Source organism: Schistocerca cancellata, chromosome 1 (assembly GCF_023864275.1).
Source record: "Schistocerca cancellata isolate TAMUIC-IGC-003103 chromosome 1, iqSchCanc2.1, whole genome shotgun sequence".
NCBI lineage: Eukaryota > Metazoa > Arthropoda > Insecta > Orthoptera > Acrididae > Schistocerca > Schistocerca cancellata.
Window position 1 is genome coordinate 185035152 of NC_064626.1, and position 144179 is coordinate 185179330.

The following is a 144179-nucleotide window of genomic DNA, read 5'->3' on the forward strand; positions in this document are numbered from 1 at the left end:
GTATTGCAAAGGAATGCGCAATGAGCGACCTGATGACATTCAATAATAGTCACTCCGTTGATTATTGTTGTTTCGAATTAGATCATGAAGAACTCCTACACCAGACTTCTGAACTTTGCCTGTTGAATTCAAATGTAGCATGATGGAAAAATGGTAATCTGTTACATATGTCAGTAGTCGAGACTTCCTTAATGTGGAAAATCATTCATGCCAGAACGATCTTTGTTGAAACAAGAATATCTTTTTCTGGCGTATTTTTCCCAAAAGCACTCGCTCCAAACACAGTTCAGATCTTTCTAGCTGCCTCCTCTACATTCACCCCTCAGTTATAGCAAAAGTAAATATTGTGTTGCAGATGTTAGACCTTCATCCACTTGCGACTCAATTTTACAATGCTTAACCGTAGTGCATGAGTTTCAGGTATGCAAAATCCAATACTTAACTGCAAGATACTAATTAGAACTTCCAATTCGTAAATGGCATTGATACATACAATGACAGCGTGGCGCCGTTTTCACCTGGGCGGCGCCGGATTTCAGGTGGCGAGTGGTGTCTGGCCGGTGGCCGGTAGCCGCTGCAGCGCGAGGAAACGCCCGAGCTTAAGCTGTTTTGATCGCGACGCAGCCACGAGCTGTCCTCCGGAATTGTTTCTGAAATACTTGTTATTGCGGGTGGGTAGAATGTTAAGCGAATTGTCTTCGATGTTCAATCACACTCATAAGTTTAAACCGAAATGTGGTAAAAAATAAAAAATAAAAAAATCAGTTGGACTCGAACACGCGACTCTACGTTTTGATTGCATGACGATTACCTCAAGACCACGGGCGCACTGCAACCAGATCGTCTCGGAAGCAGAGAACACTTCCTCCTAACACTTCTGCATCTTACAGTGTTGTCATATTGTGCAGATGGCCGGACTTAGAGTTGTCAGGGGCGGTCAGTTTTATTGGCCGCCTTAAGTGAACGACTCGGACTTAGTCTCTGTGGCGGCCGGCCGGCGGTCAATTTTTTTGGCTAAGACTGTATGTCTGGAGTACAGCATTGTATTTTAGTGAAACATGGACTGTGGGAAAACCGGAACAGAAGAGAATCGAAGTATCTGAGATATGGTGCTACAGACGAATGCTGAAAATTATGTGGACTGATAAGGAATGAGGAGGTTCCGTGCAGAATCGGAGAGGACAGGAATTTGTGGAAAATACTGATAAGGATAAGGGACTGGATGATAGGACATCTGTTAAGACATGAAGGAATGACTTCCATGGTACTAGAGGGAGCTGTAGAGGGCAAAAACTGTAGAGGAAGACAGAGATTGGAATACATCCAGTATGAGGATGTAGGTTGTAAGTGCTACTCTGAGATGAAGAGATTGGGGCAGGAGAGGAATTTCTGATGGGCTGCATCAACCCAGTCAGAAGGCTGATGACCCAAAAAGAAAAAGTCACTGTTATGTTGCAGTAACCTGCGGTATGTGAGACTGTAAAACCTATCAGAGTAATGGAGCTACCCAGATTTCGTAACACTTCCCTTAAGACTCCATGTTCACTGTAAATTATGTAGCGGAATCGCTGTCTTGAAACGCCCTAAAACAGAGTCACAAGGTGGGAAATTGCCATAATCTTACTAACGGCTATTCGTTCAGTCAGTAGAATGGATTAATGAACTGAAGAAAAGTACATTCACCTTCAAATAAAAACAGAATGGAACATAAACCGATTATTTAATATATTGAATAATTACAAAGTATTGGTATCAACATTCTACATAAACCAAAGTTAATTCCTGAGAAAAACTAACCAGATAGGCAAGCGGAGGGATGGTTATCGTATCCTGGCTGCAAATGTAATCATTAATCAAATACGACTCAACAATTAATTTCGCAGCTCCGGTGGTCGATTGAATACCACGTCATAAGATATTAAGGCATGAATCGGGTTTAGCAGAGCAGTGGCAACGGTATGCTTCCCATCTAAACTTTAACCCCCATATTGTGATCCGTGCTGCTGTATGCTCTCACCAGTCTGCTGTGGTTGTAAGTGGGAGGACTGTGGGCAAGAGCCCTGCAGCAATACGGCCTGTCCGAATACATAAATAAATTACTATTCGTTATTCGTGAATAACAAATATTATTTAAAACATTATTCACTTACACCAATGAAAACGCTTATTCCTATTCTGTGAATGAAAGGTGTTAAGGTAATAAATCTGACATTCAGTGGCATTTATAGCTCCAATTCTTTGTCATTTGTTAAACGAACGTATTTTCCCTTTCTTTTAAATTAGTTTTCAGAACAACTCTTTTTATAGAAGTCTCTTCAGGAACGATGACTCGGGACGTTCAGTGGCATTCTATAAACTTTTTAGGAGACTTTGGATTAAAAGTCTGGTGATGTTAATCGTTAGTAACCACTGAGCTCTTGCTAGTTCCACTTATTTTGTATCATTACAACCATGAATTGTAAGGAGCCACGCATGTCCGCTAATGTTAGCAATTCTAGGAGAGGTTTAGAAGAACGAAAATGTTTTTTGGCTGCAGTCACTTCGTTGGCTGCTTACATGAAGTCCTTGCACCATGTTAGCAGGGGGGGGGGGGAGGAAGGGGGAGAGAAGGCATGGTGTCGTGGGGTTTCCTACCGTGGGGCAGTGGCGCACTAAACCTGTCAGAGGCCCGGGCCGGCAAAACAAATTGAGGCTCCCCTTGCTGCCCCCTCCCACCCTCCTCACCACACAGGATTTCTCCGAGAGTTAAAAACGCAGACGGAAGGAAGTCCCACATTGCTTATCATCTTCATTTTGTGTCGTGATAATTTACAAGGTATAACGTTATTTTACGTAACAATGAAAGTGACTGCTCTCGTAATCTCGTTGCTATTATTTAATAGCTATGTTGCCCCTTATACGACAGAAATCATTACATGATTTCTGTTGTTCGAATCTATTATTTATGTTTCGCAACTAAGTCGGCATAGAGCGAGCAGAGTGTATAAAAATGAATCCCTATTTCCCAAACCAAGAGGAAGGTCACTGCCTACATAAAACTTCGTTCAGTGCGTGGTGGAAGGTACTTTACTTACGGATTTCAACAAAAGCCACAGTGTTGCTCCGATCTTGAAAATTTGTACATTTGATCTTCAAAAAAGGGGAACCTCACCGTCTACGTGAAATTTCATACGGTGTATGGCGGAGGGTACCTTACCACAGAATTACACACTGTTTGACTGATCAGCTTGGGAGTTGGCTCATGTATGTATGTTTTTGTGGTGAAAGCATTTATACAAGGCAACGTATACTGGATGGCGGAGGGTTGGAGTACCTTTAAATAAGTTCAACATCGTTTCGTCAATCAGCATGAAAGTTGGCAGATATACGTACTTTTTTCACAGAGGGGGAAAGATGAGATGGCATAACGAGGAGGAGGAAGAAATATACGGAGAGAGGAAAATGTGATGGGGGCGGGGAAGGGGGGAGGAGGTGCATCGAGAGAAGTGAGAGAAGCAGATCAAAAGAAAGAGGGAGCAGCAGGTAAACAGAGAAAGGGGGAAGGTGGTGAATGACTAATGGAACACTGTAATAAATACATAAATTAGGGGTGTTAGTGTGAATTTGACGTACTGTTAGAAAAACTGGAGGGGGAAGTGGACAGAGACGGGAAGATGGATGGTGAAGGAGAGGAGGATGGAGAGGAGGAGGAAGTGTCGTGAAAGAGGGGGGTAGATGGAGGAGATGGAAAGAGAGACGGATGGGCGGAAGGAGGTGGTAGACAGAGAGACGAGATAGGACTAAATGGACAAGAGAGATGAGGAAAGAGGGGATGAACTGACATAAAGCTGGGATGAATAAATATCTGGGCAACGCAGGGTTTACTGTTAGCATTTAGATAAAGATTTAAGCGGAAATGGGCGTGTTCATCTGAAAGAAATTACAGAATATTTTCCTATGGTTAGATGCGTCGTATAAAGTCTCAATAACTGGAGTGTTGTTCTTGATGTCTACAGATGATAAAATTCGTTGCTTAATATATATGACTCCACCAAAGTTCATCTAGTTGGAATTTCATCTTTACAAAATGAACTACAAAATAATCAGTTGAAAAATGCTCCTGTTGGAGCACAATAAAGGCGAATATGATAGTATTTAAAAGACTATGACAGAAAAATGGGCAACCAGCAGTCTGAGTCCTCATTCCGCCTTCCTCACCAAAAATTCTGGAAGCTTCACAGGAAGAGTGACCACGTCATGTAAGAAATTTACCAAGTAAAATTTCGATTTTGTTGAGTTAAGAATTCAGTAAATAGCAGATTTTGTATTAGAACTTCAGAAATACCTTTAAAAGCGTACTTTTGTGAATGAGATCCACGAAATACAAATAATTACTTTCGTATGACATATATAACGAAACTCCAGAATCGGCAAGCTAACTTTGCGAAATTATTGATTCTGGTAAAATGTGTGCTGTATTTACACGCATCGTTTTGAAACAACAATATTTTTAAGGACCACAGCAAATCCCAGAATTTTTCACACAGAACACATAGGTAAATTTCTTATCATTCAACTTTTCGAATTTCGAGACCCCCTCCATGGTGACGCTCGTGTTTCCGACTACAAATAAATATCGTAACCGTGAACTTCACGACTGACATTGTGATAAACCTTTTGCATTTCCTTTATGTTTTCGTCTTCTTTAAAGGCAAAGAGAGAATATGAAGCGGTAGCCCATCGTAGAGCCTATGCCTACCGTCATGTATTTTTTGACTTTCAGTTGTTAAAAAACAGAGGATTTTTTCTGGTACCAGTAGGAGGAAGGAAGGATTCGCGCTCAGCTAGTGAACGAGTGAGAAGCACGCCATTTTTAACGAGTAATTGTAGACCGCCATTTTGGGGGCGCTATGAACAAGTGAGATGTATGTATTTCATATGTGCACCGTTTAGAAAAATACAGTATTGTTTTATTAACAGAAAGGTCGTGTGGGTTGTTATTTCAAATAGTACAATAATTACAAGAACTGAAGCCCACCTGCGTACTTTGGAAAATTACGAAGATCCGATAAGCTTAATGGGAACACGGTCAAGACTTCGAAGGTGAACACGGCGACCAAACGTAGCATTATAAAGAATGGTAAGCACAAATCTACAGCGGAGAAAGAAACTACTTCGCCCTGCAAAATAATATGAACTAAAACGAACTTATTTCCAGGCATAGCTCAGCTTATTGTGCTTGTCATTCATGCCGAAAAATTAATCTCATTAATTCAATACATTTTAAAAAGCCACGCATTTCAACATTTTATTATCATCTATTCCATTATTTTATTATATTATAACATGAAAATAAGAACATCCCTTCACATTTTATCCAGGCTTAGGACTGGCTATGCACGTAGTACATAGGCATGTGTAAATTTTTTTTCCTTTTTTCATTGTATTTATTTTTTAAATAAAATATGGAGTTTCAGTCTGCGATCGCTATTCTTTATTTTCAATTACCGGTTTCGGGCTAGCTGCCCATCTTCAGATCATATGTTGTAGTTACTCTGAAGATAGGCAGCTAGCCCGAAACCGGTAATTGAAAATAAAGAATAGCGATCGAAGACTGAAACTCCATATTTTACTTAATGAACGATCGCGGAATTCCCAGTGAGACAACTATGTCTAGTCTTGATATTTATTTTTTGTTATTGTTTATTTTTTGTTGTTATTGTTGTTGATCAACATTACAGTAGCAAACTGATAACCTTTTTTTTTTATCAGTCGTAATTTCTTATTCAATTTTTTGTAAAAAGGCTAGAGATTTTAAACACCTTTTTAAATCTCCAGAGTCTTCAGATGTTTTCATAATGTCTTTTAGTCTTTATTCAGGATCTATGTACCTTTTCTTTCTTTTTTGAAGTAGTAGGGCAATGGAATCTTTTTTAATTTCAATAATAGCATTCACTGCCTCCTCCTTCAGCTTTTGAATCAGAAAGTACACATTTGGATGTTTCTGATTTATTGAGGAGTTCAGTTTTCTATGCCAACCTTCGACAGCATTCGTCGTTCTGTGTCGTTGGTTAAAAACATTCCACATTTCAATAGGTATATTAGGATTTTCCATCCACTGATCAACCATATAGTCTGAAAATGCTGTAATCTTCTCTCCACTGGGCGTTTGTTCCATTATTAAAATCCACGCTTCATCTACAGTAAGTCGAAGACGTGCCACTGCAGCACACATGCGACAAAACAATCGGACTTCCTCCCTATCCTTGTAGTCTTCCGTTAATCCCAGTTCCCGTATCTTCTTCCACAGACACTGGTTAAAGTGAAAATTACAACCGGAAAGTTGTGTTTCAGGGAACCCTGAATTCATTGCTTTAATTGTAGCCATTTAAAAATACAGCACTGCAGTTTTTGGTAACCACCGAGGCATCTTACATTTCAATTCAGAAAAAAAGTCTTTCGTATGAATTTTGACTTTTGTCTGGCAGCAAAGCAAATAAAACAGGAAATATCTTAGTTGCCTCTTCTGTACTTCCAGTGTCGACATGGATTGTGTACAATTATTTAAATTGTTTCGAACAGCTGTCAAATTTCCCATCCATAAGCACAGTTCCATTGTCACAAAGGATTTTCTCTGCTTCTCCACAAGCAAATACTAAAATTCTCTTGCCTGGAACGGAGCCATCATCAATCTTCAAAAAACTATTATCTTCCGTTAATTTCAAAAGGTCTTCGCTAAGGTGAATTTTAGAACTAGTACCAGGGTTCTTGGTTGTCCCAATAGCTCCTCTTCTCGCTTTACACGAGTCTTGGAGCTGTCATAATTCGGAATATATGCCACGAATTTTAATCCTTTATCTTTCAAATCTTGAAATTCCTGTTTAAAAATTTGGGCTATAGGCATTGTCTTTTCTTCACGAACTCTTTTCTGCAATTATGTAGTCTTTTCTTTATCTCCACAACTGTTTTGTCAGGTGGACAAGAACGTTGCTGTTGAACCTTTGCACCTACTCCGTTCATAATTTACACACATCCAGTTCGTATATTCTAGATTTTTCCTATAAATACGATAGCGATGACCATCCTCGATAAGACACGGCCTCCCTTTCGTTATTGTTATCAGTTCCATCGTGTACTCTGCACAGAACAGAAGTCGTATAGGTAAACGTACGGAACGAAAGCTATCGACGACGACACTGTCTCAAAAACGGTGACAACACCTGCACTGAGGGTGAGCGACTGGGGTAGACAAGCAGTGGGGGAGGCTCAGTTCGCAAACACCTCGTTAGGGAACCGGCTACTCGGGACAGCTTCGCTGTCTGCTGCACCCTTGTAGGCAACCCCACGGTAGGAAACCCCACGTAGCCGAAGGCATATTGGCAGGTGCAAAGACAGTGGAGGGGGCCGAGATGGTACTTCAGTAGGGCTATAACGTAATAGGTAAGCGGTCTCTGGTACCCAACAAGAAAACTGCCTGCAATGTAGCCCACGTACTGGGCCGCTGGCTCCGCGTTGCCAGTAGTGAGCAGACCATCAAGCGGAGAACTCGTGTGGCTGCCTTCAGCGTCAGCGCACTTAACGAAGCAGCCACATCTTAGTTACATCCTAAAACAACATTTCATGATGGCTCTCGACAGCTTGTAGGATTTGGGAAAATTTCCAGTTCTGGATGGATTTGTATGTCTTCAAATTTGTAACCATCTCGTTCTGGCACATTATTTTGTAAAACACAGCATGACAGCAATTTCAAATTTATCTCGAACATCCACTGGGCGACGAAAAATTCTCCGTTCCCCGTGTATTTGCATGAGCGTATTCTGTAAACCACCTATTACTAGACAGGCGGTTTTTAAACTTTCTTAACTTCTTCCTTCATAACGACACATAAATAATTCGATATATCAAATGCCTAGTCTGCGAAAATCGACGCACAGGGTCGGTACTCCCTTGTTTCGTACGGCGTTTTCCTCCGTAATTTGTAAATTTTTACCAACGAGATTTTCATGCGAAATCGATTGCATAAAAATAGATGAGTCACTATATTTTCCGTATGCTCCAGCATCTATGTAATTGAAGTTACACTCCGCAGCGCATAAAGCAACTAAAATGACAGAAAAATAATTTTTATAATTATGAAAGAGTACGTTTGTTATGAGAAAAAGGCATAACATACTGCACGTCCATCTCGCTAGGCGGATTGGTTACTGACCGTCAGCTGGATGACTAAATTGCCTGCTTAACATTACGGCTGCCTAGTGCGTTATAGCCGACACTGCTGAGGCCATCCGCCTATAAACATTTTTATGTTTCATCTCTTGCGCTGTAAATCAAATAAAGCTGTACTCCACTTGATGGGTGGCTTCAGCGCTACGGTGCTTTACTAGGCCTGATAGTGTGCCCTTGATTTCCTCCCATCTCTGAATAGTTACAGCCAATTAGAGGGGCGTCTACATTTCAATACGTACTCAGAAGTACCGTGCAACTTGACTTGGCGTTATTGTCATTCTTATAGGTGAAAGAAGCGATAAGAACAGCGAAAATCTTAGTACTATCTCGGGATCGAACCCAAGGCCTAAGCTTTGTAGTCAGGGACTTAAGCCACTGAGCTGCAAAAGCACGTTTGTGGACAAACTATTTATAAAACAGAAACTGCACTGAGCCAAGGGAACAAATACTGACTGTGTGCAGGAAGTAAACAAAGAAAATACTGTGGCATTATATGTTATTCGTTAATTAATTTAAGATAATTTATTGGCGAATAAATTTGTTTTAATGACCTACTTCTTAGTATAGTTACCCAAAGAGAAATCAGTTGGAATAATATGCATCTCTTTTCACCATTATTTCTTACTTCTCACGGTTCATATTATCAAATTGGACGAGTCCTGCTATTTGACTTCCTCGATTTACTCACGGAATGCTACAGTATAGGCGGATTCTGGATTTTTAGTTAATTATAAACAAAGTTGACATGTCTAGTCTATTGTCACACCCTCAACCTAAAACTTCTTAATTTGTTCTGTTCAAAATATGTCTGAATTCAAAATGTGTCTAAATGTCAGTGCGGTATTTGCAGCTAACTGAAACAAGAGCATTAATTCATCAGATAATATTTCAGGTCAATACACAGTTCCACAACTGAAACAATGACTTTCCACAAGGTTCATTAATCAGTTTTCACTTTAATTTTCGCTATACTGTGTAACGCTCGATGAATCTCAGGTATATACCTCGCACCTTCTCCACAGAAAACCGAGAATATCGACAGCTAAAAATAAATTCTAGTTCTACATATATCTGAAAGTTTGCCAGTCGCATTGGTCGTGTCGAAGCTGTCTGGGTAGATTCCGTTTTTCGTTATGTACATGCCAAGGCCATGTGGCTGTCGTCAGTCACTCAGCCATTGAGTGCCGCGTGATAACGTGTGAGTGAAATTGTCAGCCGCGTGCTTCCGCGTGCGCGTCCGTAGCGAATGATGTAGACAAGCGCTACTCTCGCGGATTCACCACGCGGTTACAGTGTTCCACCGTGGTCGCAGTGAAGAATCAGAAACTCGCTGGTCGGGACTCGGACAGATCCAAGCGCCGTGACGTCTCTAACCAGTGACTTGTCTCCATCCACAATCAAACCAAGATTGTCCTTTTTTCTTCCACCACTGCCGATTCGGCCGTTTGGTCCCATCTGGCCGCAAACGTCAATCAGGAAAAATGTTACTCTTTTCCGACAGCAGAGTGTCAATGCCACGTTTAACAAATCCCCAACCTTGATTGTTGTCAGCGACGGGCCAATCAGAGCACATCTTCCTCGCTAGTTTGTACTAGAAATTCAGACGGAGGCGGGCGACTCAGAGCGTAGTTTAACACTTCTGAATTTCCCGAGGCCAAACAACATTCCAAGACTTGCACTTTTCCGTCATAAATTTTGGAGTCCCAGTAAGTGCTTGAACCTGTTGCCCTTGACCATCTCAAGAGGCGAGTCGTGGCACAGGGCGCTAACCACGACTTTGTGAAAAGAAATGGTGGTTCCGTTAGCTTCCGTAGGTGGCCACTTGACACACGCAAGCCAGCACAAAGTTCTGTGTGCCCACGACACATCTGCTGCTTTCAGAGCATTTCTCAGGTGCTCAAACACTGGAACTATTAGACCCATTTCCAACGACTACTGAAATTTTATAAAATACGTTACCTAGTAATAAATCAACATAATGAGACTTTAAATATAGGCAACGGAAGTGTCTTGAGTATCTCCAGTCGTGACAGAGAGTAGATAAATTTAGTATAAATGGAAGGAGCCAAGCCAGACTGCTTGTAACCTTCTAGTGTGTATCTGTTGTGTTTCTTAAAGTTACGGAAAAACGCTAAGAATATTTTGAGAGTTGAGCGACTTCGGCTAGTACTAACGATAAAGAGCGAGGCCGCGGAATTACAATTGTGTGAAAGAATTGTCGGTGTTTCTGTTCGGTTCTGATCTACCTGTGGCCGGTTTCCGTACTGAAAGGTTGTAGACGAAGGCTGCAGCTTTCACCATGCTAAATCATACTTTTTGAGTGAGACTGCAATATGCTTTTGATTAAGCAACGCTTTCCACACATGCCCCACTTCTTTCATGTACACACATTTGTTAATCGAGTAAATTCTCTTGTGATGTGTTTCTTCAAATTGAAATGGAATTCAGTGTTCCATTGCGATCAAAGTCGCCTGTCCACGTAGATAGCAAAATCCATCTGCGCTTCATACATTGGTGCGCATTCGTGGCATTGTCCCTCTCAATAAGATATATGTGAGCGAACTGCCAGAATGAGATTATTTTACGAATATTTCTAGGACTTGGTATATCATACCCCTATTTGTAAAACTGCAATTGTTTGTAGTCGCCTGTATAAAGGGGCTTGTTATGTATATCATGTAGTGAACATTGATTTGATTTTGTAACAGTATCCACTTTCGTCAGCTTATTGTTTAATAGCTCGTTTTAATGAAGCCGTGCACTTGCTTCATAGCGCCACATATTGTTCTTTTGTTTAACGTAATATTCCAGCATTTAGGTGAACACTTGTGTCTCATTTCGCTTCCGTCGGCAGCTCTACTTTTCAGATTAGATTCTCTGTAAGTTCTTCGAAAATCATTGCAACTCAGAAGTAAATATTTTTGATGTGTAAGTGAAATATCGGTTCTAATTAATATCTTACAAATAGCATATACACAGTCATTGTCTGTCTATAAGACCAACCACTTAACACTAAGAATCTGTTAGCTTCGCATATCTCCTATTTTTCCCCTCTGAAACATATGAACAAATGTTTCTTCGCGGTTGCGAAAGTTCAACCGTTGTCAGCGAATGTTCTCGCGTTGGATTGCATTATCACATGAGCTTGTCTAGAAAATTGGCTAAAACAGTTAAATAGTTGTTTGAGAATGTTACTTTTTATCAAAATTTCAAGGCAACGGGTTAGCATTCTCAGTGCAGACTGAAAGTTCATTTTGGAAACTTGTAATATTGATTCTCATGTTCTGCTTTAAAATAAAAAATATATACCTTAATTTCCCTCGGCTTCATTCTTGGAGGGAGAATATACGATACGGTTTTATTCTACTTGCTCTCCGATTTTGCGCCGCACTTGCAATAATCATACATTGCCCCATCTGATGTTATTTAACGACGCTTCATCTTCCATTGATTCTAAATTTCTATAATTTACCTATAGCAGAACATGGCAGTATCAAACAAAATACATCCTCAGTCACAAAATGGTTCTTACAGCGCAATACATTTCAAAATATTTATGTTCATTTCCAGATGTTTTCAGGTTCTTACACAGGGTGATTCAGGTGTCCCTACCGATGTAGTTTTATCCAACTCGCAATGGTATATCTGGCCTATCTGTTATATATCTATTAGTCCTACAGAAAAAAATTTACATGTTCTTTTTGTAGGAAATTAAATGTAGTTAAATTTTGTGCTGGAGTTCGTAGTCGCTGGAGGCCGTAGTTTTCAATTTAGTCAAGAAAAACTACAAAAGTGACTTCAAATGCATCCCCAGTCCCACATTCAGGACTTCAAGTAGGTTGTTAATTGCACTTTCTCCTATCACCTTACAAAAATTTGCGACGCATGAATTACTTCCCACATTCGGTTTGTTTTTGGTCTACATTGACTAGCCTTATTACGCAACCGGATTAGTGGAGCACATACAGATTATTAAAGTGACGTTTGAGTAAACTTCCCTTAAAAATTTGAAAATTTCAACAGCGTAAAATAAACAATTACATCGTTTTGTGCGTCAGGCCCTAAGTAACTACTGTGCTCCTAAGGATTCAGTTCAGATCGAATTCTCAACATAATTATCTTTAGCGTCACGTTTACAAAAGTTGTTTTTGTTTCGTTAGCCTCACGCTCACGTTTAAATTAACAGCATTAATTAAATAGCCGATTATGTTGGTGGCGTGATAGACCCGGCACAAAAGACCAAACCAAGTCTAATATCAGGAAGGGTTCGTGTAATCTGAAATGTTTGTATAGTGGCGCAAGAGAATCTCACGAACAACATACTAGAAATCCTGACTGGTAATGGATGAATGTGGGGATGGAGGTGGTTTGAAGGTAACTTTTGTGTGTTTTCCTTGAATAATTCCAAAGCTGTGGCCTCCAGCGAAAACTACGTACAGTAAAGAACTACTGCACCTTAAATTTCCTACAAAAAATCCTGTTAATTTTTTCTGTTGGAGTAATAGTTTCTGCACAGCGAGTGAGAAAATATGAGAATCTCACGCGTGGTATTTGAATTCTAGATATAACACTGAAGCTTGCGTAAACGCACATCGTTATGGGCAGCTTAATTACCGTGTGTGAACTTTTCATCTCTCTACCTGTTACAAAAACATTCCTAAGTCACAATATTTTTCCTAAGATGTATCAGTTTCAAATATGCCCATAGATATTTCATGTTAAGTCGAGAGGCCGTGCTCTGTAACATCTGACTTTCCTCAATCAATATTTTATTTATGCACTGTTTCTGTCAATAATCTGGCCACATGGCGTCAAGATTCGAATTTTATTGTAATACCTTAATTTACCATATACAACAAAAAAAAGCTCGTTACAACACGCCAGGAAATGCTTAGTTTCCGCATTAGGGCCTTTAAAACATACCGAATGGAACTTTTCCCTCCCGGAGGTAGTGCTCTATATGCTGATTGAGAAAGATTATGATGCCACCCCTTGCGAAATAGTTGGGAAGTCTGGATTTGTGACCCACTGCTGCAAGAACAATTGTCAGAACATAACTCGTCCAGGGTAATATGATGGTGACAGGATATTTACGCGTTGCAAATCATTTAGATGAAAGTGTTGCTCTTCCAAAAGCCTCCAGACGGTTTTGTGCTTCTCGGAGCCGTGTACACAGAATCCATAATCTTTTGCTCTACGTCTTGACGTGTAGACCGTGGTCATCCTCTCTCAAACCAGGGGTGCACAGATGTTGGCAGAGACTTTCAAGTGACTTCCGAGCTGGACGTCTTTGCTGTTAGTACCTCTTCTGGTACAGATGACGATCCAGTGCAACATTGCCTTTTGCCTTAACGTACATGAAGTGCACGTTTGCTAGTTCCTGATTTGAGTACGTATATGTTGAACGCCGCTCACAACACTGAATGTACCCATCACCTCGGCATTAATGGTCTAATTAACGTCTTCTGTCGCGGCAGCTACCAACGGGAAGAAAACTGTAGCGGTGAATGTCAGCATCCTCAATGCCATGACTAGGAGACTAAGCGTTTCTGAACACATCTTGTGAAGTACTATTTTTATTGCGTACATATGACAAATACATACCTGTAGTAAATTGTTCCCTCTGTTTTTGAAACAGCCAGTATGTATATCAAGTTTACTGTCGTAGATTCATGGTACAAAGTACAAAGTAGGTGTTTAGTGATTGGACTGCGTGTGGAAGGTGTTTATACATTCTTTTCACAACACATCCTGTAGTTTTCACCACATTAAGTCACGTATTTTTGCTACAATAAAAAAGATGACTCTGAGCTCTATGGGACTCAACTCCTTAAGTCATCAGTCCCCTAGAACTTAGAACTACTTAAACCTAACTGACCTAAGGACGTCACACACATCCATGCCCGAGGTAGGATTCGAACCTGCGGCCGTAGCGGTCGCGCGGTTCCAAACTGTAGCGCCTAGAACCGCTCGGCCACTCCGGCCGGCTTACTACAATAATACAGAGATATGTAAAAGGGCAGAATACGGCGCTGCGGTCAGCAACACCTATACAACATGTTGTAACAACTTAGATGTTAGATTGGTTACTGTTGCCACAATGGCAGGTTATCAAGATTTAAGTGAGTTTGAACGTGGTGTTATAGTCGGCGCACGATCGATAGGATACAGTATCTCCGAGGTAGCGATGATGTGGGGATTTTCCCGTACGACCATTTCACGAGTGTACCGTGAGTGTCGGGAATCCCGTAAAACATCAAATTTCCGACATCGCTGGAGCCGGAGAAAGATCTTGCAACAACGAGACCAACTACGATAATCGTTCAACGTAACAGAAGGGCAACCCTTCCGCTAATTGCTGCAGATTTCAATACTGGGTCATCATCAAGTGTTAGCCTTTGAGCCATTCAACGAAGCATCATCGATATAGGCTTTCGGAGTCGAAGGTCCACTCGTGTACCCTTGATGACTGCACGACAAAATGCTTTACGCCTTGCCTGGCCCTGTCAATACCGACTTGATAACTGCAAACATGTTTCAAATTGTATCGAGCGGATGGACGACGTGTATGGGTGTGGAGACAACCTCATGAATCCATGGATCCTGCATGGTAGCTGGGGTCAGTTCAAGTTGGTGCAGGATCTGTAATGATGTGGGGCTTGTGCACTTGGAGTGGTATGGGACCCCACAATACCTCTAGACAAGACTGTGACACGTGACACATACGTAAGCATCCTCTGATAATCTGCATTCTTACATGAACATGGTGCATTCCGACGGACATGGGCAATTCCAGCAAGACAACGCAACACCCCACACGTCCAGAATTGCTACAGAGTGGCTTCAGGAACACTCTTCTGAGTTTAAATACTTCTGCTGGCTACCAGACTCAACAGATATGAACATTATCGAGCATATATGGGATGCCTTGAAATGTGCTGTTCGTAAGAGATCCCCACCCAATTGTACTCTTATGGATTTATGAATAGCCCTGCTGGATTCATAGTGTCAATTCCCACCATCACTACCTCAGACATTACTCGAGTCCGTGCCACGTCGTGTTGCGGCACTTTTTGGTGCTTGCAGGGGGGGGGGGGGGGGGGGGCGACACGATATTATGCAAGTGTGCCATTTTTTTTATTTTTATTTATTTATTTTTTTTTTTTTTGCTCTTCAATGTGTCTTAAGAAATAGTAATAATATCTTAAAATTAATGTAGTTTCGTGACTGAAATATTTTTGAACCTTTTTTTACCTTCATTTTAGCCTTCACGGTATAATTACCCTTGCGTTTTGAGCCACTGTATTAAGCATTCCTCAAACGAAATAGAGAGAAAGGACTTAATGCGTCTGCCATACTCCACTGAGCAATAATAGGACCGGGTATGTTACCAAAATACAGTTTATCTTTCATAAATTAAGTACACAACAGACCATCATTCTACATCCTCGTTCATTTACGTAACAAGAAACGAAATGTCTGACAGATGTCGAAAGCAAAGTGGAAACAGTCATTCATCCTGTCATCCTGGGGCTTTTCACTGGACTCTGAGAGTTTCAATAACGTGTATACCCACCACACAGCTACATGGCCACGCTCCACACAGTTCTATGGAAGTCATCCTGTGGTATCCACTCCCAGTCTTCAATGAGAGCCCTTGATACTTCTTGGACAATCTGTGGTAGAAGGAGACGACCACGAACGCCTCTGTCAAGCAAGTCCCACGTACTCTCAATGGGGTTTAGGGTTGGGCTCACCGCTGCCACTCCATTACTTCAAAGTCCAGGCTTCGCAAGACATCCCTGTGACGTCCAATACATGCGCCCTGCCATTATCGTGCTTGTGAAGGAATTCAGGGCCACCAGCGTATGCAGCAGCCATCACGTGGTCCAGTAGGATGTTCTGAGTGTACCTCCTGATGGTAAAGTAATCATGGACAACGGCAAGATCAGCACAGCTGTCAACACTGATGTTTCCTCAGGCCTTCACAGAACCTATGCCGAAACTGCAGATTTCCTGCACAACATTTAGTCGGCACTGGTCACCACGGTGTCTCCACATACGAACGTCGGCATAACCCTGCGTCAGAGGAAATATGGACTGGTGTGTGAATAGCACGTTTCACTAATGAAGAAGCTGTCAATTGACATGAGAATGTCAGAACACAAGGTGAGCTAGATGCTGTCGTGTTAAGTAGGATACTCGAACACCGACGTCTGGGCCGTAAAGTCATTTACCGTAACCTGTTCCTTCCAGTCTGATCGGACACAGCGGCTCCAGAGGCCCTTGTGAGATCTTCTTACAGTGCTCTGACAGTATCCGTACGAAGCACAAATTCAGAGTTAGCCTGATATCGATCTTCAAGTGGGGTTGTAATGCGTCGGCGACTTTGTCCGACTCGCCTTATGAACTTATCTGTTGTCTTGTAACGTATCCACAACCTAAGGGTGACAGAAGGAGATGCATCAGTATCTTGAGCAACCCGACGGGAAGTTAGATCAGCTTGCTGTGCATTAGGATTTTCGAACTGGGTCTTTCTTGTTGATACAACGGAGACAAATGGCAACTGCCGTCTGTGTATCTCACTAGGGAATATTGGGACACCAGTTTTTACATCCTTCTGGGGGGTCACCCTATACTGTACTGTGTAAAACAGCCGCTAGATGGTGAGTGACTTTAGTTGTTGCATACAATGAAAGGGAAAATCGCAGAAATTGCAGTTGGATTACAGCTGCCATTGGTACACTAGGGGTGTTCAGTAAGTAATTCAAAACATTTTTTCTGGAACCAGGTTGGCTTTACTCGGGATTCCAACACACCATATTGTTCCCCACTCTTCAAGCTTCAAAACCCTATTTTTCAACATGATATCCGTTCAATGTGACGGCCATACGCCACCTTACTGGGAAGGCCTGTATCGCTCATGGTACCACTCTCCTCGACGGCGTCTGAGACAACGTCTTCCTGCATCAATAACCTCCTTTCATCCACATACTGTTTCGCACAGAGAGCATCCTTCTTTGGGCTAAACAACTGGGAGGTGGGAGATCCAGGCTGTAGGTTGGACGCGAAAGGTCGAACGGAGTTTTATTACCTCCAGTCGGATGCGCAGACTTTTTGCGTTGTCGTGGAGAAAAAGAATTTCGTTTGCATTTTTGTTCAAAATGGTTCAAATGGCTCTGAGCACTATGGGACTTAACTTCTGAGGTCATCAGTCGCCTAGAACGTAGATCTAATTAAACCTAACTAACCTAAGGACATCACACACATCCATGCCCGAGGCAGGATTCGAACCTGCGTCCGTAGCGATCGCTCGGCTCCACACTGTAGCGCCTAGAACCGCACGGCTGCATTTTTGTGGCAACGAACATACTGAAGTTGATCATAGTATGTAGGCTTTCACGGCCGGTGTTGTCTTCAGTTAAAATTTCCGGGCTGAGAGGCCGTGGTCGATGCACAAAATTTCCACCTGACGTTTCGTCTTCATCTGCGGGAGACATTTTCTGAGCTCGTCCGGCTACTGCCACTGAGGCAGCTGGTACTCTCGCATTTATAGAGAGCATAGAGGGCACCACCATTCGTCACGTGATGCCGACGGTATACCTATCTTTGGAAGGCGACATCATTCTCGATTAAGAGTAATCGATTGTCATTCTGCTGGCGCAACGTCGACATCCATATTTTGTCCAAGTTTAAAACTTCCTCTTTTCTATTGAAATTGTTGTGGTGCTTGTGAATTTCTATTGCTTCTCTATACATGCGCGTATGATAATGGAATGTTCGTGCTAGAACGCTTGTCTCATTAAATTTAATTTCATGATTCCCATCTCGAAAAACATGCTCAGCTACGGCCGATTTTTCGATGTGTCCTAAGCGACAGTTTCTTTTATGTTCGGCTAAGCGGGTGTTTACACTTCTTCTCGTTGTTCCAATATATACTTGTCCACAACTGCATGGAATTTTGTATACCCCAGATGTTGCTAGGGGATGTCGGGCGTCTTTTGCAGTTCTTAAATGTTCTTAATCTTCTTGGTGGGTCTGAAGATTGTTTCGATCCCATACTTGGCCAGAACTTTCCCGACACGGTCCGTAACCTTATTAATAAACGGTAGGAAAACTTTTCCAGTAGGTGTCCGTTGTTACTCTGGACTTCTGGCTTCTTTTCTTCTTTGATGGAGGGTTCGATCAATTTCCTTACTTTTATATCCGTTTTTGATGAAGGCTGACCGTAGGTGCTTCAGTTCATCTTGTAAGTAAGCCGGCTCGCAGATTTTGTTGGCTCTGTCCACCAAGGTTTTAATGACACCTGTTTTTTGCCTAGGATGATGGTTAGATTCCTTGTGGAGGTATCGATTCGTGTGAGTGTTCTTTCTATATACCTTGTGGCCCAGCGTCCCATCCACCCGTTTAATTACCGACACATCCAGGAAATTGAGTTGACCATTGCTATCTTTCTCCATCGTAAACTGTATCCTCGGGTTAATGCTGTTCAGGTGCACCAAGAAGACATCCAACTCTTCTTCACCATGAGTCCACACTACAAATGTGTCATCAACAAAGCGGTACCATTTAGCAGGCTTTTTACTGGCAGTCTGCAGCGCTCGCTGTTCGAAGATCTCCATAAATAAATTGGCAACAGCTGGGCTAAGAGGGCTTCCCATCGCCACCCCGTCGATCTGTTCGTAAAATTTAATGAGACAAGCGTTCTAACACGAACATCCCATTATCATACGCGCATGTATAGAGAAGCAATAGAAATTCACAAGCACCACAACAATTTCAATAGAAAAGAGGAAGATTTAAAGTTGGACAAAATATGGATGTCGACGTTGCGCCAGCAGAATGACAATCGATTACTCTTAATCGAGAATGATGACGCCTTCCAAAGACAGGCATACCGTCGGCATCGCGTGACGAATGGTGGTGCCCTCTATGCTCTCTATAAATGCGAGAGTACCAGCAGCCTCAGTGGCAGTAGCCGGACGACCTCAGAAGATGTCTCCCGCAGATGGAGACGAAACGTCAGGTGGAAATTTTATACATCGACCACGGCCTCTCAGCCCGGAAATTTTAACTGAATATACTTAAGTTGGTTTTTCAATTCCTGAGAGTGGTATCGTGAGGGAGGACATAGAATAACGCCTTGAGAGTCCAGTAGACTGTCGCCGTGACTGAGGGTGTGGTACATTTTCTTCGGAGGACAAGTGGTGTGGCGTCACTCCACAGATTGCTGTTTTGTTGCCGGCCCATTACGATGAACCCATGTTTCATCAGCTGTGGCGATGATAGACAGAAAATCGTCACAATCAGTGTCGTAATGCGCAAGTAACTCCGCACGGTCGTTAGTTAGTCTTTATGGTCTTCTACCATGCTGCGAGGAACCCAGCCGGCACACACCTTGGAATATCCAAACTAGGGGACGAATGCGTCTGCACAACCAACAGAGACGTCCAGTTCAGCAGCGAAGTGTTTGTAGTGCGTCGATCACCTAGAATGAGCGTGTTCGCACGTTCCAACATTGCACGAGTCACAACTGTGTGTGGCCAACCCGCACGTGGGAGATCTGACTGCGATTATGACAGACGACTCGCTCAACGACTCAACCTGCTTTTGTTCGCTACCAGGTTTCCGTTTACGTTCTGCAAGCGCCTATGAATATCCGCGATGCTCTGGTTTGCCGCCAAAAGAAACTCATTCGCAGCTCCCTGCTTAGGACACACCTCCATTACTGACGCCATTTTGAAGGTTAGGTACAGTGCCACCGACTACCGGAATTTCGTGAAACTGCAGGGGCTGAAGCAGGAATGTTGCAGAATGTCCCGCAACAAATTCCGCATTTCTGAATCGAAATTGTCGTATTACTTATTGGACGGCCCTCCTAACAATATATTTAATAGACTTATCAGCCAGAACGTTATGACGACCCATCTAACAGACAGTACGTCCACCTCTGGCATGAACAACAGCGGCAACACGTCGTGGCACGGTAGCAGTGAGACCTTGGTAGGTCGTAGGAGGGAGTTGGCATCACTTCTGCACACCCAAGTCACCTGATTCTTGTAAATTCCGGGGAGGGGGCGACGAGCTTTGACGCCACATTCAATTCACAACCCAGATGTGTACCATTGGGTTCAGATCTAGCGAGTTATGAGGCCAGCACATCAATTAGAACTCGCCACTGTGTGACTCGAATCACTCTATCACACTCCTGTCCTCGTCGTTGTACATGTCCAATGTTTACATTGCTCTGATTCGTCCGTCACCTTTCTCTGACCGCCGCGTCGATGTCGGTAATACACAAGCAGGTTGACAATGTAAACAGGAATGTGCCTACTATCAATAGTGTAAATACCTGTCATTTAGGAAAACAAAATTAAAGAATATGATACTATATATTTCAGTAGACTTTTCTGTAGAGTCCACAGAGATGTGCCGTCTGTGTAATTTTGGCTGGTTATACCGTTTCAGCCTGTGTATAAAGAAGAGTGTCAGTTTGTTTGTTTGTAACTCATAGAAACATACAGTTTTATTCCGAACTTGATGTAATTTTGCACATATTAACAGAATCTTCCGTCGGTTCTTGGTAGAACAACATTATAATAATAAATGAAAAGCACCAGTTTGCTTTTGTTCTACAATATTATTTTTATAGCTTTTTTAACCGGTTTTCGGCTTACAAGGCCATCTTCAGACATTTACTGAGTATTATCACCAAAGAAGTTAAATGTTGGCAGACAACAATGGAAGAGAAGTAACACATCTAGAGTGAAGTAGAAACATACAGTGAGTAACATCTTTGCAATGAAATAGTAAAAACTGAACATTACATAAATAACAATGGAGTTGACAGGAAAACCTTTAGCACAAAATAGGAATAGCATGCCTACATAACAGTTTCTATTAATAAACAAAACTAATGAAATAAGATAAAATTAGTACTAGACAAGGCTGCATCAAGAGGTATGAAACATGGAGAGTGATACACAACCAATTGAAAAAGAAGAGACAGTTGTCAATGTAAATACAGAATACACAAGGAACTTAAGCAATATCAATAAAACAAAAATTAGTAAATGCAGGAAAATTGAGGTGTTTGAGGGAACCTACAGTTTGAGAGTGTGGTGGTACTGCATTTTAACATTAACATTATAATCAAAGCAGTGGCTGTGAGACCTGAGTTTCTCCTAGCGTATACAACTTTCAAATAACTTCCGGGAATTCAGCCAGGTAACACTTTCAGCGACCGCCGATATTTCGGCGGGAGAACACCCCGCCGTTTTCAAGGCAAACTGCAACGGACAGGCGGCGTACATGCAAATTTAATACCTCGGTTCTCGGACCGAAGCAGGAAAGATAACACACACACACACACACTGAACACTAGTGCCACCAAAGATGACCAAAGTCAGAGCTATCGATAGTGAGACTATGAATTCGCAGGTGAGGCAGCATTGACTCTGTTCCTCTGTTTTTTGACAAGGCAGAGAGCCGGATTCCAAACAGAGTTTAAACAGAAACCTCCATCCCTGTTAACGAGGTTGCTCGCTAATTTAATCTCAACTGCCTCCCTTATGACACTGTCCCAAGAGCTGGACGTGCATGCCAATATCTCGGTGTTATTATATAACATGGGGTGACCAGTATCCAAGCAATGTTCGGCAATAGCAGATCTATTTGGCTGCTGTAATCGTGTGTGCCGTTTATGCTCAGTACATCTGTCCTCCACGGTCCTGATAGTTTGACCAATATATACCATGCCGCAGCTACAAGGAATACGATATACACCCGCCTTACGCAGTCCAAGATCATCCTTAACGGAACTCAAAAGTGCTCTAATTTTAGATGGAGGTCGGAAAACACATTTCACATCGTATTTCCGTAAAATACGACCGATCTTATTGGACGTGTTTCCTACGTAAGGCAAGAAGGCAGTAGACTTAGGTGTTGACTCAGAATTATCATCAATCACCCGATGTACAGTTGGTCGATAGCGCAACGCACGTTCAATCTGTCTATCACTGTACATTTTGACGAAATGTAACTTCAAGATGGGACAGCTCAGCTGGCAAAATCTCAGCGTCAGCGTCAGAAATCTTTTGACGACGCAACCTTATCCGTGCTAGGGAAGGGTTTAAATTTTGCACCCACTCCGAAGAATTTGCCGGTAGCTGATTTTATTAGTTCAATTGAACAGGCAGTTTGCAAACTACCTCCTGACGCTGCAGAGGAAGTTAGGAGGGAGGCATGCCGTGTTTTGACTAGGGCTCGTCCACCCAAGAGTAATGTAACAGCAGCAGAGAGGGCTGCTTTACGCTCTCTCAAAGTTGATCCCAGTATTGTTATTTTACCTGCTGACAAGGGCAATGCCACCGTTGTTTTAAATAAACATGATTATGTACAAAAGATGCAACGTTTACTATCTGATTCAACGTATCGCAGAATCGATGCTGACCCCACGAAAAGTGTTGAGAGAAAGACCAACAGCCTCCTGAAGAAAAGTGGTTTGTCGCAGGACACAATCAAGAGGCTTAACACCTATAGTGCGGTTCCCCCTAGGTTATATGGCCTTCCAAAGGTTCATAAGGAAGGGGTTCCTTTCCGTCCTATAGTGAGTAACATCGGCGCCCCGACATATCGTGTATCCAAGCATCTTGCTTCTCTGTTGAGTCCACAAGTAGGACGGTGTGAACATCACATCAGGAACTCAGCTGATTTTTTACGTCGTTTGGAGGGACTGAGGCTGAATGACTCTGATATTTTAGTGAGTTTCGATGTGGTCTCTCTTTTCACTCGTGTCCCTCTGTCTGATTCGTTGCGGTTAATTGAAGCCAGGTTTGGTGCTGATTTAACTAATCACTTAAGGCATGTGTTGACATCCACTTACTTTTTATTTAATGACCAGTATTACGAGCAGACAGATGGAGTTGCGATGGGTAGTCCGTTGTCTCCTGTGATCGCAAATTTGTTTATGGAAGACTTCGAGGAACGTGCATTGGAGTCGGCGCCTTTAAAACCCGCCTGTTTCTTTAGATACGTTGACGATACCTTCGTTGTTTGGCCTCACGGTAGGGAGAATTTGAATGTCTTTCTAGAACATCTGAACTCGATCCACCCGAACATTCGTTTTACGATGGAGGTGGAAGAGGGTGGTTGCCTTCCCTTTCTCGACGTGTTGGTTAGGAGGAAGGATGATGGATCATTGGGACATGCAGTCTACAGGAAACGTACTCACACCGACTTGTACTTACAAGCTAATAGTTGTCACCATTCGGCTCAGCGTGAAGGGGTACTTCGTACCTTGGTACACAGGGCACATGTCGTTTCTGACGCTGAGATTTTGCCAGCTGAGCTGTCCGATCTTGAAGTTACATTTCGTCAAAATGGTTACAGTGATAGACAGATTGAACGTGCGTTGCGCTATCTACCAACTGTACATCGGGTGATTGATGATAATTCTGTCAACACCTAAGTCTACTGCCTTCTTGCCTTACATAGGAAACACGTCCAATAAGATCGGTCGTATTTTACGGAAATACGATGTGAAATGTGTTTTCCGACCTCCATCTAAAATTAGAGCACTTTTGAGTTCCGTTAAGGATGATCTTGGACTGCGTAAGGCGGGTGTATATCGTATTCCTTGTAGCTGCGGCATGGTATATATTGGTCAAACTATCAGGACCGTGGAGGACAGATGTACTGAGCATAAACGGCACACACGATTACAGCAGCCAAATAGATCTGCTATTGCCGAACATTGCTTGGATACTGGTCACCCCATGTTATATAATAACACCGAGATATTGGCATGCACGTCCAGCTCTTGGGACAGTGTCATAAGGGAGGCAGTTGAGATTAAATTAGCGAGCAACCTCGTTAACAGGGATGGAGGTTTCTGTTTAAACTCTGTTTGGAATCCGGCTCTCTGCCTTGTCAAAAAACAGAGGAACAGAGTCAATGCTGCCTCACCTGCGAATTCATAGTCTCACTATCGATAGCTCTGACTTTGGTCATCTTTCGTGGCACTAGTGTTCAGTATGTGTGTGTGTGTGTGTGTGTGTGTGTGTTATCTTTCCTGCTTCGGTCCGAGAACTGTGGTATTAAATTTGCATGTACGCCGCCTGTCCGTTGCAGTTTGCCTTGAAAATGGCGGGGTGTTCTCCCGCCGAAATATCGGCGGTCGCTGAAAGTGTTACCTGGCTGAATTCCCGGAAGTTATTTGAAAGCAGTGGCTGTATACCAGTTTACATTAAATAAATGAGCAAAGTAAAATATGAACAGTATTTGATTAGACAACAACAAGGGGAGTTAAACATGGACAGTAATACAAGTTAAAAGCAAACCCTTAACTATTGAAACTACAGCATATGTGGAATACAAAGACAACTGCAACAAATAAAACAACTTAATGACTACAGGAAAATGGGAATATGTAGGAAGAGAGAGTGTGGGAGGTAAATAAAAATAACATTGTAGAACAAAAGCAAACTGGTGCTTTTCATTTATTATTAATTTTGCACACTTTATGACAGTTTACACAAGATTTCGTAATATGACTTCAAACATATATGTAAGTAACATAAAAAGAGGAAATGTTGTTATCAAAAATCTTTAAACGTTCTGGACCGATTTACCTCAAATTTCTACACGATACCAAATATTTCGAAAACTAAATGCCTAACAAAGGAAATATGTCGTGGTAAGCTGATCGTAATTGCTATCGTGAGAATAGATTACAGCGGCAATACTTGTCTTGGAGGTACTACCAACAGACGTCTCTGTACCGCTTGATGAGTGGAAGGTCGAGAATTTGACAGAAACGTGATTGGAAGCTATTATTTACGATTAGATCTAGCGAGTTGGGGGACCAACACATAAATTAGATCATGTTAACAGAACCTTCCGTCGGTTCTTGGTAGAACAGCATTATAATAAATAAAAAGCACCAGTTTGCTTTTCTTCTACAAATTATAGAACAAAACCAAACTGGTGCTTTTCATTTATTAACATAAATTAGAAATCGCCACTGTGTTCTTCGAACCACTCCATCACACTGTTCGCCTTGTGACATGGCGCATTATCCCACTGAAAAATGCTACTGCCAACGGGAAACAAGGTCGTCATGAGGAGATATAGTGTGCGATACTCTTCAGCTGTCATGATGCCTTGGAAGAGCTCCACTGGACTCATGGATGCTCACGTGAATTTTCCCCATAGCATAATGGAGCCGCCGCCACGTTGTCTCTGTCCCGCAGTACAAGTGCCAAGGAGCTGTTCCTTTGGAAGACGATGGATTTGCGCCCTCTCATCGCCATGAACACGCTACCGGGATTCATCAGACCATGCAACTCTCTGTCACTGCACCGACGAGCAGTGGCGATGGTCACGTGACCATTTCAGTCGCAGTTGTGGAGGTCGTGGTGTTAACATTGGCACGTGTATGTGTCGTTGGCTGTGGAGGCGGATCCTTTATGAGTGTTCGGTGCACTGTGTGTTCAGACAAACTTGTACTTCGCCGCCGTCCGGGATGACCGAGCGGTTCTAGGCGCCACAGTCTGGAACCGCGCGACCGCTACGGTCCCAGGTTCGAATCCTGCCTCGGGCATGGATGTGTGTGATGTCCTTAGGTTAGTTAGGTTTAAGCAGTTCTAAGTTCTAGGGGACTGATGACCTTAGAAGTGAAGTCCCATAGTGCTCAGAGCCATTTTTGTACTTCGCCCAGCGTTAAGGTATGGAGCTAGTTCCGCCACAGTTCGCCGCGTGTCTTACCAGTCTGCCCAGTCTATAGTGTCTGTCATGTTAATGAGGGCTGATCGCCCAACACTACGACGTCTAGATGTGGTTTCACTTTGGTTCCGCCACTTGTTGAAGGCACTCACCGCAGCGCTCCTGTAACAGCCGACAAGTCACGCAATTTCCATAACTCTCGTGCCGCGTATCCGGGCCATCACAATTTGCCCTCCGCCAAATTCAGATAGATTGCACAAGGCGTGCATTCTACACACAGACAGCACACTCACTGATACTACATGCACCGTGCGTGTGTCTGATTAGCAGTCATTCCTCGCTAGGTGACGCTGCGATCGCTTGTATGAGTTTATATCGACAGTAGATCGGTGGCCATAGTGTTGTGGTGGATCAGCGTATAATGGACGTTGATACACGTGTTGCCCTAATTCTTTTAGCACTGTAGCTGTAAAAGACAGCGCTTTATTTTAGTGTAGTGCTGTCGACGGAACCGACTGTCTGTTCCCCCCCCCCCTTCCCCCAGCTTCCCCCCCCCCCTCCAGTCACGTAGCCCGCATGTACCGCAATAAGCCGCGTGCAAACGCGGCCGCTGATTGCTGCCACGAGTTGATGATTTCAGCAGGACGGCTGCCGGCGGCGTGATATGAATGCGTTTCTCCCCTTCCCTTCCCCCTCCCTCACCAAACAACGCTTTCTGATTCACCGGGGTCCGAACCGCGGCCCAGGCGACTCATCACCACCGTAACGTATTACTGGAGGCCCGCTCGTGGCAGCGCGCGCCATTCGCAGCAGTCTCAAGCGGCTACCTCTTTGACAAGGCTGCGGCAGTAGGGCGCCGTGTCACTCGCGGGCCAGGGGATGCGAGAGAGCGCACACGCAGAGCAACGCAGGCCTGCGCGCTGTACAAGAACGCAATCAGGCAATCACGCGCGAATCCGGGTGAAAGACAGCTTGATTGGAAGAGAACTGAGAAATTGTGACGTATCAGTGCTGCCCGCGACTGTCAGCTCGGCTATAACGAACGCCAGTCAGCCTGCTGTCTGGTTGAAGTGGGTGTCTGTCCAGCCTGGAGATATACCTAAATTGTTAGTAGAACACCATTAATTGATTTAAAACAAATAGTAACATGTATGTCCATTTCCTACGGGTTCTCCCCAGCCTCCACCCCATGGAAATATACCTATATATAGGGTGTAAACGGTATACAGTAGACTTGGCCACTGTTTCTATGTTTCGATACAGTGTATCGATACGTGGAACTGTTTCGGTGTTTCGGAACGGCTATGGTTCACTGTTTCGGAACAGTGGTGTTTCATTCCGCCCCTGTTTCGGATAACCGCACTAGATTCGATCTCGAGCCAGACACAGAAACTGTATCGTTGTTTCAAAATAAGGCTGTTTCAGTCCACCTGCGCTTGGAACGGACTAATTGTATCGAAACAGTGATGTTTCATTCCGCTCTGTGTCGTACGAGATTCGGGCTCGGCACAGATACTGAAACACAACATAAAACTACATGAAACACTTTCAAGAGTGTCGAATTCTTTTTGACAAGCAATAGAATGAAGCTTAAGATATCCGAAAATAAAGCTTCGTTTCTAGCTGACTGTTCTATTACGAAATGGCGTAACATCTGCTTTATAAACACTAACCAAACAATGAAATAACACATACTATTCCCATTCAAAATAATAAATATGTGAAAATTATTCGATTAAATTACACTTTTTTATAGCATACGCTTCTCTTTTCATGTACAGTAAACGTATTAAGAAACGCAAGTAAGCCTACAACATTTTGAATAAAAAAACGCTTAGAGTGACAGTTATTAGACATATACATAAATTTGATCTAGGTATAGTTGCAAGCAATCTGTTTGACATATCACTGATAGTGTAATGGTGAATGGGAAGGGCTGGGAAGCATGGTGAAACATCTTGAAAGACAAAATTTTATTCTGTTATATTTTGTTATTTATTCGAATTATTTGTGAGTCTATAGTCACTGTGCCTATTATCCACCATGATTCCCTTTGTGTGCATGGAAATTAGCAGGTTGGGTATATTACCCATACTAACGGAACGTGGGAATCCCAGTAGCAAATCCGTTGTTTCTGCAGTTTGCTCCTACCTCCAGTTCCGTTCGTGGTGGTTCTTCTGTCTTCAGCTATGGCTGTCCTCAGCCAATTGAAAAGTGTGAAAGTCGCACAACACGAAAGCAGCGCATTTGCTGCAGGAAGTACGAAACTGCCAAGACGCCCAGGTGATAGTTTCATACTTTCTGCGATATGGTTAGCGCTCTCGCACCTCATTTGTGTTTATATGGACATACTTATACAGTAGACATTCAAGATGATTTAATGTGTACGCCTATTAGATTACAAAACACAACCTGTTTCACTCGAAACAGCGTATCGAAACATTACATTGTACTGTTTCATTTGTTTCGAAGCAGTTAAGTGTTTCAGTTTGCCCATCTCTAGTATAGCGTAACAAAGCATTGTTGATAGAACACCATTAACTGATTTGAATCAAATAGTAACATGCACCATTAACTGATTTGAATCAAATAGTAACATGCACCCAAGTTAGACGTGACATGTGTGGACAGCATAAATTAATACAAAGTTCTTCCTCCACCCGATTCTCACCACACGCGCACTTATGTAAGCAGTCGTGTTATTTACCACTGCGAGTATTGACACAGCGAGCGTCAGCCTCAAACACCAGGGAAACAACGGCCTGCGTAGTTAAGTCATTGTTATACGGCAATTGTCCACAGTCGTCGAATTACCTGTGCAAACGTTATTGCAAGCTTGTTAAACGTTAAGATGGAAAGAGATTTACTATCGCTGGACTATGTGACATTCATTTAATTTATGGGGAAGCACAAGGTGTAGCGAGGGCAGCTGTACGAATTTATTGTGAACGCTTACCGCAACGAAAACTTCCCGCGTGATTGACATTTTTTGCAGCTCACCAGGAGTCTGCATCATTATAACTTACACGATTACTTTGCATTTTTTTCATTCGTAAGGAAGTCCAGTTATTATTTTTACTTGTTTACATTTTATTATGGATGCGAAACTTATTGTCTCTTCTGATATACTTTGAGATTTTATTATTAAATAAATCACGGCAGAGTACAACCTAGGAATACATATTTAATTTGGATAGATTGAGAGATAGGGGCTGTTCTGGGCCCCGCTCAGAAGGCCCAAAACGTGAAAAGCATTGTAAGCTGAGCAACAAATTCAGGACCGCATCCACGATGATCTTACTTAGAGTACTGGAATCATCGACGGCCAAGTGGGTGTTTCGCGCACTGTCGTTCATCGCACTTCGAGAAAGGGGACTGTGGCATTACCACATTCAAAGCGCACTAGCGTTGTAAAAGCAAGATTTCCCTCCACGACAAGAATTCGGAAAGGCTTTTGTTACAAAGTACGCAGCAAGATTTTGTAAACTACATACTCGTCACAGATGAAGCGTGTTTCACTCGCGGCGGAGTAACTAATTTACGTAATATGTACACGTGGAGTGTACACAATTCGCAACCAAGTAGTCGCAATATATATTCAGCACCGTTTTGCCGTAAATGCAAGGGCGTGAGTAATAGATGATTACATTATTGGGCCTTATGTTTTACATGCACGATTTATTGGTAACTATTACCGAACCTTTCTAGAAGAAACATCGCTACCAACTTAATTAGATGATATTCCGTTAGCCGTACATCGTAACTGGAGTTTCTTCCATGATGGTGCTCCACCTTACATTGGTCACAGAGTATGAAGATTTTTGAGTACGAGATTTCCAGGACGACGGGTTGAGCGATCTGCTCTTGTCGTTGGTCAGCAGGCAGTCCTGATTTAAATCCACTGGATTTTTGCTTTAGGGGCCATATGGGGGAACTTCATTACGCTCAGCAAGTAAATAATGTGGACGAACTTTCGCAGAGGATTTTCGATGCTGCCGATACCATAAAGGCAAATATCCGTGTACTCGTATGTGAACGAGTGCCACGAAACTGGGTTCGACGTAATTAAGCATATGTTAAATCGAATGGTGGGCATTTTGAACGTTTATTATAGTATTGGTGTAAGAGGAAACAGAGTAATGTAGGTTTCATTTTCCTTACGGTAATGTTGTACAAAAAGAAAATAAATTTAATTTTCGTGATAGCATTGTTGTAAAAAGAGGCCATAGCTTATTGTAACACATGCACAACGAGTTACGTAGTAATTGGTTGATTTTGCACCAAGGGAACTGCATATTATTTGATGTTAGCTTCCCTTTACTACCACGACCTTCATTATCGTAATGTTGTAAAAGAGAAAATGTCTGGTTGTACTTAATATATCGTTTACATAAAAAGAATTAGACGTGCTTGAGAACCCAGTGACTGTTAACGTTGCGTGTTTTGGTACTAAGTGACCGCCACGTCGATGTCGGTAATACATAAGCAAGGTCGTGTACCGTCTGTTAACAATGTAAACAGTGAAGCGTCTGCTATTAATTCTACAAATATCTGTCTCTTAAGAATACAAAAATTAAGAATATGACTGCTGCATAGACCTATAGTAGTCATCGAGATCATTGCCGTCTAGCGCCGATTCGAAACCCGCGGCGCTCGATACCAGATGCGGCATTCATGAAAATCAGGTTCTAGGCTTCCTGTTCTCACTTTTGAAAATATACGCCAATTTCAATCCAGAAGTTTATCAATAATAATTACGTAAGATATTATGCATTGATTCTTTGCTAATTTATAAATTAAAATGACATATATGTACATAAAATATAACTGTAAAATACGTACTTTTATCGTTTCAGTACACTTGATTTTATGATCGCAGCTAATGGATCGCTTCAAATATACATACATATGACATCGTCGATCTGGAAAAGAAACGACTCAAAGTTAAGTATTCCATTGGAGTCGTAGATATGAGAATCTCCATTATTAGTGGGGGCTCAGTTTAATTCCACTTAAAATAATAATAATTAAATCTCAAGATGATGGATGGGACATTGCATAGTCCAAAATCATTTGTGGCCGGGATCTACTATATCTGTAACGGAGTCGTTGATTAGGCAGTATTACTGATTTATGAGTACAGAGATTAAGTGAACCACTACGAACTACCGACTATTTCTACTAGAAGACAAGACTGAAAAAATTGTGAAGTGAGTTTCCTGTGCACGAGTAGGAAGTACTAAGGCATTTTCCGGTGTCGTAAGCAAGGGTGTGGTTTAAGAATACACGCACGATGTCGGTTCTAAAAGGCCGTGATGTAATTAACTAGGTGTGGTTTTGTGGTAGAGTTGAACTGACAATGTCTAGTTGATCTAAACAGTTTCATTTGTTTAGAGGAAAATTTAACTGTTGTTGTTTGTTGTATGACATTCGATCTACGGCTTTACACATGACGACCATGTACAAGCAGTGGACCGTTGCCATCTCCTTTACACACGGCTTGCTGGACATTTTTATGCCCACGACCATACCTCCACCGTTGCCGATAGCGCACATTTCTGACTTCATCGACGACTTCAGACTCGTTCATCGATCACAAGCCCACCTCAAATCAAAGATTTCTATACCTCACTGCATATCCCACAACAGCGTCGAACTCATCCATCGACGCTGTAGCAGACAGTTTGGTGTCAATGTCCACCACCCTTTCCTTCCCCTCATCTTCCAGGCGACATTGTACTATGTTAGGTGTAGGAAATAGACCACAAATCAATGTCTTCACGCAACCGATTGTCACACACTCCCCTTTGTACTATTTGCCACCCCATGGATGACGATGGCCATCACCTCACTAGTGCTGCCACCTGTGACTTCTAGAAACTGGGTCGGCAGTTCGTTGCCTGCTACCTCCGTGTTCCACGACTTGCAGACTTTTATCCGTCCAGAGAACACTTGTTTCCCATCAACAAAACCCACGCTATAGTTTTGGTTAAGTGATGGACGATCACTCCATATTGTTACGGCGGTAATCGTGACTTGACTTCTGGCAGCACTTACAAACCAAGCACAATAAAGTCGAGCCCAGTCCGCGCTACCAAACCTCCTTCGCTAATTATGTATGCAGGATATTTGCATCACCCCCACTCAGCTGGATGGTGCCGTACGCGGTCGGCACTCCTCCCCACCCTAACCAATTCCGCCGGCCGCGGTGGTCTAGCGGTTCTGGCGCTGCAGTCCGGAACCGCAGGACTACTACGGTCGCAGGTTCGAATCCTGCCTCGGGCATGGGTGTGTGTGATGTCCTTAGTTAGGTTTAAGTAGTTCTAAGTTCTAGGGGACTTATCACCTAAGATGTTGAGTCCCATAGTGCTCAGAGCCATTTGAACCATTTTTTTAACCAATTCCGCTGTCGTCTGAGACTCACCACGCTACATTCTCCATTTCCATATCGTAACCCACACCGGACTAGGCGCATGGACTACAGTTCCAGGGTAAGCCGGGCATTTCTCCAATTCCACTGCCTCCCCCCCCCCCCCCCACCCATCCTTGGCTTCCGTCATCCTTTCGTGCGCTTCGGTAGCGGTGCCAGGGACGCTGTTGTCAGGCCTCGCATGTTGACCTCTGCCCACTCTGAATCCACTCCTCGTCCGCCGAACAGAAGGATGCTTGGTGTCGTATCCCAGCCCAGCCCCTCCTTCCCTTCTCCACTATTTGCTACGGCGTCAAACCTCTTAGCTTACTTTCTGTTTTTCTCTTGCTTACGGATGTACGCATCTTTATTGCTCCCAAGCCACGTCAATTACACAGTTGGTGTAGGAGGAAGAAAAAAAGGGGTAGAGTTTTTGATTAGCAATCAAAACGTCCTCGGTCCCGGGTTCAAAATACGTCACCAATTAAATTTGATCAATACTCGTGGCCGAAAGCTTCCGGTATAAAAGATCACCCTCATTCTGCCAACAGTCTTGTCAAAGAGAGTGGAGGAGGAAACAGTGGTTCAGGGCACTCTCTTGTCCTTGTGGGGAGACACTGCCCCTAAAAAGTGGAAGAATCAAAAATGATCAACGGTATGAGGATACGGAAGGCAAAGGAAACGGCTACATGAGTGCCTTGAGTGGCTTGCATCGACAGGACATGTGGCCTGTAATTGAAAATGTGTCACTATGATCTCTGCATTGACAAAAGTTTCCGGAAGAGCCCCCATTCGGATCTCCTGGAGGAGACTGCCAAGGGGGAAGTGACCGTGAGAAAAAGACTGAATAGACAACGAAAGGATCACGCACTACTAATCAGGGCGTGCAATGTCAGAAGAATGAATGTGGTAGGAAAGCTAGGAAATGTGAAAATGGAATTTAAAGGCTCATTCTACATATAGTAGGGGTCAGTGAAATGAAATGGACAGAAGACAAGAATTTCTGGTCAGATGAGTATTGGGTAATACCAACAGCAGCAGAAAATGGTATAACGGGAGTAGTATTCGTTATGAATAGGAAGGTAGAGCAGAGAGCCTGTTACTGTGAAAAGTTCTGTGATAGGGTTGTTCTTATCGGACTCGACACCAAATTCAACGCCGACAACAATAGTTCAGGCATACATACCGACATCGCAAGCTGAAGATGAAGAGATAGAGCAAGAACTTGAGGATACAGTACGTAACTTGAGGTAATACAGTACGTAAAAGGAAATGAAAATCTGTCAGAGGGACTGGAATGAAGTTGTAGGGGAAGGGGTAGAAGGAAAGGTTAAAGAAGAATATAAGATTGGGACAAGGAATGAGAGAGGAGGAAGACTGAGTTCTGTAATAAATTTCCGCTAGTAATAACGATTACTCTGTTCAAGAATCGCAAGAGGAGGAAATATACTTGGAAAAGGCCAGGTGATACGAGAAGATTTCAGTTAGATTACATCATGGTCAGACAGAGATTCTGAAAACAGATACTGGATTGTAAGGCGTATTCCGGAAAAGATAGACTCAGATCAAAATGTAGTACTGATGAAGGATAGGTTGAAGGTTTGGAGATTGCTTGTAGGAATCAATACGCAAAACAGTGGGATACGGAGGTACTAAGGAATAACGAGATACGGTAGAACTACTCTAAGGTTTTAGATAAAGCAATAAGAAACAGACCAGTAGGCAGTACAGCTGAAGACGAATGGACTCCTCTAAAAACAGTTATCACGTCACAGAAGTTGGAAAGAAAACATAGGTACAAAGAAGGCAGCTGGGAAGAAACCCTGAGTAAAAGAAGAAATACTTCAGTTGTTCGATGGCCGGCCTGCGTGGCCGTGCGGTTCTAGGCGCTTCAGTCTGGAACTGCGCGACCGCTACGGTCGCAGGTTGGAATCCTGCCTCGGGCATGAATGTGTGTGATGTCCTTAGGTTAGTTAGGTTTAAGTAGTTCTAAGTTCTAGGGGACTGATGACCTCAGATGTTAAGTCCCATAGTGCTCAGAGCCATAGTTGTTCGATGAAAGAACGAAGTACAAAAATGTTTAGGGAGATTCATGAATACAGAAATACAAGTCGCTGAGGAAAGAAACACGTTCATAGGATAGGACGTTGTAGTGTAACGACGTAAGTTTCTTATAAATGATTTTCTTCCGACATATGACCATGTGTAGACTTCGTCACCTACGTCAGTTACAACCCACTTCAAAATTATTTATATTCTTTTTAAATTGTCTCAGAATGGTTCTTGAACGAAACTGTAAAACATCATTTGAGTCGTATGCACAGAATTACGTCACTCTGGCCAAGTGGTTTGCGTAAACTTTTTCAATTTTAGACGTCGTTTGTTTCTCCTCAGAAATTATATTGATACACGTTATCTGATTTAATCGATATTAGAACCACATTGAATAAACTTTTGAGATTCAAAGTCGCGATGAACGCTGTCAAAATTCAATAATCTTGTCAAATATATTATTAATTCATTCACATAATTCTTCATAAATAAATCCTCGGAACACGTATTTCAACTTTAGTAGCATCCACTAGTTTATTATCTTCCTACATACAGACGTGAACCTGAGCCTTGACAAGATAGGACTAACATTTTCAATAAGATTAAACTTCCTATGACGTCATTGCTGTACAAAACATTACAAATTATTCATTTTCAATTTTTAGAAGCACGACGCAACAACTCGGTTTCAGAATCTTCTGTTGCTCTTTGGCTGTCGACCCGCGACGTTAGTGGCCAGCAATTTTCTCTCCGGTCCCGGCAGCGAAGATGCTGTCTCCGTTCGTTGCGCCGCCCTCTCCGTACATGAAACATAAAAAATAAATACAAAAACTTTAGACAATTCACAACCATTACAAATATTACAAAAATACGTAAACAAAACTAAATTAAACTTATATTCCCCTGCAAACTGGGCTGACACTGATGGATGGGTGACGCTTCAATTTCGCGTCCCACTACAACGTGTCGACCTGGAAAAAGCGTTCGACAATGTAAAGTGGTGCAAGATGTTTTAAATTTTGAGAAAAATAGGAGTAAGCTATACGGAGAGACGGGTAATATATGTAATAATAAGAGTGGACGACCAAGAACGAAGTACTACAATTAAGAAGGGTGTGAGCCAAGAATGTAGTCTTCCGCTCCTACTCTTCAATCTGTACATTGAAGAAGCAATGATGGGAATGAAAGAAACGGTCTTGGAGTGGAATTTAAATTAAAGATGAAAGGATATAATTAATGATATTGCTATGCTGAGTGAAAAGTAAGAAGAATTACATGATCTGCTAAATGGCATGAACAGTCTAATGAGTACAAAATATGGATTGAGACGAAATCGAAGAAAGACAAAAGTAATGAGAAACAGCAGAAATGAAAACAGCGAGAAACTTAACATCAGGATTGATGGTCAGAAAGTAGATGAAGTTAAGGAATTCTACTGCCTATGCAGCAAAATAACCAATGAAAGACGGAGCATGGAAGACATCAAAAGTAGGCTAGAACTGGCAAAAAGGGCATTCCTGGCCAAGAGAAGTCTACTAATATCAAAATAGGCCTTAACTTGAGGAAGAAATTTCTGTCAATGGAGCACTGCATTGTATGGTAGTGAAACATGTACTGTGGGAAAACCGGAACAGAAGAGAATCGAAGCATTTGGAATGCGGTACTATAGACAAATGTTGAAAATTAGGTGGACTGATAAGGTGAGGAATAGGAGAGGAAAGGAATATTTGGAAACCACTGAAAAGGAGAAGGTAAAAAAATGATAGGATATCTATTGAGATGTGAGGGAATGACTCTATGGTGTTAGAGGGAGCTGTAGAAGGCAAAAAACTCTAGTGGAAGACAGATTGGAATACATCCAGAAAATAATTGAGGACGTAGGTTGCAAGTGACTCTCTGGGATGAGCTGTCTATACTTCTCTTACACTATTCACTACACTAGTCGTCTCAGTTATCTTTCAATTTCACAAGTTGCTTTCGAACCTTCTAGGAGCTTTCGTGAGGGCCGTAGCAAGTATTCACGCATTCTTAGCGCTGAGCGACGAGAGACACAAATTACACAACCTACTCAGAACCGTTTTCTGGCTGATCAGACTAATTTTCTGTGCTACTACACTATTAAATAAATAGTGGTCACCAATCTGACTTCGAGAAGCAAAACAGAGTTAGAATTCGGCACTTCTCCTCTAAAAGAGCTCCTCTTCCAAGTCCTGAAGGCCCAGTGGATATCTACCGGTCGCCGTGCCATCGTTTGCCTTGAGACGTTTTGCGGCTGGGTGTGTAGGGTATTGGACGGTAAATGATGCCATAAACGACAAGTAGTTACAAAAGCATTTTCGTTACGTTCCATACTTTCACGTGCAACGTAATTAACATTTTATGAAGAGCTTCTAACATCGAAAGAAAAGAACCAGTTGATGGGTTTTACAAACAGGGAGAGATACGTTCGATTCACTTTAATAGCTTACACGAGTTACCTGCCCGCAGCTGAAGCTGTTAAGCTGTGAGTATAAACAGGAAAAGCAGTGGGCTTCGTCCACGTTAATCAAGCGAAGGGAGAGAAAGAGAGAGAGAGAGAGAGAGAGAGAGAGAGAGATATTCCTCCCAAAAATTGCCGTTGTCCGTCTATTGTAACGCTACAAAAGACATGTCGGGACATGAGCCGCACGCTATGAGGGGAGCCCTCCTACAGGTCGGTATCATGTAGCATCGTCAGGCAAGTCTGTCGGTCGCTGTTTACAATGGCCGCCATTCACGCAGTAACTGAGCACAATGTTTCTCAACTACATGACTCAGTAAAATAAAACAAAAGTAAACAACATAATGCAATGCCTTGGACATTAGCGACAATCTCCACCGACAAGAACTGAACGATGTACTGATACAAATTAATACGGCTTTGTTTGCCTTGTAGAGAATGGAGCTGCACTATTCATTCTGCGCATGAAACTACCTTTCAGTACGTCAGTATACAAACACGTAGTGATCTAAACGTGTAAGCCTAACCTGCCACATCTGCAGGGTGGGAGGAATGAAAGGAGAAGAGGATTTAACTTACAGTCGACGTAGATGAGTGTAGACATGGCCAAATAAATTATTGTTCTCTTTATGTTGTCCAATTCCTCCTTCTACACTTTTTCCCCTCTATGATTTCCTCTAGTTCCATGGAAGCTTTACTCTGGCGTATTAACCCTTGTCCTACCGTTTTCTCTGCTCTGCTGGACATTTTTTTCACGTGTACCTGTCCTCACCGATTGTGCGAACAATCTCCTCTCTTCTTGTCTTATCAGTCAAGTATCCCTTCTGCAGCGCCACACCTGAAACACTTCTGTTGTTTCCAGTTTGCTCGGAGTCAAAGACCGACAAACAGTAGACCGTAATACCCAAGACGTGTGTCAAATCCGTCTCCAATTTCGAGACTACGATTTAAGACGCTGTACTCTAGTTCTGAGAGTCGTTGAAAAACGACAGATTTCTGTTACAATGGCTGCAATATTCTGAGAAAGAAATCTTTATTTATGTTCGTTAAAAGATTTAATGGTGGTACAGGGGCTGCGTCTCTGGAATAAAATTATCTCTACTCACAACAGATCGTAAACACAGTCCTTAATACACTGTCAGATGGCTGTTCTTTTTGTTGTTGAACTACTACTGTATTTAAAAATATGAAGCCCTGAATTGGGAAGCTGTACCTTGATACAAACAAATTAATAGAACAAATAATCAATTAATTCATGCTATCTGACTCCGATAATGAAAACAAACAAAAATTTGGAGCTCACGCTTACATAAATCGTGCATCATAATAAAGATCAGGAATAGTATGATTAATTAAACATCACTCATCATGTTTCATTCGTTCGATCCTATCAGTATCGCCAGGTGTAATAGTGAACATCTTGTAGTCGATCAATGTGCCTTAAGGAAGTGGGCCGCTTATTGTATTCACTAACAGTCACATTCGAAAAGTGGTTAACATGTAGCAATACATCCATCAGTTGGTTTGAAGATGTTGTTATTGGCAATATTTACACATGCTTGACTTACCAAGTAATAAAAGACACATCGAGGTAATAACTCTACGTTATTTGGTTTGTGGACCATGAACAGTTACACTTTACAGAATCAGTTACAGCGTCTTTGCATTCAATGACCATCGTTAAGAGATAACTTCTTAGCTGAAATTAGCGTGCATAACACTGCTATACATATTGTTATAAATAAGGGATCCTGTCTGAGATATGAAATGTTTGGTGAAATATGGACTGAAGAGCCAAGGAAACTGGTACTCCTGCCTAATATCGTGTAGGACCTCCCTCAACAGGACGTAGTAAGGATTCGACTAATGTCTGGATTAGTACTGGAGGGAACTGACACCACGAATCCTACAGGGCTGACCATAAATCCGTAAGAATGCGACAGGATGGAGATCTCTTATCAACAGCACGTTGCAAGGCATCCGAGATATGCTCAAGAATGTTCATGTCTGGGGACTTTGTTTAAATTCGGAAGAGTGTTCCTGGAGTCACTCTGTAGCAATTCTGGACGTGTGGGATGTTGTATTGTCTTGCTGGAATTGCTCAAGTCCGTCGGAATGCACAATGGCCATGAATGGATATAGATTATGAGGCAGGATGCTTACCTACGCGTCACCTGTCGGAGTCGTATGTACACGTATCAGGGGTCCCGTATCACTCCAACAGCACACGCCCTACACCATCACAGAGCTTCCACCAGCTTGAGCACTTTCCTGTTGACATGAAGGATCCACGGATGCGTGAGGTAGCCTCCATACTCATAGGCGTGCATCCGCTCGATACAATTTGAAATGAGACTCGGCCGATCAGGCAACATGTTTACAGTCATCAACAGTCCAGTGTCGGTGTTGACGGGCCCAGACGAGGCGTAAAGCTTTGCGTAGTGCAGTCATCAAGGGTACACGAGTGGGCCTTCGGCTCCGAAAAACCATATCGACGATGTTTCGTTGAATGGTTCACAGGCTGACACTTGTTGGTGGCCCAGCACTGAAACCTGCAGCAATTTCCAGAAAGGTTGACGATTATCTTCTGTCGTCGTTGGTCTCGTTCTAGCAGGGTCTTTTTCCGGCAGCAGCGACACCGGAGATTTTATGTTTTACAGAATTCTTGATATTCACGGTACACACGTGAAATGGTCGTACGGGAAAATCCCCATTTCATCGCTACCTCGGAGATGCCGTGTCCCATCGCTGAAGCGCCGACTATAACACCACGTTCAAACTCACTTGAGTCATGATAACTGGCCGCTGTAGCAGAAGTAACCGACCTAAAGTCTGCGTCAGACACTTATTGTCTTATATAGGCGTTGCCGACCGCAGTACCGTATTCCGCCTGTTTACATATCTCTGTATCTGAATACGCATGCCTATACTAGTTTCTTTGGCGCCTCAGTGTATGAAGGTCAACAATTAACAGAGACAAAGGCAGCGTCTTGTAACACGTGACAACGAAGTGGTGGTAGACGAAGAGTATATCGATACGTTCTTACATAATCGTAAATAGCTAAGGTAAATAGAAACGAGTAGTAATATTTGAATTTAGATTACATAATTCGTTTCAAAGTAAGTTAACATAATACGTAAACCTTTTGGCATACGAAAGACACGTGCAGTGTGAATCAGATACAGCATCAATTACGTAACTTAGTTCTATAGACACTTCGGGAAAACCATATAATAAACTAAGTTGAAAGGAAAAGTGACTGAATTAACTGCCTAATATTACGGACTAAATGACAAGAACATGATTCTGCAACCAGGCTCAAGCCTACTGATTCCACAAAGACATAGATCGTGTCTAACACCTCGCGGATGGATACAAGTTCACTAGCAAGTTTAGTACACGAAATAAGTGAAAGATTGAGCCATGGAATCCGAGTGCAAGGCATATTATTTTATAGAAAACATTGCATATGAAAAACCACTTCTTATCCCGCCAGTACTGCAGACCCGCTTCAACTCATCTGACTCCAGCCGAGCGTCTAGCCATCCCAAGCGTCTGCAAACAAGTGTCGATTTCAAATCTGTTTGCACCGGTGGCTCTTAACTGAGGTGCACGCTGACTGTCCATCCGCCCAGAATCTTGTAACCGATACCTTCAGCCAAACTTCTCAGAGACATACCTCAAAGATCTTGAAATCTGGTTTCGCAGGACAGAGCGGATCAGGTTGTGGAAAGGGGCCCAAATCAGTTGCTGTTGTTGCATAAACACACAAACTTTACTTTGCTAAAACACTTAATCACACATGCCCTTAAAAGAATTCCGAAACAGTACGTCTGAAGGCCAGAACATAAGTTATTAAAATTGCCTTAAGGAATGCACACGGCTGACGGCCTTAGTTACAAAATAGAAGAACAGAGGGCTTAAGGCGTGGGTAACAAGAATTTCAGTAAGAAAATCTTAAAAGGTTTTCAACAAATGACCTTTCAAATTTTAATTTAAGACGGGTGAAGGCCTTATCTTAAAATATTTCACGTAGAAGTTCGGCTGAAGGCCACATACTGAACATTAAAAGAAACTAAATTAATATACGGCTGAAGGCCTCGCACAGTACTTGAGACTAAAAGAAAATCACAATCCAAAACAACAGAACAGTTAAGCTCAGAAGTGTTCCAAGCGTCGACCTGGGGAGAAAAATATAAATTTAGGTCAGTCAGGGAGCCAAGCGTAATACTAAATAATCGGATTGCAACACGACCTATGGACGGCTGAAAAAGCAATCAACAACATTTCAATTCCCTTCCGTCGACCAACGGCACGAAAACGTAAAATATCAGCGAGGACGAAGATACCAGCAGCACTATCTCTTCATAATGACGTCTAAAAACAGCCAAGGCACAATAAGCACACAACACCAAAGGCTGTCGAACTACACGTGGTACGGACAGCATCAACACGGCGAGAAAAAACACAGTGCGGAACACTACGCTAATGACCTCGCCGCGGAGACTTCCTCGCTGCTCTGTCCCAACCGACCGACTGCCTACTCCTGTACGCAGACAGCATTAATAACTGCTCACCGTCCGCCCCTGGTAGCTGAGTGGTCAGCGCGACGGAATGTCATACGTAACGGCTCAGGTTCGATTCCCGGCTGGGTCGGAGATTTTCTCCGCTCAGGGACTGGGTGTTGTGTTTGCCCTTATCAGCATAATTTCATCTCCATCGACACTCAAGTCGCCGAAGTGGCAACAACTCGAAAGACTTGCACCAGGCGATCGGTCTACCCAACGGGAGGCCCTAGCCACACGGTATTTCCAAAAAATGGTTCAAATGGCTCTGAGCACTATGGGACTTAACATCTATGGTCATCAGTCCCCTAGAACTTAGAACTACTTAAACCTAACTAACCTAAGGACATCACACAACACCCAGTCATCACGACGGTATTTCCAGTACTCTCAGTGCAAATCACAGAAGCTACACAAAGTTCCACGTAAACACTTGCACCAAGAACTCCTACAATGCTAAAACCAATCACTGTGGAACAACAAGGAGAAATCATAAGTCGCTGTCCGGAGCTCACTGCGGCTCCGTCCCGACTCCCGTGATGTCCATTCGGAACTCGGAGACACGGCGACCCAGGCACACTGGCTCGGGCCCATCCATGCAGAAGGAACACTTGCCCAGGGGGAACCAGACATCTCTGCGCAAGGAAAGAACTGACTCACGTCCGACAAGATGACCAACTGACGAGATCCAGAAATGGTCAAAAGACCAAATAAATACACGTCGCCCGATGCGACGACCAACGGTCGATCCCACTCCAGTCTCCTTTCGTTGGGCAGTACATGTGTGTCGCCAGCGGTCGGCGAGTACAGGTGTCCAGACCTCACTGGCCCTGCGTGCCAACTGAACTCCCGACACACGACGTCTCGGAAATACTAGCGGTCGCTCCAGAGATAGTAGAACACTGCTCTTATCGATAAGCGCTCAGATCCGTACAGAATATATCGATGCTGTTTACAGAAAAGTTTCAGCAAAGGTAAACTAGCGAGTTAAAGGAGGAATATAGTTGAAAAATTGAAAGTGTCCTTTAACAGGTAACTTTCAGAATGTGGAAATACATAATCGACCAGTTAACTAGAGCATGTACGATATGCTATTGGTGTACGGGATGATTGTTATTACCGTTTAAAAAACTCCGAAGCCACGTAGATGACGCTGAAACAACTAATTCAACATGAGGCACAGGCAGCCGCAAATAAAGCGATATACTACAAAAGTGAATTACAAACATTAAACACAAGGACGTACCCAGGATCTGAACTGGGGGGGGGGGGCGGGCAGGTCATACTAGTCTCAGGAAACAAGGACTCGAGACGACAACATACAGCACTTCTTATTAAAAACTAGTGAAAAACTGAGAATATCTTCTGGGGGGGGGGGGGGGCAGCTGACCCCCTCCCCTGCCCCTCGCTGGGTACGCCCATGATTAAACATGTGACGTCACCAGATGACAAAACTCGCCACAGGTGGAGCGACTGGGCTTGTCGTTCCTACTCTCGCCAGCAGGGGTAAGTTCCACACGTCGTTCCACAAGGCTACTCTGTTTACGAAGACCTCTTGTAAAAATGTGACGAATTGTAAACGCAGAAGTTATAAAATTATCGCCTTCGCTGTAACCAAGCAAAAGCTATTCTAATTTTGTGCTTCTTCCTTTCACCCCTTCTTTTTTTGGTTTTCTCTTTTTTTTCTATACAGACTTACTTACTGAAGGGCGTAGTTCATTTACTGCTAGCGATACAATTGGGAAGTCATACTTATTCACTTGTGCGCAATACGGTATGCTTTTGCTGTCCTGCACTTTGCAATTAACTGGCGGAGACTGCGAGACTGGTTGGATTGATCTTTATTACTAAATTTATTTGCTACTCAGTTTGAGATATTGTCGACGTATATTGCTGAATATACAACAACAAAAGTACAGGGCTATTACAAATGATTGAAGCGATTTCATAAATTCACTGTAGTTCCATTCATTGGCATATGGTCACGACACACTACAGATACGTAGAAAAATTCATAAAGTTTTGTTCGGCTGAAGCCGCACTTCAGGTTTCTGCCGCCAGAGCGCTCGAGAGCGCAGTGAGACAAAATGGCGACAGGAGCCGAGAAAGCGTATGTCGTGCTTGAAATGCACTCACATCAGTCAGTCATAACAGTGCAACGACACTTCAGGACGAAGTTCAACAAAGATCCACCAACTGCTAACTCCATTTGGCGATGGTATGCGCAGTTTAAAGCTTCTGGATGCCTCTGTAAGGGGAAATCAACGGGTCGGCCTGCAGTGAGCGAAGAAACGGTTGAACGCGTGCGGGCAAGTTTCACGCGTAGCCCGCGGAAGTCGACGAATAAAGCAAGCAGGGACCTAAACGTACCACAGCCGACGGTTTGGAAAATCTTACGGAAAAGGCTAAAGCAGAAACCTTACCGTTTACAATTGCTGCAAGCCCTGACACCCGATGACAAAGTCAAACGCTTTGAATTTTCGGCGCGGTTGCAACAGCTCATGGAAGAGGATGCGTTCAGTGCGAAACTTGTTTTCAGTGATGAAGCAACATTTTTTCTTAATGGTGAAGTGAACAGACACAATGTACGAATCTGGGCGATAGACAATCCTCACGCATTCGTGCAGCAAATTCGCAATTCACCAAAAGTTAACGTGTTTTGTGCAATGTCACAGTTTAAAGTTTACGGCCCTTTTTCTTCTGCGAAAAAAACGTTACAGGACACGTGTATCTGGACATGCTGGAAAATTGGCTCATGCCACAACTGGAGACCGACAACGCCGACTTCATCTTTCAACAGGATGGTGTTCCACCGCACTTCCATCATGATGTTCGGCATTTCTTAAACAGGAGATTGGAAAACCAATGGATCGGTCGTGGTGGAGATCATGATCAGCAATTCATGTCATGGCCTCCACGCTCTCCCGACTTAACCCCATGCGATTTCTTTCTGTGGGGTTATGTGAAAGATTCAGTGTTTAAACCTCCTCTACCAAGAAACGTGTCAGAACTGCGAGCTCGCATCAACGATGCTTTCGAACTCATTGATGGGGACATGCTGCGCCGAGTGTGGGAGGAACTTGATTATCGGCTTGATGTCTGCCGAATCACTAAAGGGGCACATATCGAACATTTGTGAATGCATAAAAATTTTTTTTGAGTTTTTGTATGTGTGTGCAAAGCATTGTGAAAATATCTTAAATAATAAAGTTATTGTAGAGCTGTGAAATCGCTTCAATCATTTGTAATAACCCTGTATATCATTGTACCATCCAATGACCAGGAAAAACGACGTTTTATACTTGGCAGTTCCATTCTTTAAGGAATCGGGAGTCGGGAGCTGATTTGTGGTTAACATACATCGGATGCCTTATAAAATCGTGTCGGACTTCCTTTTGCCTGACGTCGTGCAGCAGCTCGGTGTGGCGTGCACTCAACAAGTCGTTGGAAGTCCCCTGTAGAAATATTCAGGCATGCTGCGTCTACAGCCGTCCATAATTGCGAAAGTGCTTGCGCAGGATTTTGTGCACGAACTGAGTCTCAATTACGTCCCGTAAATATTCACTTCGGGCCATCTGGGTGGCAAAATCTTTCGTTCGAATTGTTCAGAATGTTTTTCAAACCAGTTTCGAACAATTGTGGGCCGGCGGTATTGTGCACTGTCAAACATAAAAATTTCAAGCGTTGTTTGGGAACATGATGTCAATGAATGGCTGCAAATGGTCTCCAAGTAGACGAACACAGCTATTCCCATTGAATGATCGATTCAGTTGTATAAAAGACTTGGGTCAATGGCTTAGCCACTCTAACATCAGCTCCTACCAACTGAAACCGGGACTCATCTGAGCAGGCTCGGGTTCACACTCGTCTAGAGACCAATCGATGTGGTCACGAGTCCAGGAGAGGCGCTGCAGGCGATGTGCTGTTAACAAACGCACTCGCGTCGGTCCTCTGCTGTCATAGGCCATTACGCCAAATTTCGCAACACTGTCGTATCGGATACATTCTTCGTACATCTTACATTGATTTCTGCGGTTATTTCAAGGTGTTGCTTGTCTCTTAGCGCTGAGAACTCTACACGAACGCCGCTGCTCTTGGTGGTTAGGTGAAGACCGTGGACCAATCCGTTGTCCATGGTGAAGGTAATGCCTGAAATTTGTTATTCTCGGCACACTGTTGATAGTATACATCTTGAAATATTGTATTCGCTAATGTTTTCCTGAATGGAATGTCTCATGCTTCCAATTGATAATGAATTGAAATCGTCAGCTGCCGACAGGTGTTGTTGATATACCTGGATGGGGACAGCTGAAAATGTGTGCCCCGACCGGGACACGAACACCGAATGTCTTGCTTACATGGCAGACGCTCTATCCATCTGAGCCACCGAGGACACAGATGAATAGCGCAACTGCAGGGATTTATCCCTTGTACGCTTCCCGTGAGACTCCCATTCCCAACTGTCCAATCTACATACGTAATGTTCCTAACAGATATTTGCCCATCCACTCATTACTCCCGCACACTAAGGTGACGATTCCCGTAAGAGCTCGGGCAACCTGTACGCACTCGCACAGACGAAGGTCAATGGCTAGGTAGCCTTTAACTATATATATGAAGATAGTACTTGTTCTCGAAAGAAGAGATACCATTGATGACCATGCTTCTCTAGAATAAATTACGTATGTAGATTGTGGACAGTTAGGAATGTGGGTCTCAGAAACAACTTCCTGACACTTAAATCAATACCTGATGTTAACAATTTTCTCTTCTTCAGAAACGCTTTCCTTGCCATTGCCAGTCTACATTTTATATCCTCTCTACTTCGACCATCATCAGTTATTTTACTCCAAAAATAGCAAAACTCCTTTACTACTTTAAGTGGCCCATTCCCTAATTTAATTCTCTCAGCATCACCCGACTTAATTGGACTACATTCCATTATCGTTTTGCTTTTGTTGATGTTCATCTTATACCCTCATTTCAAGACACTGTCCCTACCGTTCAACTGCCCTTCCAAGTCCTTTGCTGTCTCTGACAGAATTACAATGTCATCGGCGAACCTCAAAGTTTTTATTTCTTCTCCATGGATTTTAATACCTACTCCGAATTTTTCTTTTGTTTCCTTTACTGCTTGCAGAATATACAGATTGAATAGCATCGGGGAGAGGCTACAACCCTGTCTCACTCCCTTCCCAACCACTGCTTCCCTTTCATGTCCCTCGACTCTTATAACTGCCATCTGATTTCACTACAAATTGTAAATAGCCTTTCGCTCCCTGTATTTTACCCCTGCCTCCTTCAGAATTTGAAAGAGAGTATTCCAATCAACATTGTCAAAAGCTTTCTGTAAGTCTAGACTTAGAACAACTTAAACCTAACTAACATAAAGACATCACACACATTCATGCTCGAGGCAGGATTGGAACCTGCGACCGTAGCAGCAGCACGGTTCCGGACTGAAGCGCCTAGAACCACTCGGCCACAAATTACGTATTCGGCCACAAATTACGTATTCATGAAGAAACAATATGAACCCCAAATAAACAAAAATTAATAGCAAGTCACAAACTCTCTGTAAAAAGAAAAAAGTTTTGACATAGCATTCGACCTTTACAGATATATACTGGTTTGACAAAAGTCATGAGATAGCAATTTGCAGACATAAAGATGGCGGTGTATCGTGCGCACAAGGTGTAAAAGGGCAGTGCGTTGGCGGAGCTGTCTTTTGTACTCAGATGAATCATGCGAAAAAGTGTCCGGCGTAATTATGGCAGCACGACGCGAATTAACAGATTCTGAACGCAGAAAAGGTAGGTGGAGCTGGACGCATGAGATATACATGAAGATAGTAACTGTTCTCGATAGAACAGATACCATTGATGACCGTGCAGCTTCTCTAGAATAAATGGCAATTAATTGAAACCCTCAGTTGCCGACAGGTGTTGTTGATATACCTCGATGGGGACAGCTAAAAATGTGCGCCCCGACCAGGACTCGAAACCTGGATCTCCTGCTTATATGGCAGACACTCTATCTATCTGAGGCACCGAGGACACAGATGAATAGTGCGACTGCAGGGAGTTTGTGGCACAACTTGACTAGAAGAAGGGATCGATTGGTAGGACATGTTCTGAGGCATCAAGGGATCACCAGTTTAGTTCTGGAGGGCAGCGTGGAGGGTAAAAGTCGTAGAGGGAGACCAAGAGATGAATACACTAAGCAGATTCAGAAGGATGTAGGCTGCAGTAGGTACTGGGAGATGAAGAAGCTTGCACAGGATAGAGTAGCATGGAGAGCTGCATCAAACCAGTCTCAGGACTGAAGACCACAACAGCAACAACAACAAAGTATAGGGTACTGATAACCTCAGATGCTAAGTCCCATAGTGCTTTGGGCCATCTGAACATTTTTTTCTTCTCTTGTCTACGTTTGGAATTTGCCATACACTCAAAAAATAAAAATAAAATAGTAATTCCATTAATATGTTATCCGCCCAGTGCATACGGTAGCGCTATCCGCGACGTCAAGATATGCGTTATTTACGTATCAGTTCCTGCAACCCAATATCAGGGCGTCGCAAATATGTTATGCGTGCAAACCGTGTATGAGAGGGGGAGGCGATGATGCGTTCGGCATCGACGCGCCGCATGCGGTGGGAGGGCGTTGCATTGTGGGCCGCCGCCAGCCGCCATTGTCGCGGGTCCCCGAGCGGCGGCGCCGATGAAATATGACGCAACAAGGGGAAGCGCCATCAGCGGGTGATCAATCAGCGGCGGCTGTCCGCGCCAGCGGCGGAGATGGATGCGCCCGCCGCAAACAGCCCGGCCCCTGGCCCGTGACGTCGCGCCGGAACCGTTTAAAAAGGGACACGCCGCCGAGCCGCAGCCATTCATTAGGAGCGCCGGCGCGGCAGGTACGGTGAGGGGGGGGGGGCTGCCTTCCGGTCCCTGGAGCCCCGGCAACTCTCATTAGCTGCGTGGCTTGCAGAGTCACCGTGTCTGGCTCACATATGTCCTCCAGGGACGCCACTTTTCACGACTCGTCTGCTGGCGGCTGCAGCGTCTAGTTTCCACAGACCTTGTACCCAGACGTGTAGCTACCAGATGTAGCTCCTGACTGAATTGTGGTGGAAAGGGGAGTCAGAACGGGATTCAGACTGACGCCAAACAGATAATCTAACGCGCTGTGGGTGAGTCCAGAGTATCTGCTGAGTATTCAGAGTAACATATTTTTCCTCACACCTCACACCTAGGAGTGGAGCGGACAGTACGATATCTGGTCCTGGTCCTGAGTATATATATATATATACATATTTTTTTTTTTTTTTTTTTTTTTTTTTTTTTTTATTGCTCATCAGTCTACCGACTGGTTTGATGCGGCCCGCCACGAATTCCTTTCCTGTGCTAACCTCTTCATCTCAGAGTAGCAAGAGTAGCACTTACAACCTACCTCAAATATTTGCTTGACGTATTCCAATCTCTGTCTTCCTCTGCAGTTTTTGCCCTCTACAGCTCCCTCTAGTACCATGGAAGTCATTCCCTCATGTCTTAGCAGATGTCCTATCATCCTGTCCCTTCTCATTATCAGTGTTTTCCACATATTCCTTTCCTCTCCGATTCTGCATAGAACCTCCTCATTCCTTACCTTATCAGTCCACCTAATTTTCAACATTCGTCTATAGCACAACATCTCAAATGTTTCGATTCTCTTCTGTTCCGGTTTTCCCACAGTCCATGTTTCACTACCATACAATGCTGTACTCCAGACGTACATCCTCAGAAATTTCTTCCTCAAATTAAGGCCGGTATTTGATATTAGTAGACTTCTCTTGGCCAGAAATGCCTCTTTTGCCATAGCGAGTCTGCTTTTGATGTCCTCCTTGCTCCGTCCGTCACTGCTTATTTTACTGCCTAGGTAGCAGAATTCCTTAACTTCATTGACTTCGTGACCATCAATCCTGATGTTAAGTTCCTCGCTGTTCTCATTTCTACTACTTCTCATTACCTTCGTCTTTCTCCGATTTACTCTCAAACCATACTGTGTACTCATTAGACTATTCATTACGTTCAGCAGATCATTTAATTCTTCTTCACTTTCACTCAGGATAGTAATGTCATCGGCGAATCGTATCATTGATATCTTTTCACCTTGTATTTTAATTCCACTCCTGAACCTTTCTTTTATTTCCATCATTGCTTCCTCGATGTACAGATTGAAGAGTAGGGGCGAAAGGCTACAGCCTTGTCTTACACCCTTCTTAATACGAGCACTTCGTTCTTGATCGTCCACTTTTATTATTCCATCTTGGTTGTTGTACATATTGTATATGACCCGTCTCTCCCTATAGCTTACCCCTACTTATTTCAGAATCTCGAACATCTTGCACCATTTTATATTGTCGAACGCTTTTTCCAGGTCGACAAATCCTATTAAAGTGTCTTGATTTTTCTTTAGCCTTGATCCATTATTAGCCGTAACGTCGGAATTGCTTCTCTCGTCCCTTTACTTTTCCTAAAGCCAAACTGATCGTCACCTAGCGCATTCTCAATTTTCTTTTCCATTCTTCTGTATATTATTCTTGTAAACAGCTTCGATGCATGAGCTGTTAAGCTGATTGTGCGATAATTCTCGCACTTGTCAGCTCTTGCCGTCTTCGGAATTGTGTGGATGATGCTTTTCCGAAAGTCAGATGGTATATCGCCAGACTCATATATTCTACACACCAACGTGAATAGTCGTTTTGTTGCCACTTCCTCCAATGATTTTAGAAATTCTGATGGAATGTTATCTATCCCTTCTGCCTTATTTGACCGTAAGTCCTCCAAAGCTCTTTTAAATTCCGATTCTAGTACTGGATCCCCTATCTCTTCTAAATCGACTCCTGTTTCTTCTTCTATCACATCAGACAAATCTACACCCTCATAGAGGTTTTCAATGTATTCTTTCCACCTATCTGCTCTCTCCTCTGCATTTAACAGTGGAATTCCCGTTGCACTCTTAATGTTACCACCGTTGCTTTTAATGTCACCAAAGGTTGTTTTGACTTTCCTGTATGCTGAGTCTATCCTTCCGACAGTCATATCTTTTTCGATGTGTTCGCATTTTTCCTGTGCCATTTCGTCTTAGCTTCCCTGCACTTCCTATTTATTTCATTCCTCAGCGACTTGTATTTCTGTATTCCTGATTTTCCCGGAACATGTTTGTACTTCCACCTTTCATCAATCAACTGTAGTATTTCTACTGTTACCCATGGTTTCTTCGCAGCTACCTTCTTTGTACCTATGTTTTCCTTCCCATCTTCTGTGATGGCCCTTTTTAGAGATGTCCATTCCTCTTCAACTGTACTGCCTACTGCGCTATTCCTTATTGCTGTATATATATAGCGTTAGAGAACTTCAAACGTATCTCGTCATTCCTTAGTACTTCCGTATCCCACTTCTTTGCGTATTGATTCTTCCTGACTAATGTCTTGAACTTCAGCCTACTCTTCATCACTACTATATTGTGATCTTAGTCTATATCTGCTCCTGGGTACGCCTTACAATCCAGTATCTGATTTCGGATCTTTGTCTGACCATGATGTAATCTAATTGAAATCTTCCCGTATCTCCCGGCCTTTTCCAAGTATACCTCCTCCTCATGTGATTCTTGAACAGGGTATTCGCTATTACTAGTTGAAACTTGTTGCAGAACTGAATTAGTCTTTCTCCTCTTTCATTCCTTGTCCCAAGCCCATATTCTCCTGTAACCTTTTCTTCTACTCCTTCCCCTACAACTGCATTCCAGTCGCCCATGACTATTAGATTTTCGTCCCCCTTTACATACTGCATTACCCTTTCAATATCCTCATACACTTTCTCTATCTGTTCATCTTCAGCTTGCAACGTCGGCATGTATACCTGAACTATCGTTGTCATTGTTGGTCTGCTGTCGATTCTGATTAGAACAACCCGGTCACTGAACCGTTCACAGTAACACACCCTCTGCCCTACCTTCCTATTCATAATGAATCCTACACCTGTTATACCGTTTTCTGCTGCTGTTGATATTACCCGATACTCATCTGACCCGAAATCCTTGTCTTCCTTCCACTTCACTTCACTGACCCCTATTATATCTAGATTGAGCCTTTGCATTTCCGTTTTCAGACTTTCTAGTCTCCCTACCACGTTCAAGCTTCTGACATTCCACGCCCCAACTCGTAGAACGTTATCCTTTCGTTGATTATTCAATCTTTTTCTCATGGTAACCTCCCCCTTGGCAGTCCCCTCCCGGAGATCCTAATGGGGAACTATTCCGGAATCTTTTGCCAATGGAGAGATCATCATGACACTTCTTCAATTACAGGCCACATGTCCTGTGGATACACGTTACGTGTCTTTAATGCAGTGGTTTCCATTGCCTTCTGCATCCTCATGTCGTTGATCATTGCTGATTCTTCCGCCTTTAGGGGCAATTTCCCACCCCTAGGACAAGAGAGTGCCCTGAACCTCTATCCGCTCCTCCGCCCTCTTTGACAAGGCCGTTGGCACAATGGGGCTGACTTCTTATGCCGGAAGTCTTCGGCCGCCAATGCTGATTATTTATCAAAATTTAGGGACCGAAGACGTTTTGATTCTCAATCAAAGACGCTACCCCTAGACCACGGGTACGAAAGATACAAATGCGATATCACACTCACTTGTCAAAAGATTTTTACACGAAATGTATTTAAATTCTCATGAGAAAGGTGCGATACAACCACTTCCTGAACACGTGCATGGAAAGCCACCTGGTAACTCAGATCATGTACGCACCACTTGAATACACCAAATCATGCCAGTGGGTGCGTGGACAGGAAATCTGACGCCATGCAATGACTGTCATACCTAGCTTTAGTGTGAAATCGCGCTACTGGCCGAAAAGAGCTTGATGTTAGGATGCACGTGGCTACCACGAAGAGGATATCAAGCCAAAAAGTTTCTAATGACGAGTTTGATACCAAAAGAGTAACTCGCAACATTATTATTCTGCCCTAAATATTCATGGTGTAAATTGTAAGTTGACAAACAACAATAACTCGAAAAAAAGCTTCACACGAAAAAAATATTTACCCAAATATTAATTTTTTCCGCAGATTCGGATTGGGTCATCATTTGTAAAACTGTAATTCCTTCCTCTCAAACCCCACCCTATGGGGAGAGAGGGAGAGTTTTAGTTTTAGCGAATCAAAATTTAAGAAGTAAATATGTATTTTTTATCTGTCCGTAATTATCTTCCACGCAAAAACGATAACAGGGTTTTTCTTGAATTACAGCGCCAACTACGAAGTTTAAGACAAAATGTACTTAGTTTTTCAAAGTAGAATCTGATTCTGTAATAAAAATCGGGGTTCCCATTTGAAATTTTAAAGTTACCTCCCTCCCCACACACAAGAGGCTGGGGGTGGTGGGCTAATTTTAGCACCACCACATGTTCCCCTCGAAAATAAACAACTTTGGATTCTATACATTTTTCTCGTGTGAAGCTTATTTTTCGAGTTATTCTGGTTTGTCAACTTAAAATATACACCCTTTATAATAAAATATTCGTGGTTATGCAATACATAACAGTGTGCACACACATTACCACATCCAGTACACGCAGTCAGGCAATAAAAGGACATATCTGGAACTACGAAAAAAAAAAAAACATTATACCACAGTGGCAAGTACACGATTTTCCTGTGAATGTGAATGCTTAACGATGAACTATAAGCTGGATGGAATACAGACTTGAAAGATAAATTGGAAGAAAATCTAAATATCGAAAACTACAACAAGTCTTTTTTGAATAGTTGTTTATTCCATCGACTGGTTTTCGAACCGTTCCAGGTTCTACCTCAGATTGCGTACAGGAGCGTACATGGCTATTTCAACGTGTGATGCTGGCTGTTGTCTCAGTGATAAGAAGACAGAAGTTATTTTTATGCACCACCATGAGTGTTTTTACAACACGATTTCGATCCGAAATTTAATCATACTTACTGTAGCTCCGTAGATGGCTTTTGTTGTTACTATCCGTTTGTCTGCTTCCATTGTGATGGACAGTTGGTACCAAATCACTCACTTTTACAGGATACGTATGCATATACACTGTAATAAAAAAAAACTTCACCAAAATTCCGCATGTGTGTTAAAGCTATTAATTGTTACAAAGATCTTCAAACAAAGCCATGACATAGCAAATGTTGGACATTCGTTTGCATGTATTAAAGTCGATGCATGTACAAATATTTTAACCAAAACTGACGTTAAGATTAATGAGCAAAACAAATAAATAATCTAATTTATAGATTCTTCTGTTCCTTCGTGATAGAAAAGTTCCATGTTTAAAGTTGAATAACAAGTACGCTGCATTTGTTATACTGACTTTTGTTTTCTTAGAACAAGTTTTCGTCTGATTAGGCCATCTTCAGGAAACAACTGAATGGCCTAATATGCCAAAACTAAGTATTAAGGAAACAAAATCAGTAAACAAAAACAGTGTACTTGTTATTCAGACTTAGATAAGCAAATAAATAAATTACTACAAGAACAAACTTCAAATGATATGGTGTCTTATTTCTATTGTTATATTAACCTATAACACAGTCAGTCTATGGGCTAATACTTTAATCAAGACTCGCATTAACATAAATGCCCAGGAATAAAATAGTACAAAGTTACAGTATTTGCAATGAACTACAGCTGTTGATATGCCCATGAACTTCATATTTAACACAACAACAAGAGCAAAACTTCAAATTTATTGCTGACTCATTTCTCTTCTTACTTTAACATGATCTGGAATAATAACAAAGGCAGATTCTGTTTCTTTCAGCAAAGGTAATATGTATAAAGTACTGTTTATTTTAACATTAGAGGGATTTGACGTTTAGACATAGAGTACAGGATTTATTCTGTGGCAGGTTATTTATGTTGACATCAATGAAGTCAGAGTATATAGAGAGACAGAGGGGAGGGAAAGACAATGGGGGAAAGGGGGGGGGGTGGTAGGGGCAGGGTTATCTGACTGATTACCTGTTTTGAGGTAGTGTGTCTTGCAAATTTTGAAGGAAAAATCTATTTCTCAGTTCAGTCTGGTTATTAAGTAGTTAGACAGGTGCTGTGTTTGTTTAGAATGATTTCGACTTCTTAAAAAAAGGTCAAATATCATGGGTTTGTTGGCAATATGAAGTATTAGGAAGTTCTATTCACTGTTGTTTGCAGAATGTAGCTTATCTTTCAGTTGTGTTTGGGATCTAAAAACCTTTTTTCAAGATTGTTAATGTGTATGTCTGCGAGATTAGTACCCACTGCCAATCCATTTCCCTGAACATAAAACTTTTTGTTGAACAGGAAGTACATGTGTGATAATACAGGCTTCTGGATATCTATGAGTTCATAGATTTCAGCTCTGCCCATAGTTCCATGTTTTAAGATGTTATTTCTTATTATACCAACTGTTTTGTTGTCATGTATGTTAGTACATAAGTTGACTATGTCAAGAGATGCATATCTAACTGCAGTTCAGATGAGGAAACCTTTTATCCTAGTGATGAGTTCCTAACTATGTTTGATGGAGAAGTTATTTTCAAATACATATGCTTTGCAGATAATGTCACTAGGTTTCCTAGTGATTTTACAGCTGAGACTACCGATGGAGTTGACAGTGGTATATACTGGATATTCTGGTTTGTGGATAGTAGGTTGTCATCACAATTTTGGTGCTGACAGGTTCATCACCACACAATGCTTTGCTTCTAATGATGCCAACAGAAAGCTTAGTTTTTAAGGTAACTCTTCTATTTCATCTAGCAATTTGAGAGTAAGGACATATGCTATTGATTTTGTGTTATTGTTTTGGAAAAATTCATGGGTTTTGTTAATATAATCTGATTCATATATAACAACAGCTGTGCTGCTTTTGTCTGCTCTGATAATGAGGAGATTTTTGGATGGAAGTTTCTTGACTATGTCACACACTGTCCTAAGTTCATTATTAGACCCGATCAACTTTTCGCTCTGTTCAGTATTTCTCATAATGATGATTATTATCTTATGGACTACTGCATTTTGTTATTTGTGTTTTAGTTTAGCAGTTTAGAATGTGATTTTTATGCTCACTATTAGATCATTAGTGTTGTTCTTATTAAGAGTGGGGACATATTGTGCATATGGCTTTTGTTTTAACAGTTTCACTTCATTACTGTTGAAGGATATTTTCATAGTATTTATCACTTTGTCAAAAACGTGTGTTCAGTCAGAGAATTAATACTGGTGACTTCACTGATTTCTTTCAGGACAGGGCAGTTATCTTTTATTCATATATAAGTGAGATAATAATATTTTCTTTGTTGACATAAAAACTGACAAACTCTGGAAAAATCTTGAATGCATGAGCAATAAGATTATGACTCAGGTCTAGGTGCATACTGTATAGCTATAACTGAGAAGATTATTGTTTTTGTAAAGAGATTTAATTTCAGTTTTTGTCAAATAATTATGCATTGTGCTTTTCCTATCTTGGTTGACAAGCTTTGACTAGTTACTTTTATTCCATATTTTAGAGTCAAGTTTTCTGAGAGAAACTTTTTGTTAAATCTCATTGCAAGTATTGTTGTCATTAATTTAGGTTTACATTTCCGAAATTCACACATAGTTTTAATGGCCTGACTTGGTAGCAAAGGATTAAGCTTATCCTTTGCGGATGTTTATTAAATGCAAATACGTAAAAATATAACCATCCCGTTTTTTAACAGTTATTTATTCCATCAACAAGTTTCCAAAACTTTTCAGGCTCATTTTCAGATGGTGTACAGGATGTTAGAAGGTGTTTAAGTATCATGCTGGGTGCAGGCTCTGTAACAAGAAGATGGAACTTGCTTTTATATACCACCAGGAGCGTTTTTACATCATGATTTCGATCCAGAATTTAATTTAGTGCACACTGTTGCTCTGTGGGAAACTTTTGTTGTTGTTATCCATATGTCAGTTTCCATTGTGATGCACAGTTGGTACCAAATCATTCACTTCCATAGAATGTGTATGTATATATACTGTAACAACGAAACTTCTACAACATACAGTATGTGATGTACAATTGTTACCTGTTACAAACATCTTCACACAGAGATATAATTTGTTTCTGTTTGCAGGCATTAAAGTCGATCGATGGGAAAATAGTTAACCTAAAATTAGTGTTAACATGAATCCCTGGAATAAGAAAATACATGAAATGCTACAACAACAAAGTTCTAGTAGTTTGCTGTTTTATATTCTGTTCTAATACTATTATAGAATATGGTCAATTTATGGGCAAATACTTAAATCAATACTGGCATTAACATTCTCAAGAATAAAATAATACAAAACTTTAATGTTTTCTATGAACTCCAGCTGTTCGAACGACCACGAACTTTATATCTGAAAAACAACAAGACAACAACTGCTAACTTATTTCTGCTTTTACTTTAACATGATCTGGAATATTAGTAAAGGCAGGTTCCGTTTATTTCAGCTAGAGGTAATATGTATATAAGTACTGATTTATTTTAATGTAGAGGGCTTGGACACTTGGACTTACAGCACTGGATTTATTATGTGGAAGGATGTTTATATTGACTTCAGTGTAGTTAGCAAATAGAGAGGGATAGAGAGGAGAGAAAGTGCATTGGGTGGCTGGGGGAGGGGGAGCTGGAGGGCGGTCAGTGTTGGTTCACTGATTACCTGTTTTGAACTAGTAAGCCTTCGAAAAACTGGTAATCAGTCAATCATCACTGCACAACTCCAAGACCTCCCTCCCCCAATGCTCCTCCCATTTTATCCCCCCCCCCCCTTTACATCATAACTGTTATCAATGTAAATATCCTTCTACAGAATAAATCCTTTACTGTATGTCTAAACATTGAGAGGCGGCATGAGCCCCCTCTTATATTTCTATCTTATGATTTTCCTCTCTAATTGCATGTGGTGAAAAGTTGATATTCCTTCACACGTGGGCTTCCCATGCAGCGTCTCTCGTCACCCGGGTGGTCCGGTGACAGGCGGGCTCTGCTGATCTTGAAAGGGTAAGCCGACGGGTGTGAGGGAGTTGAGTGAATTTTTTCCAGACGCCGACATTGTAGAATAGCGGTGGAGACACGCTCGGAGGGGCCTGAACTAGCGGCTGGGCTAGAGGTTCCGTTACTTCACAGAAACTTAGCGAAAACACTTTCTGGCGGGCTACCAGCGAGGCGTGGGAATGACTTGTGTACCCAGGCAGTTTTGGCGGGCAAATTCCCGCGCTTTCTGCAAAATCGTAACTGTGATTATCTTGCTCAGGGCATAGCTCCGTGACGTAGCAAAATCGGCGCAGAAATTGGCGCCAAGAATCTCCATTGGTGGAATGGTAGTGCTCCGGCAATAGAGTGGAATTTTCCGTCGATTTTTCGAGTTGCTGATTGGAACGGTTAACCACGGCCACTGTCGTGGGGGCGGGAATGTTCTGTGTTCGGTTTTGTACAGGTGCTCTTGTGTGGTAGTCAGCTCTCGCCTTTCAGTCGGAGTAGGTTACAACACTAAGCTCTCGCTGCTCTGGACAGCCTGCCTCCGTTGGCTGTCTAATATACTTTTATTTGATTGTAACTGTTTAACGAAGTTGCTGAAGTTTCGACTTAAACGTAACTTTCCGAGTACAGTTGGCAACTGAGCGTTCTGCGTACAAGCGGCCTATGTTGTCTGTCTTGGGCAGTTTTGGCTAAAGTTGACTGTATCGGAGTTACTGTGTTACTTCGCTTGTGAAAATCAATCACTGTACCGTCAGTGATTGTGTGGCGAGCCTTCTTCATCTCCCTCAGAGGCGCATTTGTATTGATAGGAAGTCTTTAGTCTGGAACAACCAGACCACGACAATTTGTTTCGGGCTATACTCGCGACATTATCATCACCATGACGGGACATCGAAGCAACCAGCCATCGCTTCCAGTACGCCAGATCGTGTCCTTGCAGCTAAGAAGACAGCTTGGTAATGTACGTCCACAGCACTGGCAAGGCAGGCATTTTTGCTAGGCGATAATCAGAGCTCAGCAGAGCGCGCCTGTTCGTCTTTTCTAACTTTGTTCTATCTTGGGTGTTCATTGTCTGAGTTCTCACTAATGTAGCAGCAATTAATGTTGGGTTAGCTGTGTGTCTCTCTTAAGATTTGAGTTGCAAGGAATTGGCTCCACATACCACTTCGTCATAAACGTCGCAATCTAGTTTAGGGACAACTTCACCTTCACAGCGTTTATTTGAGTATCCAATTTGAGCCAATTTGATGTATTGTAAATGTTTCATGTGTTTTTGTTTATTATTTTGTGTTTAGTCTTAATAAATCATATTGTTATTTTGTACAGAACGTTCATTCTGTTAATCGGTAGAGCAACCCTATCATTTCTCACTACGTTAATGAAACCTTCCTCTATTTAACTTATTTATCATATTAAATATTGCAGGTCCCAAACTCTTTTTCTACTCCACTTGCAGTGTTTGTTACAGTCAGTGTGCGTATCTTTGTAATCCATGTGCAACAGCAAAAGTCGGAGTTAGAATAGGGGGGGGGGGGAGGCTTAGAGCATCATTTACATATGTAGATTCTAGAAGAATTTAGTGTTAAATACACTGCTAGCCCCGGCACCTCGCAACGTCCAAGCGCTCTACTGTTGAAATAAATGAGTACTTTTATACTACCTTCAAGAGAAATAAACAGAATATGCATTTACTAATATTCCAGAAGATGTTAATGTAAGAATGGAAATACGTCAGGAGTTCATTTGAAGTTCTGATCTTGTTGTTTTTTTAATATAAATTTCAGACTCATATACACAGCTGTAGTTCATTGCAAATACTATAATATTGTATGATTTTAATCCATGGGCATTCATGTTAAACTCAGTCTTGATTAAAGTATTTGTCCATAAACTGTCTATTTTATATGTTAATATAAGAAAAGAAATAAAATACCTTTTTCTTGAAATTTGTTCCTGTAAGTTTTTTATTCATTTGTTAATCTATTTTGACCATTCGTGGTAATGCCAGTTTGAATTAACGTATTTGCTGATACATCGACTTTAACACATCCAAACGAAAACCAACAATATTTCTGAGCAAAGCAGGGCTATGTGGTACTTTTTTGTGAAGAACTTTTTAACAGGTAACAGCTGTACAGCACATTTTCTATGTTGGAAACGTTTTGTTGTTACAGTGTGTATGCATAAATATTCTGTAAAAGTGAGTGACTTTGTACCAGCTGTCCATGACAGTGGAAGCAGACTGATGGGTTACAACAACAAAAGCGACACATACTGTCCCAGTAAGTACAAAATTAAATTTTGGATCCAAGTCGGCATATAAACAATATGCATAGCAACCCATTAAAGCATGTTCCATCTTCTTGTCACAGAGCTAGCACCCAGTATTACATTTCTAAATAGCTTTGTAACCTCTGTACACAATCTGAAAAGGTTCAAAAACCGGTTGACGGAATAAATAACTATCTAAAAAATTAGTTGTTGTAGTTTTCGGTATTTACATTTTCTTATAATTTGTCCTTCAAGTTCCTATTCCATCCCGCTTATAGTTCATTGTTAAGCATTCACATTTATATAATCATCCTGTTCTTACCACTGTGCTGTAATGTTTCTCTTTTGTAATTCCATCTTCTTATTGTCGATGTTTTCAGCCAAACCACATGTTCTCTGTATTTCATTACATATACCCCTTATATTTTTAGTGTATTCTGCTGCAGGATTTTTCCCATGTATTTAAAGTTATGAACTAGTTGTATTGTCTGCATTTATGGCTCCATGTATTTTATGTCTTCATGTGTTTTAGGGCATATTTATGTCATTAATTTTTTTTCTCCATCGAAATTCAGAGACAAGGTATGTTAGCTGCTTCTTTGAAAAGATTTATTTGAATTATTGCTTCTGTCAGATTTTCTAAAAGTGTTGCAAAATCATCTGCAGAAGCCACCACAGCTACCTTAAACCAGTTTGAATTACTGGTTCACTTTTGCTATATTTTAGCTCTAAATTCCAGGTTCGTCCAATTTTTTTCAAAGCTACAGTGAACAGAAGAGGTGATAAGTCATTTTGTTGTTTAACACCAGTCTTTACTTCGCTTAGCTGTGATATTTCTCCCATAAATTTCATTTTGCATATCGTATTTATTAGTATGTATGGAACTAAGTACGTTGAATTTACTATAACAACAAATTCTTATGATTTTATCAATTATTTGTCAGTCCTCAGAATCATTTCAAAACAATAAATGATATATATATATATCAGATATATGGATTTTCTTGTTAACATTCTATGGTGAATTATTGATATTAAATTAGGTGCGTTTTTTGTGCAGGACATTCCCTTCAAGACACCACTCCGAAATTGTCCTGTTGCTTGTCTCAAAATAATTAAACTCTGTTCAGAAGGAATTTGGTAATATTTTGTATGCCGTAGGTAGAATTGACAGAACTGGGTAATTAATGGCATATTGTGTCTCCTTCTATGTATTGAGTGGATTAATGACATTTTCCACTCCACAGGAATCTTTCTGTTTCCAAATGTTCCCGAAAGCAAGTGTAGACCTCTTATAACCGTTAGTTGTGATAATTTTAAATACTACTGCTGTATTACGAAGTTAACCACTTCCTTTGTAGTGCTTTGAAGCTTTCAATAATTCCTAGCTCTGTTACTGGAAAATCTTCCCCAAGATTTACTGTTATTGCTAAAACTTCTAATTTAAGTGCTGAAACTGGAGACTTTAAGTTTGGTTGGTTAATTATGTTTTTCCATTTTTACCTTGACACAAATAATTGGTGCTTGATACCATGTAAATGTATGTTTAAAAGCAGTATACCTGTATTTGTTGTAGGGTCTGCTATTATCAGCTGAGAGATGTGATTGTTTCTTTCGATTTTCCGGACTGTGTTTCATATTTCTGTTTTTTGTTGCCTGAACTGCTCTAAATGTTGTTCTTTCTGAATATCTCCACTTTGACCAATTCGAGCTTTTCTGTTTAGTGCTTCTTGACTCTCCTCATTGCACCATGTCCTCCTTTTATCCTTATCCTTAGAGACAAAAATAAGAGACGATACGACACATGTTAAGACCTCAGGGAATGACTTCCAACCTACTAGAGGGAGCTGTAAAGGGAAAAAGCTGTAGGGAAACCCAGAGAATGGAACACTCCTGGCAAATAATCGAGGACGTAAGTTGTAACTCTGAGTTGAAAAAATTGGCACAGGAGAGAAATTCGTGACGCACCACGTGAAACCTGACACAAGAGCAATGACTCGAACAAAAATAATTATTGTTTCCTCTGCTGCTTCAGGCAATAGCAGTGCTACGTTGTGCAATTATCGCCGAGAGGAATAGCTGCCTGGTGTCCGATTCTCCCAAGTGGACTAAGGAAGGGAATCGAGATATCTAAAGAAAAAGCTGAATTATGTGATGCAGAAGGGAGAGAGAGGTGAACCATTTCCACGGCAGTTTTCTTGATGACTTTGCTGCAGCCGTTGCCGACCCTGCAGTATATGTCTGTAATTGTGCAGCCAGCCAATAGTTAAACAGATTTTGCGGCGCACTAGTATCTTCCTCTACAGTTTTTGCTCTCTACAGCTCCCTCTAGTGACATGTAAGCAATTTCCTGATGTCCCGTCATCCTGTCCATTCTCCTTGTCAGTGTTTTCTCTATATTCCTTTCCTCTCCGATTCTGCGCAGGACCTTCTCATTCCTTACTTTACCAGTCTACCTAATTTTCAACATTCATCTGTAGCAACACATCTTAAATGCTTCGATTCTCTTCTGTTCCGGTTTTCCCACAGTCCATGTTTCACTACCATAGAACGCTGTGCTCCAAACGTAAATCCTCAGAAATTTCTTCCTCAAATTAATGCCTATGTTTGCTACTACTAAACTCCTCTTAGCCAGGAATGCCTTTTTTGCCATAGCTAGTCTGATTTTGATGTCTTCCTTGGTCGATTCGTCATTGGTTACTTTTCTGCCTATGTAGCAGAATTTCTTAACTTCATCTACTTCGAAACCATCAGTCCTGATGTTAAGTTTTTCGCAGTTCTCATTTCTGCTACTTCTCATTACCTTCGTCTTTCTTAGATTTCTTCTCAATCCATATTTTGTACTCAAGAAATTGTTCATTTCATTCTGCACATCGAGTAGTTCCTCTTCACTTTAACTCAGTATGACAATGTCATCAGTGAATCGTATCATTGGTATCCTTTCACCTTTAATTTTAATTCCACACCTGAAACTTTCTTTTATTGCCATCATTGCTTTTCGATGTGCATATTGAACAGTAGGGGCGAAACGCCGCATCCCTGTTTCACACCCTTTTTAATCCGAGCATTTCGTTCTTCGTCGTCTACTCTCATTATTCCCTATTGGCTCTTGTATATGTTGTATATTACCCGTCTCTCCATACAGCCTACCCCAATTTTTCTCAGAATTTAGAACATGTTGCACCATTTTATAGTGTCGAACGCTTTTGCAGGTCGACATGTTCTTTCCTGTAAACGTGTCTTGATTTTTCTTCAGTCTTGCTTCCATTACCAACCACAACGTCTGAAATGTCCCTATGGTGCCTTTACCTTTCCTAAAGACAAACTGACCTTCATCTAACACATCCTCAATTTTGTTTTCCATTCTTCTGTATATTATTCTTGTCAACTACTTGGATGCGTGAGCTGTTAAGCAATTGTGCGATAATTCTCGCACTTTTGCTCTTACAGTCTTCGGAATTCAGTGGAAGATATTTTCCAAAAGTCATATGGTATGTCGCCAAACTCATAGATTCTACACACCAATGTGAATAATCGTTTTGTTACCATTCCACCAATGATTTTAGAAATTCTGATTGAATGTTATCTACCCCATTTGCCTTATTTGATTTTAGGTTCTCCAAAGCATTATTAATTTCTGATTCTAATACTGGATCCCCTGTCTTTTCTAAATCCCGTTTCTCCTTCTATTACATCAGACAAATCTTTCCCCTCTTAGAGGCCTTCAGTGTACTCTTTCCACCTATCCGTTCTCTCCTCTGCATTTAACACTGGAATTCCCGTTGAGCCTTTAACTTTACAACCCTTGCTATTAATTTCACCGATAGTTATTTTGACGTTCCGATTTGATTTTCCTGTATGCTGAGTTAGCCCTTCTGACGGTCATTTCTTTTTCGATTTTTTCACATTTTCATGCAACCACTCGTCTTAGCTTCACTGTACTTTCTATTTATTTCATTCCTCAGCGATTCGCATTTCAATATTCCTGAATTTGCCTGAACATTTTTGTACTTCTTCCTCAGTTATCTTTCTTGTACCTATGTTTCTCCTTCCTAGTCATGTGACTGCCCTTTTTAGAGATGTCCATCCCTTTCCCACTGTAGAGCCTACTGAGTTATTCTTTACTGCTGTATCTATAGCGTTAGAGAACTTCAAGCGTATCTTGTCATTCCTTAGCATTTCCATATACCACTTCTTTGCGTATTGATTCATCCCGAGTAATCTCTTATATTTCACCCTACTCCATATGACTCCTACACTATGATCTGACTCTATATCTGATCCTCGACACGCCTTATAATCCAGTAACTGATTTCCGAATCTCTGTCTGACCATTATGTTATCTAACCGAAATCTTTTCAGCCCGCCCTTTTCCAAGTGTACCTCCTCCTCTTTTGATTCTTGAACAGGGTATTCACTATTACTAGATGAAATTTATTACAGAACTAAATTAGTCTTTCTTCTCTCTCATTCCGTTTCACAGATCCATATTTTTCTGTGAAATTTTCTTCTGCTCCTTCCCCAACAGCTGCATTCCAGTCCTTCAGGCGTATTAGATTTTCATCTCCCATTACGTACTGTATTACCCTTTCAATATCCTCATATACTTTCCCTATCTCTTCATGTTCAGCTTGCGACGTCGGCATGTATACTTGAACTGTCACTATGTTCACCAAATGAAGCCCCAAGATAGGCTACAACACCGTGTCTTTGCTCTTCGTTTTCTTGACATGCGAGGAAATGGGTGATATGACGACGTGGAATATTCTTTGAGTGCACAAGGCTTAGCACGATACCACGAATGCACAGAACTACCGGATGTGGAGCTCCAGTGCGTAACCACATGTTGTGCACTCAGCTTATGTAGCTGTGTGGTGTGCTTTCACAACTTCCTTCATTCTCAGTCCGTTTTTCTTCAAGGAGATGACACTTTCAGTGCTATTAGGTGTACAGTGATCTCTGCGTCTCGTAGGGGTCTCCTCCTGCACACATAATTCCAGCTTTGCAAGAACGCAACCGTGTCCACACCGCCACTTTTACGCAAGATGGGACGACGCCACATGTCGCTTGCCAGGTGAGAGTTTCGTTTCGAGAACCCTTAGGTAACGAGTGCATAACCTCTGGAAATTTTCGAGGTGTAGGGCCTACTAAATCCCCCGACTTAAATCGATGTGATTGCTGGTTGTGGGAACAAAAAAACGGCTCTGAGCACTATGGGACTTAACATCTATGGTCATCAGTCCCCTAGAATTTAGAACTACTTAAACCTAACTAACCTAAGGACAGCACACAACACCCAGCCATCACGAGGCAGAGAAAATCCCTGACCCCGCCGGGAATCGAACTCGGGATCCCGGGCGTGGGAAGCGAGAACGCTACCGCACGACCACGAGATGCGGGCGGTTGTGGGAACATCTGAAAGATCTTGGCTATTAGTGTTCGAGACCCATCCTGATCTGGAGGATAGCTTACGATGACATGTAGCTCTGATTACACTGACTACGTTGCGAACAGCCAGACGGAGTGGCCGAGCGGTTCTAGGCGCTTCATTCCGGCACCGTGCGACCGCTACCGTCGCAGGTTCGAATCCTGCCTCGGGCATGGATGTGTGTGATGTCATTAGGTTAGTTAGGTTTAAGTAGTTCTAAGTTCTACGGGACTGATGACCTCAGAAGTTAAGTCCCATAGTGCTCAAAGCCATTTGAACCAATTTTGTTGTTGTTGTTGTTGTTGCGAGCAATTGTCGACCATGCCGTGTTGAGGATGCAGCATGTTTCAGAAACCATACGGAAAACATGTAACTTGTGTTCGTATACTAATAAACGTACCAGAACCAGCGTTATCATATCTTTGGTAGTAACGGGCCACATGTGGCCTAGTAAGAAAATACAGGAGAAGTTTAGGAAGAAGACTAACGACCCTACTACGGCTGTATGTAATTACTTTCTAGGTTTTCAGTTTGGTTTTAGGTGGGAGACATCACATTTTAACCTTTGAGAGGTAATGAATTCTCAGTTTCATCATTTTAGTATTCATAATTTTCTTAATATTTCTTTTTGATATGGTATGTAATCTAGTTCACATTTTCTAGATTTGGATTTGAAGATATGCAAGTTTTGGCTTTTCGTGATAGTATGCGAATCGTGAATATGTCCAGGTGCCAGGATGCCAAACGTTACAGCGTTTTCCAGAATTCATCCATTTCTAAAGCCAAACTGCTTAAAATAGACACAGAGAGACAGAAAGAATCTGTATGCAACATCATTCTGTTAACATCTTACCTTGCGTTATTTGCAGTTCAGGTGCCTGACGTCACTTCCGTAACGTAAATGTTTTTGTGTGACTACCGTATTTCCTGTGCTGGCCCTTACACCTATTTGTCGGGGGTTAGCTCAGCTTCTGTTTATTATAAAATTATAATTGTTCCATCGTCCTGCTATGTTCTCACATGTATTTTTCTTTGCCCCTCTGATTTTGTTGCTACGACGTAGTCCCACCTTGTATCACCCTGTGCTCTCATTCTTAGCCATATAGCCATGTAATACTTTCATCCTATCTGAAAGTGTGCCTCATAACCGTTTGCTATGGTTACATTTCCTCCAGCAACATTTAAGAAATGCTTTTCATTTATAATTTATCCTCACACTGTGCTTGTAAGGCAAAACGGAGATAATGTAATCAAGTAAGTAATTCAACGAACGTTGACACACCGGACAATAAATTGATCATCTTCCCAGCAGACATCGAGATAATACCGCGTAATACTGCCTCTACCCTCGATAATGACTTCAATTCGGCGAGGAAGTGTCTTCAGGTCTCATTATTTCTGCAATAACCAGCTGAAGCCATTCAGTGATGTTTAAATCCTGAAGAGATACCAAACCAGGTATGTTAAGCGCTACCTTTCACCTGCGGTGCTAAATAGTGCAAAATACAGGGTGATTCAAAAAGAATACCACAACTTTAGGAATTAAAAACTCTGCAACGACAAAAGGCAGAGCTAAGCACTATCTGTCGGCGAATTAAGGGAGCTATAAAGTTTCATTTAGTTGTACATTTGTTCGCTTGAGGCGCTGTTGACTAGGCGTCAGCGTCAGTTGATGCTAAGATGGCGACCGCTCAACAGAAAGCTTTTTGTGTTATTGAGTACGGCAGAAGTGAATCGACGACAGTTGTTCAGCGTGCATTTCGAACGAAGTATGGTGTTAAACCTCCTGATAGGTGGTGTATTAAACGTTGGTATAAACAGTTTACAGAGAAGGGGTGTTTGTGCAAAGGGAAAAGTTCTGGACGGCCGAGAACGAGTGATGAAAATGTAGCACGCATCCAGCAAGCATTTGTTCGCAGCCCAGGAAAATCGACTCGCAGAGCTAGCAGAGAGCTGCAAATTCCACAATCAACTGTATGGAGAGTCCTACGAAAAAGTAACTACCTGAACGTCAACTACCCGAGGCGATGGATCGGCCGCCAGGCAGCCCATGACAGAGTACTTCATCACTGGCCTCCAAGAAGCCCTGATCTTACCCCCTGCGATGTTTTCTTATGGGGGTATGTTAAGGATATGGTGTTTCGGCCACCTCTCCCTGCCACCATTGATGATTTTAAACGAGAAATAACAACAGCTATCCAAACTGTTACGCCTGATATGCTACAGAGAGTGTGGAACGAGTTGGAGTATCGAGTTGATATTGCTCGAGTGTCTGGAGGGGGCCATATTGAACATCTCTGAACTTGTTTTTGAGTGAAAAAAAACCTTTTTAAATACACTTTGTAATGATGTATAACAGAAGGTTATATTATGTTTCTTTCATTAAATACACATTTTTAAAGTTGTGGGATTCTTTTTGAATCACCCTGTATTTTAAACAGGGTTAAGATAGGTTGCTTCAGTGAGACAGTCGAGGTGTGATAATGCGCTAATTCCCTGTAGACATGCTGGACAACCCGCACTGACAGAACAACAAAGCAGTCACATGTGTCACGGTGTGGTCATGGGCACGTCCAAACACGGTGTTTCCATTCTGCCATGCCCAGTGTTAGATTGTCTCATGACAACTTGATATCAGATGTAAGGTTTCTAGCCTGTTTTTGATATTCAAGAAAGTTATGTAAGCTCTATTTTCATTCGAACTGTCATACTTCATTTCTAAATACTGGATGTTTTTCAAACAGTTGCTTTCAGTAGTCGATATGTTGTGCCACAGAGCTTCTAAGTGCAAGCGATGTGATATTTGGTTGCTAGTAGCAATGGCGTTGTTGTTGCATTCTGAGCTAATGAGTGAGTCGGATGCTGGTCATGCTACTGAGCGGTCTGGAAGTAACTTGAAGAGCACAGAGCTAAAGGTACGGAGTATGTGGAAGTTTAGAAATACGATTTGGTTAAAATTAATTTGAGAGGTGGAGATATCAAGGTAGTTTTGTTGCTACACTGCTTGCTTGCGCGTAATTTATGATGCGCATGGAAAACGGAAAGCTTTAGTAGTATTCTTAATTGGTTTCGGTTAGTTAGTTTCATTGTTCACACGTAATAAAGCGAAGTTATCAGTTCACATAGCTTGCACTCACGTTTTGAAATTTATCATTCCTTCGCGATATTACTAAGTCATTTCATACCAGAGTGATATCTGTTGTAAAACGTATTTTTTTTTAAGATCAATGCAATCGTTCTTTGTCAGTTACAATAATCTTTACAAAAGTTACGTTTTACAACAAATATTATTTTGCCTTGAAATAAATTAGTAATTTATATATTGTTGAAATGTTACTTTCTTTTCCAAATTTTTGCAAGTTTAACTTCTGCCACCGTCTCCTCACGAAAGTTTATTTTCTGGGTATGTGTGTCGCCGCACTGCACTTTGCGGAACACAAAGACTTACGTATGACTGCTTAGAATAGCTAAAAGTCCTTGCTAGTTCTATTTTTTATTTAGCTGGTTTGCTGCTGCGCTGTATATTTTTATGTTCATCACTTCGATCAGTACTGAGTTTCTGTTGACACAGGCAAGCCATATAAATTTATTACGGCCTGTATTATATCGGTTAGAAAACAATAAGGTGACTCATAGTTCGATGTTGCATTTCGACATTAATGTCATGTTCCGATTAGGTAGTGTTCATTTAGGTCTCATTTCTTGTCCTGACCTAATCTCACAGTGCATTGTTACATTTGAGTGTGTATCACGCAGTGTCTGGAAATTTTTTTAGTCATTTTGTATTCATGAAATTATACACAATTTTCACAGAAACATGTAGCATTATTAATTCATAATTCGTTTTGTAATTTAATGTGGCATTTTTATTAATTTAATCTTGTGTGTTTAATCTGCAAGTAACGTATGGTCATGTCACGGCTTGTAGCATTGTTCACTCCACTGTACAATACAGAACTAAACAGGATCGTTTCTTTAGTTTACAGTTTTGGTTTTCTAGTCAATGTGGTAGAAGCTAACTGCAATCCAGGTACACAGTTATATTGTTTCAAATACCTTGGAGACTTACGTTATCAGATAGCGTTTCCGTAAACATAACTACTTGTATTGTTCAGAACAACAACACTGATACACAAAGTTAAAGACAGGAAAACAATACAAGTTCAATTCACAACAAATACTTTTTTATTCACAAAATGTCCACAGTTCCGAACCTTCTTCAGCGTTCCAAATCCAACTGTGTGCAGTTTTCAGGGGATGATTAAAGTTTTATTCGGTGAGTTTATTGAGCGTGAGTTTCGTAAAATTTTACTCTTGGAAGTGACAAAGTCATTTTTGTGTCTGACATGATCACTTTCTAGACCACATCACAGTGGATGATAGTGCTCTTTCATTAACCTCGTCCTTCTATCCCCAAAGTTGCCCTATTTCTTTTTTTGTCGGATTGCCGATCAGAGATTAAGAAAGCCGTAAATTTCCCATTAAATGATGAAATTTCATTTATCTGCTTTGGAATTTCCCACGATATATTTCATTTTAGCATATCTCCTATGTTCTCAACAAAAGTTTTCTGGAGAATTAATATACTCGCATGGTAATCCCCAGACTCAAGCAGAAAAACCACAGTCGGAAACTAGGTACCAAATCGTAACAGGTCTTAGAATATATTTTACAGTGGACACTAAGCAGTATTACTTGTCTGTAAAGTAACTAAAGAGAGAGCAGTGCTCAGGGCATTTACCGAAAGAACACCACTGCTGCAGTTCAGCACACTAAGAATTTGCTTTCTGTCTAGAGTGCTCCTGTGTCTTTCTTTCACTCGTTATATACCTTACTGGCGTTAGTTATTTCACACACACCATGCCCAAGGGAGGACTCGAAACTCCGACGGGGGAAGCCACCCGAATCGTGGCAAGGCGCCTAAGACCGCACGGTTACCCAGCGCGGCGCGTGGTATCGATGTTGACCTCGACCCCGTGGGCTGAAATGGTTCAAATGCTAATCATTTCTGCAGTGCATACTATTGTATATGTCCTGTGAATGTAAACGTCCTATTTGTAGTCTTCCATGGTGTTCTGTTTTTTCTTTTTTTTTTTCTAAACACGAGAGTATTAAATTAGTCTATCAACGAATACCGGAGGATCCATTGATATAAATATATAGTAAGAAAAAATGAAGAACGACTTATCACGAACGAATGATCGGAATGGGACCGAATTCAGTAGACGTGGCGTACGTGTCAAAATCAACAAATGATTGCAGTTCCAAAAACCTGCATGATTTATTCAAGCCAAAGAGCTTTACAAATTGAGCAAGCTAATAACGTGTTGGTACACCTCTATGCGAGTGGTCATTGGGCTTGGCATTAATTGATAGCTTTGTTGGGTGTTCTACTGAGGAAACGCATTTGGTGCGTTACTCTGTTCGCTGCTCGTAGGGGCTTAGTTCAAAATGGGACTCATCACTGAAGACAATTCTACTTCAGTGAATGGGATTCCAGACCGAAGACGTGTTTGCAGACGTCTGGGAGACAGACGGGATACTAGCCTCACTGCCACCTGCGACGAGGCCCGACAATCAGGAAACCAGGAGTGATGATGTGGGGTGAAATTTCTTTCATAGCAGGACTTCTTGGTTGTCATCGACGGCACCCTTAAAGCACGGTGGCGCGTCGACGATATTCTACGCCCCGTTTAGTTGCCCTTCATGGCAAGCAATACAGGGCTTACATTTCAGCAAGATAATTTCCGCGGGCACACGGAATAGTTTCTATTATTTTTCTTCGTGCTTACCTAGCCATACCTTGGCCAGCAAGGTCGCCGGATCTCTCCCTAGTTGAAGAAGTCTGTAGCACTATGGGCAAAGCCCTCTAATCACCTCAAGAGTTTGACGATCTAACGCCCCAATTGGACAGAATACGGTACGATATTCATCAGGGAGACATCCAACAACTCCGTCAATTAATGCAAAGTCGAATAACTGCTCGCACAAGGGCCAGAGGTGGACCAACTCGTTATTAACTTCCTCAACTTGTGAAGTTCTTTCTTTTGAATAAATCATCCACTTTTTCTGAAACTGTAATATTTTGTTCGTCTATTCGTCGTGTCCGTCACGTCTACCGGTTTCCGTCCCGTTCGGATAATTTCTTGACGGTGCGTTTCCTTTTTTTTTTTTTTTTTTTTTTAGTGTAGTTTGCCACAAGTGATTGTATACTCTATCGCACATGAAATCTAATACATGGACTGTGAGTACCAACGCAAGAATGATGGGCGTGACCCGATTTTGTTTTTCTTTAATACGGAAGTGGACCGTGCCTGTATAGTTGTTAGGTCATCCATACATCTAGAAATATGTAAAAGAAACTGTGAAACTCCTGTATATACCGACGTAGACACTATAGACATAGATGCGTGTGGAGGACGTTAGCCAGTGAGAGCCTGTCGAGAGGTCTGAAAGTAATATCGGTATGGGAAGATGGCATGACAGTGATAGATCGTAGCGTTTCATCTCGAGAGTTGACAACGATGGAGCATTGCTACGTGCGTTCCAGGAGTCGCCGTCACAGTTCGCGGATGTCTACCGCAGAGCTGGCAGGGTGGAGACACTATAAGACTTCGATACCGAACACGAACCTTTGGCTTTTGTCATAGACCTGATTGGCAACACTTCGACTTTTTCATGAGTTACGACACAAACTGAACTACAGATTACCTCCAAAATGTAAGATCAGAGTTAATGACCTATCCACGAGGAGCTCAGAGGCGGAGAACAACCTCGGTTTCAGGAAGGATACGGGAAGGACCTGGCCATGATCGTTACATGGGAGCCATTCTAACATTTGCCTTGGGCAAAAGGAAAATCTAAATCCTTATGGCCAGACTAAAATTTAGACTGGAATCCCCCCGAATGTGAATCTAGTGTGATATCAGTGCTGCCGAGACGAAATATTGATGAACATCGTCTTCCTATTTCGTCATCTTAAAAATAAAGTTTTGAAGATTATGAAATAATGTATTCTGTGGTTCGTCCAGAGTTCGCACGGTCGCACCAAAGTTGGCAACGCGTATCGATACCACAGCGCTCGCTGCAATCCGCAACAACCTAGGGAGGCGCACCAGAAGACAACCTCTCTCAGCAACAGCAGCGCCCTCATGCTCAGGTCAATATGGTGTTGGGCATGGAAGAGCTCAGCCCCTGATCGAGAACTCAGATACAGCAGTCAGCATCATCTTGTATGACCAACGAGTAGTTGAAGTTTCAGATGGACGTATCCTTTTGTCAATGTTTAATATCGTACCTCAAGAGAACAGTTTGTTAATTAGCATACCACGTGATGTTTCGTCACTCCATCACAATAGTAAATTACCCAGTATTCCTGTGGCAAAGATCTGTGGTAAAGTTAAGTAAATATTTTATTCACTGATTTAATAAAGTGAACTAATATTTCATGTGTCCTAGTTGACGAGCTTTCTTTCAGGGCAATCAAAGAACTAGCAATATACTAGCAGAGGGAATATAAGAAATTGTATTATTACTCTCCCTCTATTCTAGGCTGGGTGGCCGTACAGAGCGTTGGTACCATAAATGATTCACATTAATCCTGGAAATGGAGCCACATAAAAAGCTCCTGCTAACTAATAATTCAGGCAAGAGTGGCAATATGAGGCGCACTTGGTGTGCATCCCCTCTGTAAAACAAATTATTACCTGGGTACACTCACTTTAATTGATTCCTAATCCCGTTTAATGGCCCTCATACCATGATATACACTCAATAACGAAATAGTTATAAAAATTGCAATGGATGCTTTTGTTTCATTTTTTAGTCATTCTTTAATAGGGTCGGAGTATCATGCCTAACTTTACTCATCGTAAATATAACCGATTCTGTCGTAAATGCTTTTAGGATTTGGATGAGTTGTCATATGATACGGGGCTTAGGTTTCTTTTAATCATTCCAGATGAATTTATTATTCATCAACCATACTTGAATTGATTGGAATTCATAAAGAAAACACTCTTGTGAGCATAATGGATATACATCCTCCACACTGCATGAGTATATAAAATTAAATGTACCGCACATATACATTGAATATATATAGAGGGAAGATCGGGATATGTTCACAAAAATCACATGATTTAGGATAGGAATTTCATAATCATATGTTCGTTCACACAGCACAGGACTGAATTTAAAGTAATTCTTCACCACCTATAATCACTGTTAGGTCCACTGTATACTCAACAGAGAAGACTTGCCTCAACGCAGAGCAAGTGACAAAGCGGGGAAAATGGATTAAATTATACGATTCCAAAATGAAAAAAATTAGTGCACTCATTCAAGAATGTATTCTGTTCCTCAATTTGAAATCTGTGCAACTATTATTAAAGGCATGAATTTCAATGCCATGTGAGTGCCAAAGGTTGCATGAAAAGTAACTGTGTGTCCTTTATAAAAATAATTACTTTAAATTCTAAAAAACTGCACTTGTGCAACGTAAGTACTTGTAATCTCCCCCCTCCTTCCTAATTTCAGTTACTATACAGAATAAGCAAAGTATTTTACGAAAAATTTCCGAGGAGCCAAGATTACAATAAACTGTAGTTTACTTAGCTTTTCGTGTAAAGTTGGCTGCAGTTTTTCTTGTCTAGGAGACCGATTCATGAAGCCGAAATTCTCACATTTTAGGTCCCCACTGTTGAATTGATCTAAAAAAAAATTTGAAGATTGTTGTTGCAGAATCTTTGTTGTTACGTTAATATATTTTGTCACATTTTAGTATATCGTAGAGTATTTTGAATTTTCAAATTAACAGAGTCGAAATTACACTGTTCGCCCCTAAATACAAAAATACGTCTCATCACATCAGAGGCATGCTTACCACTGCTTTACTCTGTGGAGATAACCATATTCCAAAGGGTTTACAAATTTTCTTGACAGATGAATTTGTATTAATTTAGATTATTATTTCACAAATGAATCCAGAAATACTCCTAGTAAACAGTACTAGATTGCGTAATTAATAATACATATTTTAAGTGTTCGAAATAATTCGAAATTTGAAATGTTCCTAAAAAAAATTACTTTAGCAGTGCGGTAAGAGGTCGTACTTATCGATTGTGAAATATATCGATTGTGAAATATAACATATTGTGCATAAAATTACATGAAAGTTACCAGAAAAGCAGCTGAGATAATACTGACATGTCCAAAATTCGGAAAATAATACTGTTATCGACAATTATTGTTGAATGAAAAGTAGTGCTAGAGGAGGATGTCCCGTTAATGCTGAAGCTGCAGGCGTCATTACTGGAAGATATAGCGTGATTTCAGCCACAAATCGTGTGGCGCCGTAGCTGAACAAAGCCTCAACTTCCGTGCTTGTCAAACTTAAGAACAATATAAAATTCATTCCTGCAGTCAGCACAAATGTGCTGTGCAAATTACACATTAGAAGGAATTCCACTTTACTAACTGCAGTAGTGTCAGTGTCGTCGTAACTGCCGTCTGCTTCACGTCTGCTGTGCAGCGAGCTACCTTAATTTAAGTATTAACTGTATTTTTCTTACTTGTTACTTCTTCTTCCGTGTGTATTTGCTTTTAGGAAGCTTTAATTGTCGGGTGCTATTAATAGTGTTCCATAGATTTCGTGTTTGTTTTGAACACCGTCAGAGAGAGTCCCTTTAGTTAACCATAGTGCCAGTAGTGCTAGAGTTTGTTTTCAATACAGTCCTGAGACAGGTAGTGCTATTTTCATTGTTTTCTACAAGAAGTGGCTAGCAACCACAGTTTAGTCAATAAACAGCCGCCTTTAGTGAATTAGCAGTCTAGTTAAAGGTTGATTAACTCTCCTCAGTAAATTGATTTCTTAGGATGGATAGGATGTGTGACTGCTGTGTACGGACGCAGGAGGAGCTGGCCACTGTTCGCGAACAGCTGAGCGTGTTGATGGCCGCGGTCAGCCGTCTTCAGGCTGCTGCCTCGTAGTGTAGCGGCAGTGGGGAGTCTGGTGCGTCGCAAGGTGCACCCCAGGTGTTACATGCTTCACCCACTGTCCCTGCTGTCGAGACATCTTCGCGGGTACCGGGCGCGGTTGGGCCACCCTCTCCCCAAGGGGAGTGGCGGGTTCAGCGGCGTTTGCGGCGCACGAGGCGGAGGGTCAATGTGGAGGCTGGCCGTGTGGCATCGCCCGCTCTGCCTGCGAGTGGACATGTGGCCGCTCCTTCAGCAAGGTCCGAGCAGGCACACGGGGGGAGGGGTTTATTAGTTATTGGGAGCTCCAACGTTAGGCGGGTGATGGACCCCCTTAGGGAAATAGTGGGAAGGTCGGGGAAAAAGGCCAGTGTTCACTCAGTCTGCTTGCCGGGGGGTCTCATCCGAGATGTGGAGGAGGCCCTACCGGCGGCGATAGAGAGCACTGGGTGCACACGACTGCAAATTGTTGCTCATGTCGGCACCAGTGACCCCTGCCGTCTGGGTTCAGAGGTCATCCTCAGTTCGTACAGGAGGTTGGCGGAATTGGTGAAGGCGGAATGCCTCGCTCGCGGGGTGGAATCAGAGCTAACTATTTGTAGTATCGTTCCCAGAACCGATCGCGGTCCTCTGGTTTGGAGCCGAGTGGAAGGCTTAAACCAGAGGCTCAGACGATTCTGCGGGGATCTGGGGTGCAAATTTCTCGACCTCCGCTATCGGGTGGAGAAATGTAGGGTTCCCCTGAATAGGTCAGGCGTGCACTACACACCGGAAGCGGCTACAAGGGTAGCGGAGTACGTGTGGAGTGCACATGGGGGATTTTTAGGTTAAAGAATTCCCTCTCTAGGCCCGACAAGACGCCTCCTGAGACGCGGCAAGGCAGGAGTAGGCAAAATGCAACAGGGAATAACAATATTAATGTGCTAATAGTAAACTGCAGGAGCGTCTATAGAAAGATCCCAGAACTGCTCTCATTAATAAACGGTCACAACGCCCATATAGTACTAGGGACAGAAAGTTGGCTGAAACCAGACGTAAACAGTAATGAAATCCTAAACTCAGATTGGAATGTATACCGCAGAGACAGGCTGGACAGTGAAGGGGGAGGCGTGTTTATAGCGATAAGAAGTGCAACAGTATCGAAGGAAGTTGACAGAGATCCGAAATGTGAAATGATTTGGGTGAAGGTCACGGTTAAAGCAGGCTCAGACATGGTAATTGGATGTCTCTATAGGCCCCTTGGCTCAGCAGCTGCAGTGGCTGAGCACCTGAAGGTTAATTTGGAAAATATTTCGAGTAGATTTCCCCACCATGTTATAGTTCTGGGTGGAGATTTTAATTTGCCGGGTGTAGACTGGGAGACTCAAACGTTCATAACGGGTGGCAGGGACAAAGAATCTAGTGAAATTTTTTAAAGTGCTTTATCTGAAAACTACCTTGAGCAGTTAAACAGAGAACCGACTCGTGGCGATAACATATTAGACCTTCTGGTGACAAACAGACCCGAACTATTTGAAAAAGTTAACGCAGAACAGGGAATCAGCGTTCATAAAGCGGTTACAGCATCGATGATTTCAGCCGTAAATAGAAATATTAATAAGGGTAGGAAGATTTTTCTGTTTAGAAAAAGTGACAAAAAGCAGATTTCAGAGTACCTGTTGGCTCAACACAAAAGTTTTGTCTCAAGTACAGATAGTGTTGAGGATCAGTGGACAAAGTTCAAAACCATCGTACATTATGCGTTAGATGAGTATATGCCAAGCAAGATCGTAAGAGATGGAAAAGAGCCGCCGTGGTACAACAACCGAGTTAGAAAACTGCTGCGGAAGCAAAGGGAACTTCACATCAAACATAAACATAGCCAAAGCCTTGCAGACAAACAAAAATCACGCGAAGCGAAATGTAGTGTGAGGAGAGCTATGCGAGAGGCGTTCAATGAATTCGAAAGTAAAGTTCTATGTACTGACTTGGCAAAAAATCCTAAGAAATTTTGGTCTTATGTCAAAGCGGTAGGTGGATCAAAACAAAATGTCCAGACACTCTGTGACCAAAATGGTACTGAAACAGAGGATGACAGACTAAAGACCGAAATACTAAATGTCTTTTTCCAAAGTTGTTTCTCAGAGGAAGACTGCACTGTAGTTCCTTCTCTAGATTGTCGCACAAATGACAAAATGGTAGATATCGAAATAAACGACAGATGGATAGAGAAACAATTAAAATCGCTCAAAAGAGGAAAGGCCTCTGGACCTGATGGGATACCAGTTCGATTTTACACAGAGTACGCGAAGGAACTTGCCCCCCTTCTTGCAGCGGTGTACCGTAGGTCTCTAGAAGAGCGTAGCGTTCCAAAGGATTGGAAAAGGGCACAGGTCATCCCCGTTTTCAAGAAGGGACGTCGAACAGATGTGCAGAACTATAGACCTATATCTCTAACGTCGATCAGTTGTAGAATTTTGGAACACGTATTGTGTTCGAGTATAATGACTTTTCTGGAGACTAGAAATCTACTCTGTAGGAATCAGCATGGGTTTCGAAAAAGACGGTCATGTGAAACCCAGCTCGCGCTATTCGTCCACGAGACTCAGAGGGCCATAGACACGGATTCACAGGTAGACGCCGTGTTTCTTGACTTCCGCAAGGCGTTCGATACAGTTCCCCACAGTCGTTTAATGAACAAAGTAAGATCATATGGACTATCAGACCAATTGTGTTATTGGATTGAGGAGTTCCTAGATAACAGGACGCAGCATGTCATTCTCAATGGAGAGAAGTCTTCCGAAGTAAGAGTGATTTCAGGTGTGCAGCAGGGGAGTGTCATAGGACCGTTGCTATTCACAATATACATAAATGACCCGGTGGATGACATCGGAAGTTCACTGAGGCTTTTTGTAGATGATGCTGTGGTGTATCGAGAGGTTGTAACAATGGAAAATTGTACTGAAATGCAGGAGGATCTGCAGCGAATTGACGCATGGTGCAGGGAATGGCAATTGAATCTCAATGTAGACAAGTGTAATGTGCTGCGAATACACAGAAAGATAGATCCTTTATCATTTAGCTACAAAATAGCAGGTCAGCAACTGGAAGCAGTTAATACCATAAATTATCTGGGAGTACGCGTTAGGACTGATTTAAAATGGATTGATCATATAATGTTGATCGTCGGTAAAGCAGATGCCAGACTGAGATTCATTGGAAGAATCCTAAGGAAATGCAATCCGAAAACAAAGGAAGTAGGTTACAGTACGCATGTTCGCCCACTGCTTGAATACTGCTCAGCAGTGTGGGATCCGTACCAGATAGGGTTGATAGAAGATATAGAGAAGATCCAACGGAGATCAGCACGCTTCGTTACAGGATAATTTAGTAATCGCGAAAGCGTTACGGAGATGATAGATAAACTCCAGTGGAAGACTCTGTAGGAGAGACGCTCAGTAGCTCGGTACGGGCTTTTGTTAAAGTTTCGAGAACATACCTTCACCGAAGAGTCAAGCAGTATATTGCTCCCTCCTACGTATATCTCGCGAAGAGACCATGAGGATAAAATCAGAGAGATTAGAGCCCACACAGAGGCATACCGACAATCCTTCTTTCCACGAACAATACGAGACTGGAATAGAAGGGAGAACCGATAGAGGTACTCAAGGTACCCTCCGCCACACACCGTCAGGTGGCTTGCGGAGTATGGATGTAGATGTAGATGTAGATGTAGAGAATAAAGTTTCTTTTACTGAACACCGCCGCGCGGGATTAGCCGAGCTATCTGATGCGCTGCAGTCGTGGACTGTGCGGCTGGTCCCGGCGGAGGGTCGAGTCTTCCTCAGGCATGTGCGTGTGTGTGTATTTGTTCTTATGATAATTTAGGTTAAGTAGTGTGTAAGCTTAGGGACTGATGACCTTAGCAGTTAAGTCCCATAAGATTTACACACACTAAACACCACGTGGTAGCCAACACATTGACAAAGAACTTCCTTTCAAAAACAGAAGGATAATGATAAATCCACAACTGAAATTACCCCTACGATAATTCCTCTTGATGCACTAAAGGCTAAAATAATGACGGTTAAATAGAAACATCTCACACTAAGTAAATTAAAGTACGTCCATCCATAGACTGTCCGAAAAACACGTCCATACTTACCCAGACTCTGTAGCAAAGTGAGTTTGCAGCAAACGATCGGAAACGGCCACTCCCTTGCCCGTATTGGGGATAGCTACGACATCCAGTTGCCGACCTACTCACAACAGTCTCGGATGCTGTGTCAGCGGTGACGCCTTTCTGCCTAAGCTACTACTACTGCCAAACTTCACTAGCAGACAACACATACTGGCTCCACTTAGGAAATTCACATTTACTCATCTCAGTTGCACATACTGGATCAAATTATAGGGAAAGAATGCAAGAAGGGCAGAAGTGTATCAATATCAACGTAAATATCGAGAATAAAATGACCCGCTTTCTTTCCAGAGGCAACAGCCGAACTATACAAGGTGTTCAAGAAATGTTGCGACGAACTTCGAGGGGTTGTAGAGGGTGTCTCGCGGAATAAACAGAGTACAAGAAACCTGTGCAACAGAGTATCTCATGCATAGGAGCAAAAGCATTTCTACCCAGCATCTATTTCTTTCTCCACAGGCGATCGTGGGAATCAGTCGTGATCACTGAATAAGAAACAACAGTGCGAGACGTTCCGTCTATGGTCCGTCAGCGTACAAAGTCACGTTTGCTGTCGAAGTGGTGGCCTAATGGCAGGTGCCGGCCACACTACCCCACAGTACTTTGACCAGTATGATCCTACAGAAAGTGGTGTGTTCCAGCCATACACCAGCTTTCCATATCGCTTACATAGATAGTAGTATGGAAAAAAACTCTTAAACGTGAAATGTATTCGCAGTTGTGAATACGAACAACGTTGTCTTAGGGAATGACGAGAATGAGAGTTGTGCTGGGCGAGAGCTTCAACCAGGATATCCAGCTTAAAGAGAGTGCAGCCTTAACCGCTCTGGCTATCCGCGCACAACCCAGAGGCAGACCGAATGAACAAATCCACATTCCTTTTCAGTTAATTGATTAATAATTAGGTGAGTAGGCAGATGTTGGAATGCCAGATGATGAAGATTTTGGAGAATCCTCTGAGAGCGCAACGGTGAAATGAGAGTTTCCCAGAATTACTGGGACTGAAGCTTTCGTCTCGGTTGAGCAGGTTCTCTGCGTGTTGCTTTCTCACTGCTTGCTTGACGTGCATGCTTTGCCTAACAAGCATGCATATTCGAATGACATACCATCGTTCTTCTTAATAAAACAGCCACTACAATGTTGCGTTTATCCGCTGATACCAGGCAGCGACTTTCGATTGAAATGTCCTGCCTTTTATGGGATTTACGTACAGTGTGTACAAGTAGAGGTTGTGATGCATGAAGGCGTACATACCGAATTAGGGAGTGGCAGTGAGTCAGCACGGTTGCCGAAGTGGTTAAGGCGATTGCTCCCGTAAAGAAGGAAATCTGGGTTCAAATCCTAGTGCAGCATAAATTTTCACTGTCTCATTCTGTTATATAATTGATGCCTGCTCGTATTCACAACTCAGATTACATTTCATGTTTCACGTTAACTTTCAATATTGAATTATTGTAATGTTGAGATTGTAGGGGATTCTATCGTTAATTTCTTTCAAAAGGTTAATTTTATTCTCTCGTTATGGTCAAGCATTAGCTGGCAGCTTTTTCTGCCTATAATTTTCTCGTCCCAATGGTCTGGCAACAGCAAGTCAGCACCGGGATGGGCAAACTCGATGACGCACCTCCCCCGTGTGCTCATAACGCCGCCTAGGTAACGCTGACCAGGCCAATCTTCGGAACTTTCCATGCCGCTCCCGCGGGTTTCACGGCTTCTGACCAGTCAGGTCGGAGGAAGCTGCGTGACCGTGCTGGATGTACGAGGTGCATTCAAGTTCTAAGGCCTCCGATTTTTTTTCTCCGGACTGGAAAGAGATAGAAACATGCGCATTGTTTTAAAATGAGGCCGCGTTCATTGTCAATACATCCCAGAGATGGCAGCACCGTACGGCAGATGGAATTTTACCGCCAGCGGCGAGAATGAGAACTGTTTTAAATACTTAAAATGGCGAAGTTTTCCTTACTCGAACAGCGTGCAATCATTCGTTTTCTGAAATTGCGTGGTGTGAAACCGATTCAAATTCATCGACAGTTGAAGGAGACATGTGGTGATGGAGTTATGGATGTGTCGAAAGGGCGTTCGTGGGTGCGACAGTTTAATGAAGGCAGACCATCGTGTGACAACAAACCGAAACAACCTCGGGCTCGCACAAGCCGGTCTGACGACATGATCGAGAAAGTGGAGAGAATTGTTTTGAGGGATCGCCTCCAGAGTTGGCATTTCTGTGGGTTCTGTGCACACAATCCTGCATCAAATGCGAAAAGTGTCATCCAGGTGGGTGCCACGAATGCTGACGGACGACCACACGGCTGCCCGTGTAGCATGTTGCCAAGCAATGTTGACGCGCAACGACAGCACGAATGGGACTTTCTTTTCGTCGGTTGTGACAATGGATGAGACGTGGATGCCATTTTTCAATCCAGAAACAAAGTGCCAGTCAGCTCAATGGAAGCACACAGATTCACACTCACCAAAAAAATTTCGGGTAACTGCCAGTGCTGAAAAAATGATGGTGTCCATGTTCTGGGACAGCGAGGGCGTAATCCTTACCCATTGCGTTCCAAAGGGCACTACGGTAACAGGTGCATCCTACGAAAATGTTTTGAAGAACAAATTCCTTCCTGCACTGCAATTGAAACGTCCGGGAAGGGCTGCGCGTGTGCTGTTCCACCAAGACAATGCACCCGCACATCGAGCTAACGTTACGCAACAGTTTCTTCGTGATAACAACTTTGAAGTGATTCCTCATGCTCCCTACTCACCTGACCTGGCTCCTAGTGACTTTTGGCTTTTTCCAACAATGAAAGACCGCACATTCACCAGCCGTGCTGCTATTGCCTCAGCGATTTTCCAGTGGTCGAAACAGACTCCTAAAGAAGCCTTCGCCGCTGCCATGGAATCATGGCGTCAGCGTTGTGAAAAATGTGTACGTCTGCAGGGCGATTACATCGAGAAATAACGCCAGTTTCATCGATTTCGGGTGAGTAGTTAATTAGAAAAAAAATCGGAGGCCTTAGAACTTGAATGCACCTCGTACTCTGCGGCCCGTCGGCGAGACGTTCTCTCTCTGCCGCATGCCCTGTACCTGTGAATACCAGCTGCCTCTCCCAGTGCTGCAGTGCCGTGAACTTTGTCTCTGCAGCCACCATGCCATTCGGAATTGTCCGAATGGCAGACATCGCTATTCATTAACTTCGCCCAGGTATGATGCAAACTAAGCATAGGATACCGCTACGCTCTGCCTCACCTGCGCCTCCCTAGGCCTGATTCATGTTGCTCATTTGAATGCATTTTCTGCCAATAAATGGCCTCCTCACAAAAATTGGCCAAATGATTTATTTCCACCCACCACCTTAGCCACTTCAAAGATTCTGCGCATTATTACGCATGTTTGTTATCGCAGGTTTACTGCAAAGATGCAGCTCTGTACCTAGTTATCGACTGCAGTCGATAGGATATCTTTGCGTCAATCCATAAGGTGTTCAAGGAAGAATGCTTTGAGTTCTGGCTTAGAGGACTAGTCATTTCAGAGCCTGCCGCGTGGCGAGTTACGGGTACTGTGTTTGAAGACACAGTTCGTGATCTGGCTAGCTTAACCTACTGTGTTTTGCAGGCTAATGAACTGGCTGACTGCCAGTCGTGTGAAGTTAGCACCCTTTTTTTCAGAAATGTATATTTTTTTCAGAGTTCTTGATAGATATGTAATAGTTCTAGAGTTCTTTGTACAAAATTTCAATAGTTTGCAGAATTTAGCGAAGAAAACAACAATACTCGAAAAAATTTTCGTATCGAAAACATTCTTTGTCAATTTCCACAAAATGTAAATAAGTACGACACTTCTGAGCACAGTTCTGAATAGAGCTCCAAGAGTTCTATCGAAAATCCCAGTAACATTTTTTTGTGCAGCTAATAGTTTACGAGATAATTGCAATTTAAGGAGAAAATCTTTTCACTTACTGTGAAGTTGGCACCCTTTTTTTCAGAAATGTATATTTTTTTCAGAGTTCTTGACAGATATGCCATAGTTCTAGAGTTCTTTGTACAAAATTTCAATAGTTCTGCAGAATTTTTTGAAGAAAACAACAGTATTCGAAAACATTTTCGTATCGAAAACATTCATTGTCAATTTTCGCAAAAATTAAACTCGTACAACAGTTCTGAGGACGGTTCTGAACAGAACCCCAAGAGCTCTATCGAAAGTCCCAGTAACATTTTTCTATGGCTATAATAGTTTATGAGATAAATTGATTTAATGTGGGACACACTTTCTCTACAGAAAATATAAATATATTCGTACAACAGTTCTGATGACAGTTCTGGACACCACGTGAAGAGTTCTATCGAAAGTCCTGGTAGTATTTTTTTATGCAGGTAATAGTTTAAGAGGAAATTGCAACATAATTAAGAACTCTATAAGAGCTCCCACTGTGAAGCTGGCACCCTTTTTTATAAAAATATGTATTTTTTTCAGAGTTCTTGATAGATAAGCCATAGTTCTAGAGTTCTTTGTACAAAATTTCAATAGTTCTGCAGAATTTAGCGAAGAAAACAGCAGCACTAGTAAAAATTGTGGTATCAGAAAGATTTTTTTTCGATTTTTGCAAAAAGTAAATTCGTACAACAGTTCTGAGGACAGTTCTCAACAGAGCCCCAATAGTTCTATCGAAAATACAAATAACATTTTTTTGTGCAGCTAATAGTTTGCGAGATAATTGCAATTTAAGGAGAAAGTCTTTTCACTTACTGTGAAGTTGGCACCCTTTTTTTCAGAAATGTATATGTTTTTCAGAGTTCTTGATAAATATGCCATAGTTCTAGAGTTCTTTGTACAAAATTTCAATAGTTCTGCAGAATTTAACGAAGAAAACAACAACACTCGAAAAAATTTTCGTATAGTAAATATTATTTGTTAATTTTTGCGAAAAGTAAATTCGTACAACAGTTCTGAGGACAGTTCTGAACAGAACCCCAATAGTTCTACCGAATATCCTAATAACAGTTTTTTGTGCAGCTAATAGGTTACGAGATAATTGCAATTTAAGGAGGAAACCTCTTCACTTATTGTGAATTTGGTACCCTTTTTTTCAGAAATGTACATTTTTTTCAGAGTTCTTGATAGAAATGCCATAGTTCTAGAGTTCTTTGTACAAAATTTGAATAGTCCTGCAGAATTTTGTGAAGAAAACAACAAAATTCGAAAAAATTTTCGTATCGAAAACATTCTTTGTCAATTTTCGAAAAAAATAAATTCGTACAACAGTTCTGAACAGAACCCCAAGAGCTCTATCGAAAATCCTAATAACATCTCTTTGTGGCGATGATAGTTTATACGGTAACTGTTTTGATGGAAGACCTACTGTATCCACAGAAAAAAATTAATTCGTGCAACAGTTTTGATGAACAGTTCTGGATAACACCCCAAGACTTCTATCGATAATCATAACAACATTTTTTGTGGTTATAATAGTTTGTAAGATAATTGATTAATTGAGGGGCTCACTTACTCTAAAAAAATTTATGTCTATTCGTATGTTCTGATGACAGCAATGGATAGCAATGTAAGAGCTCTATCGAAAATACTGGTAACATATTCTGTGCAAGTAATTGTTTACGTAGTAACTGCATTTAATAAGGAATGCTTATGAGCATTTCCCGTGAAGTTGGCACCCCTTTTACGAGAAATATACATTTTTTTCATAGTTCTTTATATGTATGTAATAGTTCTAGATTTCCCTGCTCAAAACACGAATAGTTCTGCAGAATTTCGGGTAGGAAACAATAACTGGGCAAAATTTTGGTATAGTAAAAAATTATTTGTCAGTTTGGAAAAAATAAATTTGTATAACACTTCTATTGGCAGTTCTCGATAGCACCCAAAGAGTTGTATTGAAAATGATAAAAACAATTTTGTGGCGATAATAGTTTATACGATAATTGTTTTAATCTGATACTCACTTTCTCTACGAAAACAAAATTCGTAGAATAGTTCTGATGACAGTTCTAAATAGCACCCACAGAGTTCTACCAAAAACTATAATAACATTTTTTGTGACGATGACATTATATGAGATAATTAATGTGAGACTCACTTTTGTCATGTAAAAGTAATAAATTCGTAAAAAAAGTCTGATGGCATTTCTTAATAGGACCCTAAGAGTTCAAGCGAAAACTGTAATAACTTTTTTTGTGGGGATAACAATTAATGAGATAATATCATTTACGAGAGATCCACTTGGTCTACATTATAATAAATTGGCACAACCCTTTTGCTGACAGTTCTGGATAGCACCGAAAGAGTTCTTTTAAAAACCCTCATAACATTTTTATGGTGCCAATAGATTACGAAATAGATTGTGTGTTCACTCTGCAGTGGATGTGCGCCGGTGTGAAACTTACTGGCAGATAAACACTGTGTGCCGGGCCGGGTCTCTAACCCCAGGCTGTGATGAAGGAGCATCGTCACAATATCCTTTCTTCCAGGAGTGCTACTTCTGCAATTTTCGTAGGACAACTTCTGCGAAATTGGGAAAGCAGGACATGAGTTACTGCTAGAAGTACAGCTATGAGGACGGATCGTAAATTCTCACTTTTATTTTGGAATTATGTGAGACATAAACAATGTTACAATGTGCAGTGCGGTACACAAGAAGCTCTTTTATCCGGACTACGTGGGACCGGAAGTAATCCGGATAACCGAAAATCCGGATATATATTCTACTAAATACAAAAAGTCTAAACGTTCAGCACTGTACAAATGCCGGTACACCTTCTTAAGACTGATTGTAGTAACTGTAGGTGGAAGCGTGGGATGTGCACGCTTAGATGATTCAAAGAGAGAAGGCTCGTCAGTGCAAAACAGATGGCTGAGAGGGCAGATACATTCACACACGCCACTAACCAGGTGGTGTCACACATGTCGAGAAGCGCACCAGAGGTACAATGAGCTCTGGTGGAGTGCGGTTGGCGTGGTTACTATGCAACTTACTTGATGGACACCAATACACCGCTATATTAATGTACAATACTTGAGAAACAATGTCATTCAAACACTCTGAGCTCCTTTATCACTCAGTACTAGACTAAATTAGCGGCCTAGTGATAAGCAGCCTATGTACCTCACCTACTACATATCTTCGTTTTATAAGAAAAAAAGAGAAAAATACCAAGGCACACTAAATATGAATCAGGATAAACCGGAAATCCGGATTAGTGAGGACCAAATAAACGAGGTTCTTGTTTACAAATTTCGAACTCCTTGGTAACGTTAATACTTTATTCCCTCAACATAATAACGCCTCTGTCAGTCATGTACTGAATTACTTAGTTCGTTTGTACAATATATTCATTTAAATATACTTACATTTCTATACATTGAAAAGACTTTTGACTCTCACTGTAGTGTAACTCATCAAACTTCCACACTTCCTTTCCAACTAGAACAAATGTTTGCAACAATATTAACGATAGCAATTTCAAATTTATTCGTTACACTCAGCACATGTTTTTATGTATCCTAGCGTCTGGTGATGTTGCCACCTAACTTTCATCCATGAGGGCCCTGGGCATATTTTTAGCTGTTAGTGGGTCCTGGATGACATGAGAGCTCAAAACAATTACAGTTTTACGTAATAAAATTCTTCTGGTTCTTCCTGATTCTAAAAATATACACTTCATGTACAATACCTCGTCATGCTGATGCTTAAATGTCATTTTGTTTAATTTGGGCGCCGCAGTTTCCGTAGAACCTCGTTTATGTAATATCTTTGAAGAACCTGTCGACTGTCGTATGTGCAGGAAAAATGTTTACATGCCTTAAAACAAAATCAGAATGCGTTTCAACAGTAGCAATTTGTTTTAATGGTGGAGTAAAAATGGTTCAAATGGCTCTGAGTGCTATGGGACTTACCTTCTGAGGTAATCAGTCCCCTAGAACTTAGAACTACGTAAACCTAACTAACCTAAGGACATCACACTCATCCATGCCAGAGGCAGGATTCGAACCTGCGACCGAAGCGGTCGTGCGGTTCCAGACTGTAGCGCCTAGAACGGCTGGGCCACTCTGGCCGCCCTGGTGCAGTAAAGATTAAAAACAATGAGCAGAACAGGCATCAAAACTAGGAACAACATGAACATTGTGCTGGTATGGGCGGACAGGCAACATGTCACATAAACTGAAAAAAGCTGCTGAAAGCATGAAAAGGAGGCCAGAATAACAAAGAAAAGAAGTAAAAATAAAGAAATTGAAAAGGACACGAAAGGTATCAACAAGTTTATGGAGCAGGAATGGTTTGCAATGTCGTCATTGAGAAGAGAATGACATACAAATCTTTAGTTTCAGTTTTCTGTAGTCAACGTGTTTGCATACCGAGATACTGTTACCGGTGTCTCATCCACTATTAAAGCTACATAAACAAAGCTATGGATCAATAATAATATAGTGCTTGCCTACACACTGAACCACATTATTCAACAATGGATTAAGTATTTTACGCTGCAGTATCTCATATTATGTTCTTAAATCATTAGGAGAAAAAATTTACTCTTAAAATACATTTTTTTAAAATAATCAAAACATGAAACGTAAATATTACTGGTTTGCTGTTTCAACAATGTAATAATTCAAAGAATAACATTTGTTTTTTATCTTTTATTTGGAATAGCGTTAAGTACAATGAACCTAAAATAACATTTACGTGTATTTCAGTATGTAAGAAAACATCAATATTCACTGCACAGTGTATTCCACAGATTTACAATTTTTTTTCACCTGGATCTCACAATATACCAATTCTTTGATAAAAGTTTCATTCCTGAATCTATTGACAGTCTTGCATTATTAAATTTCAAAGTACCAGTAAAAAACTACAGGCTGTGATGTACAGGTCCCGTTAACAGCTCTTCTTCAGGATACACTAAAACCTAGAAGGAAATACATATGTAGGGAATTCAGTAATAAATAAGCATAGAATTTATGAGGTGTGAAACAACTAAGAAAAATAAGTACAAAAAATATATACGTGAAATTTAGGGCATAAAATGCTCTTATTCTAGTAACCAAAACACGAGGCTATGATACCAGAAACAAAGATACTAAGAATTAACATAAGAGCTGTATTTGTAATATTTAGATACCAACTTTTAGCAATTGCTTACCTTATAAAGCAAAGTTCCTATGTAGGAACTACTTGTTTCATCTTGTCGGTCTTGTAGGTGCCATTTGAAAATTTTCCTGTCATGACATACATGAACAGGTGCGGAGAAATTATCGTTTCTTTTGAAACTTTCTGTACATCTTTATACACGTCATCGTACTGCTTCCAGTAGGTTCCATCGAAGACATATGCCGTGTAGTGTTTGATGGAGATATTAGAATGAATGGCTCCAACGAGAGTGTACTCTTGATTGTTGACTACGATTTCTTTCGTGATCGTTTGCAAAACACATTTCTTCCTTTGATTCGGAGGAAACTGATCTTCAGTTAGTTGACAAATTGTTATACTAGTATCCATCATCAAGTAGCATCCGAATTTCTTTTCTTCGACTGCTTCTCCTTTACATTTCTTGCATTTTAAATAGTCTTTAGAACTCCATTTGTTGCATCTACAGCCTCTTGCATGAAATTATAACCTAGTCTGAAAAGAACATACGTATCAACGGAAGTATAATGTCGTTTCACATAGCGTGAATTTAGGCACGTCAGACACGATATATTTTTGTTGCAAATCGGGATTTCTTTTAATATTTTGTCGTATAATTCCTGCATTCAGAGACAATATTTTTCGAGAGATTACTCCTTTTTTTTTAGGAACGGTATCACATATAAAATATCAAATCTCTGCTTAAAATGCTGGGAGTTTATAATGTTTTTGTCCAAAACATCCAAAGCCAGATCCAAAAATGGATGGCCCACCATTTGAATTTTACTTTTGAAATCATCACTGAGTGATATTGCTTGCATGAATAAGGTCATCAAAGAATCGAAACGGCACGTTCCCTTCAAGTTGTAGGTAGCAGATTTGAATTTGCTTGAGGACCCATTTAGGAAAAGTGGCAAAATAATATCTATGAATTTCTTAGTCGAATTACAGTTTGGGCAATCATCTAAGTAGTTTTTTCTTGCTCTTAGCTCGATGTGACAATGATTTCATTTTGAAGCTTTTTCAGCATTGCACTCTCCTCCATTTTATTGTTACAGGTCTCTCTGTTTTCTTCTGTTTTCGAATCACAGGATGAAATTTCAGTGACATCCCTGGCGAAGTATGATTCTTGATAGTCTTTTGTGGAATGAAATATCTCTTTAGAGTCCAAATTGGGCAGTAAATTATTATCTGAAGAGCGCTGAAAACACACGCTATCACTCTTGACTGTTGTTCTCCGCATTCATAATAAGTGAGCTCGAAGTAGGAGAAAATCTGTATTCAAAACTATTAAAATTTTGTCTAACTCTGTCTCATTGCCGTCTTCGTGTTGGGTCTCACTTCGTAAGGTATTGTTCAGTGTGCTCTCAGAATTATCGAGTATATGATTGCTTTTGGGGTTTGTTATCTTCAGCTTCTTATTTTTTCCTCTCCAGTTTTCTTCTTCATGGTAAGGCAATGATGCTTCAGTTGGTTTGTGCTTCACAGTTTGCTTTGAATCTTCTTTTTCCATCATAAGTAGCGCTAACAGTTTTGTTTCCTCATGCAGCCACTTCAAATGTTGAAAAATGAATTTGTCTACTCGTAAAGGCAGCTTGTCAAAGCCTATTGTCTATAATTGCGCCGTTGGTCACTGGTTATATGTTTGTAATGATCAATACGGTTGGAATCTATGCACAAGTGTTTTATTGTGGCAACAGTAAGAATTATACCAGAAGGAAAGGGCTCCTGAATCAGCTATGTTATACATTGTTGTTTTCTTCGCTAAATTCTGCAGAACTATTGAAATTTAGTACAAAGAACTCTAGAACTATAGCTTATTTATCAAGAACTCTGAAAAAAATATACATTTCTGAAAAAAAGGGTGCAAACTTCACAGAATGTGAAAAGACTTTCTCCTTAAATTGCAATTATCTCGCAAACTATTAGCTGCACAAAAAAAATGTTATTTGTATTTTCGATAGAACTGTTGGGGCTCTGTTGAGAATTATCCTCAGAACTGGTGTACGAATTTAAGTTTTGCAAAAATCGAAAAAAAATCGTTTCGATACCACAATTTTTACGAGTGCTGTTGTTTTCTTCGCTAAATTCTGCAGAACTATTGAAATTTTGTACAAAGAACTCTAGAACTTTGGCTTATCTATCAAGAACTCTGAAAAAAATATATATTTTTGTAAAAAAGGGTGCCAGCTTCACAGTGGGAGCTCTTATAGAGTTCTTAATTACGTTGCAATTTCCTCTTAAACTATTACCTGCATAAAAAAATACTACCAAGATTTTCGATAGAACTCTTCACGTGGCGTCCAGAACTGTCATCAGAACTGTTGTACGAATATATTTATATTTTCTGTAGAGAAAGTGTGTCCCACATTAAATCAATTTATCTCATAAACTATTATAGCCATAGAAAAATGTTATTGGGATTTTCGATAGAGCTCTTGGGGTTCTGTTCAGAACCGTCCTCAGAACTGTTGTACGAGTTTAATTTTTGCGAAAATTGACAATGAATGTTTTCGATACGAAAATGTTTTCGAATATTGTTGTTTTCTTCGCTAAATTCTGCAGAACTATTGAAATTTTGTACAAAGAACTCTAGAACTATGGCATATCTGTCAAGAACTCTGAAAAAAATATACATTTCTGAAAAAAAGGGTGCCAACTTCACAGTAAGTGAAAAGATTTTCTCCTTAAATTGCAATTATCTCGTAAACTATTAGCTGCACAAAAAAATGTTACTGGGATTTTCGATAGAACTCTTGGAGCTCTATTCAGAACTGTGCTCAGAAGTGTCGTACTTATTTACATTTTGCGGAAATTGACAAAGAATGTTTTCGATACGAAAATTTTTTCGAGTATTGTTGTTTTCTTCGCTAAATTCTGCAGAACTATTGAAATTTTGTACAAAGAACTCTAGAACTATTACATATCTATCAAGAACTCTGAAAAAAATATACATTTCTGAAAAAAAGGGTGCCAACTTCACAGTAAGTGGAAAGATTTTCTCCTTAAATTGCAATTATCTCGTAAACTATTAGCTGCACAAAAAAATGTTACTGGGATTTTCGATAGAACTCTTGGAGCTCTATTCAAAACTGTCCTCAGAACTGTCGTACTTATTTACATTTTGCGGAAATTGACAAAGAATGTTTTCGATACGAAAATTTTTTCGAGTATTGTTGTTTTCTTTGCTAAATTCTGCAGAACTATTGAAATTTTGTACAAAGAACTCTAGAACTATTTCATATGAATCAAGAACTCTGAAAAAAATATACATTTCTGAAAAAAAGGGTGCTAACTTCACACGACTCTGACTGCCTGTGGCAATACAGAATGTTAAGATGCAGTTCGACGCTGTGCAAGATGAGCCCACTTGTAACATGAGTTTGCTAATTGTTCACAGAAATCATGTATTTCATATGTAATTATTTTCTTGGTTCACCCATAGCGAAATAGAAGGAGGAGATTTTGTGAAGAGATTAGTTTTCCGCTCTCAGTACAGAATCTATTTGCTATTGCTTCACCTGAATGGGTATTTAATGTCGTCATCCTCACTGTCAAACGTGTAGAGCTTGTTTTGTTCTATTTTCTTCGATGTTGGAAGTGTCTGTACCACATGTCTTCCGATCATTAATGTTCCACTTGCTACTTTCTAGGACGATTGTACGGATTTACATGCAAACGTTCTTTTAAATAAATTTTTCCATGCCATCGCTTTCCTATATAGACGAAATTCTACCGAACTGCTCTTACCAGTTACCAAGCAGTCATTCAGTGCTGAGCGTGCTGTTTGCCTTCAGCAACAATAGAATTTTTTAGGTTTGTTACCACAATTAATATCAGAACTAGAGTCAGCCATTATAAAAAATATGCATGTCGAATGAAATGACACAATTTCAGAGACTTTAGAGGTCTCATACAGATATGGTTTGAGTTGTATATGTCTAGCGACGAGTGAAAATTTGTACCAAGGCCGGGAAACAAACCCGAGTCTCCTGCTTACTAGGTCCGGCAGCCATTAAGCCATTTTTTTATTTTTGTTTTACGTTCGTCGCACTTGTTCGGGGCGGACGTCCTGGGACACCCTTTTCAGTTCGTTGTTGATACATTCATTCAGTTTTTCTTATTATTATTATTATTACAGATGGCAGCTAACTCTCTCTCCAAACACGCTGAGCTACCACGCCGTCTTTGGCCAGTGGTTCACCCAACTGCACAGATCGACATGCCATGCCTCCCTCCTCAAATTCTCACTGTCTCCCCAGTCTAATTTAAATTCCCCCTCATACACGAACAAAATTTCTGATGCTCTTAAAGTGTTTCATTTCATTTGAATAAGTACCTGCAGCTGGGTTTCAGGCTGTACCCACTATTTACGTTCGATGCTGATGTGCTAATCCGCAACATGGAGAGTCTTGACAATTTTGTTCGTGTGTAAGAGGGATTCTAAAGTAGACTGGAGGGCAATGGGTGAAAATCTGGATCTAGGATGGAGGCGTGACAAGTTAATTTGTGCACGTGGGCGAACCAGTGTGCCAAGATGGCATATTGGTTAGCACACTTGCCTCGTAAGCAAGAAATACGGGTTCAGTTCCTGGCGTTGGAACTAATTTTCATCCGCCGCTTCAGTCAATATACTTAAAGTTATCGTTTCTGTGCCTAACACTGCAGTCGCAGCTGACCGGCCCGTAGTTCATCATTCCACCGAAATTGTGACTGATATATTCAAGAACGGCATGGAGATATAAACCATGTTCTTTTACATGTTTGCATGCAAATTGAGCTGCTGTTACGACTACTCTTCTCGTAAATTGTTGCCTTTATGAAGCTTTCCAGAAAGGACATTTTTAATACGTGCAATATCTGGACACTATTACACACGCTATCCGTTCTCAAAACCCAACAGGAATCTTCTGACGTTTAATCATTCTTTTCCTTGTATCGTCAAGAAGGATATCCTCGTTTAGATTGAGGAGATTACCTGACGCTTGTACTTTGAAGAAAGATTTCCCACAAACTTTACATCACTTTCCTCTTCTCTCTTCCTATTCCATCGGATGGTCCGGTGATTTTTCTTGCAAAGGTATCTTGATCTGTTAGAGATGAGTGTAATGTTAACAGACGAAACAACAGAAAAGTAAATTGTTGTCCCCGATGCACGCCCGAAAGCTGATAGAATAATTAATACACAGGAGAACGCCTCAAATCCTGACAAAATATTCTTGGGTGATCAGCCAGCCCAGTGGTGACGTCGTCTTGTCTCGTTTAGATGAGTTTCGTACACATCATCTGCAAGTGAGGTGTCGGGACGCTATGTTCTGCAGTCTATACAGCCTATGGTTCGCGTGACCTCTTTTGTGTGAGGGCCAATAACGCGCATTCGTAAGAGGGAGCCGCGGAACAGGCCGAAATCCTCGTGTGGGTGTCGAGTCCACTTGGCTGTCCAATCCATCTGCAGACGCCATTGATTTCAGAACGTAGCACTTCTGTCGTATTGTCGTAAATGTCGAATCTCACGCTCTACTGAATTAAAATGCGCTACCCCGGTTTATTATGCTTTTGTGCAGATATATCCCAATCGTTCAATCACGAGACCCATAACCCAATGGTGTTGCATAGCTTGGTTTGTTCAGAATCGAAGGTGTGTTCTTCGTTGATTCTGTTCTCTGCCACCGCGGAATCGTCTGCCTTAATCGACGTTTCTAACGTGTTCGTTTCGGTACTGTGTGATGTATCTCTATATCTGTGCGATGTGCTGCACCCCACATTTGCACTCAATGCTGTAAACGCCCGGCTTCTACACTCCTATCCGAGCTTTGGTTGAACCATGTTCAATTTTCTGCACTGAATGGAAACCGGTCTTTACTTGACGTTTCTCCTTATTCTCGAGATACTGTATGTCGGCGGTGCCTCAGCATACGGGCGGAATGCCGTAACTTTCCCTCCTTCTCCTTCTAGAGTCATGATTTAATTACATTATCCAGCTTAGTATCTGCTGAGAGAAAATATTGGTCGTGCACTTGTAGAAGACACCAATCCGGGTTAGGAACTGGTCGCTTTGTTTCAACTGAGCAAAATCTCAGGCATTCTGATTCAGTTTTCCCTCTGGCTGCTAAGTCACTGCCCCTTTCCCCACTCTCACCTGCAGTCAAATGCCCTTGGACAAACAGAGAGTTTCTCAGATCAAAGGTTGGTTCGACAGGCATGAACCTGCCAGAGGTGCCATGTGGTATCCTTTCTCCAGCCATCCATGTCGCTTACCCACACAGTAATGCGGGGACAAGCAGTTTAACGTTAACTGCAAACCACGGTGAGACTTGGAACTTTTCACATAATTCATCATCATCATTATCATCATCATCATCATCTTCTTCTTCTACTTCTACTTTCCTAGAATTTGTCCTGCATGCCGCCAGGGTACAATGTTTAGGACTCTGTCGTTATTTTATCCAATCTCTTGTCTAATTAGGATGCAGGCCTGAGATCTTGAGATCTATGTGCAGCGTGTCAAGTAATGGCTGCCTGTTTTATCCTAAAGGCCGTCTCCTGTTTTAAATTAAAACCAGTCTTTACCACCGTTGCCACGAATTCTCTAAGAACATTCCTGCACCATTGTAGTGAGCTCTCTCTCATCTTATCTGCCACTGGTGCGCCACCACATAACTTACGAACTTCGTCAGTTGTGACATGATCGTGCTGTGTTAATCCTGAACAGGTTTGATCCGCTTGCTTTGTTGAAGACTAGTATTCAGTACCACAAAGTGCTACTCGACGCACTACAGATCGGTATACTGACATGAGCTCATCTGGAAATAGAAATAGTCAACCGCGATGTATCACCAAACTGCTCCCCAACAGAACTGCAAGAAATAGTTTACAGATACTTTTGTAGAAGTTTTTGTGATGTCACAGCTTGTCTGCATGGAAATTCTTGTCTTAACAGAAACTGTTTACAAAAATAGCCCAGAATGGCGCCAAATACATGTCTCCTGATGGTCCTAACGCGGCACCCCGTCCATCATATGTTACCCTTACTGGAAATCGTTAAGCCCTGCTTTCAGCAAACCTCTCCAAAGCAAAAACGTCCTCGCCGCTATGTAGAGGCTCTTACGTCCCGGCACAAAGGATGCCTTGTGAATGAATGGAGCTTTACGATTGGCTCTTATTGAATTTACCAGCCGAATTACTGATGCCGCCGGTGTGGAAGCACCATCCGCCGTTTTTTCTTTCTGCAGACGAGACTTTCAGTGTCAAAAAACTATTTTGTACAGATCACCATATTGCACCAACAATTAAACCCTGAAAAGTGGCCTAAAGATCGTCAAATACATCCCACGTACTCACCGTGCCACAGTGCAACTCCGGGAAAGGAAATTCCCAACGTAAACGCGGCCCATGACCGCAGCCGCAGAAGCACGTGTCAGCCAGAGATGGGCCAGCCTGTCTTGGACAACCCCTTACCCCAGGAGGATCTGAGTGGTAGTAGTAGTAGTAGTAGTAGGTAGTAGTAGTAACAGCGTTCGAACACTGTCAATACTCCCAGCACAAACAATCGTCGTATTGAATCTTCTCAAACTTCCGCAGAGTATACACGCGACACACGTGGTCGGAAGGCAACTCACCACAAACTGGGTATTAGTTCACTATTGACCTGTCCAGGGGGAGCCGCACGCCAAATCATCATAGGTTGAAAGCTTTCTCGGATTCTATGAACCCCTGTACAAATGATGGCATGCTTGCTTGCTTGCTGCTACACTTTCTGCGGCTATCCCCAGAATCACAAGAATAGTTGGACCCAGACACATATTTGTCAGTGTAACTACAATTAAATATTAGGAATTCTGCCACAGCCTGGCACAGAGGAATGTACTGGATATGTCTACGACCGTGGTTCTGAAACGAATTTCAGTATCTATAGTGCACATACATTTCTACCTAAAAAACTTTTTTTTCATTGCCCTTAAACCTATCGATGTGCTGAATCCCTCATGATAGGACACGCCGTAGCGACCACCAGACACTCTCACATACACCGTGAAGACTGTTGTACAAAGGCTGGGTCGGTTGCCCTTGGCACAAAGACGTCACCATTTCGGGTCCGGACCTGCTTGGTTGCTTGCTTTCTACACCAATCTCCCGATTCTAGAATTCCAATGTAATTTGACACGGTTTCTCAGAATATCATACCATTTTTTCGCTATACTTTTCGATATCAAACACATAGCAGTATGATACCGATCGCTTTCACAGTATAATTTCGAAGATACAGACTGAAAATTATTTCTCTAGAAACCCAAAACTTTAGCGAGGTGGAGCGTGCTGTAACCCACTGAGTAAATAGAAACTTATCCCGCATGCTAAGATGTTTGCGTGAAAACTCGAACACAATAGAGGAAACTGATGTTTCCACTTGTAGATACTGATGTCGGTGATATTTTGATTCCAAATCAACTTTATAATTTTCAGAGTCAACTAATGTGCGTCTCATGTCTAGAGTACCAGCAGACATGTATACCATCTGTCTTTCACCTGCTAGATTTGCACACCACAATCGATGTACTCTCAACTAAATAAAGACGGGAAATGTGAAGAAGCAGTCAACTGGACAATTTACATGGGAGGGAAGAGTGGTCCAGCTCAAACACGTGTCCATATTGAATATTCTCAAATTTCCGCGTGTCCCGAAAGCTGTCCAACACACACTAAGTGTTAGTTCGTTATTCGGCCGTCTAGAGGTCGACACATTCCTGCATCCCAACAGGCCTCTCAATTCGAACAGCTAATACCTTAGCCGAACACGTGAATCATTCCCGCTACAGGCACCCCTAGACAGAATTATCCTAGGAAACCAGTCACAAACATATTTGCACACTATACTTACAATTAAATGTTACAATCACAGTATATAAGAAACTATCAGTCTCGATTGCGGTAATGAAACCAACCTTTACCTAGGTTTCAGTCCAAATAATTGAGCCTTCTTCAGAAGATATACCTGAATCTATAATTTATCTAAGAGATCATGGCCTAGAAATAATAGGCTGGATAGGCGTAGTATTCAGGCTGTTTTATTTCTCCAGCTGTTCAGAGAGTTATTATTTAATTCCAGTTTGCTGCTTTTACTGACGGTATCTGTATCAAAATTATTGCCTCGAGGGTAAATTTGTACCTGTTTGGAAACCTGGTAACCAGTCGTTTGGTAAAATTTTCTATCACAATTGTTGTTTGAATTAACTGTTTACATCAATAAAACTTTGTGTTAATAAAATCCGAATGAAGTTCTCCCTTCTCCAGTACTTCCACTTAGTCATTTATGGGCAGTTTATGAGGGCTGATGTATCCTCTTATAACTGCAGTTACTCGGATAATGTTGAGACACTAATGAAAATTTTTTTTTTCTGATTGTGAGACTACCATGATGCACTCTAAACGTGATTTCATTCTCTTTGTACGTACCTTGAAGATTTTGATATCATATTTGTGGTAGAAGCCACTGGTTGTGTGTGTATCGTTTCCTCAGCTTTTGAAAAGATGTAAGTAATCAGATATGCCCAGATTTTGAATGCAAGCGTATTGTATGACTGTGAACTTTCGTCTCTCAATAAGTGTTTCGGGTTTCTGCCATCCTTCGAGCAAGTACAGTGCTTTTACAGATCTTGGCTTGCCATAACTACAAGATTGTTCTTAAAGCTACAAATGACACACTACTCGTTACCAGTCCGGTTTGTTAGCAAGTTATATGACAGCTGAATTTCCAAGCTATATGAAAGTTTTAATACGTCTTTTCCTATGTTGTCATAGCAACTACTTGTCACCATCTACAGTTCAACATCAGCAAAATCTGCCTGAATTAACCCAACTAAACGTGACTCAACAACCACAGAGTAAAATTCTTCGACCAGCATAACGCAGTTGTTCGTCTAACAGTTTTGTATTCGAAACTGAAAATGAAACTGCCTAATTACTACAGGATCGGTATCACCCTTCGTTTGCCAGTAATATTATTACAAGTTCGTTCAAAATTTTGGAAAGCGTAGGGACACAAATAATGTTACCTTTATCCAGTAAAAATGTAGATTAAACTCTTTCATTTTATTTACACTGTTGGTTGCATGTTGCTATGAGAACCATAGATGAAATACTACTGCCGTGCAGCAACGTGCATAAATTTTTGAGTGTAGAACGTATATTCAGTCTCATTCAAATATTATTTTTCGTTATTTCCTGTCAGTGATAATTTTTCGGATAGTCAAAACTCGTACTTTTCAATCACGACTGCTTGTAGCTTTTTACTTCAACGATGATGAGAGCACTTGCCCAAGGAAGGTAAAAGTCCCGAGTTTGATTCTTGGCCAGGCACAAGTTTTACTGTGCCAGGAAGTTTCAAGATGAAACTACTCTTTTGTAAATTCATTTCATCAACAACCTTGGGAAGGTTTCCATGATATTTGCAATTTCACATTTTATTAGGGTTTTTGTACTCCTCAAGTGCTACTCGAACGGACATACAGCAAAATATTTTGGGTAAAGTAGGTTTGGGTATTGGGTCGTGTCATTGTAAACTACTAAAATTACTGCCAACGTTTCGACCGAATTTCTACTGTCTTCTTCGGGGGACAGTCGAAACGTCTGCAACTTAGTAGTTCCAGAGGTTTACAGTGACATGGTTAAGCACCCAAAATTATCTTATCCAAAGTGACACTGGCCGTGGAAGCCTAAAAACTTATATCATGCAAAATAATTCAAGTATCTTCGATAAATTCGTCACAGAAACTAATTTTACCTTCTGCACATGTGAGCCACTGTCATTGTTACGTGGCAGTTTAACCCCAAAACTGTCACGCAACATATTTTATAATGCAATGTGCATATTGCAATGGTCTGTGTAGTCAATCCTTTAAGAATCCATTTTAACTGCAGTCAGTATTCATTATTGCCAATGGTTGCTCAGCCAATTGATTATTATCTTCCTTCCTTCTTATTGCGGTGGAGGGACCCTGTTCTTTTTTGCGACCTTGAAACCTTTGTATCTGGTTTCTGCAACACAGAAGTAGGGGAAGTACGGGTCATGAATATCTTCACGGATTAAAGCTGTCTGCTCGAGCAGGTAGGAGAAGCAGAATTGGCTACGTGTCACTTCAGCACAGCAGGTGATTGCTGTAAAACTTCATTGTACAAGATGCTAGAAGAATAATATGTGAGCCAGGTGTAGTGACCTGTAAAGGGGAAACATAAGACTAAAAATTGTTTAAAAACATGTTTGTTTAAAATGCTATTTCAAAAAAATTATATTCGAGTACAATTCCTCAAACACGGCTTAGTTTTTGTAATTTGGTGAAGAAATGGAGGAACGAGAAAACACCAATCGTTAGCCACCTTGTAAGGCTCTGGAAATAACGTTTCCAGGTTACTATGGTTGGAGCAACACACTGTCGAGGTTATGCAGGATCCCTAAGATTAAGAAGTCATTCACTAAATGCTGATCAGTAAATGGCAGTCCACTGCCGGTGGTAAGTGAAGTGAAATTATATCTCAGAATTCAAGAATTATTATTGCGTTCAAGGAGCTGAGTGCTGAAGCTCTTTTGGGGAGGGAACAGGGTGTGTGTTGAATGGGTAGTACGTTTAAGGTTTAAACCTGATCGAAAGTTTATGGTGCATCAAAGAAAGAGTCTTATGGCAGGATGGAGGGTGAGTTTGATGTCTCTCACTCTGACAGGAAGCAGGCACGGACGGGCACCGTTAGACATCTTAGGGCATTATTCGGTGGTGCCCACAGATAGACTGCAGTATCGAATCCAACTCACCGATCAAACCCCGGTCAGCGAGACACCCTATCGTTTGTCACCACCCAAGATGAGATAAACGTGCGAAATCATATTCAATCCACACAGTTCAAAAACACAACTCAGAATCTTCAGATAAATTTTAAACATTTTACAACATCTTATTTGCTACTTCTTATACAAATAATTCTGAAGTACAATATCCTATGGTGTGTGAGTGCAACATACAGGTAGTCCGGCTATACACTTATAGTTCGTGATACAGACTCATCCACAGTGATTCTATACAAAGCAAATTTGCAACTCATTATTTCATTTTTTATTTCTCAAAATTCGGTGCAGCGAGAATTTCATCTTCCGGCAATCTTCTTTGTCCTTGTAACCGTCGACCATGAGGCAAATATGTTCATTGGCTGCAATGGCTAACTGGGAGGCCGGAGGTTGCCGTTGCCGCCAACACCTTTCTGCGTCGTTCATGAAACAAAAACAAAAACAAAAATCGTGTGCAGTTCACTGGTAAAGAACATGTTAAATAACAACAAAACTTACTAGCTAAAATATTCGCAATCTTTACGAACCATATATGTCGCTGGCAAGGAAGATGATCACCTCACGAAAGCTGCTTGTCCCATTTCAAACATTAATAAGTATAGTTAAGGAAAGGGTAGTCTTGGTGCGAAAGTAACAAGACGTGCCTAATGGTAATTCTTTTGTACTTCATTACACAAGACTCTCTGCATTTGATGATGTTGACTGGAATATGCCTTCTGAGCTTCTAAGAGAATCTCCAATGAAATACAACGATTGAAAGGTTATCAACAACTTATGAGACTGAATTAATATCAAAAGATTTGAAGCGGGCGCATTAGTTGTTCAAGGGAGTTAGAGAGGATATAACTCGTGTTATTAAACCTTTACATAAAGCAAGAAGTAAAGGAAACTAAGGGGAAATTTGGAAAGGAAATTAAAGTTTACACAAACTTTATAGTTTGCAGGTGACATTGTAGTTCGTTTAGAGATGCCAATGTACATGGAAGATCAGGTGAAGGGAATGGGTAGTGACTACGAAAGAGGTTATAAGATGAACACAAGAAAGTCAGGAAATGTTGAGGAATTAGTATAGGAACTGAGAATGAAGTAGGCTAATGTTGCTATTTGGGCAGTAAAACAGCTGGAAAGTAAAGAGGATTTAAATTCATACTTCGAATAGGTAGAACAGTTTTCCGAAAAGGTAAAATTAATTATGTGTTTAAGTGTGACCAAGGACACAGTGTTCTCAGAAAGTACTTGTCTGAAGTGTAATTTTGAATGGAACTGATGCGCAGACAATGAACTGCACAGACAGGAAGAGAAAAGAAGCTTCTGATACGTAGTGCTACAGAAGATGAGTCTTTCATCATATTCCTTCATAATCAACCGCATTGCAATATTTCAAGAAAAGTTGTTACTGAATTCCGAAGCAACAACTGAAAAATATATTTTGCTTCTTTAACTGGTCATATATGTACTTGGGAAGGGTATAAATATATTAGAATGTGTGAGGTATTTAGCTGTACTTAGTCTTAAGAACCACATTAGTAAATGAATGAGTCTGCAAGAATCCAAAACCACAGCCTGAATGAGGAAAATTCGGTGAAAGACTCTGAAAACGCAAGCGGAGAGACGTCTGACTTTTTGTGCCACAGCGTGCGTTAGTCGTTTTAGGTGACCTTTCGCAAATAAGACGCATCGAGGCACAATTGACGTCCAGAAAATGCCTGAACAGGAGCACATGGTATCCAAGAGCTTCGGTGACTACCATAAGAGATTACTGAACAATACAGGCACACATGGATATTATCACCGTGCCGAAGAACCTCTATTACTTTTGGTCAATGGTTTTAAGGCACAAAAAGCCATGTTTACCGGATTTCGTCTGTATGCAATAAATGTGTGAAAAAATGGGACGACAGGATACGAGGCCAAAAACCTGCAACCGAAAGGAAAGGCTGGTATTTTTATAAATATTTTACTTAAACTACATTTCACCCAAATGCTCAAAAAAAATCTCCCATCTGTTAGACACAAAAAACACGTGGATTTCGAACGGAATGCTCGCGAAAATTATACACGATATCGTCTTACCGTACTTTTTCTTTCCCAAATGCAAATGTTTCTAAATATTTTTGAATGAAAACACGCTAGATTGCGAAATACTTTCTTCAGCACACGTGAAGTTCAATAAATTTGTATTATGTATTATATTAATCTTTCATATGATGATTGATATTGAAAAGAATGAAAATCTCTATTTCTTGCATATACAGTTGCTCTTTTCCATGCTAACTTCAAGTACTTGTGAGGAAACATACAGGTTGTTTATTAAATTTAACATTTTTATTCAACATCTACAGATTTTGATAGTAAATGTGGTAAGGGTAAATATGATTTTTGCATGAAACATGTTTTTTATCAGTGAATCAGAAAATATATATACAATATTACAACAGTGTTAATAGCATTAGTTGTTACTTTCATCATCCATTATCAGTTCGTGCTAGTCCACGTATCAAAGGGAAAGGTGTGACCTCTTCCGATCATGTGACTTCTGATCATTAATGAACCTTACTCCAGCTTAAGAAATACAACTAGTACTTGAAAGCCTCTTCTAATTAACAGAATTAACGACACATCACATTCTTGTTCGTACTATCATTCACACAAGCATAGTCTTCACACCGCCTATTTCTTGATGGAACAGGTTCATTTAATATTCCCTTTCAAAGCTTCTATTTTGTCAGTTCAAATTTAAGTATTTAATAGCCTAATGCAAAATATCAGACGTTAGAATACCTTGGAGTGTACTTCGCATGGATGGTCAGTTACTTCTTGCCCTTTCACAAATCGGTAGTTCAGAAAACCAGTTTATAATCGACCGCAGAGTGTTTAAAAAGAAAATGTTGTATATTCTGATCATTTGTATTTATTGCATTGTACATAAAAATTAAAAAATCTTAAAAACAACATATTCTACGTGATTTATAATAAAAATGAAACTTGTCTTCTAACAAAGTTCCAAGGGACACTCCAGATTTGTACGTATATCCAGTTCCCATAGGCCTACACATTTGGCAATTGCGAAGCATTGGCGGATTCGCTAGGGTTTCATAAACTACCTCCCCAACGTCCATTTTGCAGTCCACTCTATCTTCTATTATTTATTGGAATCGATTATTGTACTCCCCTTGTCCCTTTATAGTTCATTCGTCTTGCTACCTCCATTTCATTTTCATCTGGTATAATTATGTCTTTCATTTCTTGGAAAGCAACCGTCAGCTTTTTAATTATTTTTGGAAAGTCTTAATTACATACGACTAAAACTGCTCGAACACATATCTTTAATACTCTCTGTTTCGGCCGTAGAGGAAGCTTGGCTGGAAAATTCTACAAACTTTACAAGCAGCATACTAGGCCAGTTTTACTCTCCTCTTTATTGGTTTTGTTGTTCATCTAGTCGTTCAGTTCCCAAAAATATTAAAACCCTTCGAGGGTTCCTCCAAATTCATTGTTAATTCAAACAACGTCCTTCCTAAGTGTCGACTAGACGTTACCTTAGCCCTTTTGAACAGGGCAATTCAAAATGAACATAGCGATCAGACACGAGTGTACAATTTATTTCGAACTGGACTGTAGTTTGAAGTGAACAACGTTATGTATAAATGTGTTATTCTCGTGGGTCACTATGTGGTACTTTCAGTTCTTATTTAATTAATAGATGTTGCCATAAATTGCCTCACTGTGTACTAACATTACTGTAATTCGGACGGCATGCTAAATCTCCTTTATGGATCTATAAGTTACTTTACATTCTGACACTTTCTAAACCGGTGTGCGGCTGCTCTTCAAAACACATCTCACACGGAGTTGACTGCTTCCGTAACGTATATTTCATGTAATTTACTGTTGAACTAACACAAATTATCAATCATAAACGTGTAACTCTTCAGGCTTTCCCGGCGATCTAATGACATCTTGGGTTGTCGGGTGTTCTGCCGGATATCAGCGTCGTACTTACACGATATTTCGGTCACGTAGCTCGTGACCTTCATCAGGTGCGACCTGAGACTGATATCCGGCAGAACACCCGACAACCCAAGATGTAATCATAAACGTACTGAATCGTTGACTTTAGTTTCGAAGAATTAGTTTTTCAGTTTCGTGATTACAATTGCGGCCCATCTCTATTATATTGGCGCATATTTCCCGTTCTGACTAGATCGAAATGTACGGCTGTTTTTGCTTTCAACTGATCTAAGCTTGTGTTAGTTCCACCGTTAATTATTTCACCGCATAAAGAAGGCTAAGGAAAAAAATACGTGACCCTTTAGTAAGAAGTTTTTCTTTCCAAAAAATTGCAACATACCCGTTGCCCACCGACAGTTATTGAACAATTGCAGAGAGAGTATTATTTTAATTTTTGGAACATGGCTGTGATCAGCAACTATAATTAATTACAATGCCACAAATTTCCAGCCAACAGGTTGCAAATAGAATTTAGAATTCCTTAACTAGTTTTCAACGCCAACTAGGGGCGCCTTCTTCAGAAGAAACTGTTACCTTACATGTGGTTAAAAGGAAATTTGAGTGGCATTGCTCTAGTCAAAACATTAAAACAACAATTAAAACATTTTCCACCTGAATACCGAACAGGTATATTCAAAATGTTAAAACAATGTATAAATATGCCACTAAGTGCACTACTGTGGTATAGGACTCGTTAACTGTGGTTTTAATGTTTTGACTACAGTGATGTAGCTCAAATTTCCTTTTAAGCACATGTAAGGTAACAGTTTATTCTGAAGAAGGCACCTCTGGTTGGCGTTGAAAACTAGTTAAAGAAATTTAAATTCTATTTGCAACCGGTTGCCTGAAAATTTGTGACATTGTGAGAATATTATTTGACTGGCCTAAGTGTGGAGGTTTTCAACGACATCTTAGATTCTGGTGCATCAGCATGGTTTGTAAACGCTCCCCGGTAATTAATAAAGGGATTCACCAACCTACTTAAAAAAAACTGACTGTCAAAGGTGTCACCAGCTGCATTATCAAAGTTTTCACGCAGGCGGAGGACTTGTCGAAACTAGCGTCTCTGTACGACTTCGGCTGACGTACGTGTTTCTGCTTATCACCACCCAAGCCACGGTTTGATGTTAGATACACAGATAACAGGCGACACGAAATGAAGTTCCGTACGTATCGCATATGCGATCTGTTGTCTGAGCTACCGATAAGCATTCAATATATGCTGTCTGTTGTTTCGCAGCTGCTGATCAGAACGCTCCACAAATCTGAGCTATTGTCTCTGATTTTCAGTAAACATTTATTGCTATCACCCTCGAAGCGAAGTATCATCTCCCACTGCCCTTTCCGGAGGCAGACTGCTAGACAGGAAAGCGAGCTGCAGTTGAATGGAGTTCATGCGCCTCGTTTGACGGGAGAGGCTTTCATTTTTGCACTTTCATGTAGGGAACTTTAAGCGTGGCATCCCATTTCCGCTTCTATGGAGAATATGAATGCATTTATGATAATATTCAGGTCGTTGATTGGCACATGGACGAAAGAACAATTTTATGGCTGAAGAGGAACGTGCGAATTTCATAAATATAGCATTATTATTTCACGCTGTCGGTCCTGTTTCCATCCATAAAGCAATTTATGTCATCTTCCTTTTCATTTAATATACTCGCATCTGACTGATTCAGAAGCCAGAGTAGCAAGCAACCTGTCATGAATTGTTTTACATGCGGAAGAGGCCATTTGTTATTCAAGTATCAGAGAAACAGGGATAAAGTTGAGCATAAAAGTGCTCGAATTTAGTCATATAAGTAAAAGAGGAATAACAGGCACGTGTTTCACTGCAGTAAACCAAAGTTTCGAAGCGGCGTGGACTGGTTAGTGTATTATTTTATCACATTGACAATACATCTAGTCGTCATCTTCTGGGTTTGATCTCGATTGGTGGTGGAGGACTGACGTAGAGTATTAATTTTCATGACGAAATATATATGCATACCAATACTCTATAGGTACAGTCTATGGACAAGGAAGAGCCCTATAGAAAGACACAGGAAGGGCTGGTGAAGGCTATGGTACAAAGTAGTGGATTCCTCTTACTCTTTCAATGCCCGATGTTATTTTAGCAGGGACAGCGCCGGATCCTGCAGCACGTGCGGGTCAAATTACCACTAGTGAGGGTGTAGAGAGTCTCTTTATTAACATCGGCAGACAATGGGGATCAGTAATTAGTATCGAGATATTATAGCAGGTTTACATCGAAACTGTGTAATCAGGTAGGAACCTATGCTCGTTGCATTTATCCTTAATATTGTGCGAAGCTTTAGCAGTATGGGATTTACCGCAATGAGCACTCACGTTTCGCCAAGACTGTTACGTCTGTACGTGGGTGCTCCAGTAACAGTCATCATTACCTCCCGCGGGCAACGAGCAAAGGCCCTGTCTAACTACTGCAAATTTACAGCGCCAATCGGCAGCCTCGGACACAACTGTAAGATCAGTGCATTTCCTATAATACAGGGTCCACCTGGATTTTAGTTCTGTCCTACAAATTCTAGCTGTCGATATCTGTACATAATGCGCATTTGCAGTGTGAAATAAAAAGAACATATCTAGAAAAGATAAATAGAAAATAGAATTTCGTATTTTAGGAGACTGTTATTTGCCTCGTCAGTCTTATGACTGACTCGATGCGGAGCATAACGTCTTCTCATGTGCCGACCTTTTCATCTCTGGCCATCCTTATATCCCTATCAAGTACAATGGAACAACTCCCTCTCTGGAGCGATTACCTTCATTAAAACCACACTTATCGTTATCTAAAAGATCCTCAGTTTTCTTATCCACTCGTCTTTATGTAACTCTTCTTAGCAACTTGCCCCCCTTCCAACAGCCGTGTACAACAAGTCTCTAGAGGAACGGAAGGTTCCAAATGATTGGAAAAGAGCACAGGTAGTTCCAGTTTTGAAGAAAGATCATTGAGCAGATGTGCAAAACTATAGGCCTATATCTCTGATATCGATCTGTTGTAGAATTTTACAACATGTTTTCTTTGCTCGCGCATCATGTCATTTCTGGAAACCCAGAAACTACTCTGTAGGAATCAATGTGGATTCCGGAAACAGCAATCGTGTGAGACCCAATTCGCTTTATTTGTTCATGAGACCTATAAAATATTAGATACAGGCTCCCAGGTAGATGCCATTTTCCTTGACTTCCGGAAGGCGTTCGATACAGTTCCGCACTGTCGCCTGATAAACAAAGTAAGAGCCTACGGAGTATCAGACCAGCTGTGTGGCTGGATTGAAGAGTTTTTAGCAAAAAGAATACAGCACGTTGTTCTCAATGGAGAGACGTTGAAGTAACCTCTGGCGTGCCACAGGGGAGTGTTATGGGACCATTGCTTTTCACAATATATATAAAAGACCTGGTAGATAGTGTCGGAAGTTCCATGCCGGTTTTCGCGGATGATGCTGTAATATATAGAGAAGTTGCAGCATTAGAAAATTGCAGCGAAATGCAGGAAGATCTGCAGCGGATAGGCACTTGGTGCAGGGAGTGTCAACTGATCCTTAACATAGACAAATGTAATGTATTGCGAATACGTAGAAAGAAGAATCCTTTATTGTATGATTATATGATAGCGGAACAAACACTGGTAGCAGTTGTGGTGTCACCGCCAGACACCACACTTGCTAGGTGGTAGCTTTAAATCGGTCGCGGTCCATTAGTACATGTCGGACCCGCGTGTCGCCACAGTCAGTATTTGCAGACCTAGCGCCACCACATGGCAGGTCTAGAGAGACGGACTAGCACTCACCCCAGTTGTACGACGACTTTGCTAGCGACTACACTGACGAAGCCTTTCTCTCATTTGCCGAGAGACAGTTAGAATAGCCTTCAGCTAAGTCCATGACTACGACCTAGCAAGGCGCCATTAACCATATCTGGAGAGAGTCTCACTTGTATAACCAAGAGCGATGTACCACAATGCTGGAATAAAAGTTAAGTATAACCTCAGCTACGGACTTTTCTTTAGTGCATTCATAACGTATCCTGGTCCAGACTTCACGCCCGTCTGCGTTAGATAGCGTGCATTTCGGCCTCCTCTATCTACAAGGTGTTGGCACATTTGCCAACAAATCATTGGCGACGAAGAAAACGTGTTCTTTATACTTGCTTAAATTACTTGTGTCATGGCTTCGCCACATTCTCCAGATGTACTGTCCGAATTTCATCGCTTGCAGAATCAGCAGACGCAGGCGTTATTGGATGCCCTTGGACAGCTCGTCCAGGGTCAACGTGCGCTGCAAAACGATGCGGCCGCCGCCGCTTCATCGCTACCGCAGCCACAACACGCAGTTGCACCCCGTTTCGTCATTTTCGTCCCGACGACGAAAGCTGGACGGAGTGGTCACGCCAATTTGGGTTCCATCTCGCCGCCTACAGAATTCAAGGTAATGAGCGGCAGCCGTTTTTGCTTTCGTGTGTAGGTGTGTCCACCTACTGTGTGATAGTGAAATTGTTTTCCCGACACGACGTAGCAACTCTGTCATAAGAAGAAATTTTGTCTGCTTTAGATGCCTATTTCAAAGAAACAGTAAATGTCGTTGCAAAAAGGTATACGTTCTTTCGTACAAAACGTACGGCCGGTCAAACTAATTGGGAGTGGGTTGCAACTTTGCAAGGCCTTACTAGGGATTGTGCTTTTGAATGTGACTGTGGACTCCCTTATTCAGATACTATGGTGCGTGATGCAATTGCACAGAACGTTTCTGATGTTCGCATACGGGAACAGATTTTGAAACTAGTCAATCCCTCCCTTCAACAAGTGATAGACATATTGGATAAGCAAGACACGCTTGACTTTGCTCAGGAATCATTTGCAACTTCGCCAGCTGTGTGTCGCATTAACCGGCCCGCCGGGCGCGCTGCACGGGCCTCTAAACAGCCTTCGCTCACGTCCGCACCGCCTCGTGTGCCGCGAAAGCCAGCCAATGCAGTGCTGAAATCATGCCCGCGGTGTGCAACTAGACATTCGCGTGAAAATTGCCCGTCACGCCAAGCTATTTGCTTTTTCTGTAATAAGAAAGGACATGTTCAAAGTGTTTGCCAGAAAAAGCTTAGATCGGACACTACCAACCATTCCAGGCCCTTTGCTTCGCGCCGGAATCGAACCAAGGACACTCAGGCTCGTGAACCTTCGCCCATGGACATTCATGTAGTTAATGCCACTCCGCCCAGTGTTCCTCTCTCTAACAGTGACTGTGTTCGTCCCACAAAAAGTGTGCGTCGACGTCGACGGAAATCCCGTCACGTCGCATGTGATTCTGTACCAGTGTCTGTTCAAGTTGCACAAAACAGTCGCTCTTGTCGTCAGCAGGACAATAAACTTTTTGTAGATTTGGACTTTGCCGGACGAGTGATACCGTTCCAGCTCGATACCGGAGCTGCAGTTTCATTGCTCAATCACGCCACGTACAAACAACTGGGCGCACCTCCTTTGCGTGCCGCAAATGTTCAGTTACATAGTTATTCAGGACAGCATATCCCTGTGTTAGGACAGTGCAGCCTTCTTGCAACATACAAGGGACAAACAAAACTTGTGTCATTTTACGTTCTTCGTTCTTCTGCTGCAGTGAACTTGTTTGGTTTAGATTTATTTCAATTGTTTAACTTGTCAATAGTCAATCAGGTCCTATCAGTGAACCAGACTGTGTCTTCAGCCAGTGTTTCTCGTCTATGTGAGGAATTTGCAGACATTTTTGCACTGGGCCTTGATTGCGCTAAGAACTATGAAGCACATTTGGAACTGAAAGTAAACGCGCAACCGAAATTTTTCAGAGCACGCAATGTTCCCCACGCATTGCGTGATGAGGTCGCAAGAACATTACACAATTTAGATTCACAAGGTGTAATTGAACGTGTGCAGGCTTCTCTCTGGGCCTCACCCTTAGTAATTTTGCAAAAATCTTCCGGAAAATTTAGACTTTGCGTGGACTTCAAGGCCACAGTGAATCCACAACTCGTGACTGCTACTTTTCCTTTGCCCCGACCGGAAGATCTTTTTGACAAACTGTGCCCGGGAAAATAATTTTCAAAGTTGGACCTCGCAGATGCGTACTTGCAAATACCGGTGGACACAGAATCCCAGTGCGTATTGGTGGTTAACACGCATCTTGGATTGTACAGATTCAAAAGACTGCCATTCGGGTGTTCATCCGCCCCTGCATTGTTTCAGCAATATTTACAAACTATTTGTGCGTCGGTCCCTACTGCAGCAAACTATCTGGACGATATAGTGATCTCCGGAAAGACAGAAGAAGAACATCTTGCAAACCTACGAACATTATTTCAGGTCTTGCGACAAAATGGTCTTCGCTTGAGGAAGGACAAATGTGTGTTTTTTGCTCGTGACTTGCCATATCTGGGACATGTCCTTAATGCCCAAGGCATACATCCAAGTCCAGAGCACCTCCGTGCCATACAGGAGTTGCCTTCGCCGCAGACTTTGAAGCAGCTACAGAGTGTGTTGGGAAAAATTAACTATTATAATAAATATATTCCGAATGCCTCTTCTATTTCAGCCCCACTTCATCGCTTACGCCGTAAAGGTGTTCCGTTCGTCTGGTCGACGGAATGCGAACGCGCCTTTCGCCAATTGAAATCGGCGTTGCTTTCAAATACTTGCCTTACGCCATTGGATCCCCAGAAACCCCTTTTGTTGATGGTAGATGCATCGGATTTCGGGATCGGTGCTGTGCTTGCGCACAAAGTTGGTTCGCATGATCGCCCTATTGCCTTTGCGTCCAAATTGCTCTCGTCAGCGCAAAGAAATTATTCCCAGGTAGAGAAAGAAGCTTTGGCTCTCGTGTTTGGTGTTACAAAGTTTCACGATTTCTTGTATGGTCGTCACTTTACCATCATCACAGACCACAAACCTTTGACATCGCTTTTTCATCCGAACAAGCCTGTACCTCCACGTACAGCGCAGAAATTCATTCGCTGGTCTATATTCCTCTCGCAGTACCGCTACGATATCTTGTATCGGTCCACTGCTAAGCACGGAAACGCCGATGTGTTGTCCCGTTTGCCTGTTGCTGAGGATAAAGCATTCGATTCTTCCGAACTTGCTTGCATGTGTAAGTAGGCTGTTTAGATTTTTATATTGGTAATGCCACGTAGCGCTCTGTATGAAAATCACTGGCTGTGCTGTGTGCAGCCTGTGGCTAGTTTGCACTGTTGTCTGCCATTGTAGTGTTGGGCAGCGGCAGCTGGATGTGAACAGCGCGTAGCGTTGCACAGTTGGGGGTGAGCCGCCAGGAGTGGTGGATGTGGGGAGAGAGATGGCGAAGTTTTGAAACTGAACTGCTATATATATTATGACTATTAAGGTAAATACATTGTTTGTTCTCTATTAAAATCTTTCATTTGATAACTATCCCTATCAGTAGTTAGTGCCTTCAGTAGTTTGAATCTTCTATTTAGCTCTTTGCTGACCCACCAATACCACAATCTCTACCAGGACTACAGTGGGTCTGCTCTGTGATGACCTACCTACCAATCTTCTTCAAAACGTCGAATGACTCTGCTGTGGGTTTGCTCTGTTGTGGCCCATTACCTGTCAGCATGTCAAGAGTCAGCACTGTCTTTCCGTTGGAAGGACACCACTACTTCTTCAAGACTGCATGGAAATCCACTACTTCTGTGTGCAATTTTTTTACTAATGAGACTTTGTAAAAAAAAAACTATAATTACTATTATGATGAATGATCAGGACTATCTTTATGGACTGTGAGAAAATTTTAGCTTTTGACCAACATTGTATAAATAAGTGTGTGCATTTGATTTCTTTGTTATTGTAATTATGAAAAATTTTATCAAATCATTATTGGCCACTGGCCAAAAAAATTTGTAAAATTTTTTGTGGGGAGCATGGGGGCTATGTAAGTAGGCTGTTTAGATTTTTATATTGGTAGTGCCACGTAGCGCTCTGTATGAAAATCACTGGCTGTGCTGTGTGCAGCCTGTGTCTAGTTTGCATTGTTGTCTGCCATTGTAGTGTTAGGCAGCGGCAGCTGGATGTGAACAGCGCGTAGCGTTGCTCAGTTGGAGGTGAGCCGCCAGGAGTGGTGGATGTGGGGAGAGAGATGGCGAAGTTTTGAAATTGAACTGCTATATATATTACGACTATTAAGGTAAATACATTGTTTGTTCTCTATTAAAATCTTTCATTTGATAACTATCCCTATCAGTGGTTAGTGCCTTCAGTAGTTTGAATCTTCTCTTTAGCTGGCAGTAGTGGCGCTCGCTGTATTGCAGTAGTTCCAGTAACGAAGATTTTTGTGAGGTAAGTGATTTGTGAAAGGTATAGGTTAAAGTTAGTCAGGGCCATTGTTTTGTAGGGATTATTGAAAGTCAGATTGCGTTGCGCTAAAAACATTGTGTGTCAGGTTAAGCACAGTCTTGTATAAGTTGTTCAAAGGGGACGTTTCACATGTTCATTGATGCGGAAACCGATGACTTGGTCGAATCGTTTCCGATTGATTTTCGTCGTGTAGCTACAGGCACAGCTGCTGACCGTGTCCTTGCTACCGATTGCGTTTTCTTGCTACGCAATGGCCCTTGTCGAAGTCACGGATCGAGGGTCCGTTGGTTCGCAGATTTTTTGCTCACAAGGAGAGACTTTTTGTACGACGTGGTGTTTTGTTGTTGCGTTCTGATAATGATCAGTCTAGGGTCGTGGTCCCACGTTCGTTACACTTTTCTGTCTTAAAGCTTCTGCACCATGGACATTGGGGTATAGTGCGTACGAAACAACTTGCTCGTCAGCATTGTACTTGGTTCGGAATCGATGCTGCGATTACGCATATGTGCTCTTCTTGCATGGCGTCTGCCGAACAATCCGCACCGCCGCGGAAATTCTTTGCATGGCCAAAAGCCACTTCCCCTTGGCAACGCTTACATATCGATTTTGCTGGTCCATTCTGGAATGCTCGATGGTTGGTTGTTGTCGATTCCTTCAGTAATTTTCCTTTTGTTGTCCGGATGTCTTCCACGACGTCATCTGCCACCATCCAAGCGTTGTCTGCTATCTTTTGCATTGAAGGTCTTCCACAGACTATTGTTTCCGACAATGGCCCACAATTCATGTCCGCAGAATTTCAGTCATTCTGCAAGGCCAATGGTATTCAACATCTGACATCCGCGCCGCTTTCGCCTCAGTCCAACGGTGCCGCTGAACGATTGGTCCGGACTTTCAAGTCACAGATGTTGAAGTTGAAAGAGTCGCATTCTCGGGAGGACGCGTTGTTGCTCTTTTTGTCTTCGTATCGCTCTCAGCCCCGGGATGGTCGCTCGCCGGCTGAGTTGCTTCACGGTCGTCCTCATCGAACCTTGATGTCTTTGCTGCATCCACCGCATCAGGTTCCGGTGCAGCGGCAGACTCCTGCTTTTGCTCCAGGCGACGTTGTATTCTATCGCAACTATCGCGGTTCACGGCGTTGGCTCGCAGGGCGCATTCTTCGCTGCTTCGGCCGCGCGATGTATTTGGTTTTGGGGGCCTCTGGTGAGGTGCGTCGGCATCTCAATCAGCTGCGCCTCTGTCGTCGCATGGGTTCTGCCGCTCCCCGTCTGCTTTCAGCGACGGTGCCGTCCAGTCAGCGCCCTGGGGACCCATCTACTGGCTCGCCTCATCCCCAGATGTTACCGACGATGCCTTCCATTTTGCCCCATGGCGACGCGCCGCCGCCGCCGCCGTCGCCTGTTCTCCCGCCGGGGCCGCCTGCAGTGGACGCTTCGCTGCAGCCGCCAAGCGCCTCCTTGGGTCACGCGCCGCCGATCGCTTCCCGTGACCGCCATGGAATACTTGCCCGCTCCGGACCACATGGCGTCATCGCGCGTCGGATACCCCGACGCAATGGAGGTCGACCCTTCGGCCCCTCCTGTCTCTTTACGGGCGCATACACCGCATGTTGACGTGCACCCTGGACTAGGTTTTCAGGCGTTTCCTAGCTCCCCTCGGACCGAATGGCCGGGTGCGGGTGGCACAGCCTCGCCTGTTGTTAGGCTCCCCACCTCATCGCATACGTCAACATGGGGCCCTCCCCACGGCGGGCGGAAGCCTTATAACACGACCGTTCGCCGATTTGCGGGGGAGGAATGTGGTGTCACCGCCAGACACCACACTTGCTAGGTGGTAGCTTTAAATCGGCCGCGGTCCATTAGTACATGTCGGACCCGCGTGTCGCCACAGTCAGTATTTGCAGACCTAGCGCCACCACATGGCAGGTCTAGAGAGACGGACTAGCACTCGCCCCAGTTGTACGACGACTTTGCTAGCGACTACACTGACGAAGCCTTTCTCTCATTTTGTTGCAGTTTTTTGCAGGCATTTTGCTGTGGCTTCCCACCCTTCCTATTTATTTCGTTTTTAATTGGTTGATATTGCTGTATTCCTTTCTTTTCCTGTATATTTTTATATTATCTTCTCTCGGCGGTCAGCTGAAGTATTTGCTATGTTACGGAAAGGATCCGCATAGTTAATTTCTTCCTTCCATTTACGAGGTGCATTCAAGTGCTAAGGCCTCCGATTTTTTTTCTCCGGACTGGAAAGAGATAGAAACATGCGCATTGTTTTTAAATGAGGCCGCGTTCATTGTCAATACAGCCCAGAGATGGCAGCACCGTACGCCAGATGGAATTTTACCGCCAGCGGCGAGAACGAGAACTGTTTTAAATAATTAAAATGGTGACGTTTTCCTTACTTGAACAGTGTGTTATCATTCGTTTTCTGAATTTGCGTGGTGTGAAACCAGTCGAAATTCATCGACAGTTGAAGGAGACATGTGGTGATGGAGTTACAGATGTGTCGAAAGTGCGTTCGTGGGTGCGACAGTTTAATGAAGGCAGAACATCGTGTGACAACAAACCGAAACAACCTCGGGCTCGCACAAGCGGGTCTGACGACATGATCGAGAAAGTGGAGAGAATTGTTTTGGGGTATCGCCGAATGACTGTTGAACAGATCGCCTCCAGAGTTGGCATTTCAGTGGGTTCTGTGCACACAATCCTGCATGACGACCTGAAAATGCGAAAAGTGTCATCCAGGTGGGTGCCACGAATGCTGACGGACGACCACATGGCTGCCCGTCTGGCATGTTGCCAAGCAATGTTGACGCGCAACGACAGCACGAATGGGACTTTCTTTTCGTCGTTTGTGACAATGGATGAGACGTGGATGCCATTTTTCAATCCACAAACAAAGCGCCAGTCAGCTCAATGGAAGCACACAGATTCACTGCCACCAAAAAAATTTCGGGTAACCGCCAGTGCTGAAAAAATGATGGTGTCCATGTTCTGGAACAGAGAGGGCGTAATCCTTACCCATTGTGTTCCAAAGGGCACTACGGTAACAGGTGCATCCTACGAAAATGTTTTGAAGAACAAATTTCTTCCTGCACTGCAACAAAAACGTCCGGCAAGGGCTGCGCGTGTGCTGTTTCACCAAGACAACGCACCCGCACATCGAGCTAACGTTACGCAACAGTTTCTTCGTGATAACAACTTTGAAGTGATTCCTCATGCTCCCTTCTCACCTGACCTGGCTCCTAGTGACTTTTGGCTTTTTCCAACAATGAAAGCCACTCTCCGTGGCCGCACATTCACCAGCCGTGCTGCTACTGCCTCAGCGATTTTCCAGTGGTCAAAACAGACTCCTGAAGAAGCCTTCGCCGCTGCCATGGAATCATGGCGTCAGCGTTGTGAAAAATGTGTACGTCTGCAGGGCGATTACGTCGAGAAGTAACGCCAGTTTCATCGATTTCGGGTGAGTAAGTAATTAGAAAAAAAATCGGAGGCCTTAGAACTTGAATGCACCTCGTATATTTATCTGTCCAACTGAGCCGTGGAGCGCCTCTTCTGGCACACCAGCTCTTTGGCACGACTGTCGATTACCAGGCTGCACTACGATCTCTGCCCCTGTTGCGATCTGGCGGTGGGTATTTGTGGTCGGGGAGTTGGTCGTGGGACTCGGTACGAGGCTATAGGACGTGCTTCAGAGGACGAAGGAGCAAAACACGCGGGCTCGCCCAGCAGCGACGCGGCCGGTCTACGATGCAGGACGGTCGCGAGTTTGTGGTGCACCTGCCTGGTGTCAGCTCCGGGAGCTGCTTGTCGCCTTGCTTTGGTACCTGTTTTCTCAGACAAGACCATTTCTTCGAGAACATCTCGAACAACGCTCTGCATCAGAGGTGTAAGTGGTTTTGGTGCGTTCGTTTCGTGGAACCATTTGCGTTGTAGCGACTGTCACTTGTTGGCTTGTTGGTTGCCCTAATTATGTGTTGTTGAAGTAAGAGCAGCGTCTGCAAAAGATGTAGTAACTCTAAGCTATTGAAGATATTAGGTCATAGTCTAGTTGTAATTTTCCAACCAAGCTTACACTATTGGCAGTTACATTGCAGACCTAAGCAAGGAAATTAAAGTGCACAAATCCTAGTTTGTACTAAAGTTGTGTATTTGAATAACGTAATATTACCTTGAAATTATTTCCATTTCATCTTTGTACACTTTGTCGGCCTTAATTATATGTGCAAATATTATTTGCCCAACTATGAGAGCGTAAAAGTCTGATATTTTAGTTGTTTTATTGAAAGCACTTATTGCTCATTTTTTAAATTGTGTTATTATTTATTGGTTCTTAACTTATATTAATTGATGCTGGCTTGGTGTTTGCCGTGTTTTTTTTTCGGTCTGTTTGTGTTCCAGTTTTTCTGATAGTTGGGGTGTATGGCAGCGGCGCCACGTTCTGCTTCGGTGCACAGAAGCTGTGACGTGCCGTCTAATGGGAAGTGACTCCCGGTTGGGCCCCGGCGTTTAGCTGTTGTTTTGGACGGCTGATCTGCTGCTTCCCGCATTTTAAGTTAAGGCACCTTTTGCCCAGGGCAGCATGGCGTCACTGCCCGTTTGGTAGTTATTGAACCTATTTTTTATATACGTAAAAAAGGAGTCTTTTAATTGCTTGGGAATCTATTGCATTAATTAACTTGTTGTGCTCCTTGTGTTACATGGGTTCGTAACGAACTGGTGTGCTTTGTAAATCATTTTCATGTTACTGATTATTGTCTTAAAAAGGGGGGGAACATACGTGCCACCTTGTAAAATCACCTTCAGATTGTAATTTGTTTCTTAACTATTGAAATCTCCAGTAACTTGTTGTAATTGTACATTTGAGATTATCTTAAGAACGGCCACGTGTTGATTGCCATTAATTTGTTTTATGAACGCTTGTTTGAACAAATTGTTATTAATTGATGCGCTAGTTGTTGCATTAAGGCGTGACTTAGTAGGGCCCTTGACCTTCCATGCTAAGTGTTCGCCTCATCACGATTTCCTAAGTAACATCAAATTCTTGTGATAACCATTTTTAAGCTGAACTTCTCTCTGTCGTATTCATTATTGCAGTATCTACAGACTATCAACATTCCAGACTACATTAATATCCGGCTTCCTTACACATTGCCGGCCGGAGTGGCCGAGCGGTTCTAGGCGCTACATCTGGAACCGCGCGACCGCATTTTACACGCGTCTCAGTGTTTGTGGCGTCATATCTCGTTAACTGTGTGTCGTACAACAACGTAATTTTGCTAGTACATCCAGTGCTATTTGTAAATATTGTCAGTAAAATGTGCCACGAAAGCAACTGATCTTCAAAAAGTAATACATTAAAACATCATGCTTCATATGGCCGTTTCACTCCATGAATATGAAATGCAGTAAGTGATAAACATCATTTTTCGATATTTGTCAGTGAGAAAAAGTCTGATAACGATTTGATAGTATGTGTAATTTTTGCTGCAAGTCCAGCAAACGAACTTTTAAACAATTTAGAAGCTAAGCAATATGTCAAACATAGCAGGTTTCTGAAGTGAACCAAGTTGCATATTAAAAATCACACCCTTACCATTTACAAACTTTTTCAATCTTACATGATTACAGTAGATCTGGTAACAATTAACAGTAGCCACACCTCCAGCAGTCTGTTGGTGAAATAAGTTCAGAACCAGGAGAAGTTATACATACACAATTCAGCCCCCCGACAGGCGGGATACCCCGATGGACAGAGTGGGCGGTGTGAACTCACCACGCACGGGTGTGCAGGTCCCGTACAACGTAAACTACAACAGATTAAGAACTAACCTTAGAAAACTAGTAACAGTGCACTACTGTAAAAAGGGTGGCACATATTTCATGATAGTACCACTTAAGTGCCAACATAAATAAATAAAAAGCAAGCATCTGCCCAGTCAGCGAATATCGTGATAAGCAACAAGCACTTAACATCTCGGTAGAACTGTTGTCACAGGAATGAGGAAACCAATAAGGATTACGTACCCCCAAAATTAACTGGCAGACAGATATTTGTACTCATTGTGCAACACTAACACTCATTAAATACTAATATGAAATGGAAGAAAATTCAAACTCGCAGCTCTTACTAATGTAACCTCCACTATTTCAAATAGCTAAGAAACCGAATCTCAGGTGCCAAACTTGGTTTGCCAGGCTGCCCGGAACAACCATAGTGCAAACGTACGTTCTTACATTAGCAGAATTCACCATAGAAATCTCAGGACGGGTCGACTGATCACCCCACCAAAATGTTTTACAAATACTCAACTAAAATGATTACAATGAAAAGGGACTCTGATTAAGTTAGACCTCACTGTGTTTAAAAGGAAGAGCAATACACAATTCAGTCCACAACATGGTCCATGGTAAGACACTCGCAGTATGACCGATTTAAACAGGCCGTTATGATCAGCGTAACTCGACTAGCTCTGTAACGCGGGCCACGCATGTTTTCACACATTTCACAAACAGTTGCGACTACCGCCTGTAATGAAATAGAGTTACTTCCGTTAAGGTAAACTTCAGTTCTTTCAGAGCGAATTCCCATGAATAGCGTACACAGCACACCTTCCAGGAAGGAGAAACTAGTCGCAGCACTACGACTTTAACAACACAAGGTGCAAAAACCAACGAAGAGGTCTCACCAAAATATTTGATGAATCGCTAGCGAAGTGGCACTCCACGCGTTCGGAATAGGCGAATTTCCAGAGCCCGATGGTAACCACAGCCAACCCAGAACACCGTCTTCGCGGGATGAGGTCAGTGCACTGCAAAAGCAAACGGCTCCAGACAGAGGTGAACCGTTCTCGAGCTCCGCAACTCCTCCTTCCAATTCGGATAGGAAATTCTAACTGGCAGCCTTCGTGCCAGTCAAAGCTCCTCGTGGAAAACCACCAAAGATCGTGCCCAGCTACCGCGACCTTGCGATCGACTGATCGACGCAAACTGGCACAGGTCACACAAAACATATAAATTTTTTGTGTTGTAAGGTGGCATCATTTTGAGCCACATTACAACTTTTTTTTTTGGTCATCAGTCTACTGACTGGATTGATGCGGCCCGCCACAAATTCCTTTCCTGTGCTAACCTCTTCATCTCAGAGTAGCACTTGCAACCTACGTCCTCAATTATTTGCTTGACGTATTCCAATCTCTGTCTTCCTCTACAGTTTTTGCCCTCTACAGCTCCCTCTAGTACCATGGAAGTCATTCCCTCATATCTTAGCAGATGCCCTATCATCCTGTCCCTTCTCCGTATCAGTGTTTTCTATATATTCCTTTCCTCTCCGATTGTGCGTACAACCTCCTCATTCCTTATCTTATCAGTCCATCTAATTTTCAACGTTCGTGTATAGCACCACATCTCAAATGTTTCGATTCTCTTCTGTTCCGGTTTTCCCACAGTCCATGTTTCACTACCATACAATGCTGTACTCCAAACGTACATCTTCAGAAATTTCTTCCTCAAATTAAGGCCGGTATTTGATATTAGTAGACTTCTCTTGGCCAGAAATGCCTCTTTTGCCATAGCGAGTCTGCTTTTGATGTCCTCCTTGCTCCGTCCGTCATTGGCTATTTTGCTGCCTACGTAGCAGAATTCCTTATTTTCATTGACTTCGTGACCATCAATCCTGATGTTCTCATTTCTACTACTTCTCATTACCTTCGTCTTTCTCCGATTTACTCTCAAACCATACTGTGTACTCATTAGACTGTTCATTCCGTTGAGCAGATCATTTAATTCTTCTTCACTTTCACTCAGGATAGCAATGTCATCAGCGAATCGTATCATTGATATCCTTTCACCTTGTATTTTAATTCCACTCCTGAACCTTTCTTTTATTTCCATCATTGCTTCCTCGATGTACAGATTGAAGAGTAGGGGCGAAAGGCTACAGCCTTGTCTTACACCCTTCTTAATACGAGCACTTCGTTCTTTTTCGTCCACTCTTATTATTCCCTCTTGGTTGTTGTACATATTGCATATGACCCGTCTCTCCCTATAGGTTACCCCTACTTTTTTCAGAATCTCGAGCAGCTTGCACCATTTTATATTGTCGAACGCTTTTTCCAGGTCGACAAATCCTATTAAAGTGTCTTGATTTTTCTTTAGCCTTGCTTCCATTATTAGCCGTAACGTCAGAATTGCCTCTGTCGTCCCTTTACTTTTCCTAAAGCCAAACTGATCGTCACCTAGCGCATTCTCAATTTTCTTTTCCATTCTTCTGTATATTATTCTTGTAAGCAGCTTCGATGCATGAGCTGTTAAGCTGATTGTGCGATAATTCTCGCACTTGTCAGCCCTTGCCGTCTTCGGAATTGTGTGGATGATGCTTTTCCGTAAGTCAGATGGTATATCGCCAGACTCATATATTCTACACACCAACGTGAATAGTCGTTTCGTTGCCACTTCCCCCAATGATTTTAGAAATTCTGATGGAATGTTATCTATCCCTTCTGCCTTATTTGACCGTAAGACCTCCAAAGCTCTTTCAAATTCTGATTCTAATACTGGATCCCCTATCTCTTCTAAATCGACTCTTGTTTCTTCTTCTATCACATCAGACAAATGTTCACCCTCATAGAGGCTTTCAATGTATTCTTTCCACCTATATGCTCTCTCCTCTGCATTACAACTACCACTCCGGAAATAAGACCCTGTAATAGTATAAACATCGAGACAGGAAACCATAAACGATACTGACATCGGCTAGGGATCTTAATTTGTAGCAGAATATCTGCACGTTGGGCGATAGTGAATCGGACGGAGATGGGAGGCTGGCAGGAGGACGGGAAAGCCGGCCGAAGTGGCCGTGCGGTTAAAGGCGCTGCAGTCTGGAACCGCAAGACCGCTACGGTCGCAGGTTCGAATCCTGCCTCGGGTATGGATGTTTGTGATGTCCTTAGGTTAGTTAGGTTTAACTAGTTCTAAGTTCTAGGGGACTAATGACCTCAGCAGTTGAGTCCCATAGTGCTCAGAGCCATTTGAACAATTTAAACCAGAACGGGAAAGACACAAGCGAGGCAGGCAGGCCTGAGAGGTGAAGACAACAGCACCTGTAAGCTACTCTGGAAACCCCAGGCGGGTGACCGCGGCTTAGCGGGAGTCACGTGGCCGAAGACAAGGAGAAGACACGGGGGCTCGCTCACAAAACGCGTGGCGGCGTGTAGGTGGTTTTCCCATCAGCCGGAGCGGAAGCTTCTGGAACAGTCTGGAAGCTTCTAGCAGCTTCGGTCGGTTGCAAAACTGAGATTGGTCGGCGCTCGGAAACGAACGCCTTCCAGCAACGTGATTGGCCACGCACGTTAAAGGGGGGAAGAAAAAAGGAGCTACGAAAAAGCGTAGCGACTGTGAAACACTTATTCCCGGGGCGTCGAGGAGAGAGATTGGTCCTGGCGAGGTGTGCGACCTCGTTACTGGGACAGAGCACTTGTAGCGAGAGCCTGAGGATCGTATGGTGTTCCACGGTAGCCGTGGAGGTGCCTACGGAAGCTTTTGGTGAGGCAGAATTTATGTTATCCCGCTGAGGCGAGAACCTTTGCAGCGATAAGCGTTAGATCACTGTAGTGGTCGTACATTCGCAACGGCGGTTGGCGAAGTAAAGTAAATTGCTGAACACGTTTAAAGGTGGCTACACTGAGTCACAGCGCCAAAGAGTATTATTCAGCCGCCTCCACTGGCAGTGCTTGTCGTGAAGTCGTCGTGGAGAGTGCTTATTGAGAAGTAGCAGTAGGCAGTGCTTGTTGAGATGTAGCAGTGGTGAGTCGTTGTTGAGAAGTTCCCATGGAGAGTGCTTGTTCAGATGTTGTCATATTGTTTGATGGGCTAGACACCAGATATTGTTGGATTGCGGATGTTGTAATGATCAGAGTGTATGTTTCGTCAATATATATGAAGGTAAAGAAAATCTTTTATTTTTTATTTCAAATGTGCTAAATAACAATGCCTCTTGGTCACAGGTTCAGTCAACAAAACATCTGGCTTGTGTTCATGTATTAGAGTGTAATTCTGGTTTCTATATGCAATCATAGTATTCTGTTTTTTTTTTAATTACTTCAGTATAAGTGGTGTTTAAAATATCTGGTCTTATTGAGGAAGAACCGTGCCAGATGTGTACGTTGAATCACACTTCCACACACAGAACAGCTACACTTGTGTTTTGTTGTTTCCTAGGTTTTATAGTTGCTGGGGACATAATTAATTAATTGTGTTAACGGAAATTTTCTTTCATTCTTTGTTGTTATTCTATGCAGTCAGATTGCGTACTAATAATAGTCAGGGCCAACCGGTTACGAGACTGCGTAACCGGACAAACAGCGACTAAAAAATTAAGAATACTTGCATAATATATAATTAAGCCCCCATGCAACGTGTCTTTTTCGTTCTTTGCTGAGGCTTCACGTTGCTAGTCGCGAGTGTAGCTCTAAAAGTAATTGCAATTGCCATAGCTGATGTCAGTATTCCGCTCTTGAATTAACGACCGCGAATATATCACAGGACAGTGCAAGACAGAGCGATTACCAAATGTGAATAGGCAGAACTATAACGTTGCTCGTACTGTGTAATCTTGAATAGAGTGAATTGCAGAAGAGTAAAGAATTTAACACTACTGAGTGTACCATTTGATAGCTAGTACTTTCCTTTGTCATTTTATTATCCCCTTATTTGTGTATTCATGTTTGCAACCACGTGGTGGAGGCAGTGTTTGTAGGTCAGCACATCTGAAGATTCTAGCATATACTGAGGATACGGTTAGGAACCAACCAGATTTGCATACGACTAGTTGATGTCACATATAGAGCAAAGGATAAGCTTACCCTTCTGGAGAGCGTAGAAGTGTCAGGGCGGCAAATTAGCGTTATAAAATCCATTGTGCAAAATTTTTCACTTATATGTTCGGTTTGCAGGCTTAGCCATCAGCAGAAAAGAGCAAAACAGAAGCGGTTCAAATGGTTCAAATGGCTCTGAGCACTATGGGACTTAACATCTGAGGTCATCAGTCCCCTAGAACTTAGAACTACTTAAACCTAACGAACCTAAGGACATCACACACATCCATGCTCGAGGCAGGATTCGAACCTGCAACCGTAGCCTTCGCGCAGCTCCAGACTGAAGCGCCTAGAACCGCTTGGCCACTCCAGCCGGCTCAGTCGGTGAAAATGAAACCCTTATAGGATCACTTTCTTATCCGTCCGTAATTCAGTTAGTCTGTCTGTTTGTCTGTCGGACTGCTAAAACCCTTCTTTCTGAGGAGCTGTCTGACGCATCAGGTTGAAATTTATGTCAAATGTTAAGGTCTCCAGTCTCTTGGCGGTGGAAGAAACTTAAGCATGTAAGTAAGTGCACTCAAAAGATACTTTCATTTATCTCACATATTTTCATACACACAGTCACTCATCAAAAGCTAAAGGGCATTTACCGTTGACCTAGAATCATGAAGTTCGTCAAGAAGCAAGATTTAACAGTACAAGTAAAGGAATGGTTTCAATTTTCAATCATATCACAATGTAAGCTACCGCTTCTGTTGCCGGCGGGTGTGGCCGAGCGGTTATAGGCGCTTCAGTCTGGAACCGCGCGACCACTACGGTCGCAGGTTCGAATACTGCCTCGGGCATGGATGTATGTGAAGTCCTTAGGTTAGTTAGGTTTAAGTAGTTCTAAGTTCTAGGGGACTGATGACCTCAGATGTTAAGTCCCATAGTGCTCAGAGCCATTTAAACCATTTTTTTTTTTACCGACTGAGCTAGGAACCCTGAAAACTAAAAAATAATGACTGAAAAGAGAAGCGAACCAGCAACCCCGCGATTACCAACCTCCAGTGCTACTGATATTTCCCGATCTTTGTGTATATTAAAGCTCACGGAAATGCTCGTAGAACATGCACATTTGCTGATAAACTTGCGATAGCTGGGAATCAACCTGGGATATTTGGTACTTTCTATTTATTGTTATGAAGTTTTGTACCAGGAAGAGACAGATACGTTAAACACAGCTGTTACGGCCCTGAAGTACAGTTATGGATATGTAGACACAAGGGAAAACAATGAGTCTGTCAAGCGTATATTCAGCAGTAGGCTTGTGCGCGGATGTGAGTTGCGCTTGCAACAGGCAAGGGCCGGGTGCTCTTCGACGGCGGGTGGCTGCGGTCTGGCGCGGCGCGTCGCTTACAGCCGGTGGCGGGAAGTGGAGGACACGGCCGGGGGTGGCCTTGTCGCGGCCAGAGTAATAAAGTCAGCGGGACACGCCCGCCCCCACCGCCCCCGCCGCCGGCCTCTGCGCTCTCTCGCGCTCCCTCGCTTGCACAAAAAGAGGAGGAGGCGGCGGCGGCGGCGGCAGCGCGCTCTGAGGCGGGATTCCCTTGTGATGGATGAGATCTCGGTGAAAGGGTGTTAGCGTCCCCCGCGCGCAATAACTCAGCGGGGGGCGGAGCGGCGAGCCACCGCCCCCGCCGCCCCCGCCGCCGCAGCCGCCGTCGCTGTCGCCGCACAGAGGCGCCCGTGTCGCGGCCTGCCGGCGGCGCCCGCAACCACTGCCTCCTCATTAGGATGCCCAAGCAGAGGCGGCCGGCGCTGGCGGGGCTGTTTCAGTCCACCAGCGGCCGCCTCGCAAGCCGAACCAAGGGGACACGGAGTGCAGCGAACACCGTCTCCATGTTGTCAGCAGTCGATCTTCAGACTATAGGTTGTTGTTGTTCTGATATTCACCTACTTACTGTAGTGAGACACGGGTCTTCCTCTACAGTTTTAGAATCCCAGCCCCCTTCACCCGCTCACCCACATTCTATCCCGATAGCCTATATCTCGATTTCTCAATTTCTCAGGATACGTAATAACGGCAGATAACTTCTTCTAGTCAAGCTAAAACAGAACCATTATGGTGCAACAGTAGGTGGCATGGACTCGACTAATGTCTTAAGTACTGCTGGAGGTAACTGGCATCATGAATCCTGCAGGGCTGTCCATAAATCCATAAGGGTACAAGGGGATGGAGATCTCTTCTGAACAGCACGTGGCAAGGCAACCCAAATATGCTCAATAATTTTCATGTGTCGGGAATTTGGTGGCCAGCGAAAGTGTTTGATATCAGAACAGTGTTCCTGGAGCCAATCTATAGCAATTCTGGGCGTGTGTGGTGTGGAATTATCCTGCTGAAATGGCCCAAGTCCGTCGGAATTCACAGTGGACAAGAATGGTGTGAATTTCTTAGGAACCAAGCAGCTGAGGTCACCGGTCCCTAGACTCACACACTACTTAAAGTGACTTATGCTAAGAACAATACACACGCCCATGCCCAAGGAAGGACTCGAACCTCCTGCAGGGGGGCAGTGCAATCCGTGTCATGATGCCTCAAACCGTGCGGCCACTCGGCGTGGTGGACATAAATGGATGCAGATGATCAGACAGGATGCTCACGTACGTGTCACATGTCAGAATCGTATCTAGACGTATCAGGGGCCCCATATCACTCCAACTGCTCACGCCCTACATCATTACAGACCCTCCACTAGCTTGAACATTCTCCTTCTGACTTGCCGGATCAATGAATTCATGAGGTTGTCTCCATACCCTTACACGTCCATCTGCTCGATACAAATTGAAACGAGACCCGTCCGACCAGGCAACATGTTTTCAGTCATCAACAGTCCAATGTCGGAGTTGACGGGCCCTGGCGAGGCGTAAGGCTTTTTGTCGTGCACTCATCAAGTGTACACAAGTGGGCTTTCGGCTCCGAAAGCCCATATCGATGATGATTCGTTGAATGGTTCGCACGTTGACACTGGTTGATGGGCCAGCACTGAAATCTGCAGCAATGTGCGGAAAGATTGCACTTCTGTCTCGTCGAACGATTCTATTCAGTCGTCGTTGGTCCCGTTCTTGCAGGATCATTTTCCGGCCGCAGCGATGTCGGAGATATGATGATGTTTTACCGGACACCTGGTATTCACATTGTACTCCTGAAATGGTCGTACGAGAAAATTACCACTTCATTGCTATCTCGGAGTTGCTCTGTCCCATCGCCCATGCGCCGTCTATAACAGTACGTTCAAACACACTTAAATCTTGATAGCCTGATATTGTAGCAGCAGTAATCGATCTAACTACTGTGGCAGACACTTATTGTATTATGTAGGCGTTGCCGACCGCAGCGCCGTACTCTGCCTGTTTACATATCTCTCTGTATGAATACATATGCATATTCCAGTTTCTTTAGGGCTTCAGTGTAGGTTCACTTCGTTATTCACCTATCTGTCTGTTGTGTACATAGTTCCGCGTAGTCAGCGCGTACACAACTTTCCCACTAGAGCGCGCCCCGCTAAGCACAACAGCGCAGGCGCAGCGCTCATCCGTCTCCGCACTACGAGATGTTGCTGCCTTAGAGACGGAACAAATTCTGCTTCCGCCGATCCGCGTATTAATATGTAACGCAGCCAATGAGATTGCTGCAGACGTAGAACCTTTTCTCCTCGCGGATCACACTCGCGCAGTGATACCTGAACGCGCGAGGTATTATAACGAGTGTACAGACCTCCGATTAGTCAGTCTGCATTTGTCTGCACCAGTCTGTACCAGTCTGCATTAGTCTGTACCAGTCTATAGTCAAGTTTCAGTCTGCACCTAAGAAGATTATCATATTCCTGTACATAACCATGAAGATAAATGTATACACACTTTGTGAGAATAAGATTAACGTACCAAGACCGAAGGAACTTGAGATTGTCAATTGTAAATAGCATCCAGAATCAAGTTACGTAATGTTTACGCTTGTTATTATTTTAATAAATGTGTGTGAAAGTTAATTAAGTTTTGTTTAAAGTTGGAACCATCAATCTGCTACTCTAAGCGTGCAAGTGGCATTTCTATCGTATGACCTGATGGCAGTGCGGTAGCGTTCTCGCTTCCCGCGCCCGGGTTCCTGGGTTCGATTCCCAGCGGCGTCAGGGATTTTCTCTGCCTCGTGATGACTGGGAGTTGTGTGATGTCCTTAGGTTAGTTAGGTTTAAGTAGTTCTAAGTTCTAGGGGACTGATGACCATAGATGTTAAGTCCTATAGTGCTCAGAGCCATTTGAGCCATTTTGAACCTAACGGCAGAAGATAAACACGCCACGATAAGACCTCGAGGCATATTGCTGACACTCGCCTACTTCGTCAGAGCGTCAAGTCAAATAATCTGATGGTGTGTGTGCGCCGAAGGTCTTACAGTACACACACCACACTGTCTATCTGTCCGATTATTAAAAAATCTTGTTCTCGAGAAGGGGTGGACGCATCAAGCTGAAATTTATGTCATATAGTAAACTATTGTCCCTTAGCGGTGTAATAAATTTAAGCTTCTAAGTCAATGCAATCTAAAGACACGGTCATTAATGTCAGATATTATCTAAGCGCAATCTCACTCACCAAAGCCCATAGCTTACTGTCGTTGGCCGAGAACCATGAAATTTCTGTCAGAAGCATAGTTTCACTGGGAAGTAAAGAAAAAAATCCGAAAAATATTAATTTGTGATTATCTCACAGATAAAAAACAATTTTTTGTTATATCTCTCTCTGTCTGTCCTGTTGTGACCGCTTTTTCGCAGGAATTATGTCACGCACTACCATCTAAGGACCGTTGGCGGTTAAATAACGTAAGGTTCTAATTCAGTGTTGTCAAAACATACGATCGTTTATGTCACATACTTTGGTGCTCCCAAACCCACTCATCAATACCTATAGGGGCTTCTCGTCGGCCTATAACCATATAATTTTTGTAAGCAACACGGTTCCACAGTACAAGCAGAGTGAAAACGCAAAAATTGTAAATTTGTAATTATATAACACGAAAAAAATATTTTTGTTATTCTCGACAGTCATGGAATTCCAGGTCCGATATCTTGCAGGTATCGGTACCGACAACAGGCAAAAATCGTTGAGACTCCTGATTCCCGTCATGGATGAACTATGTGTATAGATAATTAAAATTGTACGGACCCTTCGGAGCGTGAGTCGCCCTTGCAGTTTTCCGCATAATCCTGCCATGCAAATCAAACTATACTTAAATTCCTCAAAGAAATTCACTAATCAACTTTGATACACGGTCCAGTCACATTAATGTGACAACCGCCTATGTTTGACGTCAACGTGCGACAACCACAAACAGACAGCTGGTGGCAGCACCTGCAGTGGAGGGTAAATAAAGCGTGACGGTTGGACGCGGAAAACAGTGCAGTCGTTGTCGTACTCCGAAAACGCAGAGACTTACCTGACGTCCAAATAGACATGATCATTGGCCTTCGAGCCAACGGTGGAAACATTTCCTAAACAGCTAAGTTTGTAAACGGTCCGCGTCCCGCCGTGGTCAAAGTACACCGTGCATGGCGCTAGCCAAAACAGGCACGAGGCAACAGTGGTACACCACGGGTAATAGGGATGAACGACGGCTGCACTGATGTGCACGGGAGTATAGATGTGCAACTATTGAGCAAGTGACCGCCCAGAAGGCGCTACCAACAGCGTCTTCTCAACGACCGTTGAACAAGAATTGCTGCGTATGGGCCTCCGGAGGAAGTACCTAGTTCAAGCACCCATGCACTGCTGTTCATCGGAGAGAAGGCTGGAATTCGCAGCCCAGTATCCCAACTGAATGTCCAGTGAGTGGTGACAGGTGGCCTTTTCAGACGAATCGCGTTCTATTCTCCATTGGTTAGACAGAGGTCTGGCGTGTACGCACCGGAAAAATCGTCAGAAGGGTTCAGGCCGGAGGAATGAGAGATATGGTTTGGGAAATGTTTTCATGGCATTAGCTGTGTGATCTCGTTTTTATGGAAGATAAAATGTATCAACACAATTATACCTTAGGGACCACCTCCCCTCCTCCGCTCCCCGTGGGGGGGGGGGGGTGGGGGGGGGGGGCACGCCCCACACACACACACACACATGCAGTATGTCTTTCCTCGGCACGATAACATCTACCAGAAGGACAACACAACGTGTCACACAGCTCGCAGTATTAATGCGTGGCTACAACAGCACCAGGATGAGTTTACCGAACTCCCCAGGCCACCAAACTCCCTGGAAATAAACCCAATCGAGAATCTATAGGACAGCTTCGATGGGTCTGTTCGCGCTATTGATCCTCAGCCGAGAAATATAGCGCAGTTGGCCACAGTGCTGGAGTCGACGTGTCTTCACATCTCAGTCAATACTTTCTAGAACCTCAATAACTCTTTTCCTGCACATCTTCGCAGCAAAAGGTGATTATTCAGCCTTTGACAGATGGCCACATAAATGTTACTGTCCACCTTTCAGACAGAACCCTGTGATAACGTGATTAAACTTGACAGAATTTAGAGATAAACGCTTGAAGTTTCGCAAGAATAACATTGATTACTTAGCTAATGTTTTGAAGGAAACTCATTAATCACACATGGCATGGCAAGTATTGCTGCTGCTTTATACAATGAGTTGTGTACTGTAGATGAGGAATTGTGCAGCGCAAATATCTTCGCTGGTCGTACGATCTGAAAAAGAAATTTTAAAACCTAGTAATTATAGACTACATTATTTAGAAGACTTACCTGACTTGTGGTAATACTTACCACATAATTGAAAGCCTTATGTAAGATAAAGTGTTTGAAGGTAGAAGGCGTATGCATCACTAGTAGCAAAAGAGTCGTTATGTGGGACAGTGACTCGTGAATAAGCAATGCCCAATGCCAAGTCACTTCATCCCTAAATAAGGGAAGCTTCAGTACTGTTAATAGGCGAATATCGAAACTTTTCTAAAGGCGATTTAAAATTTGATATTTTAGTTACATGAAATACTACAAACTGTCTCATACGTTACAGACAAGGCATCAAGTCCCTAACCTTACCACACAGGTATAGAAACAACATGACCAAGACAGCCTCCTTACCACTGGTTGTGACAGAGAGGGCCTGATTTGCACGAGGGTTCGTCAGTTTGAATTTTACAAATAGATATACACTGGCGGAAAAAATCACAGCACCAAGATTTCCTTGAAATAAAGGCTGTAACGATCGTGAGCTTTAGTTACCTTCCAGATTCAACGTAGTATATCGAACGTAGTATACAGAATACCTTTAACGCGACAAAGGCAACTGTATCAGCACCTAACTGAGTTTCAATGGGGTCCTACGAGAAGCTGGTTGTTACTTTTGCGATGTTGCAGAAAGACTTAGCAGTAATGAAGGCACTGTACATGATAGCTAGAAGCAGTGATCACGAGAATGTACGGTGTCAAGAAGACTGTGCTCTGGACGGCCACGTGGCACTACCCAGTGTGAAAACCATTTTATTTGGTGTATCGCTCCGGTGCACTGTACTCCATCTACAACAGCAGCTTTAAGAGCCTTTGGTACGACAGTGACACAACAAACTGTTAGAAATCGCGTATTCCAAGGGCATCTCCGAGCCAGACGCCCCATAGCGTGCACTTCACTGACACCAAACACCGCCTCTTGCGACTTCAGTGATGTCAAGCAACAGCTCATTTGAGGGCAGGCTGGAGATGTGTTTTGTGATGAGAGTTGGTTCTTCCTCGGTGCCAGTGGAGGACGTGTGGTTGTTAGGAGGACAGTTGAGGTCTTGCAGCCCAACACTTCTGCGTGCTACACACAGTGGATCTAAACCTGGAATTATGACCTGGGGTGCGAATTTTTATGACAACAGGAGCACTCTCGTGGGTCTCCCACGCACCCTGACTACAAATTTGTACGTCGGTCTGTTGATTCATCCTGTTGTGCTGCCATTCATGAACAGCAGTCCAGGAGCTGTTTTCCACACGATAACGCTCGCCCTCTTACCGCTGTTGTAACCCAACGTACTCTACAGAGTGTCGACATGTTGCCTTGGCCTGCTCAGTCACCACATCTGTCTCCAATCGAGCACATATGCTACATCGTCGGACGAAAACTTCAGCGTAATCCTCGACCAGCATTAACTGTCCCTGTATTGACCGACCAAGCGCAACGGGAATGGAAGTTCAACCCACAAACTGACATCCGGCACCTGTACAAGGCAAAGCATGCACGTCTGCATGCTTGCATTCAACGTTTTGGCGGTTACACCGGGTATTATTGTACCTGCATTACACATTTGCAATGGCTTATCTAGCTTTTACATTAATCTGTGATCTTGCAATGTTAATCACTTAAATACACTACTGGCCATTATAATTGCTACACCACGAAGATAACGTGCTACAGACGCGAAATTTAACCGACACGAAGAAGATGTTGTGATATGCAAATGATTAGCTATTCAGAGCATTTACACAAGGTTGGCACCGGTGGCGACACCCGCAACGTGCTGACACGAGGAAAGTTTCCAACCGATTTCTCATACACAAACAGCAGTTGACCGGCGTTGCCTGGTGAAACGTTGTTGTGATGCCTCGTGTAAGGAGGCGAAATGCGTACCATCACGTTTCCGACTTTGATAAAGGTCGGATTGTAGCCTATCGCGATTGCGGTTTATCGTATCGCGACATTGCTGCTTGCGTTCGTCGAGATCCAATGACTGTTAGCAGAATATGGAATCGCAGGGTTCAAGGGGGAAATACGGAACGCCGTGCTGGATCTCAACGGCCTCGTATCAGTAGCAGTCGAGATGACAGGCTACTTATCCGCATGGCTGTAACAGATCGTGCAGCCACCTCTCGATCCCTGAGTCAACAGATGGGGACGTTTGCAAGACAACAACCATCTGCACGAACAGTTCGACGACGTTTACAGCAGCATCGACTATCAGCTCGGAGACCACGGCTGCGGTTACCCTAGACGATGCATCACAGGCAGGAGCGCCTGCGATGGTGTACTCAACGACGAACCTGGGTGCACGAATGGCAAAATGTCTTTTTTTTTTTTTCAAATGAATCCAGGTTCTGTTTACAGCAACATGATGGTCGCATCCGTGTTTGGCTACATCGCGGTGAACGCACATTGGAAGCGAGTATTCGTCATCGCCATACTGGCGTATCACCCGGCGTGATGGCAAGGGGTGCCATTGGTAACACGTCTCGGTCACCTCTTGTTCGCAATGACGGCACTCTGAACAATGGACGTTACATTTCAGATATGTCACGACCCGTGGCTCTACCCTTCATTCGATCCCTGCGAAACCCTACATTTCAGCAGGATAATGCACGACCACATGTTGCAGGTCCTGTACCGGCCTTTCCGGATACAGAAAATGTTCGACTGCTGCCCTGGCCAGCACATTCTCCAGATCTCTCACCAATTGAAAACGTCTGGTCAATGGTGACCGAGCAACTGGCTCGTCACAATACGCCGGTCACTACTCTTGATGAACTGTGGTATCGTGTTGAAGCTGCATGGGCAGCTGTACCTGTACACGCCACACAAGCTCTGTTTGACTGAATGCCGAGGCGTATCAAGGCATTTGTTACAGCCAGAGGTGTTTGTTCTGGGTACTGATTTGTCAGGATCTATGCACCCAAATTTCGTGAAAATGTAATCACATGTCAGTTCTAGTATAATGTATTTGTCCAATGAATACGTGTTTATCATCTGCATTTCTTCTTGGTGTAGCAATTTTAATGGGCAGTAGTGTATATTATCTAGACAGATGTAGTCGTTAAATTTCGTTGCCCCGCATTCCTTTTTTTTGGTGCTGCAATTTTTTTCCCTCAGTGTAGTGATCGTCATGGGCCCATGTCTTCAAACCTAAAACAAAGGAATAATGTTTCTCATTGCACTTGAGATTAACACCAGACAGAGATTAACACCAGCCACAAGAAATTATTCCGTGAGAAACGCGAAAAACAGTGATAGTTCCTAAGGAAACTTAAGTGAACTATGTGGAGAAATACATTTTAAAACAAGAACATACGCCGATCCCACCAAATACCTGCTGTGGCGTGAAGAAACGGCTGATCTGTACAGCATGATACTAGCACTTAACAGATAGGTGTCATTTCTGCCAGACCATGCTCCCACCAATCGAAATTCACGCTATGTCCCACATTCGTTAGAGGAGACGTAGTTCCACGCTTATGACAAAAGTGAGCACGAGCAGAGCAGTTCTTTCAAAATGTTACAACTATGTCTATGGTACTGGTATCATTTGAACTGGGATTATAGTCTTAGTGGTAGGCAGACCTAGATCTCAACGTATCGAGAAAGATCGCGTAGTCCCGTAAATTGCATTGTCCTGGTATCGTCACTCCAAGTAGTTGTCACAGGGTATTGAAAGGAGAGGTGTACTTTTGCCTGAAATAGTTTGCTACTAAGTTATATGTCAGCTTGGGTATGCAAACTTGGACAGAATATTAAGTCAGGTAGTTGAAATTACAAACATCGACATATCTTACAAATATACTTTTCATGTACAAATGAACAATAAGGATTTTTTGTAATATGTAATATGCCTTGCTTGCATGACTACGTCAACACGTAGTCACAGCGCTGTGGGAAAGACTCACATTCAACGACTCCCAGCGCCGATCGGTACATTGAGCGTGACTGCCCGGCAATTCAAGAAATAACTTGCGGTTTTGATAACTTTTTTTCAAATGTTATGATGATTTTCTTTTTACAAGTACGTCCTAATGATTACATTTTAACCATTAAACGGATTCGTGTCAGAAATCTTGTTTAACTAATAAATAGCACTGAAGCTATAAGTTTTTGCTACTCATGCTGTACGCCAGGGTATAGCCGGTTCCACGTCACCTAAATGAAGTAGCCCGCCAAACTGTGGTGCTACGTGCCGATTGACACCTCGTAGTGTTTCGGAGTCGGATACACGGATCAGTACTCCCCTGTGATGTCAGCTCCATGCTAGAACGCTTATGTCATTTTGAATGACAATAAAGTACTAGGAATCCAACGTACGTAGCCCATGGTCTCGTGGATAACGTAGCTACCTGCAGATGGTGGGGTCTCGGGTTCGGAGGTTTCCTTTCCTCGGGGACTGAGTGTTTGTGTTGCCCTAATCATGTCATCACATCTTAATCGACGAACAAATCACTGAAGAGACGTCACGTAGAAAGACTTGTAACGGGCTGCGAATAACCCGAGACAGGGTCTCCTGGCAAATAATACCACACGATCAAATAATTTTTGATAACTGTAAGAGCCAAAATTGGTACATATGCTACATATTGCTACATATTTCTCCGTTTCTGTCAGTAAGCATCCATTAATTATTTGACAAACCATCTAATCTTCAGCACTCTAAATGATAGCCTCAAGCCTGTAGGAGTCAAGATTTCACGGAAAACTCGAATACAAGAAATGAAGTCCGTTCAAGCAAAGGTCGATCACTATAAAACGAAAGTCAAGTCTGATATACTGTGCGCAAATGAGACACAAAAAGTCCATACAAAAAGCGACATGGAAAGCGCACAGATGGAAGAACGCACAAACATGAGAAAATTCTCAGGCCAAAGATAACAGAAGAGGGATACAGAAAAACACACGGACGTCAAACTTAGTAGTAGATGTCAGAAAAAAGATGGTTAAAGTTCTACTGGCGCATCAACAGGCTACCAAGAAAGAGACTAGCCGACAGATTCCTGTCACACATACAAGAGGTCAAATCAACAATAGTTTGGACCAGACAGGTTCAACCTGACCTAGAAAAAGCGCAGATCCCTGCAATAGAGGTGGAAGATAGAAACATATACAGACATAAGATATGAAAGTGGAATACGAGGGCCGGCCGGAGTGGCCGTGCGGTTCTAGGCGCTACAATCTGGAACCGCGCGACCGCTACGGTTGCAGGTTCGAATCCTGCCTCGGGCATGGATGTATGTGATGTCCTTAGGTTAGTTAGGTTCAAGGGACTGATGACCTCAGAAGTTAATTCCCGTAGTGCTCAGAGCCATTTTTTGGAATATGGGGGGGGAGAAAGAAATCCCACAAAGAGATCAGAGGCAAAGTCGAATGAAACTCTACAGAGATAAAAAAAAGAGAAAATCGTGGAAATGCAGAAACACGCTCAAATGAGGTGGAAGCCTTTCCATAATCTTACAAGGGCTTGGCGCTAATTCTGGTCTGATGCGGCCGTCCACGAATTCCCCCGCTGAAACAACTTCTCCTTCTCAGAGAAGCACTTATTACTAGCAATTCTTTGTTACTTGAATTCCAGTCTCCTTTACAGGAGCATCAAAATTATTACCCGGTGTCTTAATAGATGACCTACCATCTTCTTGTTAGCGTTTTCCATATAGTCATGTCCTCGCCGATTTTATGGAGAACATCCTCATTCCTGATCATATCAGTCAGCTTATTTTCGACGCTGTTCATTAGCATCACATCTCAAATGCTTCGATTCTCTTCTGTACCGCTTTTCTCACAGTCTATGCCTTACTATCATACAATGCTGTACTTCGAAACCACATTCTCAGAAATTTCCCCCTAAAAAGCAACGCTTATGTTTGATACTAGTAGTCTTCTCTTGGCCTGGAATTCCCGTTTCTCCTGCGCTAGTCTGCATTGTATGTCCTCATTGTTTCATCCGTAGTGAGCTATTTTCATTCCTTTACTTCGTCTACTTCGTGATCACAAGTATTCATGTTTAGTTTCTTACTGTTCTCATTTCTGCTACTTCTCATTTCTTTCACCTTTCTTCGATTTACTCTCAATTCATATTCTGCACTCATTAGACTGTTTATCCCACTGAGCATATCATGTAATATATCTTCACTTTCACTCAGGATAGTCATGTCATAAGCGAATCTTATCACTGACATCCTTTCACTTTGAATTTTAATCCGACTCTTGATCCTTTCTGCTATTACTGTCATAGCTTCTTCGATGTATAGACCGAACAGTAGGTGCGAAATACTACATCCCCGTCTTACACTCTTTTTAATTCGAGTATTTCATTCTTGTTATTTCAGTCTTATTGTTCCTTCTTGGCTCTTGCACATACTGTATATTTCCTATTTATCCCTATAGTTTACTATTATTTTCTCAGAATTTCAAACAGATTGAATCTTTTTGAATCATCGAAAGCTTTTTACCAGTAGACAGCGCCTACGAAAGTGTCTTAATTTTCTTCAGTCTTGCTTTCATTAACAACCTCAACGTCAGGATTGTGTGATGCGTGGGTTGAGCTGTTCAGCATACCCCTAAGACGTTATAAGTCCGATTGGTGGTGACGTACAGGAAGGGAATCTTCACATAAGACCACGAAAATTTGAGACAAACAATATCACATCCTGTTGAAGTAAAGCAACAGGTATAGCCAAATGAAGCATCAAAGATGGGTACTGCACCACACGTAGGTATGTTAATGAAGGAGCTCACCTGAACTACAAAAGAAACTAGCGGTCTCTACAACAATTTGGTTTATTACCATAAAGTAACGGACAAATGAATTACCCACGTAGACAAGCGTAGATCTCGTCCACGTCTTTATCACTGCCATGTAATGTTTGAAGCCAAAGCCGGGCCAGAAAGCCGAGTTTCAGTCATTACGCTCCGTGTGAACGAGAGCTGACAGTTACAGTTTGTTAACATGTATAGATGAAATGGAGCAGTGATTTAAAAAACTGGAAGATAAGTGGTATTAATATTACACATGCATTAGTACAGTAGCCTAAGTTCTCCGAAATTCCTGTTATTAATGCGATATAGTTGTCTTTTACCCACACAATGAAAATTCTTTTTACACACAGGAGAACTGTTGGTTTTCGGTGAAAATTTAATTCCACTGCACTGTAAGGCACTAGGTTCGCCGATTCTACAGGAATGGAACACAAAATAACAAATTGACAGCATTAGTTCTCTGACCACTCTTCAACAATACGTGTGAAATGCTTTATTACCCGATTATAAGAGAATGAAATCCGTTTCTATTTATAATGTCCGCTTTTTAAGCAAATAAAACGTTTAGCCGGCCGGAGTGGCCGTGCGGTTCTGGGCGCTACAGTCTGGAGCCGAGCGACCGCTACGGTGGGAGGTTCGAATCCTGCCTCGGGCATGGATGTGTGTATGTGTGTGTTGTCCTTAGGTTAGTTAGGTTTAATTAGTTCTAGGTTCTAGGCGACTGATGACCTCAGAAGTTAAGTCGCATAGTGCTCAGAGCCATTTGAAGCCAAATAAAATGTTTATGTTTTATGGATTTTCCATAATCCAGTACAGAAGGAAATGTTACCGATAAGCGTACATATAAAACGCGTCTTACAGATCATTTACAGAAGCAGACGATGCTTCCTGTGCATCGTTGGTTGTTTTCTCTTTTCCCTTTGCAGTCTAAGTGCAGAGGGAAACAAAAATAAATGACACAACATATGGCTTCAGTTTCCTTCAGATAAGAAAGGCCTCAGTAACAGAACATTCAGGCTACAAATGTTTGATGCAAAACAGTTGGTGTGGTAGTTTGGATTAAAATCCTCACATTTCAAAGCGACAGTCCTAACATTGCTTCATACTTCATTTCTGGAAAACAATAACTAGTTTTGAGACTACAGAAAAACAAGTAACGAAAGTTTACCAAAGAAAGGGCATTTCAATTGGTATTTTAAAAATTTCCACACTCATTTTTGCAAGATAGATATTCAGTATAATGACACCGATTATTGACTGCGTAATTTTTAGATACAAATACTCTCAAATCGAAGACCACTCGCAAGTAATTTTTATATTATTAAAAGAACTTAAGCTGTGGGACGAAATATTGCTTCCTATTATGTATAGTTCGCTGCAACCAGACTTTGCGCAAGATCTCTCCATTGCAATAAAGAAACGGAAACTGAAAATACAACTATTAAGATAAACTGAACTGCATCTCAGAAGTCGCCTCCATACGCATACAGACCGCACATGCAGTCACAGACACTTGGTGTGCAGCCGTAAGTTGTCGCCAGCACACAGATCGGCAAAAATGAAGCGAAGGTCGAGTAGGAGGTGCTGGATCAAGCACGCCTATCACGAGAGAGGCCAGAGACACACCCACAACCAACTCGCCGCCAACGCCCTCTCAGCAGCGTGTATTAAGGCCACCAACGCTGACCGGAGGGCGTCACTCCCTCACTCCACTCAGTCATCCAGTTTGGAGTCTGTAGTTTACTCCCAGAGTGGGCTTAGTTCATCACAGGCTACAACAGTGTACAGCTACCTGATTAGTGGCCATAGTGGAACGAGTTTGCCTGAACCAGAATTGTACTTTACTTGTTGTGTGACATCACATCAGTTTTCAAGAGGACTATTACTGATGAGCTTGTACCACAAAACGTGGACTCAATTCAAGTTAAGTAAATGTACTACTTCATGTAAATAAAGAAATATATTAATAGTATTAATCCATGTGTTCATTTATGTTGTAGAAAGAGGATGCTGGCCACCTGTAAGAACATCCTCTCCCTTGCTTCCTTCAGTACAAGATTCTACACTCGGCTTCCTGAGGCTTTCTACATCGACTCACGTAAATGGTGTTGGCTTCACTATAAGGACATCATGCGAAGTCTGTGTTATTTATCGTCTTCAGAGATAAGAGTGTAAACATTTAATACATGCACAAAGGACTATGATTACGAATTTTGGCCTCAGAACAGGTGGGTGGACGTATGAAAGCATAACGTGAATCTGTGTCACGAATACGTGCAATGACAGCGAGAACGGTTAGTCGTTTAAAGAAGGAACTCGGCAAAATAAGTAAGAACACTAGCAGAATCGCCAAAGTGCCTGCTGGAAGCCACAATTGCGTTCTGGTGCCGTTACATTTCGTAAAGACAGACTGATAGTTACCTAACCGAACCTCAATTTTCTTTACCATTTTTCTGTACATTATTCTTGTCAGCAACTTGAATGCATGAACTGTTAAGCTAATTATGTGATAATTCTCGCACTTATCGGCTGTTCCTGTCTTGCGAATTGTGTGGATGGCATTATTCTGAAAGTCAGATGGTATATTGATAGACTCATACATGCACACACCAACGTGAATAGTCGTTTTGTACCCAATTTCTCCAAATGATTTTAGAAATTATGAAGTAATGTTATCATCCCTTCTGCCGTATTCGTTCGTAAGTCTTCCAAAGCTCTTTTAAATTCTGATTCTAATAGTAGATCCCTTATATCATCTATATCTACTTCTGTTTGCCATCACGTCATCAGAAAAGTGTACCTCCTCATGGAGGCCTTCAGTGTACTCTGTAACAATCGTGGGCCTGCGGAGTGTTACATTGTGCTGCTGGAATTGTGCAAGACCGTCGGAATGCACAGTGGACATGAATGGATGTAAGTGATCAAGTAGGAGGCTTACGTACGTGTCACCAGTCAGAGTCGTCTGTAGATGCATCAGTGATCCCACATCACTCCAACTGCACGCGCCTCACACCATTACACAGCCTCCACCAGCTTGAACAGTCCCCTGCTGACATGCAAGGTAGATGGATTCATCATGTTATCTCTGTACCCCTACACGTCCATCCGCTGGATACAATTTGAAACGAGACTTGTCCGATCAGGCAACACGTTTCCCCTCATCAACAGTCCAATGGCGGTGTTGATGGGCCCGGGCCAAGTGCAAAGCTTTGTGTCATAGACTCATCAATGCACTCCTGATCTAGGGGTGCCGGCACGGTAGCTCAGCATGTTCGGTCAGAGGTTTCGCTGCACTCTGTGATAAAAAAGCTGAGTTAATAGATCGATGATCAACTTTAACAAGCGTCATGGAACGTCTGCCTCAAACTAACAGAACGAGCAATAGTGAACAAAATGAGATCGGCTCGATGTAACGGGACGAACCATAGTGAACAAATAGAGATCAATAAATTAAAAAATTAAAAAAGGACTATCGTCTTTGACTTATAATCAAAACTTCACGGCCCTGGGTTCGATTCCCGACGCAGCTTAAATTTTGATTAATAATAAGTATTGGTGGCCGAAGACTTCCGGCATAAGACGTCGCCCTCAATCTGCCAACGGCCTTGTCAAACAGAGCGGAGGAGCGGACAGAGGTTTAAGGCATTCTCTTGTCCTAGGGGTGAGAAACTGCCCCTAAAGGCGGAAGAATCAGCAGTGATCAACGCCATGAGGATCCAGAAGGTAATGGAAACCACTGTATTAAAGGCACGGAATGTGTATCCACAGGAAATGTGGCCTGTAATTGAAGAAGTGTCATGAGGATCTATACATTAGCAAAAGATTCCTGAATAATCCCCCGTCCGAGAGGGGACTGCCAACGGGGATGTTACCATGAGAAAAAGATTGAATCTGAAAAGGGAAATGCTGAGGCTCAATCTAGTAGGGGTCAGTGAAATGGAAAGAAGACAAGGATTTCTGGTCAGAAGAGTATAGGGTAATATGAACAGCAGCAGAAAATGGTATAAAAGGAGTAGGATTAGTTATGAATAGGAAGGTAAGGCAGAGAGTGTGTTACTCTGAACTATTCAGTGACAGGGTTTTTCTTATCAGAATCGACAGCAAACCGACACCGACAACAATAGTTCAGGTGTACATTGCGACGTCGCAAGCTGAAGATGAAGAGAAAGTGTAGAGGATATTGAAAGGATAATACAGTATGTAAAGGGGGATGAAAATCTAATAGTCATGGGAGAATGGAATGCAGTTCCAGGGAAAGGACAAGAAGAAACGTTTACAGGAGAATATGAGCTTGGGACAAGGAATGAGAGAGAGGAAAGACTAATTGGGTTCTGTAACAAGTTTCAGCTAGCGATAGTGAATAACCAGTTCAAGAATCACTAGAGGAGGAGGTATAAAGACCGGGTGCAACGGGAAGATATCGGTTAGATTACACCCTGGGCAGACAGAGATTTAGAAATCAGATACTGGATTGTAGTGCATACCCAGGAGCAGATATGGCCTCAGATCACATGTAGAGTAGGCTGAAGTTTAAGACCTTAGTCAGAAAGAATCAATACGCAAAGAAGTGGGATACGCAAGTACTAAGGAATGACAAGATACGTTTGAAGTTCTCTAAGGCTATAGATAAAGCAGCAAGGAATAGCTCAGTAGGCACTACAGTTGAACAGGAATGGACATCTCTAAAAACGGCCATCACAGATGCTAGGAAGGAAACCACAGGTTCAAAGAAGGAAACTGAGGAGAAACCATGAATAACATAAGAAATACTTCAGTTGACTGAAGAAAGGAGGAAGTAAAAAAATGTTCCGGGGAACTCAGGAACACAGAAATACAAGTCGCTGAGGAATGAAATAAATAGGAAGTGCAGGGAAGCTAAGACGAAATGGTTGCAGGAAAAATGTGACGACATCGAAAAAGAAATGATTTTCGGACGCATACAGGAAAGCCAAAACAGCCTTCGGTGACATTAAAAGCAAGGGTGATAACATTAAGAGTGCAACGTCAATTCCATTGTTAAATGTAGAGGAGAGAGCGGATAAGTGCAAAGTCTATGAGGGGAAAAATTTGTCTGATGTGATAGAAGAAGTCGATTTAGAAGAGGTAGGGGTTCCAGTATTAGAATCAGAATTTAAAAGTGCTTCGGATGACTTAGTCAAATGAGGCAGAAGGGATAGACAACATTCTACCAGAATTTCTAACATCATTGAGGAAAGTGGCAACGAAACGGCTATTCACGTTGGTGTCTAGAATGTATGAGTCTGGCGAAATACCATCTGTCTTTCGGAAAAGCATCATTCACACAACTCCGAAGACGACAAGAGCTGACAAGTGCGAGAATTAGTGCACTATCAGCTTAGCAGTTCATGCATCCAAGTCGCATACAAGAATAATATACAGAAGAATGGGAAAGAAAGTTGAGGGTGTGTTAGATGACGATCAGTTTCGATTTAGGAAAGGTAAAGGCAAGAGAGAGGCGATTCTGACGTTGCTGTTAATAATGGAAGAAAGGAAAAATCAAGACACGTTCATAGGACCTGTCGACCTAGAATAAGCGTTCGACAATGTAAAATGGTGCAAGATGTTCGAAACTCTGTAAAAGGTAGGGGTAAGCTATAGGGAGAGACAGGTCCTATACAATATTTACAGCAGCCAAGAGGAAATAATAAGAGTGGACGACCAAGAACTAAGTGCTCTTATTAAAAATGGTGTAAGACAAGGACGTAGCCTTTCACCCCTACTGTCCAATCTGTACATCGAGGAAGCAATGACTGAAATAAAAGAAAGGTCCAGGAGTGGAATTAATAATCATGGTGGAAGGATATCTATCATATGATTCGCTGATGACATTGCTATCCTGAGTAAAAGTGAAGAAGAATTAAATGATCTGCTGAACGGAATGAACAGTCTAATGAGTACACAGTATGGTTTGAGAGTAAATCGGAGAAAGACGAAGGTAATGAGAAGTAGTAGAAATGAGAACAGCGAGAAACTTTACATCAGGATTGATGGTCACGAAGTCAATGAAGTTAAGGAATTCTGCTACCTAGGCAGTAAAATAACCTATGACGGATGGAGCAAAGAGGACATCAATGATAGACTAGTGATGGCAAAAAGGACATTCCTGGCCAAGAGAAGTCTACTAGTATCAAATATCGGCCTTAACATGAGGAAGAAATTTTTGAGAATGCACGGCTGGAGTAGTGAAACATGGACTGTGGGAAAACCGGAAGAAAAGAGAATTGAAGCGTTTGGGATGTGGTGCTATAGACTAACTAGGTGGACTGAAAAGGTAAGGAATGAGGAGAATGAGGAGAATCCGTAAGGAAAGGAATATGTGGAAAACACTGGACAGTATGATGGGATATCTGTTAAGACATGATGGAATGACTTCAGTGGTACTAGAGGGAGATGAAGAGTGCAAAAACTGTAGAGGAAGACAGAGATTGGAATACATCCAGCAAATAATCGAGGATATAGGTTGCAAGTGCTACTCTGAGATGAAGAGGTTAGCACAGGAGAGGAATTCGTGGCGGGCCGCATCAAACCAGTCAGAAGACTGATGACTAAAAAAAAAGTCATCAAGAGTACACGAGTGCGCCTTCGGCTCCGAAAGCTTATATTGATGTTGTTTCGTTGAGCGGTTCGCACGCTGATACTTGCTGATGTCGCAGCACTGAGATCTGCTGCAATTTGCTGCTGCGATGTCGGAGATTTCATGTTTTACCGGATTCCTGATATTCACGATATACTCGTGAAATGGTCGGAAGGGAAAATCCCTACTTCACCGCTACCTCGGAGATGCTGTGTTCCAAAACTCTTGCGCCGACATTCAGACTCACTTAAATCTTGATAACCTGCCATTGTAGCAGCAGTACCAATCTAACAGGTGTGCCAGACGCTTATTGCCTTATAAAGGCGTTGCCGACAGCAGCTTCGTGTTCTGCTTATTTGCATATCTCTGTATTTGAATACTCATGCCTATACCAGTTTCTTTGGCACTTCAGTGTATATTTATCTACACCCCGAGAGACTACTTCCGGGGTCGCAGTCACTTTTCAGCAAACCTTTGAAAAACTCTGGAAACTTCCCCAGCGCATTCGCTTGCAAAGTCAAAATTCTGCAGATTATGTATACCCACAGAACATTTGGACCGTAATT